At 31.5% G+C, this 106,006-nt stretch overlaps 3 protein-coding genes across 6 annotated transcripts; 2 read left to right on the top strand and 1 right to left on the bottom strand.

The window, feature by feature from the left end:
- The first annotated feature begins 26,958 nt into the window (after window positions 1–26,958).
- LOC143076923 (uncharacterized) lies at window positions 26,959–28,317 on the top strand. The gene has a single exon (XM_076252821.1). It carries the CDS (start codon window positions 26,959–26,961, stop codon window positions 28,315–28,317), a length of 1,359 nt encoding a protein of 452 aa, XP_076108936.1.
- Window positions 28,318–37,192: 8,875 nt separating this feature from the next.
- On the bottom strand, window positions 37,193–58,526 carry LOC143076222 (N-lysine methyltransferase KMT5A-A-like). Of its 4 annotated transcripts, none has more exons than XM_076251932.1 (8): window positions 58,397–58,526; window positions 54,935–55,030; window positions 54,451–54,620; window positions 52,458–52,576; window positions 45,399–45,498; window positions 42,852–42,911; window positions 37,757–37,947; window positions 37,193–37,444 (listed from the first exon to the last, which is right to left on the bottom strand). In XM_076251932.1, exons 1-8 carry the CDS (start codon window positions 58,509–58,511, stop codon window positions 37,231–37,233), a joined length of 1,065 nt encoding a protein of 354 aa, XP_076108047.1. In that variant the 5' UTR covers window positions 58,512–58,526; the 3' UTR covers window positions 37,193–37,230. The 4 variants fall into 4 exon arrangements, with proteins under 4 accessions (XP_076108047.1, XP_076108048.1, XP_076108050.1 ...); XM_076251933.1 differs by having other exon boundaries at window positions 58,404–58,488; XM_076251935.1 differs by having other exon boundaries at window positions 58,390–58,473.
- Window positions 58,527–58,663: 137 nt separating this feature from the next.
- Window positions 58,664–101,783, top strand: LOC143076221 (protein strawberry notch homolog 1-like). Its single transcript, XM_076251931.1, has 30 exons — window positions 58,664–58,748; window positions 62,906–63,013; window positions 63,592–63,726; window positions 67,497–68,201; window positions 69,098–69,218; window positions 69,980–70,189; window positions 70,879–70,963; window positions 72,328–72,418; window positions 72,919–73,080; window positions 73,714–73,849; window positions 74,189–74,294; window positions 75,031–75,184; window positions 75,427–75,609; window positions 76,422–76,519; window positions 78,076–78,227; window positions 78,947–79,129; window positions 79,961–80,173; window positions 80,702–80,835; window positions 81,549–81,677; window positions 82,698–82,833; window positions 85,154–85,266; window positions 85,493–85,564; window positions 86,479–86,578; window positions 89,058–89,132; window positions 92,143–92,289; window positions 92,792–92,886; window positions 96,907–96,999; window positions 97,314–97,537; window positions 98,100–98,296; window positions 101,207–101,783. The coding sequence occupies exons 1-30, from the start codon at window positions 58,731–58,733 to the stop codon at window positions 101,347–101,349; spliced, it is 4,518 nt and encodes a 1,505-aa protein (XP_076108046.1). The 5' UTR covers window positions 58,664–58,730; the 3' UTR covers window positions 101,350–101,783.
- Window positions 101,784–106,006: the final 4,223 nt, after the last annotated feature.

Raw genomic sequence — 106,006 nt, 5'->3', positions numbered from 1 at the left:
GAAGAAACTGGTTCATCTAGATTAAAATTGTGAAAACAATATGTTAGGGGATCTCTTTTGAGATTGTTGTGTAGGAAGGAGTGCAACATAGCGTTAGCGAAAAAACACCTAGCAGCATGGTTACTTTCATTTGCCTGTTCTTAACCTATTAACCTGTTTATTTATTTAATTTATTTTAGAAATTAATGTGGCTTTTCTTAAATTTAGGTATTACTTTTAAATCTAGTAATATTATTATATAAGTTATTGGGATTTTTTGGTTATTAAGCAAAGTTAGAACGTCATTCTCCTTCTTTTTTATTTCTGTTTGAAGGAATTTACCGTTTATAACATAGTGATGATTATGCAATGGAATTGGAGATACATATCGATATAGATGTTGGGTGAACTTCAAATATGTTTTAATTGGCTTTGTTACTGCTTTTTTTTTAATCTCAAATATAGGTGTGCAAATGAGACTTTTGAATGAGTATTAATTATCTAAAGGCTAGTTAATTTTTTTGGGGTGTTTATTTCAAAAGTTAATGATGTATTAGATATTCTATGCACAGTTTTAATAGGCAATTGCTTGATTTACAATAGTTTTTAAAATTATAATACATCTATAATTGTCTATAAAATCCTGCATATTTTTGTGATTTTACTTTTTATTCTATATGTTACAATCGTGTTTTCCAGACTGTGTGTCTACTCCACCTACTCCAAATTATTTAAGAAGAAGAAATGTATTCGAGGGCAATCAGCTTCAAACAAATAAAGAATCATTATGGCTAGAAGAAATATTACGGAAGAGCAAACATCAGTCTACAACACACTGCGAAGACAATTTCAATTTTGAAATTTACTATTATATTATTTATGTAATTATGTATTTCTCTGTCCTACATTAATATTGTGCTTATTATTCCCGAATGCCATATAAGCGGGAGTTTTAGATAGCTATAAAACAGTTCAACCTACCATTTGGTTTTCTTTCTAAAAATGTCCAGTACCAAGTCAGGAATATGGCAGTACTCAAATAGTCCGTTTCTATGTATGTTATCGTTTGTTGCTTTTTATTTTCAGTGTTTCTATTGTTCTGTTGTTTTCCTCTTATATTTGATATGTTTTCCTCGGTTTAAGGTTGTAACTTGGATTTGTTTTCGCTTAATCGAGTTGTTACAATGGGAAACATAAAGCTCTGTTATACGCATAATAAAAACTTTGAGCAGAATGTATGTATCCATATAATAATAAGTTGTAACTAATCGTTATTCTTTAAGTGACAACCATTGTGAACCGTATTTGTTATTCTTTAAGTGACAACCATTGTGAACCGTATTTAAGATATATATAAAATAATATGCACATGGAAAAAAGTATTGCAACACCAAATTGAAATACTAATTAAAAAAAACACCCTATATTATTTTGTGATAAAATTTATAGAAATAGAACTAGTTAAACATTACTCAAATCTCACCTGAGTTTAATAAATAAATGGCGACTCGATAAGTTCTAATCTGCACATGCAGCTTCTGTACCCGTAAACCAGAAAACAGATGTTTTTATCCGCATTGTTTTCACCACTTGAAATAACCAAGTTTGTAAACTTATGGGATTGACACCATGTCATGTGTCCTCCAAGACACTAAACTGCAGCAGGATTGCAGATAATCAGCATGAGCGAAGCAGGTATGTCGCTGTGACAATTGAACGTTTTGTTGGTCATCACTATTCCAGTATAGGTCGTTTTGTGAATAAAAATCAGGCAAAAAAAAAGGATATTAAAGACCTTGCGAGTTCAGAAAGACCACCTTCAACATCAGTTAGGGAAAACCAAAACTTATGCAATTTGGTTAGAAGGAAACCCTTTGCAAACAACATACAATTCTGAAAAGAGAGTGGTTGCCATACAGGATACTTTAAACAAAAACTGCTCGAAATCGACTCATAGCTACTGATTATCGTGCGACAAGACCGTTTCTGGGACCCTGGCTTCAAAACAGACATAAAGCGGCCCGTTTTCAATAGTGTAGAGCTCGGAAAAATTAAAATAAGCATCTGGAATGAAGATCCATTGGTCAAATGAAAGTAGGTTTATCTTTTTTGGCCTGCTCGTAGCCAGAATTTGAACCATATCGTGCATATATGGAACTTTATTGGGTGTAAAGTGCGCTAGAGGAAACCCCAGTACAAACACGTCATGAAATAAACAATGCCCTTCATCAGTAATGGTTGCTATTACCTCAGCAGCAAATTCGTCAAATGGTCGCAGGCATGAGAAGACGTTTAGAGGCAGTTATTCGTGTGAATGGAGACTGAACCAAGTATTAATTCTTTTGTGTATAACAATCAATCATGATGTGAAAAATCATCTTAAGATTTATTTTGAAATGTCTGACATTTTAAAGTTCGATTACAGTAAAAGTTGTAAAACATTTTTTTTCATACATTTTTTTAATTCTTTTACTGCCAATGTTATCATTAACACTGTTTCAATATTGTTATACAAATATTTTTTCATATTCTATTTTAAAAAGTAGTTTGATTTTCAAAAGTTTAAAAAAATCAAGGTGTTGCAATACTTTTTTCCATGTGTATAGATAAACTTTCTAAAAGTTTTCAAACGTCATCATATAAGATGTACATACGTTTAGTATAGGATATCTATAATGATATATAAACTTTTCAAAAATATCAGGCTTGTAACTCTCAGATCTGTTTTAAGTCTCATTTTTTTGTTGTTGGATTTATAAATACCCTTCCATGTCTCGTCTTTATTTTTCGTTACTTGTTTTTGTGCTGTATATCGATCTGACGAGTTATGCCCTTTCCGTCTGATTTTATAGTTCGTTTATATACTGATAGGTTGGAAAGATGGTTGGACGTCCGAAAACATGTATATCACTGCCACATTTTGTTTAAATCTGTCCATAAGCCTATTATTCAGCGGTTGTCGCTCGTTGCTATCTTTCATATTTGTTTTTCGTTCATCATTTTGTATTTCAATCAGGCCGTTAGTATTGACGTTTGAATTGTTTAACATTTGTGATTTTGGGCCTTTTATAGCTGATTGTGAATATTAAAGGACGTGCAGTGACCTATAGTTGTTCACTTCTATGTAATGTGGTCTCTTGTACAGAGTTAACTCATTAGAAATCATACCACATCTTTTCATTTGTATTTTAAAATAAAGTATGTAAAACGAGCGGTTCTTCTAAATCAACTCATCCGTGACACTTTTAACAAAAAGTAGAATAAACAAATAAAGTACAAAGTATTGAGAACCAACTATTATGGGGTAGAATAAAGGCAACAGTAGTATATCGCTGTTCAAAACTCATAAATCCATGGACAAAAAACAAAATCGGGGTAACAAACTAAAACCGAGGGAAACGCATTAAATATAAGAGGAGAACAACGACATAACACTAAAATGTAACACACATAGACAAAATCACACGAGAATAACAAATATAACATATATATATAACATCAAAACTAAATACATGAATTTGGGATAGACAGGTACAAGAAAATCAATAGTATTTAGAAAAATTAATAGTTGTGTAATGATTAGGGACTTTCCTTTTTTAATTGAATTTTCCTCGTTTTTTTGTGATTTTATTTTATATTAGGGATGGCAACGAGTACTCGAGTATTCGAATACTCGCTCGGAAGACCGAGTACTCGAGTACAATTTAAGTACTCGGATACTCGTTTGTCTCTTATAAATCTTGAGATAATTCTTCTCACATTTCCGCTGATTTTAGTTCAGTTGAAATATCCCCATCGTATAATACTATTTTAAATTCATTAACAACGTTAATATGTTATTATGAGACTTCTATCTGGTATTAGTAAATAGTAGTCCGTTCCTGCCGAAGGAATATTTCATGTGCACAACTTGGATCAAAAATAGAAAGTCAAACAGTCTTTCATCTGAAGTTGTTGACCAGATGACACATATTGTCTACTTTGTCGGACCTCTATATGCAAATATTTATGGTTTTAATAATGGCATGTTTCTAATTTGGTTCATGAATGCGTACACACACAATAATTGCTATTATGATAGGTTATTTGTAGAAACAGCGGTCGGTAATTCATTATTTAACTGACACAAAAAGGAGGACCGATACACATAGAGGATCAAGTTATTTTTGTGGTACGTTTGTCTTTCGTTAATATGTTATGAAGGTACTTAGAAACACACCGCATCCCACCTAAATCTTAACTTTTCAATAGACGTTTAAGATCCATCTCGTACTCGTGAGTATCATAAACGAGTATTCGAGTGTTATATTTCAGATCTTTTGACTTCCCTACTTTTTATCAATAATCTATAAAGATGACCATGTCAATTATACTTTATGTCAACGGAAAGGTATTGTATAATAAAAGTATAAAATAACATAGGATTGCATGATAAAGTACAGAACCAAATGATCCGTCGCGAAATCTTTTATTAACACGGCTATTACATCCTCTAAAGGAATTTTGTAATATAAACCCATTAAAGCAATCCAAGAAATATTATTCAATATACGATTCTATTATTGCTGTATTTAGATTAATGGTCGTATCATCAGTTTAGATAGTTGACACTCCTGCTCCGGTTTCTAAATATTCATTATTCAGAAAAACTAATAATTATAAATTCTACCCATGCAAATCCATTGATTGTGATATGTATTCACTAGGGGTAATCAAAATTTGATAATGTAAATAGAATGGAAAGTAAAATGCCTAAGATAATGTTCCGAATAGATATGGCGACATATGTCATCAACGTGTTTTGCTTCAAAATATAACAAACTGGTAGTATCTAGCTTAAATGCATACAGAATAGGACTGTGACTCTATTTGGCTTCTATTTCATTGCTGTGTACTTTTTTGTAAGCATTTACCAATCAGATGTCAAAAATATTTTTTTATTACAAAAGAAATCTGCAAATATGTGAACAATCATATAAAATCAAAACGTCATACTTACAAATAAATAGGCATTTTATATCACTCTAATGTATATGACAATTAAATTATTAACAAAAGATAAATTATAACTAAAAAAATGATTTAATTAAAAAAAAATACACATCTTATTATGAAACAATGTGTAACAAACATACAATAAATAGATATATTTTTTTAATCGAAGAGATCATTACGCTCTGTGATGTGTACTTCGAATTAAGAGGATTTATGACTTATCTGTTTTCGTTAACAATTTTGTTTTCAAGGATTTGAATTTTATTTTGTTAACTCTTATCAACCTGATCAAGAAATAAACATACTAAAAAAGAAGGTTTCAGTAACTTTCAGTGCTACCTAGCGATACATAATTCTGAACTTTCTTCACTTGAAACCTCCGAGGAACACCTTTAACTTTATAATGTCGGCTTTAATTAATCGAAAAACTTTAAAATGTAAACTGTGCATCTTATTAAATTTCATGTTTCATTTCCGATAAAGTACAATAGTCATTCATTTGTATAAGGGTATGCTACTAAATGATTGTGGTTTTACATTCATATTGATTGTGATATCCTTACATTTGAAACTATGCTTAAAATTCAAATCTTGGTACAACACTGTAACAGACAACCTCAGGAATAGCCCATGCTTGTCGGAAGTCACTTGGGTTACCTATAAAATAAAAAAGAATATTCTCTTTTACAATGACATACAGCGTAGTTTTGTGAATTTGATTCATGGTACATTCACATTTAAAGGAAGGTTTTTGAACCTAATCTTGAATATTCTAGTATCTAATATTGCCATTGCATTACTTGTACTATTGCTGACGTGATGCCGAATTTTCTTTGTCATTTTTAACGTCCCTCATTCCTAACACATCATCGGTTATTCTGGAGGATTGTTTTTTAACATCATATGCAAAATTGAAAAAATTAAATCAAGAACAGCATGCAAAAGATTGCGAATAATGGACTATGTGAAAATTTTTAAGTTTGCTCATTTTTAGAAAATGAATAGGATGGGTAGTCAAAAATACGACTAAATTCATGTTAAAACAAAGAGGAGAAACATTCAGAAAAGTTAAACTAGAATTGTACTTTAGCTTTCGTCTCATCGTGTGAATTATTTTCATTAAAACGTGATTCATGATTGTAATTGAAAATTTCTTCACTGTAAATTTATATTATATGCTTGATGATATCAATACAAAAAAATGGAAAACAACACGTTTAATAATTTATTGCGTCCGAAGCGCTTTTCTGGATTTACCTTCATCAGGAACGCTCAAAGCCAAACATTTGAAATCCGAAGATGGATAAGTACCGAAAATCGTTGAAGAGCTATATGTCAAAAATACCTAAAATAAATAGCAAAATTCATCTAAAGCTTACTTTGCCTGAGGGAGTTGAAACCTTAGTTTTATAATAATTTCAAAATTTATATACGGACAATTTTAGTAAAGTTTGTTAAATCATGTCAGTACCGAAGCACTGACTACTGAGCTGATGATACCCTCGGGGACTGATAGTCCACCAGCAGAGGTGTCGACCCAGTGATGTAAAAAATGGAAAACAACACGTTTAATAATCTATTTCGTCCGAAGCGCTTTTCTGGATTTACCTTCACCAAGAACGCTCAAAGCCAAACATTTGAAATCCGAAGATGGATAAGTTCCGAAAATCGTTGAAGAGCTAAATGTCAAAAATACCTAAAATAAATAGCCAAATTAATCTAAAGCCAACTTTACCTGAGGGAGTTGAAACCTTACAAGATACAATACGATTAAATTCGTGATAAAGTCGCATTGGTTTGTCCGCCGACCGATGACGGTGCTAGCTGTATTATCACACATTCATTATACACAGCCACTCCTCATCGAGGTTTATAACTCAAAAATATATCAGCAGCCTATTAGTTGGCGCACTGTTAAACCTTATATGAGGTCTTAAAATGTCAACTACCGGGAAAGATGATATAGAAATACTTAAAATAAATTATATTGTACGATTGGACATCAATTTCTGTAACAGTTGTTAAAGACGAAATACACTTGTATTATCTGATAGCTAACGATAATGTCTTGTTGTGGTGTATGAGGTCCTCTTAACTTTAACATCGTGGGTTAATCTCTAATTGGTAATCAGAATACCGTTGTTTAAAACGGAAATTGCAAAGCAAACAAAAAATTCCTTTTTCAAACACACAAAATGTTGTTTTAATTTTATTTTTTTCAAATGAGCGACTTCTTCATAAATGAATCTTTCATAAAATTGATAAAATTTATCATGTTTTATGCATAATTATATCAATAAATTAACAGTGAGATTTAATAAATAGTCAGAAATATTAATTTTATAGATGAAGAATCACTTATATATGTTCCGGACCATATGAGTATTTGGACCATACGCGTATGGTCATGACCATATGAGTAAATACTCATATGGTCCGACCGTACGCGTATGGTCGGGGTAATTAACACTCTGTTACAGTTTACTTTGAATACTTCTAAAATCTTAATATCGCTATGACCGTTCGTTAGAAATACGCTATCATATAGGTCTTGTTATCATCATATTATAATAAAGAGATTAACTTAATAAAAATAAGAAGTTTCTCATAGTTGATTTTACTACCTAGTCAAAACTATAATAAACACGTTTTATACCGATGTTCATTACCGATTTGTTATTACGCGTGAATAGCAACATGTCGACTTGAAAAGATAACTTCGAAAATTTCTCAATAAACTGTAACACAAGAAGTCACTGACAAGGAACATATTTTATTTAATGTGTTTTGTGAATATGGTGTAATGTAGTCATATTGCGATATTTGAAATCTAGAGCGTCATAAACACCGTAGACACATCGGAATAACCCAAAACCTCGCCATCACTACACGCCGCTGCAAAGAAGGCTATCGTTTGAACAGCGGTATACTACTGTTTCCTTTATTTTTCACTTGCAAACAAAAGATGTAACTGAAAAGGATCGTGCACAACCATGACGTGCAAATGCGAACAAAGTTATGTTACCGAGTGGAAGTAAATGTCACCATTAGCCTACATGCAAGAATGTTATAGCGATGAAAATTAACTTTGACAACAATATTTAATTTTAATGTATAACGTAGCCTTTAAATTAATACATTTTCATGTTACCATCATTGTTTTTATAGATAAGGTATATTGTATAATAGAAACGTTTGTAATGCATATTTTAAAAAAAATACCTATATGGTCAAAATACTAATATGGTCCGGCCCGTTAATAACCATACGAGTATATAGTCATATGGTCCGACCATACGCGTACGGTCGGTCCAAATGAGTATACGCATATGGTCATGACAATACGCGTATGGTCCAAATACGCAGATGGTCCGGAACATATACAAATAAGAAGATAAGGTACAACTAAAAATGAGACAACTCTCCACAAGAGACCTAATAAAGACAGAAAATAAAGAAGAATCCAATTGTAGCAAATTATAGTTTTTAGATCAGTGGTTTGGTTATCACGTAATCATAGTTGATGATTCTTGAATTTATTAAAAAATTAAAGTATGTTTGCACTTTGAAGATTATAAACCATTATCAGTTCAAATATAACGAGTACTGGTAAAAGTGGACAAACCAATCGGAATTGTAAGTACGTCATTGGAGAGGGACAGAGATCGTCGACTGCGCAATGTACGCATCATGGGTATATGATGCAAATAAATTCTAAACATGTTTGCCCAAAACCAAAATTTTGTGTGAGTCTACATAGTGTATAAACAAAGAACTTAACAGAGAAATTAAATATTCGACGCTTATTTGCCTCAAATGTATACTAGTAGATAGCAAACTTAACATTTTGAATGGAGCAATCATTTTCTGACTTTTATATTGAGATTATGTGGCTATAAAAGAGGGACGAAAGATACTAGAGGGACAGTCAAACTTATAGATTGAAAATAAACTGACAACGCCATGGCTAAAATTAAAAAGTCAAACTGACAAATAATAGTACAGAACACAACATGAACACGAATCAACCAAAAACACATGTGGCACCCGTCGGTTAACTATGCCGTCAGTTAATTACAAAGGCATGTACATCATACTTCATTTTCTGTTATTTATTTTGGCATAAGGGTTATGAAAGAGTTGAAAAGACAATTTTATTTTCCATCTTTCTGGTGTAATTACAGTGAAATACATACATGATATACTTCTAAAATATTCATAATACTATTTCCTGTTTACAGAAAATTGAATTTTCTTTAATGCTTTCTAATCTTAACATGAACTGATAACAAGATAAAAAGACATTTGAAAATTTCGATTATTTTATTACAATTCGGAAAAGCCAAATCCCTTCTGCTATCGTTATCCCCAGAAGAGATTTTTAATTTTCATAAAGATGTTCATCGGAAATTATGAATTGCGTTTTATTTGATGATAATTTATTTAAAACAAATCTCCATAAGAATACGCTTAACAGCAATATGTCCTTGATTTGTATCTTCTTACCGAAGATTTACGTATATACAATATGTGAACATCGGTGAAATTTTTAGTCAAGACGAACATGAAAGCAGAACTCTGTGATTAATGAACAAAACAATAACAGAAATAAAATATTTGATGATTATTTTTCAATCTTGAAATGATAGTACAAGATAGAAATTTGCCAAACACATTGTAAATCATCTGTTATTTATTTCAGTTTAAATGAATTTCTTCCGTTAACGTATTGTTTTGTAACAAACGACCATCACAAGTGGTTTAAAGCCCTTCTATAAGTAGGCAGTGAAGCTGGAAATATTCTAAATCTGAATTGAAATGTTGGGTAAACGTCACAATTTGTTGACATAGGTATTGCTACTGCTTTTTTTATCCCAAATATAGGTAGGCAAATGTCACTTTGATATGATAGTTTGTAAAATTTGACTGCTTTTGCTGCGTAGTATTACCATTTCATAGATATAGGATTTCATGCACGAATTATAGTCATTGCATGATTCCTTCAGTATTGAAAGATTTCACCGTCTATAAACATTAAATTGTTCCTGTTATAATTACCAAGTACTGATAGCAGACATTTTGAAGATATAGTGTAGGAGGTTTTTTTCTAGGTCTTTCCAACTTTTTACTGTTGATAGCAAGATAAAATGACATTTTGCTGTTTAAAGATTATGTACCTATTGACGACACTCTTGGTATCAGAGGTGTAAGCATACATTCCTTTTGTCATTTGACTAGTGTACTGTTTTAAAAGAGTGCTGATAGGACAAAACGTAATAGTGTCACAAATGTTCCAATCTTTTTGAAGAAAACATGTTTATCAAAACTGATAAAAGGATTATGTTTAGAAAGATGTTTACCTGTCAAAAAGTAAATCACAAAAATACTGAACTCCGAGGAAAATTCGAAAAGGTAAGACCCTTATCAAATGGCAAAATCAAAAGCACAAACACACCAAATACTCATTATTGCGAGTTATTCCAAACAAGGTGTTCGAACTTTCAGACATAGATTTTACTTTATCACGAAATCCTATACTATTTTAATTATGTGAATTGTATAAGTCATTGATATAGCATGATACGGACAAAATATTATGTACGTGTGTACTATATGTTCTGTCTTCAAATAATTGTGTTATGCTTGTAAACATACGATTTTTATTGGTTAAAGTTAATATTTGTGTGATGCAGTAAAGCATATATATATATATATATACGTAAAATAAAGAAAACATGAACCTATAATAAAAAACGATTCAGACGACGTAAGTGTTATGGTATTTCTTTATTATAGACCCCGGAAAGTATTTTTTGTAACAATAAATCCGCCTTCAAGTAATGCGTAACGTGACTGGTGTAGTTTAAACATATGTTATTGTCCAAAACATTGACAATAGGATTAGACACAAGTTTTGCAACTTAGAACGTCTTCTCCATTACATACAAATGATAAATTACAGAACAAAATAGAATACATAATAATAACATTATAAACAATAATAATATGGAGACATGAAATTAACAAGAATTTGAAGGGCATGGCTCATCGATTTCTAAAAGTATTTTTTTTATGATAAACCTAGTAGGTTGTTTTAATCATGGAATAAATATTCACTCTAAAGGTAAGTTATTATTTTAAACAACTAAAATAAATTAATGTAGTCAACTGATAGGATTTTATAAATCAAATCAAATTGATGATCCATGTCTTTGGGAAAAAAATGAACAATTTCATTCGAAGTCAACAGAAAGTAATTACATTATTATTGTTATAGATTTAACCATTATGTCTATCCACTATCAAAAGCGATTGGTCTCTTTGATATAATTCTGCACTTTTGTAAGAATTAGCGTGTTTATGTTCATATGAAACATATCATAACCGTACATTAAAGTTTCCAAATCGGTAGGTATATTTTCTTTCCAAAGTTCAATAGTTATTCCTTTGAGCTGTATAATTTTTACACGAGAGGAAATAATGTTGAGTATTTTCGTATAAATAACCACATTGACACATTGCGTTAGGTTTAATATTTGCATGAAACAGACCCATGTTAAGGGCGCTGCATTTGTTTCTTAATCTTGCGTGCAAAACATTTAAACATCTATCGCCAATATTGAAATATGTAGGGGGTGATTTGTTTTTATAATATTTCTGTTTAATTTTTATTTTAAACATATTTAAAGACAGTTCATTTCTAATATTTAAATCGAGCGAATTACACAGTTTGATACTAGATGTATCTATAAATGATTCCTCATAAAGAGACAATCTGCTAGAGGTTTGGTATATATTTTGACTGGTGTAGCAAGCGGAACAAAAACTTTTTTTACTAATGCAATACCAATAGTTTTAGTGAAGAAAATGCTTTTTTCAATGATTCTTTTCATTTTTTTAAGCAGAATTACACTATTGATTACGTGGCCCTTTTTGTAACAATAAAAACAATAAAGTATTCAATGAAAACTGCCAATAACCAAATTATTTTTCAAGCGGTTTATCAAACATGTTAAATTTGCTTTACAAACAAAAAGATATTGTTTCAGCTGTGTCTGCTACGACATTATCATATTACTCGTGGACATAAATCTTTTAGTCTTAATGATGAACGTAGCATGCAATTTCATGAACCCCGTCATATATCTAAATTAGGATATGAATTTTGCACAACTTTTTTTAAATTTGGGTCCTCGATGCTCTTCACCTTTGTACTTGTTTGGTTTTCAAACGCTCGTCTGGCGTATTAAATTATAAGCGTTGTACCTCAAACTACTATTTACACCACTGGGTCGATGATTATGTTGGTGTACGTTTCGTTCCCGAGGGTATCACAAGCCCAGTAGTCAGCACTTCGGTATTGATACTAATATCATTTTTTTTATATAAATTTATATCCCAGTCATAGATTACCGTAGCCGTATTTGGCACAACTTTTTGGAATTTTGGGTCCTCAATGCTCTTCAAATTTGTGCTTGTTTGGCTTTCTAACTATTTTGATCTGAGCGTCACTGGGGAGTCTTATGTAGACGAAATGCGCATCTGTCGTATTAAATAACAAGCGTGGTACATTCGATAACTCTTGTAAATCTCGTATAATTACCAACTCAGAGAATGTTCATTACGTGTTTTGTTCATTGTCTATTATAATCCAATATTAAATTAAGGCTCACGAATGGTTTTCTCTTTGCTAAGATTTTTTTAGAGAAGTGATGTTTACAATAAGCTGTTTATATAAATCTATCAATGCGCATGCTAATACCGTGCGTTATTTCAGAGTATGGTTTCAAGTCAGGTCACACATACAGCTGTCAATGCAATACCCCCTGATATGTTGGTATTCAATTAAAATGGAAGAATTCGTTATCATGATAGAACCCCATGCATGTTGATATCTTATATAGTAACACAAAGATAAGTCTACGTTTTGACATTGAAGGACTGTAAAAATAAAAAAATTATTGAAATTTCAAAATTTAACTTTAATACAACAATAAATATTGGGTTGTGAATTGGATGTTACACTCTTTACTTGATATTCTCAGACTAACTGTGTATCTTGTTACCCTGTTTACAAGAATAACATTCGTTATCTGCTACAAAGAACATACAACATCCAGAAATATTGTTTCATTTTATACTTTTAACGACCTTATATTCTTTCCGATGAATATCTTAAATAATTTGATTATTGCTTTTGTATAAACCTTTACTAGTCTTATTGTGATATACGGTATTGGTATTTGTTATTTTTTGTGCGGTGACCTGCAGGTGCGTACAACCTCGTCCGTTGTTTATGTTGAGAGCGACGGCCGTCGTGTTTTATATGACATAGTTAAATGCATGATAAGAATTGTAATGTGTATATTACGGGAACTAACATTTGTTCAGTCTAAATTTGATGCATTTACATTATTAATCAGGTCAAAAGCTTTATCAGTTTTTATAAATAAACAACGTTTGGTACCGTTGGGCATTTTCAGTGAAATTTACAACACACGAGGTAAGTGCTTAGCAATTAGTTCGATTAATCATGGCCATTGCTTTCATGTATAATTTTGCCATTATCATGATACATGAAGCTACTATTGTAAGTTACTTTTATTTTACAATACGAATTAACGTCATGGTAGCAAAAGGGTTTCAGAAAAAATTGATAAAAAAGGATTCTCTATTTCAAACAAATTTCGCCGAAATTATCTTTACATTAAATGGAGAGAATATCTTCAAGCAAAATTATCCCGGTTGTGCTGACATATTATCACTAGTTGAATAATTTTATGAAAATCGAAAATCATCCTAAACTGTCTACGATTTTTCCAGTGTTATCCGTACTGGACATTGATGAGCCCAAAAGTGATTAAAGCTTGGTAGTTCTGATTTGTCTTCTTAACTATGATCTTTGTAAGCAGGCATTTATTGGTCATACGACGAAACTTTGTAAACTGTGTACACATACACCAAGAACGACTTACACAATGATCTTCAATGTTACTTGCAATCCTAAATGTACTTAATTTAATAATTTTCAAAATTATGTAACATCAAATCTTAATAACGCAATGTCCGTATTTTCATGCCAGTACCGACTTACTGGCTTCTGTTCTAGTGATACTCCCGGGGACTAACAGTCCACAAGCAGAGGTATCAACTCAGTGGTAACATAAATGGTATTTTTTCTGCACCAGATGCGCATTTCGATAAATAATATAAACGGTACAATTTATTTTGCATGAATTTCTCTCCAGTGATACTAGAACCCTAAATATTTTAAAATCCAAAACTTATGAAGAAATAAAGAGCTAACAAATCAAAAAGGACAAAAACAATCACCCCAGGCATACATAGCCTTTTGCGAATTTTGCACAATGCTACGTATTTCTGTTTTTTAATGCTCTTCAAATTCTTATATGATTTGGTCTTCTGCTTAGAATCGAGTCCCACTTATAAGTCGGAATAAAAAAGAATGCTCAATAGGCGTATCATTTTATAAGCTTGAAGATTTTATGAGTTTTTACAAATTCTCGTTCTTTTTCACTGCTTATGAATGTTTTGTCTCTGACGGCAACACTGTCCCAGTAGTTAGTAGTTTTGTGTTGAGTTTAAATATCATTGATGTGTTCATTTTCTGTAAATGTACTATTTATTAATTGTTGATTTATAAGAAAAATTAAGATTTTCCTAACCACAATCAAAGATGGCCATGCCGTATCTTTGTATTTGGCACACATCTGGGAATTTTCGGTAATAGATGCTCTTCAATTTCATATTTGATTTTGCTACACAACTGCTTTGAATTTAGCGCCACTATATATATTGTGTCCTATGTTTAAACTTATATATTGGCAAAAATTTGGATAAACGCTACAAATTGGTTTTGCCATTTGTGAAAACATTTTGTAGAAACGTATTGTTTACAATGGCTAAGTAAGAAAAAAACTAGCAATATACATTCTTATACCGTCCGTTATCTCAGATTTTTACTTCAATAGTTATCATAGGTACTAGGATTATAATTTAGTACGCCAGACGCGCGTTTCGTCTACATAAGACTCTTCTGTGACGCTCATATCAAAATATTTATAAAGCCAAACAAGTACGAAGTTGAAGAGCATTGAGGGTCCAAAATTCCAAAAATGTTGTGCCAAATACGGCTAAGGTAATCTATTCCTGGGGTAAGAAAATCCTTAGTTTTTCGATAAATTCAAAGTTTTGTAATCAGGAAATTTATCAAAATGACCACATAATTGATATTCATGTCAACACCGAAGTGTTGACTACTGGGCTGGTGATACCCTCGGGGACGAAACGTTCACCAGCAGTGGCATCGACCCAGTAGTGTAAATAGTTATCAAAGGTACCAGGATTATAATTTAGTACGCCAGACGCGCGTTTCGTCTACATAAGACTTTTCAGTGACGCTCATATCAAAATATTTATAAAGCCAAACAAGTACGAAGTTGAAGAGCATTGAGGGTCCAAAATTCCAAAAATGTTGTGTCAAATACGGCTAAGGTAATCTATTCCTGGGATAAGAAAATCCTTAGTTTTTCGATAAATTTAAAGTCGATAGAAAACAAAATAGTTCCTGCGTAAAGCTGTCAATTGAAAATATTTAGGAGGTTTTGGTTTAGTTGGTATACGATTAAAGTTGAAGAAATGGGTATCATTGTAAAACCCAAAGTTTGTTCATAACTTTTTTTATCAAAATAAATAATCTATGAATGCTTGAAATGTCAAAATTCGACAAAATAATTTTGGAGCTAAGAATTGGTGGCAATATCCCTTACATAAGTTACTTAAGTTACCTAAAGGATGACACTAAACCTTTTGACCCTTCAGACTGTTCGCAGGTAAAGTACTTTTTTTATCAAACAGTAGATTGATGTGCAAAATATTTTGCCATTTTCTATATCTTTTGCCTCAAGTTTTTTTCATACTAATCTCCGGTCGATCTTGTTACCCTGTTTACAAGAATATCGTTCGTTAAATTCCCAAAAGTACATACAAAATCCGGAAATGTTGTTTCATTTTATACCCAAGACATTATCTTTTCAGATTCATGTATGATTTGTATTAACCTTGTCTAGTCTTATTGTGGTAATGGTGTTGCTCTTCCGTTGATATTTGGTAGTAGATATAATTGTTTTCATTGGTAACAAAACCATAAATCTGTCTTATATTGAGAGCAGTGTCTTTCATGTTTGATATTAAAGCATTGTATGAGTATATTACGGGAAAGAACATTTGTTCAGCCTTAATCTTATGCATTTATATTGATAGTCAAGGTCAAATGCTTTATTATTAAATTTGTATGAATAAACAACGTTTGTTTTGATCAGTTATTATCAGTGAAATTTAAAACATAGGTAAGAGCTTAGTTCTATAGTTCAGGTAGAACATCGCATACATGGATGTGGAGAGGACTTACATAGGCTATGCCTGTTGCCCAATCCAATTCAATCAATTGAACAAAATACCGTTCAGACTAAACTAAACATCATATATTACCAATGTTATTTCAACTGATTGGGTGGAGCTTACGTTTCAATTTGCATAAGGACAGTCTATTCGAAGATGTGTGTGATAAGGATGCTTGTCGTTATAATTGTTATTACTGATTTCTAATACCCATCAGTATCACCAAACAGATATACAAAAGAACTGAGTGTACGAGATAGGCAAATAAAATACCTTAAGATTTATAGCATTTATATGTGCTAAAGTATCGGCTATTGTATTATTCTGTCTGAAACTTTTTTGATTGTGAGATGTACTTTAAATGTGATTTATAATAAAATAAACATAAAAAAATGAAATGTTTGGACCCTATTTTTCCATCCTTGAATACGATCAATTATATTTGCAACTTATCCCGTGCATCCCTGCCCCCACCAAAAAAGGCATTCGGAATATCACGGATAAAAAATATTTCCAAACATAATTAAATAACGACATATGCATAGTGTACAAGTGATGTCGCGTAGTTTTACTTTCATATCCACAGATTCCAAAGTGGGAAAAATTTTACATGTTTTTGAACTTTGCTTTACAAGAAAATTAATGGCTGTGTCTCATTGTTTATTTTACGAATACACGTATAATGTTTACATATTTTAAGCGGATCAATGACTCATTGATGAGTTTATCCCAAAACACCTGTATATAGATGGACTGGTCTATGATGAGCGAACAGGTTAAACTCCGCCCAGTCAAGTGAAATAAATCAAGTAATACATTATACATCATCTACATACTAGTAAATATTTTTAAATCTCAGTTTAGATGAAGCTACTATTGCATGTTACTTTTACTCTTCAATACGAATTAATTTCGTTGGTAGCATGTATTACCGAGAGGGTGTCAGAGAACATAATATTAAGTGATTCTCATTTTCGGACAAATGTTGATTCTTAAAGAACAAATTCAATACAACAAATCACTTTTAAAACAGCTGTCTAGGAATAGATTAATATCTATATATGTGTTACAGTAAATAGATGAAATTAGGAATTACATGTAATTACTCAAATTCAGGAATTACATGTAATTCCCGATGCACTTAGTAAATACAAGTAATTCCTAAAATGGCCTAGTAATTACCAGTAATTACTAATTTCAAAATGAATTTTTACACCTATTTACTAACTGTTAAAATAATGTTGTAATATGGTCAACTGATCAAAAGTTATGGTAATACTAACTAGAAAATCAGTAAGTACTCTTAAAAAGTGATCAGCCTAAATGTACTTTTTGCTAAAGGTGCATTAGCTACAAGATTTTAAAAAAATATATGATTTTTGTTGTTAAATCATTGATGAAAATGAAATAGTGTAATTATATTTCACCTTCAGCAGCCTATCTGTTTCTATTTTGTTAAATAAGCTGAGAAACATGGTTGATGAGTTGTGCACTTGCATGTTAATAACGCAGTCATGGTCATCGTCATTATACATCACCTTCTCTGCATGATGTCTCTATTAATGACTTGCTGTCATTCATACAAAAGCCGTTAGGTATTCATCACATTCGCACGAAACTTTATTCATTACCCCTTTCAAAACTTCATTCTCTGTTCAATTTATGTTTGGAATCCACTGTTACAAACCCTCATTCAAACCAATACAAACTTCAAGCTATAATTTCGGATATTGCAAGTCACAGACTTTTCAAGCCAGTTCGCATTGGAAAAGATGAAAAAGAGAAAAGATCTTTTCTAAATCTTTCCTTTGCCAACAAAGGTCTCGATGGCGTCAACCTAGGCAATATCCTTCATCATAAATTAGTTCAATCGAAAATACCTCCTTATTTCAAAAACCAGTCTGTACCAATAATTTCTTATACCTATACCAAACCTATTGCAACTAAAATTTTCAATTACAAACGCGTTTTGCAGAATCTCGATATTGACGACTTCAAGTCTAAACCTCCTGATTGGACTTGTGCTAGTTCCCAATTCATATATAATCCTGCTGGCCACGTTATTACCGGTGACCTTAACATTGTCAATAACACTTATCTACGAAATGTGTTATCGAAAGGTCCGAAATATCGTGAGCCTAAATCCATCAATTGGAAATACAACTTTAAAATTTTGATGGACTCAGTCGAGGATTATGCCAGGCAATGGGCTAAACGTGAAAAGGAAGACGTAGACACTCTATCCGAATGGATTAAGGCAGTGGGGTCGTTAATACAAATCAGAATCAAGAAACTGAATGGGTCCATCAATGCCCATGCTACGTCAATCTTTAAAGACCCAAATGTTGCTAAACACTTATCCGACCTCCATGATAAATATCCCCGCAGACAAAGCCCCAAATAACATCGTTTTTGTCTGTAAAAGTCACTACATTAATTGCTTGATAAACGAATTAGGTATAGACAGTTCACTTGGAAACTCAACATATACCCTCACGACACTTACCAAAGAGGAAATCCTGGATAATCATAGGTCTGTTCTTTGTTCCTTTGGTATTTCAACCAAAGATGAAGAACCGGATCTTCCATCACTGTATTGGATACCTAAACTACATAAGTGTCCTTACAAACAACGGTATATTGCTGGGTCTTCCAAGTGCTCCACGAAACCTCTTTCTAAATTATTAACATCTATTTTATCAGCAATCAAAGACGGGCTTAAAAGTTATTGTGAAACTGCCTATTATAGAGGTGGCGTGAATCAGATGTGGATACTTAAAAATTCCAAAGATCTTTTAGAGTACATACAATCTAACTCTCTTACATCTTGTAACAGTATTAAAACATTTGACTTTTCTACTCTTTACACAAGTATTCCACATTCCAAACTAAAAGACAAATTGAAAGAGTTGGTATTACTTTGCTTCATAAAAAAGAATGGCCAACGTAGATACAAGTATCTTGTCTTAAGGAGGGATAAATCATACTTTGTAAAGAATCACTCTGATTCAAACAAAAAATTCTCTGAAACTGATGTTGTCAGGATGCTTGATTTCTTGATTGACAACATATTTGTAACGTTCGGGGGACGTATTTTTCAACAGACTGTCGGCATCCCAATGGGAACAAACTGTGCCCCTCTACTTGCGACTTGTTTCTTTATTATTATGAGGCTGACTTCATGCAGGAACTTCTTATAAAGATAAGAAGTTAGCAATATCCTTTAACTCTACTTTCCGCTATATAGATGACGTTCTTTCACTAAAGAATTCAAAATTTGGTGACTATGTGGAACGCATCTATCCCATCGAATTGGAGATAAAGGATACTACAGATACAGTTAAGTCGGCTTCATATCTTGACTTACATCTAGAAATTGACAATGAGGGTCGGTTGAAAACAAAACTTTACGACAAAAGAGATGATTTCAGCTTTCCAATTGTGAACTTTCCATTTCTAAGTAGCAACATTCCAGCAGCACCTGCATACGGGGTATTTATCTCCCAATTGATACGATATTCCCGTGCTTTCATTTCCTATCATGATTTTCTTGATAGAGGGTTACTGCTCACAAGGAAGCTATTAAACCAAGAGTTCCAAATGGTGAAGTTGAAATCATCCCTTCGTAAATTTTACGGACGCCATCACGAGTTGGTTGACTGTTATGGAATAACCGTTTCACAAATGATATCGGATATGTTCTTTACGTCGTAACTACAATCCCCTTCCCTTTGATGAATGTGACCTACCGAATTAGTCTATTTACCGGATTTGTAATCACATAAGCAACACGACGGGTGCCACATGTGGAGCAGGATCTGCTTACCCTTCCGGAGCACCTGAGATCACCCCTACTTTTTGGTGGGGTTCGTGTTGTTTACTCTTTAGTTTTCTATGTTGTGTCATGTGTACTATTGTTTTTCTGTTTGTCTTTTTCATTTTTAGCCATGGCGTTGTCAGTTTGTTTTAGATTTATGAGTTTGACTGTCCCTTTGGTATCTTTCGTCCCTCTTTTAACAAGTGGACCTTATTGAATACATATTCATTTGACTTTCAATATAACCTCTAGCTGGAGAGGGGCAAAATTGTCAATTCGTTTTTGATGTGTTTTGTCCAATCGTTTTTGATGTGTTTAGTCATTTGATTTTGCCATGTGATTATGGACGTTCCGATTAGATTTTCTTCCGAGTTCAGTATTATTGTGATTTTACTTTTTACCTATGTATTCAGCTATCAAAATTGTATGGGTTTCACAGCACCCAGTATCTCGCCTACTTTTGTTGTGAGTCACAGGCCTAACAAAAATAGGGGGGAAATATTAAAATTTTCCTCTAGATACTGTCATTTGAGTAGTTCTGTAAGGAGCTTCTGTCCAAATTTGGTAAAAATTCAGGATGGTTTATGAAATCTAATAATTGTTTTAAAAACGTGTCTGTAATGTTAACTGAAAAAAAACTACTCCGTTTATGAATAAAATAAAAAAAAAGGATTTTTTTTTTAAACTTTACTTCTGGATATTACCTTATGATCTTAACAAATAAACTCATCATAGCTTCTGTCCAAATTTGGCAGAAATCCAAAATATTTATCAAAATTAAAAAATATAATTAACCACAGTGTGAATGTAATGTTAACTGGCATAAAACTAAGTCTTTGATATCTTGAATTATGTCTTTAATTTTTAAACAAAAATATCAAGTTAGTAAATAGCTGTAAAAATGGCCAAAAAAAACAGTGAATATCAGTAATCACTGAAACAACTAGTAAATACATGTAATTAAAATTGACTAGTAATTACAGGTATTTACTGAAATATTTAGTAATTACGTGTAACTCCTAATTTCACGTATTTCCTGTAACACATATTATAACAGATGGGAACTTATGGAAAATTTAAAAAAAGAATCATATCTCTTTAATTTAGCGCATTCCATGTGTTCTGTTTTAACTGTTTATCAATGTCACGATCCGGTAAACTGTGGCAATAAACTCGAAATTTAATTAGCTTATTATCAACAACCAATGAATGCAATGTTCTATGACAATAATACGTTATAGATGTGGGCTAAATATGAAAAAAGGACGTGCATGCAAGACTTATTTTAAAAAAGAATATGTGGAATGATTACCATAGAGACAACTCTCCACAAAAGACCAAATGACACAGAAATTAACAACTGTAGGTCACCGTAAGATCTTCAACAATGAGTAAAGCCTTTACCGCATAAACAGCTATAGAAGGCCTCGAAATGACAATGTAAAGCAATTCAAACGAGAAAACTAACGGCTTAATCTCTGAACCAAAAATGAACGAAAAACAATACGTAACACATAAACAAACGACAACCACTGAATTACAAGCACCTGACTTGGGACAGGCACATACATACAGAATGTGGCGGGATAAACATGTAAGTGGGATCCCAATCTTCCCCTAACCTGGGACAGTGGTATAACAGTACAGTAAGGCGAACTATAAAAATCAGTTGTAAAAGGCTGAACTCATCAGATGGATAAATATACAAATATTACAGATACAAGTGGACATGGCTGAGTACTTGAATTTCTAAACAACAAAAAGACAACAGATACAGATCTGAGCGTACTTGCAGTTAACTGACTGGTAGTTCGTAGCCATTAACAACTAATAAAAAAAATCATGCATCTAAGACTAAATTATCAATCAGTACACATCCAACATCCAATGGATTCAGTGTAAAGACGTCTTTTGAAAACAGAGAAAAACATAAATTTGTGCAATACCAAGATAAAGGTATCGACAGATACTAGATCAATGAATGTGTAAATGTATATAACATACTAGTTATAATAAGTTTGCTTTTAATTTACCGATAACAAAATCAATATCAATACCAATACAAACAATATTCAATGATCTTGTTGAATTGGTAACCTTTTAGAATAATAAAATAAGTTTTTACAGCCAAACTTCAAAATCAAATCTTTATATCTATGAAAAATTTAGTGAAGGTTTTAAGTAATATATGGTAACGAAATCCCTGGCTTAATAATTTACCAGTTATACAAAAACGTCACAACAGACACGAGCATAGCGAACGAGCTGTGAAATATAAACAACGTAAGATGGTACTAAATGAAAATCACCATCTAAAACTGAAATATTAACGATAGGAAACGAAAGATCGTCCCTTTTGTCGTAAATTTTATTTAGTGTAGAGTTACCCGTTTAAAACCAAAATATCTTAATCTAGGAAAGGACAGGTATTACCGTTTAAAGGAGTACGTTCGGTAATGGACTTATTTGGCCATATTTGGCCCCGATTATAAAGTTCAATGTTACAAGACAAAAAAAATAACTTGTTTTAACTTGACTTAAAGACATATGAAAAAATTAAATAGATCTATTTTTGTCAGAGTTTACTCCTAACACGTTGATTTTTTACATCCAAAAAAGGTAAATACAATATTTTGGTATAATTTGACAAAATCAACTGGATTTCAACCAGGAAACATATAGCGCAGGCGTCGAAAAAATATTCAAATAAGACATGTGAAATATCTTCACAAGCATCATTTTTACAAGATGAGTACAACTTGTGGCGTCATAATAAAACGCAGGAACGTAAATTTTCAACAAAATGGCTTATTTCCTATCTAGTCACTGAATTAGCTATAATTATTGTAATTTACGTCAATAAATCCTTATTTGAAATTTACGCTAAAAAAGCAGGCCTTACCGAACCTACTCCTTTGATTTATCTAAAGTAAGTTTCTTTTGGTAATTTTCAGCAGTATATTGAGAAAAAAATTGATTATTTCACGAAAAAATATCATCATGATGACGATAAGTGTTATTGAATTTATCAATTAAATACAAATTAGACGGGTCTAAAACAGTGATTCATAACAGTACAAAAACAAGTCTGCTTTTAAAGGGGCGCAATTAGGGTCCATAGGGATACCTACAACCTGTCGACAAGGAGAAAATTGACAGCCTAAGTTTAGTATAAATGCATGCATTGGTTCAATTATTTCGATAACATTAAAATTTCAAGAAAATCATTCCATATGTCTTTATTAAAGGATATGTATATGAACAATGTGCTGCAATTACATGTATGTGTAGGAAATGTCCATGGTACAATAAAAAAAAAACATTTCCTTAAGCCCCTTTTCATGGTGTGATAATAAATTTCACAACTTTCTCGCTAGCCCACGTATGTAGTTGGTTTTAGATTTCAACGAACATAATTTAATAACGTATTATTATGAGTTTGACTGTCCCTTTGGTATCTTTCGTCCCTCTTTTATGTATTATTGATATATTAAAAGGCATCAAAAATTAATCATAACATTTTAACCATTTCTTTCTTTTTTACTACATACAGATTTGGTTCGATAGTTTAACTGCACCTGTTTAGTTCTTATTTTTTAGCCATGGATATGTCAGTTTATTTTCAATTTATGAGTTTGAATGTCCCTCTAGTATCTTTCGCCCATTTTTACGACAAACAGGATATATGTATCATCCAAATTTTACTGTGATGTTATTTAGACACATTTCACGTAAAATAATTGAACCCTTGGATAAATGTATTCTTAAAGTCAGGACATCAATCAAACGGCACGTAAATTTTTGTTAATTTTGCTAATTTACCAAAAACTATTTCGCAACATGCTTAACTCCGCAGAACATTTTTTTTTGTACCCCTATCATTAAATCCTGGATCCGCACTTGATTTCAGGTGGTTCCGTGTTTAGAACCACCCACATATATGAGTGGGCTGAAAATTTTATAATATTTATGGATATTATGAGAAAGAAGAAAACGCGACACCCAATTTTAACTCTATTCATTTACAGTCGGAAACCCGGTTGAAATAGAACAAAAGAATCGAAGCTCTTTGTTAGAAAAGGCGATAAATGTGTACTGTATTGTTTACTATAGTGACAAAAATTTTAAAAGTTAATAGAAACAAACAAAATTACAATTTTCTTCTCAATTACGAGGTGTTTTATTTTAAAAACACCATTTGCATATGTTTTCAATTTATCTAGTACATAGTTAAGCAGAACCATTAGATTTCAAGTCGACGACATGGGTATCTTTCAAGTTGGATGAAGAAAATGCATAACCTCCGATTTTTTTGAAAAAAAATACCACGGACGGAAAACATATCAATCTAATAGTTCAAGATTTTTCGTGTCTGCCCTTCCATTATGTGACTCAAGAAAAAATTCCAAAAAATGGATAACAATTATATCGAAGAGAAAATCGAGTGCACCTTTTTATGTTAGGGCGTGTTTGAGTTGAATATTTTGTCTTGATATCGTACAAAGTAAGATTATTTCATACATCGTCTCGCTTCAGATTCTATTATTTTTATATATCAAAGCTACAGATTGACTTTATAACACAAAATAATAACAGTACTAAAAGATGAAATATATGGGTCAAGTGAAAAACCTTTCTAATGAGTCACAAAAACAGAGAAGGTGTGTTCGAATAGCTATTTTTTTACTGAAAGTACTTGACGACAGTCTTTCAAGTTGGATGATGAAAATGCATATCTTTGAAAAAATATAATTCTTTGTGTGTGAAAACTAGGGTGTATAGTCTTTATACACTAAAAATATCTAGTCTGCCCTTCAACGGAATTTTTAATTCGAATTTTTAAATGTTTATCAATTTTCGAAAAAAAACCACCTGACAACCGATCAGACAATAGTTTTAAGTTGAATCAATGCAGACAAGATCATAAACTGATGTGCATTAGCTAGTTGAAACATTTGTCTTTTAAAATACAACTGACATATAAGGATCGTAATGATGCAATGTGGATAAATTTATCGGTTTCAATGAGCAAAATTGGTAGCGCGTCATCCCTACAATGGCTTCCATTTCTACGATTGTGAAAATGAACTGGTGTAATTGGGAGATAATTCTGACGAAGTAGAGTTCTGACTGATTTAGTAATATCGTATAGATATGAGGTAAATAAAAATCTGTTATATTGTAATTATTATATTTATTTATGTTGGCCTAATTTGTGTTGTTTGGCCTGATAGTTGTTTACAAAATAATCTTTAAACTGTGCAGTTTAGAAATCCCTGGAACAATCACAGATCCTGATGGAATGATTGGAACTTTCCATTTGACTTACATAACGATTTCAGAATGATCCTAATAAAAGATGCGTTATTTAAACTTCTACATTTTCCCAGAAATTCCGTTGTAGTTTACTAGAACATTCCTTTCCCATAGTGTTCTAGAAATTTCCGTGACAACAATATATATATATACAGGCACTAAAATTAAACTTTCAGACTTAGACATCGATAGACATTAGTATATTCACAGCATTTGGATTGACACTTTTATTCTACAAACAGCATCATACTGGATTGTGACCTTAGTAGTGAACTTAATATTCATATTGGATTCCGAGAAGATACCCAGATACAGATAAAGATAAAAGATTGGACTCATATTTTGACAGTTAGGTTGACGTAATATTTGTGTAATTCTTCGTGTAAACTTTTGTATGATAAATCTTGTTAAATTTTATCATTGATTTGTGTCTTTTGTTGGCTTTAATTTAAAGGTGATTCTGGCCGTAACAGGTATAGTTGTGTTTCTGCTTTTTATATTATGATAGTTGATTCAGAACCAACATTTGATGTCTTTTGTCTCTTCCGTCATAATAAAGCACTTACTGCTTATTCCTGGAATAGTTAGTTTATTGTCCCCTTGGATACAATTATTGCCCTCGTCTACTCCTCAGGACAATAGCTGCAGCTCAGTGGACAATAAACGTTCTATTCCACTCATACCCAGTCAATAAGTATAAATTAAGTTGATATTTTCATCATAGTTTTTGAAAAATTGCTCATGATCGTGATATATGGACTGCCCACAGGTCAGTGGTATTGACTAAGATAGCAATAATGGCTGATTCATAGGCGAGGTCATTTTCGCTGAAGCAGCCAATACCACTGTCCTACGGTCAGTCCATTTATCATGATTATGACCCGTTCTTCAATAACTATAATGTTTATTTCATTGAGAGAAACCATGTTTAAAAACAAATGCTCATTAATTTACATTGTTCAAAGCAAACTCCAGTTATTGTACGAGTTTTACAGGAAAGAACGAAGGCCACTTTATTTTGAATACTATATAAAGTTTTCTATAACTTTATAATTAACGAAAACATATGGTTAACAATTCAAGAACTTCAATATACAATTGAAAACAGGAAAATGTTTCATTTAAGAGACATCTCGTATTACAAAGACACCACGCCCCCATCTGTCATTTACATGTAAAAACAGAGAAACAACGCCCCAGCGATCTTAATACACGTAAATGTTCGTTAACTTCCGGTTTTCTGGTACTTTTTAAACTGTTAGTGACCGATGTAAATAATTACTGAAGAATAAAGAATTTCATGCGGACCCTTGTTATCCAATCCAATATTAGAAGCTAATTCTTAAGTAAACCGATATGCTATGATTATTATCACCACTAATTCCTTGCTGTTATTATCGTCATAATCTTTCTTATTATTTTATTGTAGAATGGAAATGAATCTGCGACTATTCCTGTGTTTTCTTTTATTATCATTGTTTGCAGTGGAGATAGCGAACACAGCAGGTGGAGACCAACTGAAAGAGATTCAAGAGGGTTTAAAATTTGCTGAAACAATAACAACTGCATTGAAACCAGTTGAATTTGTCGGATTTTTGGGAAGTGCTGCAGCACCAGCCATATCGTTTGTTTCGGGTACTTTAAAATTTCTGAGCTTAATATTTTCACATGTTGGAAACAGTGAATCTCAAGAGCTTTTAGCTATAAAGCGAATGTACAATGATATGGACAGACGTTTTGGTCAAATTGAAAAACGATTAAATGATATTTCGTTACAAAGTAACTGGACCAGAGTTTCAAATCAATACAGTGGCATCGAAAGTCATATAACTGCAATATCTTCACTACTAAGGAATATTTATGAAAAACCTTTGGCGCTTAAAAACATTGAAAAAGAGTATTTTATCAAAACAATGGAAAATACATGCATGCTTTGCTCAACAGAACTATATAATGGAATCATGGGGATAAATAAAGGTTTTTCTGATAACATTTTACAAACTGCAATGGTAACATCGAAATATGATCGTCCAATAATGCAAACGTTTATGATTGGGCTTTTCAAACTGCTTATTCAAGGAATAACTAATGAGTTAGCTTATAGGAAGTTTGTCCATGGCGAGATAGATTATGTAAGCTACAGAAGGCAATGGGCGGTCCGCCTCTTTAATCTTACCGCGCAAATGCAAAGAATAAATGAGGAAACTAAAAGTAAATATCATACACAGGCAGAGAAAGATATTGCATTGTTTTCACAGACCAATCCGATAAATAGTCTTCCTAACCGAAATTTTTCTGAAAATCTCTATAACTTTCTTGTTGAAAAATATGACTGGCGTGACTGGCTTGTAATTGTATACAGCGGGAAAATATGGGGAGTCCACAATCATATCAATCATGTTTGTGATGGATACCGAAGATATGGAATGTATGATAGAGATGTTTTAATTGCAAGTGTTGACCAAGCTAAACAAACAATCAATGCTTCGATTGCAAGTGAAATAATTAATAGAATTAAAACCACATATCAGTCTTGCAGTATATCGTGTAGTCCGTTACCTGCCAGTGGATATGGCATTGACTGTAGTGGCAGTATTTGTAGCTATCTCAATCGAAATGCAGAAGAAATATATTTAAAGATTCCCGGAGAAACAAGAGACTGTCGTATTTATGCCTCTGTCGGTGTGATTGGTTCGAGAGGTGATTTGTGGTATCATGGTAAAACAGGAAGGCTAGTACACAAACGTGCACCTGGATCTAATTTGTACTCTATTCATTTGTTTGGATAGGGTAGCAATGTACAGCTTGGAAAAAATAGAATTGACTATCATATTTAAGCTAACGGTTTGTTTCATGTTTGTGCTTATGTTTATAAACACTAATTTTCATAATTTCTAGTAGTTAAAATTGTAAAAATAAAAACTATTTTTGGTATGGCAAAAATCTGCAATTATTTGCCATAAAAGTATTATAAAAAGACGTGCGAAGATGCCACATATTAAGTTCCTCAAAATACGGCAAAAAGTAGATTTCGAACCCTTGGAGTGTTACCTATTCTGGATTTTTTTTACATCTGTCTTTCATGGGATCAAATAAAAATCATATATTCCTCATAATTTTTTTTTTAAATTGCGTTCCAAACATTCGTGTGAAAAAGTGTTTGTAAACATTTAAATTATTTCGGACTATCTCACTCTGAGTATTAAAATACGGACTGTCACATGAAAATTCATAGCAAAAACAATCTTGATATTCCTGTAAACCAACTTACTAAGTAAATAATTTTTACACACCAATTTTCTTATCTGAAAAATCCTAAGGGGTAATGACTTACCACGCTCCTAACCATAAATTGCTATTTAGGGCATCTAGGATATTTCAAAAATTAATAAGACTACCGACACAACTTGGTAATTCGAACGAATGAACTTTTAAGAAATAAAAGGAATGTAGTGACTGGAGTCAGAACATATAATACAATACAATATTACAACATGATACTTCATTTGACATTTCAATTTTTTTCCCCATTTGGACATCACTTGTGAGTGTTTTGTAGACGAAAAATCGTCTATCGAACAAAAATGTCAGCCTGGCTTGTAGCTATGATGACTGTATAATATATACATGAAAAAATTAATGAAATAATAAATACAAGCAGGAAAGTCCCTAATTAAATGGCAAAATCAAATTAAAAAACAACACATCAAACGAATGGAAAACAACTGTCATATTCCTGACTTGGTACAGGCATTTTCAAGTGTAGAAAATGGTGGATTGAACCTGGTTTTATAGTGCAAAACCTCTCACTTAAACGACAGTCGCATCAAATTCCATTATATTGACATCCATGCGTGAGCAAATTGTTACAAAAAGGGGTACAACAACAACACTAACCGCACCAAAAACTGGGTATGATTTCAGGTGCTCCGGAAGTGTAAGTATATCCTGCTCCACATGTGGCACCTGTCGTGTTGCTCATGCTATGACAAAGCCGGTAAAGTCTTATTTTATATTTGAACATCAATTTAAAAGTCAAAATGCTACCCGGAAAAAGAAATAACTTCACAAAAAGTAAAATCACACAATACTGAACTCCAAGGAAAATTCAAAAAGGAAAGTTCCTAATCAAATAACAAAATCAAAAGCCCAAACACATCAAACGAATGGATAACAACTGTCATATCCCTGACTTGAATAAAAGAAAACAGTACACACCTATTTGGAACAACCGTCACTCGTATAATACGAGTCGTATTGCAGTGTTCAGAGACAAACTTTACTGTGAAGACTGGGATAACAATATTGTTATGTGCTATAACAAGCAGGTGAAAAGTTACGGTTTAAGAACTGTGATATGATTTTTCCAATTGCAATTGATGTAGAAAGAAACAGGTTTGTCAATGTGTATGCGACTTGCAAGGGGTAACAACAACATTATAAGCATTCTTATCAGATGGGACAGAATCAAAGGTTATAATTTACGTAGACGGTCGATTAAAGGCTCCAGAGATTTGTCCCTTCTGGTTGTCACAAATGAGTGCAACAATTCATCTTTCCTTTTTTCAATTAAGGATGTCAGATTATATATAAAAATAATAAGAGAAAACACTCTTTTTTGTCAATTTTTTTTCATTTGAATATAAAACCCAAAGCAACATTTTATTATAGCTTTGAAAATTTTCATGCAAAACTGCAATTAGAATTTACACAAATTTTATAAAATTGTGAAAAAACGTCCTTGACAGTAAAACGTTGGTCAGTTTCAATTTCTGAGTCTGATATCATGGATATTGATGACCTATTTTTCACCTAAATCTGATACAATTCTAATTGAAATGAATATAAAAGCAGAAGATGTGGTATGATTGCTAATATGGCTTATGAGACAGCTCTCCACAAGAGACCACATGACCCAGAAATCAACAACTATTGATATTTGTACAGCCTTCAACAATGAACAAATTCCATACTGCAAAGTCAGCATTAAAAAGCCCTGAAACAATTCAAACGAGATAATTAACTACACAATGGGGGAAAAAATGATTCATAGCAACAAAAGACAACCACTGGATAACATGCACCTCACTCAGGACAGGCACATACAGAATGTTGTGGGGTTAAACTAGTTTGTTGACCACAAACCTTCGCCTAACCTTGTGATGTAATAGTAAAACACCTCAGATGACTTTAAAAAAAAAACTAAGTTTAAAAAAGGTTTAACTCATCAGATGGATACAAATATAAATACTTCGACTGGATGTGGCAGTCCTCCCAACAAAATACACTTGATTTGATAGATTTTTGGTGTTTTATTGCCACTTTTAAGCACCGCATCTAGGCTATTTCGTGGCGATCAGTTTTTATTGGTGGAGGAAGCTGGAGTCCCTGGAGAAAACCAGAGCCCTTCCATAGGAAAACTGACAGTCCTAGTCAAGATTTGAGTCAAGTGTGCCTGCAGGGGCGGGGTTTGAACTCACAACCTTAGTGTTGACTGGCCTATGACTACAGCAGTAACTACTTAGACCCATAGAACATATATGAGAGTACTCACTAGTTCAAAGCCAATAACATTTTTTAGAAGGAAAATCATTCATCTTATTCGAAGACTAAAACTAACTCAACATTTTAATAACATTTAGAAATAGTAACCATCAATTTAAAAGTAAATTGAGATCATCAATATGGTATTGAAAATCAAATAGGCATCAAACTGATCCACAAATACAAGGATAAAACAATGAAATCTAAAAAAAAAAAAACAGAATACACACACTGAAATGACTCTTCTGCTTTACCGACCGTTTATTTTATGTTGAAAGTCTTTTTGATAAAGGTTGTTCTGAAATTATTACAGAAACTTAACATTTTATAAGATCTATGACAATGAGGTCATGGTCAAATAGTGTCAGACAGACATATACACCTTACAGTTTTATAAACCAAATGTAGTTGACCTTTTGTGTATGCTAATTAATAAAAAAAAAAAAAAAGACACACACAAAAAACAACATTTGACCAATGAAACATTTATATGAGGTCAAGATAATGATACCTGCCAGACAGATATGTGCATTATAAATCATTCCATATACCAAATATAGTTGACTGTTAGCCTATAGTACTTGAAAAAAAGACAAAAAATACAAAAACTTTAAATTGACAAATGAACCACAAACTGATGTCAAGGTCTGATGATACCAGCCAGAAAGACATGTACACTGTAATCATTCCATACACCAAATATATTTGACCTATTGCCTCAACCAAAAATCACATATTCAGGTAAATAAGTATAAATATGTATTAGAGTTAAAATAGGGTATCTAAAATATGTAGTTTTATGGCAATAAATATTTAAATTGAATTGAAAATCAGACAAAAACACATTAACTTTACATTGACCAATGAACCAGAAAATGAGGTCAAAGTCAGGTGATACCTGTCAGACAGAAAAGTCCACAATACAATTATTCCATACACCAAGCATAATTGATATATTGCTTATAGTGATTAAAAAAGAAACAAAAAAGAATAAAATTAAACATTGACTAATGAACCATGAAAATGACATTGAGGTCAAATGAAATCTGCAAGAACTTATTGTAAACATATAAAATTTATAAATCATTCCAAACACCAAATATACTTGATCTACTGCTTATTAGTCTCCTACCCACAAAGTCAAGGGACTTAAGGTTTGCACTCCTTCCATCTGTCTTCCATTCAATTAAGTTTTCCACACTTTTTTCGTCATGCTTAAAGACATGGATTTGAAATTTGTATATGGTTTTATTATGACAAGTTACAGATCAAGTTTGAATAATGTTTGTCTGATGATTTTGTGCAGAGTATTGGTCCTTAAACTCAAAAAATCAGTTTTCCATACTTTTTTTTTTTGTTATGCTTGAAGACATTGATTTGATAATTGGTTTATAGTTTAATCATGACAAGTTACAGATCAATTTAATTCCAATTTTGTTCCTGTCTGATGATTTTGTGCAGAGTTGTGACTAATGGTCTTTTGAATTAGAAAATTCACTCAAATAATCATTTTTTTCACACTTTTTTTTTGTCATGCTTGAATATATTGATATTTGTTATAAAGTTTACACCATGACAAGTTATAGATCAGACTAGCATTTGGTTCCAATACAATGAATTCTAAACACATAGTGGACTGCAATACTTGTTGTATTTGAGAAAAAGGACCTATCACAAAACTTTAATCTTGATCACTGATCCATGAAGGACAGGTGAACTATGCCTGACTGACATGCAGACGTTGCAAGAAAGTAATCCTTTGGTCATAACAATTGAGAATTTCACAGGACAAAACAACTCAAATATATTTCAAGCGATGGCTGAATCTTGAAAATGAGATCAAGGACAATGGACATTATTTTTTTTAATGAAACTTTGTAACATAATATAAGGTATCTGTATTCAAAATATGAAGCATCCACGTCTTCTACCTTCTGATATTTAAAGCTTTATTAAAAAAAAGTTTACACCAGATAGTACTACCTATGTCTTGCAAAAGTCAGGAGCCTCTAACCTTTGTTAATCTTCTTAATAATAATAAACTGTTATCTCAGAGATATGTCTCGCCTTTTTGTAATTTTGATTATGCAAATGTTGAAATCAAAAAAGCAATACTTTAACATCTTTAATATCTTACAAGTTATGAAAATATTCAAAGTCAATAAACCATGACTGAGTTACATGGCTTAACAATCTCCATGTAAATGAGATGTGCCAATGCTTACACAACTGCATACCAAATACCATCAGGACCATTGACTTATCATATTTTTGCAATATTGTTGCCAAATCTAAATGCAAACATTAACTAGTAAACTATAGAAAAGTTTCAAAGTCAATAAGAGGGGGTGGGGCTATATAATCTCCATGGAAACAATACTTGCAAATGCCAACAAATTTGCATACCAAATGTCATTGACTTAACATTAGCAGTTCATCTTAAACTGATCTAATCACAACCTTATACATGTAAACTAAGATAAATTTCAAAGTCTTTATACTGTGACTGAGGGGTGAGGCTAAATATTCTCCATGGAAATGAGATGTGCCAATGCTTATACAACTGAATACCAATTAACTTTGGCCTACCACTAATGGTTCCCCTTGAATTGACCTAATCACAAACAAAAACATGATAACTCAGAAAAAAATTCAAAGTCAATAGACCATTAATAAGGGGGAGGAGCCAAATTATCTCCATGGACATGAGATATGCCGATGGCTACACAACTTCATACCAAATATCATTGATCTACCACTTGTGGTTCCCCATAAACTGACCTAATCACAAACTAATACATGTAAAATGAGCAAAAGTTTCAAAGTCAATAGACCATGACTAAGGGGGCGGAGCTAAATTATCTCCATGTAAATGAGGTATGCGGATGCTTACAATACTGCATACCAAATATCATTGACCTACCACTTGTGGCCCATAAACTGACCTTATCACAAACTAATACATGTTAAATAAGCAAAAGTTTCGAAGTCAATAGACCATGACTGAGAGGGGAGGGCCATATAATAAATTCTTGGAAAGGAGATGTGCCAATGCTTATACAACTGCATACCAAATATGATTAACCTACCACTTGTGGTTCACCATAAACTAGACCTAATCACAAACGAATACATTGTTGATGCCGCCATCGCCGACGCCGGAAACAGCATACCTATGTCTCACTTTTTGACTCAGTCAAGGTGGCACAAAAATTGAGAATGGAATTGGGGAATATGTCAAAGAGACAACTTGGCGAAAGTATACATTACAGTTGAAGGCCACTTATGGGCATATTGTGTATGTTTTTTTAATTTTAGTTCATTAATATGAGGTCTATTTTCACTGAACAAGTACACAGTTTGGTTTATGGGCCAGCTAAATTGAAAAACATACACAAGGTCTAGTTGAGGGCAAGATTTTCTTATTGTGTTGAAGATACGTTTGAGGGCTTCAACTTTTTTCTGCTTTGGTCATGTTGCCTCTGTGTTAAAGGCTAGCTAATCTAAAATAACAAAAAATATCATTTACCTAGTTTAATTAGGCTGTTTTTCTGCATTCAGTTCATTACATTCAATATAAGTAATTATCAATGTTTAACAATTTATACAGAGATGGTAGTCAGAGATGTTAAATGTAACAATGTTTATGCACATTGTCAAAAAAATATACTTCAGCAATAAAAGATCAATCAGGGTTTTACATTCCTCCATAAAATTTAAAACCGCATACATGCATGCAGGTCAAATAAAAGATTGGGAATGATTAATAACTTGCCTTTATACAAGGTAAGTATAGTTATGTATTGTATATCTACACTTCAATTACCTATGTAAGGATATTTTCAAAGGTGTCTATTATATATTAAAATACTTGGCAGCTTTATTTCATGAAATATATAAAAAATGTTATGAAAATCTGATCATTGCAACATTTTGTGATAAGTTGTTATATTTCATTACTACAGTTACAATAGTTTTACTTAAGAGTCTTATAAATCAGAAATTTTTCATTCATTATTTTGTCACATTCAAGTGTGGAGCATTATTATATTTACAATGTGTAAATGAAAAGAAAGAAATATTGTGTGTTTGGATAAACAAACATGTTTAAAACAAATTGCATGGTTAAAAGGCCAAAACATTTCAAGAGTTATAAATCAAAACTCTTGAAAAATGGTGGTGATAAAGATAGCTCTCAGATATTGAAGGTCCATACTGTATGCATTAAAATAGACAATATAAAGGTGAAAATTTGGACCACCATCAATTTGAACTCTTGTAGTGGTAAACAATGAATTTCACACACAATTTTCCAATTAATTATCCACAAATATCAACTTATCATTTCAAAACCCTAAATTGAATCAAAAAATGCCAACTTAACATAAACACTAAATTGATGAAAAGTGAAATTCAAATATAGCAGTCATAAGGTTTTTAGGAAGTATGTAGTCTGAGCATTGCAATGAGGTGAAAATAACTGACTAGTTTCATAATATAAATTTAAGGATGCATCATTATAGTTTCACATTGACAACAACTTTTTTTCATTTTCCTTTTATATCTTATTCATAAGATAAAGGCTGGATTTTCATAAGTAAACCTGAATAAATCCAATACCTGTTTAAATATTGACACACAAAAATACATTTATGTCTTAACTTTATGTAAATAACTTATTCACAACTTATACAAATCTAATACATGTACAAGAGACATTTCATCCACTACATCTATTTCTCAACACATAAAATTTGATTCTTCTGTTTATCTTATTCTGAAAGGTACTCCACATATTTCACAGACATACACAAAATAACAAAATAAATCAATTACACATTTTATTTCTAGAGCATTGATACATGATTCAATAATTCAAACGCATAATTTTTCACTTAAAATATTTTCATTTTAGATTAATTGATGAACATAAATGCATATCATCTATAAAGAATGCATAAAATATCTGACAAAAATGTTTTAATCAGTATAATCACACAAAGTAAAAATCTCCAGCTCTTTTTCACAAAATAACTCCCAAGACAAAAAAGGATCTTAAGTTATACTAAGAAAATTTGAGACACCAAGGCAAACTTTAAAACTTAATAAGAAATTTTAAGGTCAACATGTGATTCTCAGCTATAGGTTTATGTCAATACCAAGTTAAAATCAAAATAACTGAAGATTTTACACAAATTAAGTATTACTTAAACAGATTATCAATAATTTGGCATCACATTTTAACTATTTTTCACACAACTAAGAATAGTATCTCTGATCATACAAAGTATGTCTTATATTAAATATTTAATGCCCAAACAAAAAGATCGTAAATGGGATAACATCTTAGTATGTAAAATATTCTTAAACGCTATTTACATTGTTTTGTATTAAAATAAGAACATATATGTATAAATATATAATTAACTCAGACACTATGAGTTTAATCTGTCATTTTTAACCATGATCATAGAATTTTCTTTTAAAATATTTTTTCACAAATACACAGAAATTCATTAGACTTGGAATATAGTTTTTTACCAGGTAGCTAATAAAACTAGCTTTTTAAACAACTGTTTAAACAATTTCAGTCCATATTGATGAAATATTTAATTATAACAGCTACAAAAATAAATACTTATGGAAACAACAAACTTCTTTTAAAAACTCTTAAAACTACATTCATACACATGACAAATAAAGTTTGTTTACATAAAACCTACACTCATACACATGACACATATATATTGTCTAAAACTACATTCATACACATGACAAATAAAGTTTGTTTACATAAAACCTACACTCATACACATGACACATATATATTGTCTAAAACTACATTCATACACATGACAAATAAAGTTTGTTTACATAAAACCTACACTTATACACATAACACATATATATTGTCTTAAACTTCATTCATACACATGACACATAGAGTTTGTTTACATAAAACCTACACTTATACACATTACAAATATATATTGTCTAAAACTTCATTCATACACATGACACATAAAGTTTGTTTAAAAACATGCATCAAACACAATTAGTCAATATAAATGCAAATGAACGTCTGTTTAAAAAGTAACAATTCAAAACACAGTAAACATGGTAATTTAAAACAATAAAAAGCTACCAACAACCAAACATCATGACTTTAACCATGGATGTGATGTCAGAGATTCTTTATTTCTGTCCCCATAGTCATATAAAAGTTCTTCACCAGTTGAAATATCTCTTGAGGCCACAAGCATGAGGTATGGGCGGTCATTTATTTCTGTTAACTTCATGTGACAGTTGTTTTTGGTTCTACTGTGATTGATGAGGCGACCAAGACGCCCACTCTCTGCAGTTGCGTCCACACTGAAAATAAAATAAAAATGCTGCATTAAACTTTAAAAAGTTAAAATATGTTTTTGTATTTTTCAATAACAAAAAGCTTGATTGATAAGTGGACAGAAAACTTGATCAGCATATATTTCATGAATTTGTGTATTAAGGATATAAGCATCTTCAAAAGATAAAAATAGTTTTTTGATTTCTACTTCACTAAAATTTGATTGCTATTAAACAAGTTGACAGTAAGCAGGTCAACACTTATCCCTACTACAACACATTATACTACTTAAGGCATACAGTCTTACATCCTTTTATTACTAATCCTCCTTTACTTACCAGTAATTAATGGTTTTATGAGTGAAGTAATACATGTAACAGCCAATACTTGGGTCTTTGCCGTAGTCCAGCTCTTTCTGTTTGGCAACCTTCTGACTGATAAGGTTACCAGCATATTCCACAACAAAGTCTCCACGGAAGAAATCTTTACTAGCAATTACCCCACGACCTTTATTTGCAATTTCTTCAACCTACAATAAGAAATGAATGATTTCAGATACAGTCGGAAATAACTTCTCAAGTATAAATCAAACATTACCGATGCAAACAGTAGTCTTTGTTGAAAACATAAATGCACTACAGCAGATTGTGCACATTTTGAACCATGGTTTTTAATTTCTAAAATGTTGTCAACTGTTAACCCATAAATAGATCAGTCGGAAACCTGGTTAAAATAGAACAATCGAAGCTCTTTGTTAGAGAAGGCGATAAACGCTTACTGTAATATTTACTATATTGACAAACATTTTAAACGTTAATAGAAACAAATAAAATGACAATTTTCTTCTTAATTACGAAGTGTTTTATTTTAAAAACACAATTTGCATAAGTTCTTAATCTATCTAGAACATAGTTTAGCAGAACAATTAGATATCAAGTTGACGACATAGGTATCTTTCAAGTTGGATGTAGAAAATACATAACCTCTGATTTTTTATATTTTTTACCACGGACGGAAAACATATCAATTTATTAGTTCAGTGATTTTCGTGTCTGCCCTTCCATTATGTGACTCTAGAAAAAATTCCCCAAAAAGGGTAACAATTGTATTGAAAAGAGATAATCGAGTGCACATTTTTATGTTAGGGCGTGTTTGAGTTGAATATTTTGTCTTGATATCGTACAAAGCAAGAATATTTCCTACATCGTCTCACTTCAGATTCTATCATTTTTATATATCAAAGCTACAGGTTGACTTTATAACATAAACAAGAGGCTCTCAAGAGCCTGAATCGCTCACCTTAATTTTTTTGGTTAAATCTCTCATCAATGATTATTTTGGCTTTTCAATTTATTTAAATGTTCTTTGAATCGTCCTATTTTCTTCAAAAGCAAAAAAAAAAATCATTTTCTCCTATGTTCTATTTTAGCCATAGGAGCTATGTTTCTGACATACAAGGAAATGAAATATAAAATTTATACTAGATACTCTGAAACTCATTTAGCCTAAGTTTGGCTGAAATTGATACAGCAGTTTCAAAGGAGAAGATTTTTTAAAGTAAGTCAACATGATGAACAAATTGTGAAAAAAGTCTTTAAAGGGCAATAACTCCTTAAGGGGTCAATTGACAATTTTGGTCAAATTGACTTATTTGTTGATCTTACTTTGCTTAACATTTTTGCTATAAACAGTTTATCTGTATCTATAATAATATTCAAGATAATAACCAAAAACTGCAAAATTTCTTTAAAATCATCAATTCAGGGGCATTATACCTGAAAAACCAGTTACCCAATTCCGCTGAAAATGTCAGGACAGGTAGACCTTGACCTAATAAATACTTTAACTTCTTGTCTTATTTGCTCTAAATGCTGGAGTTTTTGAGATATAAGCCAAAAACTGCATTTTACCCTGTGTTCTATTTTTAGCCATGACGGCCATGTTTTTTGACGAAATAAAAAATAAAGCACAAACTTTATTTTATACACCCTACTGATCATTCAGTTGAAGTTTGGTTGAATTTGGTTTGGTAGTTTTAGAGGAGAAGATTTTTTAAAGTTAGCAAATATGATGAACAAATTGTGAAAAATTGTCATTAAAGGACAATAACCCCTTAAGGGGTCAATTGACAATTTTGGTCATATTAACTTATTTGTAGATCTTACTTTGCTGATCATTTTTGCTGTTTACCGTTTATCTTTATCTATAATACTATTCAAGATAATGACCAAAAACTGCAAAATTTCCTTAAAATTACCAATTAAGTGGCAGCAACCCAACAATGGTTTGTTTGATTCATCTGAAAATTTCAGGGCTGATAGATCTTGACCTAATGAACATTTTTACACCTGTCAGATTTGCTCTAAATGCTTTCGTTTTTGAGATATAAGCCAAAAAACTGCATTTGACCCCTATGTTCTATTTTAAGTAACGGCGGCCATGTTTTTTGACGGATCAAAAATCGAAGCACACACTTTGTGCATGATAATCTAAGGAACAATCATGCTAAGTTTCATCCAAATCCATTCAGTAGTTTCAGAGGAGAAGATTTTTTAAAGTTAGCAAATATGATGAACAAATTGTGAAAAATTGTCATTAAAGGACAATAACCCCTTAACCCTTAGACTGCTACGCGCGACTATTGTCGTTCCGATAAGACAGTCCGCTACTGCTACTCGCGACTATAGTCGTTTTCCGTACTCGTTTGTTTACACAGTTACCATGGAATGGGCGGAGTCAATATTCATGAGATTGCGGCAGTTTCGACTTGTATGGATTCTGATTGGCTTAAAATCTGCGTTCTTTCGAGTGTCTCTTGACTTTTAATCAGGTATAAGCGATAAACCGAAAGTGAAAATTTTTGATGAAAAAAGTGACAAAATGGCGGACATTGTTTGGAGAAATGGCCAACACGTTCAGAAGTATTTCAATGATAACGATTTAACAGCGGCGGACGATTAAAAGGATTTGGACGAGAACCGAAGATATAATAGACAGAAATGGAAGTATTCTATCAAAACTGCAAACAGAAGACTTTTAAAGCGATAATTACGGGGATTCCCAGACATTGTTCAAAATGGATGACATGAAACAGGATTTGCGATGTTTATCATTTCGCCTTTCAAATGTGAATCAATATTGACTAACATCGATAGACCCGAACTTTAAGTTTGTCAAGATTATATATTGATGAAAGCTTTAAAAATGAACTTCTCGTGTAAATATATTTGTACATGGAAGTAAAAGTCGGCGCAGTGAAAGTTGGAGGAAAATACCGGAAAATATTTGCATAAAAAAGGCCGTTGGTCTGAGAAGAAACTTTATTTTTTGATAATCACAATGGAACTTAGTTCTTAAAAGAGATTTTAAACTATATTGGTTCAATTCTGAAGTCATGGATACTTTTACATTGATGGGTCGTTTAATAAAACATGAAAAAATAAGTTTACCTTTGTTTACCTATTTTCGCACCTGTACAGGTAAAACATGACCAGAGACTCACACAAAAATAAAATAAATTAAAAATACAGAATCTAACAATACTTTTTTATATAACTTTTATTGATGAATATTCAATATTTACAAAGATACAGCAATTGTAAGTGAACATGTTTATTTCATCAGTGATTAAAATTTTACTCAGCATTACACAAAAGTACAATAGAAATCAATGCAGCAGTCTAAGGGTTAAGGGGTCAATTGACAATTTTGGTCATTTTAACTTATTTGTAGATCTTACTTTGCTGATCATTTTTGCTGTTTACAGTTTATCTTTATCTATAATAATATTCAAGATAATGACCAAAAACTGCAAAATTTCCTTAAAATTACCAATTAAGTGGCAGCAACCCAACAATGGTTTGTTTGATTCATCTGAAAATTTCAGGGCTGATAGATCTCGACCTAATGAACATTTTTACCCCATGTCAGATTTGCTCTAAATGCTTTCGTTTTTGAGATATAAGCCAAAAACTGCATTTGACCCCTATGTTCTATTTCAAGTAACGGCGGCCATGTTTTTTGACGGATCAAAAATCGAAGCACACACTTTGTGCAGGATAATCTAAGGAACAATCATGCTAAGTTTCATTCAAATCCATTCAGTAGTTTCAGAGGAAAAGATGTTTGAAAAATTGTTAACGACGACAGACGACGACGACAACGACGGACGCCAAGTGATGAGAAAAGCTCACATGGCCTTTTAGGCCAGGTGAGCTAAAAAATCATAGTGCTAAAAGATGAAATATATGGGTCAAGTGAAATATCTATCTTATGAATCAAAAAACAGAGTAGGTGTGTTTGAATAGCAATTTTACTAAAAGTACTTGACGACAGTCTTTCAAGTTGGATGATGAAAATGCATATTTTCAAGAAATTTATTTTTTTTGTGTGTGATGACTAGGGTTTATAGTCTTCAACCACTAAAAAAATCTAGTCTGCCCTTCCACGAAATATTTAATTATAATTTTTTTTAAATGTTTATGAATTTTCGAAAATTCCACCTGACAACCGATCAGACAATAGTTTTAAATTGAATCAATCTAGAAAAGGTCATTAACTGATGCTCATTTACTAGTTGATACATTTGTCTTTTAAAATACAACTGGCATATAAGGATCGTAAAGGGGATAAATTTATCGGTTTCCAAGAGCAAATTTGGCAGCGCGTCATCACTACAATGGCTTCCATTTCTATGATTGTGAAAATGAACTGGTGTAATGGCTACCGCGATGACAGTAAACAGGTATTTGCAACCATCAAGTCCCCAATTGATGCCGTCAGAGCTTAAAATACAATAAAGTTATCTCCTACAATTACGTCATGTATCAGTGCAGTAACGTCACATGTTATTGTCCATCCACTTCAATTTATCAATGAAATGCATGCGACTTCATTCATACAACCGAACAACTAACCCAATGTTTTGTACACGTATAAGTAGTTCTACTTATTATTTCATTTTACTTCTTATTCTTTACAAAAAACATAGAGTTAAGATAGATTGCTGATAAAAAGAATAATGGCATTTTATTTTTTGATACTGACTTCATCGGGCTCTCTTGATATTCTTGCTGATAAATCAGTATCAAAAAACAAAAATGCCATTATTCTATATATATTGATTAACAACTTGAACATTCCAATTTCAAACAATTAAAAAGTACATAAATATCTCATTTTTAAGCTTTCGACATTCCCTATACTTTGGTATATCAAAGGATTAAAGATTGTGTAATCTCTGTATTTGTAAACAAGATGTTGAGAATGAATTTCGTTATTTTTCTCCTGTGATAAATTGAAAGATATAAAGCAGGTTACTTTGTTAATGTTCACTAAGACAAGCTGTTAGAAAGTTAGAGAAACAAAACGTAGATTTTGTGGTTAAGACATTAAAAATATCTTAGGATTTTAACATTCACTAAATTATGTTACCTTCAAACCTTCTTCTTTCTTGTTTAATATTTTATCTTCTATCTCACACTGTTTGTCTTTCTGAAAAAAAATATGATACAATTTAATACTTCACTGTTTAAATAAAAAATTATATGAACACCAGAGGTAACAGTTATCAAAGTCAGGTTTATTAGCAGATGTATAAAGTGGGTCTCATTGGGGTCTAAGCGTGACGCGGGATTGCCAATTTTTTGTAAGCGTGACATGTGAAAGTCAAATTATTATGCTGTGAAAACCGAAAAAGAAGTCTAGCGGGACCTGGGAAATTATAAAAAATTGAGATTTGCTTACGTACATACTGTAAGCGAGATACGGGAATCTAACAAAACAGTTAGCAGGATCCAGGATCAGAACCCCCCAATGAGACCCCCTATAAATAAATTTGTAAGAATTTAACTTTCAAGGTTTGAATAATCTCCCCTTAATCTCCATAAATTCGTTTTTATGGAAGATACGTTTTTAACAACACCTTAAACTTTCAACTTCTTGACAGTCAAACCATGTCTAAATGTGTAGAAATTAAGACCCGTATACATAAAGCTATTAGAGTTAAGATTTGTTTTGAATGGACAGATTTTTCTACATGTCCTATTATAAATTAGTATTACAATTGGAATCTTAATTTAAGTTGTTTTGTGAATACTGCCCCTGCCTTTTATCTTAAAATGTAACAAAACAATCCATTGTGCAAAGATGTTACATGTATGTAGATGAGCAATGTTTGAAAAATAACAAACAAAGAAGATATTTTTTTAGAATGTTGAAGACAACTTTTAATGACAGACACTCTTATTTGAATAATGTAGTCAAGAGTTTTAAGAAAAGTAGAAATAAAAATTTTATACCTATATAAATAACAAATTTTGAATTTCAAAGGGATATAACTCTAACACCAAAATTGTTTACCTATACTGGTAAATAAAATACACTTGTATTAGAATTACTTCTGACTTTTTTACAGAAAAGTTTGCACATGTTAGTTTAAATCTAAATGTTTTATCTCTTGATAATAATGTTTTGTCAATGTTCTTCTAAGCAGGTGTAATACAATTTCTCCATTTTATAATCAAATGCTTTAATAAACATGTTATTGCGATTACTGCACTCTTTCAAACAAACTTTTAATATAAATATTATGATTTAAAAAGAATGTTAAGCCAAACTGTCCTAGGAAAGATTACAGAACTTTTCAAGAATGAAATAAAACAGATAATTAGCATCTCTTTCTATCATGTTCATGTTTAAACATAAAAATCACCATTAAATTATCTAATGCTGAAGACACAACAGCATCATCAACCAAACCATCACTGTCCATAATTGAGTAGTCTATTATCTTTCTATTCAGTCGAACTCTCTTAGCAGTACTACATGCCATAGCTACTCTCATTCAAATGAAATTGATTGTAAAATTTACTTGTATGAAATTAATGACAGGTGAACAAAAAGAACCAATTACTCTATAATTAGATCTTAAATGGCTTCAAAGGTGCATAGATAATTATGTTATTGTTTGTTAATTAGGGAATACAGGGTGGTGTCATAAATAATTGTTCTAATTACATGAATCAAGAAGAACACCTGCCAAAATGCAAACTAATTAAAACAATTTGCGATTTATGTTTGTATAAACAGTAATCTATAATGCTTTATATGAAAGTTTTAACAATATTTTGTACACCAAAAGTCACAATAACTTTTGTTTCTTTAAATCAAACTTCATTTTCTAATTGGTTGGAGTAAACAGATTAGAATTAAAAATATAATTCAGTTTATTTAATCTTAACATATGAAATTTTATTTAAAGACAGTTCAACCCAATGTTAGGTTTAGAGCACCATTTGAGTGTTCTAGCAACATTTTATATATCAATGACCCATACAGTAAAGTTATAACGTAAACCATTCTAAAAGTATAAATGTGATCTTTCAGGAAATTTGAACAAATATATCAATGAAACAAATTGCTTCATGTCAGCATTTGTTGTTGTTTAAAATTAAACTGTGTTCAAAACTTAATAAACTTAAAAATTGTTAAATTTAATATTATTTATTTATGTGTTTGCCTTTCAATGCTTAAAGTGTGTAAGGGGCAATAATTCTTATTATTTCATAAATAGAACAACTTTGTTGCAGTAAGTGGATTTGAGTAAATATCCCTTATCAGATTTATTTGATTCATTAACATTTCTTATAAATGTGGTATCAAATTTGACATCATCTTCAGTAGTGATTTTTTAAGGATTCACTTATAATCATTTTTTATCTATGTATACCTAATTATTAATTTTAAGAAGTGTTGGGATTGCCTCCTCTGACTCACTGCAATATTATAAATTATCAGAAATATATCATATTCTATCTTGTATGAACAAGGAATTGTATAGGTGTTGACTTTTTTTAACCCCTTTGTTAAACTATACGTTTGATATTTGAACAATAAAATATTCTGAATTGAATTATTTGGGAAAATACAAATTAAAATTTGCAAAATTTGACCTGATTATGATTACATATAAATACACACCTCTAACTCAGATTTACATCTCCTGTTACTACGCCTGACAGGGTAGAAGTCTGTCAACAAGCTGTTCTGTAGACTAGGTTGAGTAGGCTCTGCTGTCTTTCTGTAAAATAGAAGATGCAGAATTTAAGATAATTATTTTTCAACTTCTGATACGAGAACTGGTACAAGGGACTCGTCATGAAATCTGACTTTTTTTTATACTGAAAAAAAACAAACATTGCTATTTATTTAAAATTGGCTTGATCTTTTTTTTTTACTATGAGATAATTTTTCATATTATACAACTCAAGCGAAATTGTTTTTTTTTTCAGTCTTGAAGAATGAGACAGTATGAAGTCAAGAGCCTAGAATTCAATGCTATTGCTTAGGAAAACAGTGATAACCATAATATACATGGTCTTACAAATTTGAGGATGTTTCTTGGCTACATCTTATCTCATGACTGTCACTCTACAAAAGATTGTAGCTGAGAAACACACTCTTATTTGAAATCAGTAAGGGTTCCGCGGAACCCAGTGTCTCGCCTACTTTTGCTGTTAATCGCATGCTCAACAAAAATGAGGAAAAAAATAAATAAAAATTCCTTTTGATACTATCTTTTGATTGTAAGAAGCTTCTGTCCAAGTTTGGTAAAAATCCAGGACAGTTTATGAATCTAATAAATGTTTTAAAAATTTTAACTGTATGTTAAGTCCATTTATAAGTAAAATACAGAAAACAGGAACAAAATTTTAATAAATTTCCTTCTAGATAATAGCTTTTAATCATAAACAAGCTTCTGTCCAAGTCTGGTACAAATCATTTATAATGGTGTTTGTCAAATGAATGTTATTTTTGCCGAACCAGCAGATTTGGAGCCGAATCAGTAGATTTTCAGTCCACTGGTCTGACTGGCCAGTACACAAAAAATCTTAAATTCTAACCCTGCCTATACATTATGGGCATACTAACCATAAAGTGGCCTATTGACTAGAATTATCAGTTTTCCTATCTAAGGTTGTGTTTTTCTCTGGAATGTTTCCTGGCAGAAAAACTAAGTCCACTTATAAGTAAAATATGGAAAAACAGGAATTTTGTTTTTACAAAATTTACTTCTGAATACTATCTTATGGTCATAAGCAAGCTTCTGCCCAAGTTAGGGTGAAATTCAGGATAGTTTTAAGAAAGTTATTAAAATTTCAAAAACTTTAACCACATAGTAATATTTGTGGACACCGCAGCCGAGGACGGAATGGAGGATCGCTATGTCTCGCTTTTTTGACAAAAGTCGAAGGCTCAACAAAAACCATTGATAATCTATTTTTTTTACTATAACTATGACTTTGATCCAAAAAGGGAAAAAAGAAAACATAATTTATGCAATCAACAGTGCATCTAACTATAGTGTGTGATAACATTTTGTGAGGGAATTCGATGTTTGCTCACACTGTCCATTTCAACGCACTTTATGACGATACCACTTTATCAATATGAATGAAATTTTTTGCAGTGTTTTAAGAAATGATTTAACTTTAAAATCACATACTATTTGTGAACTATTAAATGTTTTACAAGGACGAATTTTCTGTATAAAGTCAATAATTGTGTGAACTTTTGAAGCTCAAACTTTTTATAGCTTTAAATACGCCAATGAAAGGTCCGAAAACTATACCAATACAGATGATATATTTTTGAAATTGTAGCAAAACTTTTGGTCGACAAATTTTAATTCGTTACTGCATAAATATCAACTTGAAATATCTGTCATTTTCTCCCTACCCATTTTACCCCTATTACTTATTAAAATGTGGACTGGACATTGTTATTTAATCTTATGCAATTTGATTGGATTAAGTTCTTTTTTATTACCTTCAAACTGTTTATGCTTTTCATACGAGTATATTGATTAAATCAGACCGTGCGTGAATGTGTACAGCAAATTAAATGACCTGCATACTGGACACTGGACCAGTCCATATTACGTTTTATCAATGGAATTTAAGGTATGAAAGGTAACAATTGCCACTTTTTTTTATATTTTCACATAACTTTCCGAATTCACTTTAGATAAAATATTTTTGAAAGCCTATTGCGGAGAATAAAGGGAAAGTTTACTGTTTTTATGTTCTATTCCATTAAAAACGCCATTTCCCGAAGATAAATGCAGAAAAACAATTTACGCACGTCTACGTCAGGTAAAATTGTTGTTTATGCTGACAAAAAAATACATTTTTTAGTTTCATTCGAATATTATAATAATAATAAATCCCAAATTTATGTAGTCATTAGATAAAGTCCTTATATGTACGATCTGCCTATTTATGGACACCAAAAGACAATACGATCGTTTTAAGGTCAATTTCGTCTACCTCACACAATCTTGTTAGGCACTATAGCAAATTAAAGAGGCATAAATTGGTCCCTGATATAGCATAATATAGAAGTATTCTTCAAGACTTCCACACTTATGTTTTTTTTTTGCATTGATAAATTATAACTGTTTAAATCTTGAAATTTTTAGTGAAGGAATCTAATTTCTGCTGTCATAATACTTTGCAGTTTTGAATTTAAATGCAAGAAATTTGAAGTCCTCATGCATGTACGAGTTTAAGGTAAAAATACAGGTACCGGGTTCTGATCATGTTCCTATCTAAAGCATGTTGTTTGATGGATTAGATTTATTTATCTTTTTTTTCAAATCAAAGCCCTAAAACAATGGCCTTTAAAGGGAAACTTCGCAAAAAAATGAAAATTTTATATTATGTTTATTTGATATAAATAATCATAGATTTGTTAAAATTATTGTTCAATTCTTCTAGAAAAGTGATTAAAATAAAAATTAAAATCCCACTATCACTTCTCGACTTATCGCCATTTTGACGGCATCTCCGATACAAATAGTCACGTGGTGAGTATATTTGAATAAAATATCTGAATACCACAAAGCGAAAAAACAAGCATGGCATATCGTATATTCAGTATCAAAATGACTTGTCAAGCGTACGAATGTACAACTCGGAGTTCCCATGGCATAAGCTTACACACTTTCCCAGATCCTGCAAAAAAGAAAGAGTTGTACCAGACGTGGATGATTAACCTTAATCTAACACCAACCACCTTCACTCACAACAAGTTCAAGAAAGTGTGTGCAGACCATTTTGAAGCATCTTGTTTCGTTGGAAATTTGATAGTAATTATGATTCTTTTCTCATGAATGTTTTTATTGCTATTTCGTTCCAAGCCTGGTTGAAAGATATTGTCAGATTAATGTAGTTCAGTATTTCGGCATTCATGCATTAGTTACAGATTTTGTTGTTTACAAGTTTAGTAAACGGATAAAAAGTCACAGACAAAAAGTCACAACAAATTTGTTGATAATTTTTGAATATAAACAAGAAAAAAATCTTCAAATATTATATTATTTATTACATTTATTCAATTTTAAGTTTATGAACTTGTTTATAAGCCTTAAAAATAAAAAGATATTTGATTTCAATCATGCAAGGGGATATATATTTCTTGGCACAATGAAGCCATAACAGGTACCTAGCCACTTTGGCATTTTGATTTTATAACAATAATGTGATGTCATTTATATTAATTTAATAATTTCTGTTTAAAACTTGCTTTAAAAATAATATTTCAAGAACAAACCAAAAAAGAATTATTTAATTTATACGTTTTCTCGTTTAAAGAAAAATAAACTCGAAACTGAATTATGACGTTTTGTTTTGTGACTTTCTGTCGTAAATTCACCAGTTCAATGAAGTATATTTTTTTTAGTTGCACTAATTTTATGTGTACATAAAAAATTAAAAATTACGTAAAACATTTAAAGGTTCATTTGTTTAATATAATAATGGTTTAAAAATAAGACTTTATTTACATGTAGTATAGATGCTGTTTAACCCCCCCCCCCCCCCTCCTTTTCCATATTGCCCCATAGAAAAGGTTGAAGAGGTGATGGGTAGATGGGAGCGTATGTATTCGTGTGGAAACGGAAACTTAATAGATCTTACCGCCCCCTTGTTATGTTTTTTATCTGTCTACTAGGTCAACCCAGTTGCGTGGTCCTACAAATTAAGGCTAAGCAGTTTCGGGATATAAAATGTCGACAGCTAGGCTAACGAAATTTGTAATGATTTATGGTCAATCGCAGGAGTAATTTTTCTTCCTAAATTTATGATAGGAATACATCTAGTAGGGTGGACACTAATTTGGAAGTTGTAAAAGCATAAAATTATTCTAATGAGATTAAAAGGTATCTGTAGCGGCTTTCAACTTTTCGAAATACTATGCCAAAAAAAGTCTTTTATCTGTAATAGATTTTATTCATTTCGGGTACTTAACTCTAATATGAAAACCGACGATCTTTTGAATTATTGCCAGAGGTCGTGTAATAGTGTCACATTCAGGTATTCTAGTGACTTCCTGCGGGGTAATAAACTGGTGACATTACGCAATTCCGGACCTAGCTGTTTGACCCAGGTGTGCACAGGTAAAAGTGCCATCAAAAATGCAGTCAGGTGTATTATACATCCTGTTAACAATGTATGCCCCTAATCTGATTGAAATACACAAATCCGTCCAAATATGAAATTAAGAGTTTAAAATTTATATCCACATGCTGATTAATTCTGACATGTGCAAAGACAGAAATAATAACACCGTAAATTATTAATTTTGACTTCGGTTTCAAAATTAATATGTAGAAGATTATCTAGTACTGTACACCAAGGATATTTAAATATACAATTCCTTGTGTACACGTACCATGTAAAATGATTTTTTTTTTTTGAAATTTCAATTGTACAAGGGATTTACTTTTCGGGATGGATCCAGTCACATTAAAAAGGAGGGTTCCAACTATATGTCTGACTTCAAATGCATTGATCGGCCAAAAAAAAAGGGGGGTTCCAACCCCCGAAACCACCCCCCCCCCCCCTGGATCCGCCAATGCTTTTGTACACAATAACTTTCATTATGTTTTGTCAGCTTGTTTTATTTGCTTATCAAATGTTAAATTTAAGTTATGGTCTTGAGTTGTGATGAATAATTTAAGAAAAAAAAACTGCATCATTTTACCACATTGTTTGGATTAAATCGTAGAGAATTTAACCGAGCATTATGGATGACTATCTTATACTTTCTTGTCCTATTTCCGATATGAGCGGGCGCAATTACGAAATAATTTGCCATTAGAAAATTTGCGTTTACTTGTATGTGAAGAGACAAGCATGTGCAATTATGACACGAAGTTGATACTTAGTTCGTGGTTGTCTCTAGAAACGGCATTCGTTTGTCTTTCTGTACATGTACATTCAATTATTCAAAGGAGTTGTCATTTTTTCAATATAAGATTTTTACAACACTAAAACACACCCGCGAAATCGGTGGCATTTCCAGCTTTTAAGCTGTTGTAGGATGATTTATTGAAAAAAGATTTTATGTAATGAGAAAAGGATATATATCAAAAGCGTTCTTCCTTTTTGCCAAAGTCCGTTATTTGTTTCCTTACTGTTAAATTACATTATTTCGATTTTCTGACATTAGACTTACTCTTCCCCGTTGCTACAAGGCATTTCTTGGTAAAAGTCAAATTAAATTAAAAAATTTGCACCGCTTCAAACATGAAATAAATGTAACTGCTTATAGACCATTATTTTTCTCATAAAATATGCTTCTAGGACAATCCATCAGTGCTTTTTCTTTTGAGAGCCCTATCATATGACAATGGTATGATTTGAATCTTTTATGAATGACTAAGGTTAAAACCTACCATAATTATATTTTATGATATTTTCGTTCAAATAGCTGAGGAATTAGAATGTGGTGAGAATTAAATTATTTTGATAAGGACATTACTTCCTGAATATTTAAAAAAAAAAAAAAAAAAAGAAGATCGCTTTGAACGACCCATTTATATAACTGCAATTGGTAATTACTATCTATTTCAAAAATTCAAGGTCACCGATTCTTATTTAAAAATTTTAATTCATTTACTCGTGTTTATAAGGACATCATTATTCATAAATTCATTCAATTAAATTAATTCAGTATTTCTTTTTTTTAACAAAAAATATTCAGCGTCAATAATATATTTTATTAACCTGAGCTCATGGAAAATATTAAGATTCCCCCGTTTATCATTCATACGAAATGTTGTTCACACCTAGAAAAGTGAACCGTGACGGCTTAAATTCCCTGAGTAAAGATCAAAAGATACAAAATGCTAATCTTTTAATTAACTTGAATTTACCCACGCATTTAACAGGTAGTCACTATGTGTCAAAGTACAATACACATTGTATTTGCGGGGCCGTATTTGCACATTACAAATGTACTAGCAGCACATATTTACTAGACTGACGTAAAAGGTAAAAAGTACAAACATGCATTTTTAAAACACTATCAGTTATATATGTTTGTTCAAAATATCCGTCGAAAAAAAAAATCATAAAAAATATTTTATATGATTAACTTGTATCACTATAATCATTTCAGAAAATATTAAAATATAAATCGTACATTCTAATTTCAAGCGGAGCGCTGTTCCATCTTAATTATTAGTTGGTTAATAGCTACACCAAACGTCGTCGATGCGCTTTAAATAGCGTTATAAGATGATTCACGATTAAGATTTAAAATGAGATTATTTTCACTCCCGGCATGCTTAAAGACTTAAACTACGTCACATAAGTCAGGAAGTTCGAAGAAATAAAATTAATAATTCTTAATTTTCTCCTTTATTGCTGTTCATATCCAGATAAAACTTGGTGAATATGTTTTTTATGGTATTATGAACATAATTAGCTAATAAGTAAAAAATCGCGAATTATCCCTTTAAAACAATTTCTCCTTTTAACTGAACTTATTATAGTCCTCAAATTTACAATATGTTAATGTTGGTCTGTGGACTAAAGCTACAAGTATTGTAAAAGGACCTTCAATAATGGTTCACTTAAAACACCTTCATGTGGTCAGTATACTATATTCTCTTTACTTTTAGTAAAATATATTTCATTGCCATTTTAAGAATACTGAATCTTAATGTAAAATAGTTTGGAAATCTAAACAAACTTTTTTCTTGATGCTTTCTTCTTATTCTGTGAAGTAGAATCTGTTTTTGTTGATTTCTTTTGTCTTCCTTTAGGCTTTTCTTCCTCTGCATCTTTTTCATCATATTTTTCTAAAAGAACCTTGAAGATACAAACAAAAGATAAGGACTCATACTGATATTGCTGGTCTGTGGACAGTGTGTCCATATAAGACTCAGATGCCCTCACTTACAAATATATGTCAAATTCTTCAATTTTTTAATTTACGAAGGGACATAACTCAGGAACGGTTTAAGAATATCACCTCAAGATAAAAGTGGTTCTGTGTTTGGTGTTAATGAGCATTGTGTATAGGTTTTATAATATTTGGTTAAGGCAAACTTAAGTTAGAAAACAGGAGGTACTAACAGCAGTGCACCCTTCAGCACAAAGTGGGCATAACAATCTAACAGTAAATGAAACTTATCTTTCCATGATAAAGTAATGTTTTTTGTGTAAACAGTTGGAATGAACTTAACTGTAAACCAGATGCTCTGCAGGGTGCAGCTTTATACTCCTGCAGAGGTCGAACACTGAACAATTGGGGCAAGTATGGACACAACATTTAAGCTTGATACAGCTCTGAATTTGGATTGTGATTAAATAGTTGGCACAACATAGGTTTCTGACACAGAATGAATGTGGTCTAAGAACTTTTAAAAACTTAAAAACTTAAAATTTTTAAATTGGTCCAATATCCAAAATCTAAATACATTGTTGGATTCAGCATATCATAGAACTCAAGAATTCAATTTTTTTTTATGAAATCAAATGATGTTCAATTTTGGACCCTTTAGACCTCAATGTGGACCAATCTGATAACCGTGCCCAAACATCAAAATCTAAATACATGGTTAGATTCAGCATATTAAAGAACCCCATATATTCAATTTTTGTTGAAATCAAACAAAGTTTAATTTTGGACCCCGATTTGGACCAACTTGAAAGCTGGGTCCATTTTCAAAAATCTAAGTACATGTTTAGATTCAGCATATCAAAGAACCCCAAGAATTCAATTTTTGTTAAAATGAAACTAAGTTTAATTTTGGACTTAATGTAGACCAATTTGAAAACAGGACCAAAAAATAAGAATCTAAATCTAAATGCCCTTTTGGCCCCTAATTCCTAAACTGTTAGAACCAAAACTCCAAAAATCAATCCCAACTTTACTTTTGTGGTTATAAACCTTGTGTTAAAATTTCATAGATTTCTATAATTTATACTAAAGTTATTGTGCAAAAACAAAGAAAAATGCTTATTTGGGACCTTTTTTTGGCCCCTAATCTGTTGGGACAAAAATTCCCAAAATCGATCCCAATCTTCCTTTTTAGGCCATACACCTTATGTTAAAATTTCATAGATTTCTGTTTACTTATACTAAAGTTATTGTGCAAAAACCAAGAAAAACACTTATTTGGGCCCTTTTTGCCCCCTTATTCCTAAAATGTTGGGACCAAAACTCCCAAAATCAATCCCAACCTTCCTTTTATGGTCATAAACCTTATGTTTTATTTCATAGATTTCTATTAACTTATACTAAAGTTATAGTGCGAAAACCAAATGTCTTCGGATGACGATGACAACGACGCCAACATCATACCAATATATTTTCAATTTTTCCAGTTGTATAAAAAAAGTGCATCTTAAAAAAACAATAATAACTTATAAAATGTGTGCCCAAGAAATTTTGACAATTTACTAACAATGAAAATTTCAGTTTCTAAACCATCAATATCTATACAAGAAATCTAACACACCACCTTTTATATTGGTGACTATGCGGTATATGGGCTTTGCTAATTGTTGAAGGCCACAGGTGACCTGTAGTTGTTAATTTCTGTCTCATTTTGTTCTCTTGTGGAGAGTCAATTTATTGGCAATTATATCACATCTTCTTTTTTTATATTCTATAGCAATGTTACAGTACCTGTTTACATTTAGGTTGTTCAGTACTAGAGTTACTAATGTTACAGTACCTGTTTACATTTAGGTTGTTCAGTACTAGAGTTACTGTCTGTTTCAACTTTATCTTTCTGATCTTTTTCATTGTCTTTGGCAGGTGAAGGTTCAGGGGTCAATAATATTGAAGAATTGGAAATGTCAATTTTGCTGGTCTTGGTTTCTTTGAATTTTTCATCTTTATCACCTGAAATAATATTTTGAACATTAATGCATATTCATAGAAGCCCAGCAAAGCACATATTGGTGGCAATATTTAACTATTTTGTTGGTGATCTCTCTGAATGGTTCACTCTATGCTCATACAGCACATTCAATTTGAAATATCACAAACACTGCAGTCATAATTTGCAGTGATCATCACTTCACCAGGCTTTTAACTAAATGTATATTTTAGGATACACATGATCATATCTTTAATTTTCATACGTACCTTGACAATAGGAACTGGTCCATTGGTGACATTTTCATAATCAAGATTCATATAATAAAATATCTTACCAGTTTCTTGACTTGTTTTTGGACTTGGTGGAAAGTAGTCAGTTATTCTTGAAGGCGTGGAAACCAAGGGTAAGGGAGAATCACTCATTTTCAAACCTGAAAAAAAAAAACAATACATATTATATACTTACTAAGCAAGCAGGCATATTCCTTGATCATAACTCTGATTCAGTGCCTTGGACCTGTCATCGTTAGCAAATGTCTAAGAGACACAAGCAACTCCTAGTGTTTTTCTTACAATACGAAACTGAAAACATATTTTTGTAGTAATGTAATGTTTACTAATCATACAGTGAATAAGAGTGAAATAATATAATCTATTATAGATCATATGCAACAATCTCTTATAAAGTTGTTTAATGTTTACATGAATCCATGATAACTCATCCTATACATGTAGATACACAACCTAACATTCTACTATAACATGTATAACTTAATTATTGCACTTTCTATCAACTTGCCAAATAGTAATAAGATTATAGGATCCCATTGACCCAATTGCAATGTATTCTTAAGATATAGAACTGCCTTCTCGTTCCACTAATAAATACAATGAATACTGAGGAAAACATTTGAAAGAAACTTTATCAGAGATGCAAACAGTTTTTTTTTCCTGTCAGACATTGGGGCCTTCAGGGTACCAAGTTTTGCCAGACCCATCACATTTCTGCCAGACCTATATTTTCACTCAAAATTATCTATTTTTGTAATATTATGAAAAAAAAACCAGCCCCCCCCCCCTTTTTTCCATTTTACCATCCCTTTAGTAGATGTAGAGTATAAAAAGTATTATCAGTTTCACCTCAAGAATTTTTTTTATTTTTCATGAATAAATGTTAGCAGTTAATAAAAATGAAATTCTTACTGTTTATAAATAACAATGAAATGTAACTGTTTTCTGTTAAGGGGTTTCCCGAATTTTCCCGCCAAAAAGCACATGGCTTTCAACAATTGTAAACAAAGCATTCAATTTGTGATCATGGATTACAGCTTTAATTAATTGAATTTGGATATAGATATTCAACTTAAGGTTCATCATAACCTTTTGGCTAAAATGGCCGTATTTACAACTCAAATTTTACTCTGAGTACAGACTAACCTATACACCTGCAACAGTTTTAAGGGATGGCAGGAACTAGATATATAAATTTTAAATGCATTTTATGTCTTAGAAAATTATAAACTTTTCTAGATTTTGCTATCCATTTTTTTTCGTTCCTGCAGAAGGTGCAAAAATTAACTAAGTAGTGAAAACGATTGAGAAGCTCCCCTCATATAATCAATGTTGTGAGTAGTATTGATTTAAATGGACAATAGATGGACAATAGACACCTGTAAACAATAGGTGATTTAACAGGTTTAAACTGTGTAACTGAGTGGACCGTATCAAATGAAACTCGGGTGTTTGTTTATTTTGCTATCTTCTGCAGACTGGAAAAAAATGAACATCAAAATCCAGGTAAGTTCTTAATTTTCTGAAACGTAGACTTCATATAACTTTTATATATCTAGTTCCTGCCATGCCTTAAAATTTTCCTGGATGTACCAGTTTGTCTGTACTCATAGTAATTTTGGAGGTGTAAACACGGCCATATTTTTCAATTCCTTATGATGAACCTTAAGGTACAGTCAGGCAATGTTTTTAATCTTTTTATGGATTAAAACTAATTTGAAAGAAAAGTTTAAAAAATAAAACAATTTTTGACATCAAAACAACAGACGTTCTGAAATATTTTATGAATATTCAGTGAACTATATATTTTTGGAACTCTGCTAGGGGTCAAAGTTACATCATTTTTCAAGCCAATGGTGTGTATTCTCTGTTACAACTAATCAACTGCGTTTGATATAAATATTTCAATAAATTGAGATGTCAAAACTTACCATTTCAAAACAGAAATTTATACTGCAAAAGGTTTATTTTTTTATTTTTTAAGGAGGGATATTTGGAAGTTGTGTCAGGCTATAATATTTATCATTAAAACAGTTTGAACTCCCGATTTCTATTATGTAATCGAAGCCTTGCATGTTGTTCTATCTAATCATGCAACGTGGTTGTAAAATCACAATTTTATAAACAAAATACTCTGCTGGGACCGACAGGGAAATCAGTTTTGGCTGACCCAAGCAGACTAAAATATTGCCGGCCATCAGGTCCTGCAGAGCAACTAGTTTTGCCGGACCTGCATAAATTCTGCCCCTTAGGTCCGACAGGTCCGATGATTAGTTGCATCTCTGCTTTATTTGTACTTCTTTTCTTTTGCGAACGAAAGTGAACCAACGCCTGGTGAGTCTGTAGTACGGTAGAGTCCATAAAGTGGATACCCGGGGGTATGCAGGGTCGTTATGATAAAAGACATAAAATGTTGAGAGTCTTATAACAACAACACTTTAGGGACTGCTGCAGAAATTTATTGATCGACATGTTTCAGTGCCTAGGGTACCGTCATCAGGATAAAAACAATACATAAAATCATGCTGAAGTACAAAATCAGGTTGTAAATATTTAAACGTCACAATGTTACAATGGTAAGTAACGTTATTAATAGCAACTGAAAGTGAAAGTTCATTGTAAGTATGTAAATAAACTATAAAAAGAAATTAAAATAAAATGTTGTTGTGAAAATGTTTGTTAAAATTATTCTGTCAACATGTATTTGTCCTCTTGCATCGTGGAAAGAATAACACAATAAGTTTTGTATTGGTGGTTATTTATGATGTATGTTAGTGTTGACTGGCTTATGCAGGGGTTTCATAATCTTTCATGTTGACTGGTACTTTCCACGTTTCTAGGTGGTACTTTTCAATTAATTCCATGAATATCTTATATAAAAATTCCTACATTTAGGCGGTACTTGTCAATAGCATAGGAGGGTAAAAGTACCGGGTACCGCCTCCTAATGAATGGCCTGCTAGTGGTTACAGTAGTAGTCCAAATAATTATGACGTGTCAAAGAAAAAAACTTATAATAGCCTTTCAAGACGTCATAATTATTTGGACTAGTTACAGTAGTAGAACTACGTAGACAACTTGGACACAGGCCTTTACACTGTCATGTTACCACTACTACTGCTGTATTGTACACTGGTAGTAACTACTACTGACACTACCAACTTTTAATCTGCTTATTAATAATAATACATTAAATAATATAATAGAAAATCGACCAATTCACATAGAAAAATGGTTCTACAAAATGATCTTAATTGTAGCAGTAAAAATGTTAAATAGATATAAAACTTAATATTTAACACCAGTCACCTAAATACATTCTTCGACAGACAATAAAAAAACGTAAACAAAGCGTCCCCCCTTTTTTGTTTTACACCATACGAGTTGCTTTAAATAAGTATTTTCAATACCTACGCAAGGTGAATGGGTATCAGAAACGTGCACTGAGTTTAACTTTGTTGTTTTTGTTTGTTATTTGTTAAATTTAATAGCAGTTTACCGAGTACCTCTTACCAAATTTCTTGTTTCAAACCAATGAAAGAGTCGCGGGGTTTGCGTCCATATCTTGGGTGTTGATTTTGATTGGTCGATAGAAAATGTTTCATTCCACCGAAATGACATTACAACGAGAAAATTATTAGGAATTAATTTTGACTGAATTATTTAATATTTGCTTAAGAATGAACAAATAAAGACAACATAAATTATTTTAGTGATTTATTAATGTATACAAACTATTTGTAAGAAATTTGCGACGTCATTTCACAGTGCATTATGGGTAATTAAGCTAGGGATGAGATGAAAACGCCATGATCATCGTGCGGAGGTCTCTCATAAATTATGGCCAGTGAAGAAAATGTAAGAGAGAACACGTGTCGGCTTGGTATATTTGAATGAGAATAATACATACTCTTTTCAATTATGTACAAAAAGTCAACATGTCTGCAGTTATTCATTCTAAATTAATAAAAAAAAATCTTCCCTGTTAGACGAATGTAAAATGATCATGTGAGAGTGAATAAGTCTTTTTCACATTTCGTCATTTATGAATGTCATCCCAAATTATAATGACAGTTACGTTATTGAATTGTAAATCAAAGATGTTGTGACTGGACATCATAAGGAAACGAAATTTTTGTAGGACAATTGCGCAATAACCGTTAAAAAGAAGTCTGAAGAAAAACATGAAAAAACAATTTCAAAATTTAGTATTCTTTCTAAATATAACTGTTTCTTTATCCAATCATTAATACTAATTAGTGGACTATAAATACTACTGCAGGTGATGTAATCTAATTTCTTAATAAAACATGGGTTTGTGTTTAGAAAATCCACTTAAAAAACTTATTCTGCAAACATTCTTAATAAACAGTCATGACAGTATACACATTATATAGAACAAAAACATATTTTTTGAATGATGAAGGGGCAAATAGAACATATGATGAATAGAGGTATCTAAACATTTAGGTATTTAGCTAAATTTGTGTTATGTTTTGACAGTAGATCTAGCTCTGATCATGTGCAATAATCATTTCATAATTTTGACGAAAAATGGTGTAGGTGATGCAGCTGTTGCAGGAACTTTTATGCGACTCTTATGTAGGACAAGGTCAGAGGCCGATTTAGTGGGGGGTCCGGGCCCCCATTTTCTGAGAATAAATTGGGTTGATTATATACAGTTCAATTTTCGCGAAAGCCATCTCAAACTCCATACACCGAGTTTTTTCCTGGTGTGACACCAGGAAACTCCGACATCACTCCCTAAATTCTCGGAGAAATTTGGGAGTATTCCCTCCGACTTCCGCGTAAATCCGTTACCTTTTGTTTATTGTATTAGCGACATCTCTCCCAGTCTGGAGTGAAGCGGTGTCACACCAGGTAATTAATTGCCCTAATCCTTCTGATCTATGCCGGCACGCGACAGTCAAGGTATGCGAGATTTCTAATGTAATTAAACAATTGTATTTCCTGTCTATTGATTATCAGTTTATATCTGATTGCTTGAAACAAATGAAAGATTAAAATAAAAATCAAAACGTTGTTGTTAATTCTTTTAATTACTCTGTACATCTAAATCAATTTTTAAGAACAACTATATTTGATTTTGACTGCCGTTTTTTATCAGTAAATAAATATTTAATTTACTAAAAGAGATATAATTGTGTAACAATAAACGGAGACTAACGCTGAATAAATTAGGGTAGTTTAAAGAAAAGTGACACGTCTCAAAGTATTTTATACAAGTAAAAAAGAAAATATTATTCACTATCTGTTATGCTAAGTCTACGCCATTTCCATTTTACGATTACAAAATGAAAGTTTTAAAAAGCAAAAGGTTGTTGTAATTAAAAGTTTTCAATTGCATTAAAGTTTTATAAAAAAAAAAATCTATACTTGATTATGACCTCGGTTTTTTTTTTAATCGGTAATTTATATAACTTACGAAAAGAGACATACTTGCGTGAAAATAAACTAAAATTAACGCTGAAGGTATAAAATATGAGAAAGAAAGAAAATTACGTGTCTTAAAACTTGTATATGCAAGAAAAAAAGAAAATACTTTTCACCATTCCTTATGCTTAATAAGTCTACGGCATTTTCTCTTCACGATTTGTTAGCATTACTTTAGGATAAATAATACATTTCGGCTACAACAGGAATACTTCTATAGCTGCATCAACTCGTCGTTGCATAATATTCATTTACGCACAATGAATGTAAACTTTTGTGTTGTATTTAGAACAGTGATCTTTAAATATTTTTAAAGCAATTAATTGCCGTGGAAGGACGATACGCATCTCAGTGATCAACAGTGCGTAGTTGAACTTGAACTTGACTTTGCTCACAATATTGAATGCTAAAAATAGTGACATCAATTTTGTCCACGAGATTTTTATTTGGCGGGAAATAGTATCATGTAACACTAAACTCAGGTGACCTTTCTGGATAACCGTGGGAAAATTCATTCAAGGTTTAAACTTGCTTTCTAATGATTGACATAAATTTGTGAGCGTTAAGATTGAGGCTCTAGAAGGTACTTTTACAATTGATTAACCGGATTCTAAATTGTATTCCTTTTCTGAATTAATTTTAACCAACATCAGCCTTTTATTTTTACGTTTCTTAATCAACAGAGGACATAAAACCGGACATTATTTATACGTCCATAGTCAACACTATATATTAATGGTAGATGAAAACAGGATGCATGTCGTTCAGTTCCCGATGGGCGTTGGTAGAGATCCTCTTTGAAAATTTGCCGATCGTAAAAATCCGATCCACATTTTTTTTTACATATTTCTTTCTTGTAGAACACGATATAATTTCATTTAAATATTCTATTTTATAATTGTTGAAATACTTCTTTTTATATTTCGCCGAGGACTTTTAACGTGCTGTAAAATACGGATTGCGCCAATCCAATTTTATTTTAAATAATTAAAGATCAATAACGGATAAAAAACACGATTTTTTTCTCCATATAATTAAATATTTAAAGGTTGTGATTATTGTGTTGTGTCTGGGCGGCGAATGTATCTCAGTATTTATGAATATAGGGCTGCCACATTGCATACAAAACTATTTGTCACTTTACAGTTTCTTTTTTAAATTCAAATATTTCAAGTCGGTAATCTACCGAGGTAGTGAAACATAATATTTTACATTTCAAAATAAATTGAAAGTAACAGAGTTCACTTGTTGATCCGATAAATTAACTCTTGGGTTTAATTTAGATTGGACATATTACCATAAAAAACATCATTTTGTTTTAAGGCAGTTGATATTAATTATATAATATTGAACTATTAATGAACCGAATATTGCTCACTGAGTAGGTCATAAAAGGTTCTAATTGTGGTAAAATCGTCTTTGTTGAAAAAACAAAATTATGACCTGATCGGACTATAATGAAAATACAAAATAAGTGTTTTAATCGTATTTTTATAAGTTTGTACGTTGTATGTCATATGACAATGACATGGGCATATACATACAAGAATAATTATCTTATTTTAAATAAAAAATGTCACACTTTTATCTGACAATGAAAGGACATTTAAATAACGTATTTTAAAGCACTCAGGTGCAATCAAGATCGATTAAATGTACAAAGGTAATAAATCTTGCTAATCCGATGATGTTGTCACGCGTCATTAATTTTCAGTACATCCGATGGGCAATAAACCAATAAACAGCCACGCGGTGTTGGGAGAGAATCTTTGGAGGAAATTGGGAGTATAATCCGTGATTCGCGGTGTCACACCGCTACACTCGGAAATCGGTGATTAGAGTTCGCGATTACATACTCTCTGGGCGTACTGTAAGTCATCACTAAAGCATGACTGGAGTGAGCCCCCCTCTTAGGCAGTCAGTGGGCCCCCACTTATCAGTGGCGGATCCAGGGGGGGTTCCGGGGGTGCGCATCCCCCTTTTATTTTTGCCGATCAATGCATTTGTATCGGGACATATGTTTTGCACCCCCCCTTTGCCCTGGGTGCCCTGGGTTAGCACCCCCCCTTTCGAAAATTCCTGCATCCGCCCCTGCTTATGAAAATCTCTAGATCCGCCACTGAATTTTACAAACAAATATAAATACACTTATACAATTGGAATCAGAAACCTGTTTCATACATACAACTGATAATGGATCGGTGTAAAAGAGACAACTATCTGACCAAAGAGCAAAAAACAGTATCCAAGGTCACCAGTTCGGGATCTTCAACAAAGCTAGAAAATCAGATCCGGCATCCAGAGGTGGGCTTCAGCTGACCCCTTGCCTAAACCAAAATGTGTACTTGTGCAGAGAAAATGGATGTCACACTCAACTCCAAAACAAATTTTGCTACATTACTGACAGCGACGCACATATTCCACCTGCACATTCTAATTCTTCAATACTATTGATATTCACTTCCTACAGTTTGCAAAAGTGATAATTATGTTAAATGTTATAGATAATGTAGATCTACAAAATATATATAGATATTATAATGATATTTTTTTGTTTACAGAACCCGTTTACAGATATTTTGTCTGCAGCTTTAGATGAATCAGGCATCACAGGTGACGAGTTTGATTTTTCAGCTCCAGAGCCCACACCAGAACCTGTACAGTATGCAGTAAGTAGTTGTGCGACCCCAAAAAAGAAGTGTCAATGTATATGTTTTGATTGTCTAGTTAAATACTTTGATTTGAAGGAAATGGAAATGGAATATAAAAGAAAATAATTCTTTTGAATATGTATATGATCATGAGGATGTTTATACTATTATAGTCTTGCAGCTATATTTGCTGTGGTTAACTTGTTTGAAAAAAAGGGTTCTTGAATACTTTATCAACACATTTATATGATCATGATGATAGATGAAAAACTTTTGATGAATCTTCTATAATAGAACTTCTAACATTAAATTGAATGCTAATTACATCAGGAAAACCACCATGCAACGTTGCCAAAGTCGCATCTAATTTCACAATTTTTATAAATGTAAATCAGTAACTATCAGGTTTTGTTAGTATGTGTGAAGGAATAATGGAGAATGCTGTAAAACTTGGTTTACTAGTCATACAATACTAATTGCATATTAAGAGTGATTCTCTGAGTAACATTTAATAACTTAATCATTTCTGTTCTTTTTTCTACTTTATATGCATTTTAATTATGAACATATTTAGTTAAAGGTAAATTTTATTACAGGATCCTAACTTACTGATAAGCCAAAACCAATATATACGACACGAGCCTGTCCAAGATCCTAATGTTTTTTCTCATGCTTTGAAACAGTTGGCTACAACAAATTATCAGGTGTACACCAATCAAAGATCTAGTCCGGTAAGTTTTTTAATCAATTTAAAAGCTATACATATGATATTTAAAGTCATAAGAAACGAGTGACCGGTGAAAAATAATGTTCTTCCAATTCTTGAACCAATGCATACAAACATCATAAACTTAGTCTTCTGTGCATGAATTTATCATTTTTTTCGTGTAAATTTTGTATAATCGCCAATTTTTTTTTCAATTTGTCAGTGTTGTTGTGAAAATATGGCAGGTAATTAAAGTTTGTGATTTGAAGCTGAAGTTTAACGATTGTCACCTGTTTGTCAACAATCGACAAAAAATCAACAAAAAAGCATGAAAATTTAGCACGTGTTTAACATGTAAATTCAGATAATAGTCTATTTTAAGGACATCCATGCGTATTGTGATCACCAGATTTTTATGAGATGGGTCACACTGAGGTCACTTTGCATACGGAAAATATGTTGGGGAAGCAATTAAAATAAAGTAAACTACTTCTAAATATGAATAGATTAAAGATTTTCTTCAGAAAAAAGTATATGTACATAAGTTTTATAATGAAAACTATCCATTGAGTTATAAAAAAACATGAGCATTATTTTTTTCTGATTTGAGGTTTCTTATGACTTTAATAAAGCAAAATGTAAATATATTATGTTCTCAGTCAGTCATCAGTTGTCAAACAAATGTTTGGTTTTACCTTGTACATGTACAGTACGCCCAGAGAGTTTGTAATCGCGAACTTTTATCACCGATTTCCGAGTGTAGCGGTGTGACACCGCGAATCACGGATTCTACTCCCAATTTCCTCCAAAGATTCTCTCCCAACACCGCGTGGCTGTTAATTGGTTTATTGCCCATCGGATGAACTGAAAATTAATGACGCGTGACAACATAATCGGATTAGCCAGATTTATTACCTTTGTACATTTAATCGATCTTGATTGCACCTGTGTGCTTTAAAATACGTTATTTAAATGTCCATTCATTGTCAGATAAAAGTGTGACATTTTTATTTAAAATAAGATAATTATTCTTGTATGTATATGCCCATGTCATTGTCATATGAAATAAAACGTAAAAACGTATAAAAATACGAATAAAACACTTATTTAGTATTTTCATTATAGTCCGATCAGGTCATAATTTTTGTTTTTTCAACAAAGTTTCAACAAAGATGATTTTACCACAATTAGAACCTTTTATGACCTACTCAGTGAGCAATATCCGGTTCATTAATAGTTTAATATTATATAATTAATATCAAATGGCTTAAAACAAAATGATGTTTTTACGGTAATTTGTCCAATCTAAATCAAACCCTAGAGTTAATTTATCGGACCAACAAGTGAACTCTGTTACTTTCAATTTATTTTGAAATGTAAAATATTATGTTTCACTACCTCGGTAGATTACCGACTTGAAATATTTGAATTTAAAAAAGAAACAAATAGTTTTGTATGCAATGTGGCAGCCCTATATTCATAAATACTGAGATAATTCCCCGCCCAGACACAACACAATAATCACAACCTTATTTAATTATATGAAGAAATAAAATCATGTGTTTTTTTTTATCTGTTATGATCTGTTATTGATCTTTTATTTTTTTAAATAAAATTGGATTGGCGCAAGTATTTCAACAATTTATACTATAGAATATTAAAATGAAATTATATCGTACAAGAAAGAAATATGTAAAAAAAAATGTGGATCGGATTTTTACGATCGACACATTTTCACAGAGGATCTCACCAACGCCCATCAGGAACTGAACGACATGCATCCTGTTTTCATCTACCATTAATGTATAGTGTTGACTATGGAAGTATAAATAATGTCCAGGTTTATGTCCTCGGTTGACTGAGAAACGTATAAATAAAAGGCTGATGTTCGTTTATTCAGAAAAGGAATAAAATTTAGAATCCGGTTAATCAATTGTAAAAGGACCTTCTAGAGCCTCAATCTTAACGCACAAAAATGTCAATCATTACAAAGCAAGTTTAAACCTTCAATGAATTTTCCCACGGTTATCCAGAAAGGTCACCTGAGTTTACTGTTACATGATACTATTTCCCGCCAAATAAAAATCTCGTGGACAAAATTGATGTCACTATTTTTAGCATTCAATATTGTGAGCGAAGTCAAGTTCAAGTTCAACCACGCACTGTTGATCACTGAGATGCGTGTCGTCTTCCCACGGCAATTAATTGTTTTAAAAATATTTAAAGATCACTGTTCTAAATACAACACAAAAGTTTACATTCATTGTGCGTAAATGAATATTATGCAACGACGAGTTGATGCAGCTATAGCAGTATTCCTGTTGTACCCGAAATGTATTATATCCTAAAGTAATGCTAATCGTGAAGAGAAAATGCCGTAGACTTATTAAGCATAACGAATGGTGAATAGTATTTTCTTTTTTACTTGCATATACAAGTTTTAAGACACGTAATTTTCTTTAAACTCACTGCTCACATTTTATACCTTCAGCGTTAGTTTCCGTTTATTTTCACGCAAGTATGTCTCTTTTCGTAAGTTATATAAATTACCGATAAATAAAAAACGAGGTCATAATCAAGTATAGATTTTTTTTATAAAACTTTAATGCAATTGAAAGCATTAACAACAACGTTTTGGATTTTAAAACTTTTATTTTGTAAACGTAAAATGGAAATGGCGTAGAATTATTAGCATAACAGATAGTGAATAATATTTTCTTTTTTACTTGTAGTATAAAAAACTTTGAGACGTGTAATTTTTCTTTAAACTGCCCTCATTTATTCTCCGTTTATTGTTGCACAATTATATCTCTTTTAGTAAATTAAATATTTATTTACTGATAAAAAAACGGAAGTCAAAATCAAATATAGTTGTTTAAAAACTTGATTAAAATGTACAGTGTAATTGAAAGATTGAAAGAATTAACAACAACGTTTTGCTTTTTATTTTAATCTTTCATTTGTTTCAAGCAATCAGATATAACCTGATAATCAATAGACAGGAAATACAATTGTTTAATTACATTAGAAATATCACATACCTTGACTGTCGCGTGCCGGCATAGATCAGACGGATTAGGGCAATTAATTACCTGGTGTCACACCGCGTCACACCAGACTGGGAGAGATGTCGCTAATACAATAAACAAAAGGTAGCGGATTTACGCGGAAGTCGGAGGGAATACTCCCAAATTTCTCCGAGAATTTTGGGAGGGATGTCGGAGTTTCCTGGTGTTACACCAGGAAAAATATCGGAGTATGGAGTTTGGGATTACAAACTCCTTGGGCGTACTGTATCTCATAAGGGATTGTTCAACATGTTCAAAGCAAGTTCATAGACTTGTCATTTTTGGCCATGGAGAGAACATGAGAAGAAGACATTTTATTGCTATATAATGTTGTATTATGTATTATTTCAGTCTCCATGACAAAATATAACAAGGAATTGTGATCAATTTCAGACAATTTTTTGTTTAAATCTGTAAATTGAGAAAATGTTTGTGTTCAGTTGATATAACATTTTAGTATCATGATGCATCTTTGGAGTCGGACTGAGACCAGTTTTAAAAATGATCAAGTCCAGACAGATTTTCACTAGTCCAGAACTCTTGGTCAACTCACTTTAATGAGAAGCCTGTTTTAAAATGTATTGAGGTACAATATGTATTAGAAATTAATATGATATAGAAAATTGTTACATATTGTAGTTATTGTGCCATTTGGCCATGTGTGTTTCCTACATTGTTGAATAAGTAAAGCCTTCACGCATTGAGAGAGTAAACGTTTTTTTTTCAGGTTATATTTTCCAATAGTCGGGGAGCTCTCAACAAGACATCTTCATCTCCGGCCATCATAAGAGTGCCTCCAACAGGTCAATATGTAGGACAAAAACAACAACAGATAAAACTTCAGCCATCTACACAAGGTGGACAACCAAGAATTATCAAAATTACCCGAGTGGGTAGTAATGCAAATAATCCAAGTGCAATTAACCTGGCAAATTTACCAGGATCTGGAGCTATTAGGTTTAATGCTAACAGTGGCTTAGGACTACATCCTTCAATTCCAAGCAATTTAGCTGGAAAGAAGATAATAATTACAAATGGCATCGCAAAGACGAGGCCGTCCGATATTCCTTCTAGTCATGTGGTTTACACTCAACCAAACATTGTCCGTAGTACAAATTCACCCGTGCAATTTATAAACCAAGGAGTGTTTGCAGGTGGTAAAGTATTCCCCAGCAGTAGTAATGCAGGTGTGTCATTGTTAAATAAAAATGTACCTCACACTTTACAAAGTAATATACCGACCATGTTGCATAGTCCAAGTATGCCTAATATGAACAGTAACAGTTTGTCTAATGGTGAAATGTCAAATATTATTAAGACAAATATCACACAGAAAGATATTTCACGGCTGTGGTCAAACCAGGATTTGAAGCTAAAGTCTGTTACACAGAACATGCAGAATATTGCTGGAATGCATAGATCCATGAGTCAGGTATGTTATTCCTTGTTATTTAAACTTAAAGGATGCTGGGTAGATCCTTTGGTGAAACATACGTCAGGGCAAATGTAGGGATAGTGGCAACTGATGCTGGGTTTAATACATGTAATGATGTATATTTGACAACATTCCCAACAATGGCAATGCCCAAGGTACATGTTAATATGTTAAAAAGTAACCAAATATGAAACAAAAAGTACTAACTATAAAATAGTGAAAACTGACATGGACTGATATATAATTGTTGGAACTGATCTGTAAGATATATATATATTTTATAAAAGTGGGAAATGTTGTCCAGTTGTCCAGTTAATTGGAGAACACAAAATAGTCTTGGGGTTTCTGGTACAACCCATTATTTTGAGCTCTGACTTGTAATCTTTAGAAGATATCACCAATATGTTGTTGGTTTTCACATGTAACTTATTTCATCAGTGAAACTTAAATTTCCATTTCTTGTTCAATGAAAAGGAAAACACAATGCCAAAGAAAAGAAAAGAAAAACAATTTGAGAATTGGTTCAATATGCTTATTTAGTATTTAAATAAATCTGTTCCACCAATTGAGTCAATACATGTTATCTTGAAACAGAAAATTCTAAAAGGTTCAGAAAAATATAACAATGTAGAACTATTGAAATATAAAAATAAGAAGGTGTTGTGATTGCCAATGAAGAGATATAAACAAACAAAACTTCATGAATGATTTTTCCTATTAACTTATTATATAATATACATTTTGCAGCATTTAAAAAATTGTACATAGAAAAGTTTTAGTATTTTCAAATGATTTTAAAATTGATATTTTTAAATGCACTTCACTTTGAATATATTTGTTTTAACAGACAAAATTAAAACTTAAATCATGTTGATCCATTTTATTTTGAATAGCAAACTCTTGGTGGCACTAGTTTTGTTTCAAATGCAAATCCACTGGATGATGATGATGTAGAAGAGGAAGTTCAAGAATTAGGACATGCTGAAACTTATGCTAATTATATGCCTACAAAATGTAAGTAAAATATAAGTTAGAATTTCTTTGGTGTTATACTGTGGATACCAATTATTGTGGATTTCGTTTGTACAGGTGAACCACGAAATTAATTATTCAAAGAATGACAAATTATCTAGGCTTGTATGCAGACTTTGACAAATTCACAAAATTGAATATCCAGAATATACAAGTTTTCCTTAATCCATGAAAATTGGTACCCACGAAAATAATTGAAACCACTGTATATAATGCTAAAGTTGGTATGGTATTTAATTATAAAGCGAGATGATTTCATGAGATCAAGAATATTCTTCTGAAAAAGCTATCCGTCTGTTCAGTCATAAAAAGTGATTCTTTTCTTTCAACATGTTCGACTTAATTATATATATGCACAAAAAAAAAGAAAGACTTGTGCATATATTATCATGATTATTCAGCTTATCAAGAAAATACGACTGGTAAATGTACTAAGTATAGTAGATGAAGCAAATAACAGGAAAATTGTTGATAACTTTTATTGCCCTGCTTATGATAGTAGACAGTCTTGTATAAGGAAGCTTGCAATAAAGTATTTTGGTAGGGCATTATGTCCAGTGTACTAAAAAAATCTTGTTTTTTTTTTGTTTTTTTTTTGTAATGAGTCATCTTGGACCAGGCAATAAACTATGGAGGCCTGAATAAAAGAAATCAATAATTATTTGTTGTACTGAAGTAAATAAAGCTTTTTCATATATTTAGAAAACGATTTGTATTTTAAAGGATGTTTTTACTATTTACAGTAAATTTAGGAATCAAACATCCAGATCCAGTAGTAGAAACTAGTTCCCTGTCCAGTGTAGAGCCTCAGGATGTCTGGTATAGGTTGGCTATACCAGATACAACCATTGAATGTGGAGAGTTATCTGCCCTTCAGTTAGAGGCTATTGTTTATGCCTGCCAGAGACATAATGTTATTCTGCCAAGTGGAGACAGATCTGGTTTCTTGATAGGTAAGACTTAAATATCACTTTCAAATGGATTTCTGTTATAAAATCAAAATTTATGCTAATTATGATTATAAAAAGCTATAAGATGTTATGTTAATTATCTGTGAAGTACATTTTATTTTATTCAAGACCTCATTGATTGAATAATTAATAGGGAGTTGTGGTATGACTTCCAATGAGACAACTATCCACCAGAGACTATAAGATACAGATGTTATTGGCCTCAGTTCAGCCTTTAACAATAAAAAAAAAACTAGTTATAGATATTATAAATATTTATTGTTCAAAGCAGAGCAATTATTGACATCTATTATATAAAATTGAGAATGGAAATTGGGAATTTGTCAAAGAGACAACATCCCCACCAAAGAGCTGAAAATAGCGGAAGGCCACAAATGGGTCTTTAACACATCAAGAAAATCCAGCCCTTTGAGGTGGTCTTCAATACAACATGAAGATCCAGCCCTTTGAGGTGGGCTTCAGCTGGCTTCTTAAAAAATATATACTAGTTCAGGGAAAATGGACTTCAAAATCCACTCCAATTTCCAAAACATATAAATGAACCAAAATTAAGAAACATACAAATAATATATGGTTGTTTTCTTGTTGTAAAATAATGAAATTAAAGAATTTGAATGTATTCAAATTAAAACAGAACTACCTGATAAAATGATATTTTATATAATGTACAGGTGATGGAGCAGGTGTAGGGAAAGGAAGAACTGTTGCTGGTGTTATATATGAGAATTATCTACTTGGTAGAAAGAGAGCAATATGGTATGTATGCAAAATAAAATATTGATAATAATCGTAAATTTACAGTAGGAAATATCCTGAACTTACTTGATAGAATGGAACTGCTATGTTAACCACTAGGAATTTCTAGTAAAAAAGTGTCTTGTAGTTTTACATTTATATCAATTTCATCTGTCGAGTATTTTGAACCAGTAGTATAAATCCATTGCAGTTAAGGCCACGATTTTTTAATTTGTTGGTTTACAGATCCGCCGACCCGATTTTGCCGATTTCCAGAATAAAAATAAAATCACTTTTTCATGCTTTTAATTTCCGCCGACCCTAACAAGTGCATTATCCCTGAAAAATAATTAAAATATTCTGTTTTTTATGAAATGAAATGCATTTATCACTAACAAAATTGATAACACTTTATGTAGGGAAAAAATAAAACTTCCAGTTTACGTTTCTAAAAATAATCAATTATAACTGACCTTGAAATGTTGTTTGCGCAAATAATTTTGCGAAACGAAACCTGTGTTTAAAACCAATTACACAATAAGTTCGTTTCCCGTATTTGTCATCAGTCCGTAAGATGCATCATCTGATAGAAATAGAGTTGTCCAAATGTGGACAGGTGGAAGACGTCAAGTTAAAGTACTGAATATTAAATAATCATTTGGAATTTTCTTGTTTCATAGATAATAAAAAAATATCGTCCATTTGGATAAAAAATGGGAATGCATGACAACAGATTAAACTGATATTCTCGTTTTTCCAGTTGACGAGTCTATTACGTTTTTTGACACGTGTGTTGAAACTTATTTTCGTATGACGTTTTTACATTTTTTTTCTTTATCAGTTTTCGTGCTTGAAGATCATAATTCACCAAGTTTTCTGAAATTGATTAAGAGCTACGCGAATCTGTTTTTAATGTTTGTGAAATGACGATTTAATTTTGTCTTTGTCCGTCCGTCATCGAACATATTTTTCTGTCTTGAAAAATATTTTTTTTCTTTTTTTTTCCCGACCGACCGACCTGACTTTTTCATGGCTAAAATCCGTAAACCAACAAATTAAAAAAACCTGGCCTAATGGCATTATAAATTGTACATCAAAAGAAGTCATAAAAAAAGATTGTTTGACGAAAATTAAGAGTAATCTTTGCAAACTTTGGATATCATTTTTAAGGATTTTATTTATAGAAATTAGAAAAAGTTAGAATACCCTAAAGAAACATTTATAAGAATCTTTTGTCTGCTGGTTCTGATATCCCAAAGTTTTTTGTGATATCTACTGGTATAGGCCTTTCTCTATAGATGCACGAGTTGTCAATATCTTTTCATTTAAGAAACCAGAGATAATTTTGTCAGAAATTGTAAACACAATACATTGTTTGTATGCAGGTTGAGTGTGTCAAATGACTTAAAGGTTGATGCAGAGAGAGATTTGAGAGATATAGGTGCTGGAAGAATAGAGGTTCATTCATTGAATAAGGTTTGTGTTATCAGACTTATCATAATTGTTTTAAAGAAATGTTTGGAATTGAAAGCAATTTCACTAGACTACTGAAAACATTTAATACAAATGTTAAACCAGAATTATTAATTTGATATTTTTCAACTATGCTATTCTTCTAAACATAAAAATCCATACAATAATCATTGTCACAAAGAAAATAAACCATAATTTAAAATTATTGATTGCTTTGTTTTGGACAAATTAGTATTTTGATACAAAGTGCTCATCACCACCAAACACAGATCAAGTTTGATTTGGGTGCGGTGACTTTTCCATGTTTTCACCGTGCGCCAGCGATGTCCCTTTTTAAATAGAAAACTTATGAATTTGTCATATATTTCGCAGCAGGGGCATTGTTATCCCTTAAATACATTCTTCTTTACTTTAAAAATTATCGTAGTATAGACTTATTCTGTTGTCCTCACACCCTGAACATTTATTTATAGTTTAAGAAAGCAACTTTTCTTTAATTTCAGTTAAAATATGCAAAAATATCATCAAAAGAAAATGGCAGCGTGAAGAAAGGTGTGATATTTGCTACTTACTCCTCTCTGATTGGTGAGAGTCAGTCAGGTGGGAAATACAATACCAGATTAAAACAACTGCTGAAATGGTGTGGAAAAGATTTTGATGGTTGTGTATCCTTAATAAAATATGTTGTAACTGAAAAGGTGTCTACACTTTGTGTACTGCAAATGTGTATTGCAAATTTGTATTGAATTTCGATAGAATAGGTTCATTTAGAATAAGGCTGAATATTGATGTTGGAAAGCACTAAAATAATGTATGAGTGATACAGGTAGTTTAGCATTTTTAAATGTGGATAATTTTTTTTTGGATTAGATAAAAATAGATGAGGAGTATGTAAAAAAAATATTACAACTGTACATATTTTTATGCCCTACTTAATAGGTATTATGTTTTCTGGTCTGTGCGTCAGTTTGTTTGTTGGTTCGTCCAGCTTCAGGTAAAAGTTTTTGGTCAAAGTAGGTTTTGATGAAGTTTAAGTTGACATGTTCTCTATGAAATGATCAAAATTAGAGTTTTTACCCCTATTTCGTGGTCCACTGAACATAGAAAATAAGTGTCTGGCAGCATCTGTGTTCTATGAACACATTTTTGTTTCATCAGTTTCCCTATCAAATACATTTGTAATTTTCAACAGAGCTGGCAAGTTAAAGTTACATGTATATTAGAATTAGAAATGCTGTTTGTATATAAGACTTATAAACAAGAAAGAGGATGTATCTTTTTGTCTTAACACAATGTAGATTGTTTTTGATGAATGTCACAAAGCAAAGAACTTGTGTCCAACTGGTTCCAGTAAACCAACTAAAACAGGGCAGACAGTATTAGAATTACAAAACAGATTACCTAAAGCCAGGATTGTGTATGCCAGTGCTACAGGTATATATAGTGTTGATAAAGTAATAAGTTCTGTTAATACACTTAGTTGTCTTCGTATAGTGATTGTATGTATTGCAGATGAGATCAGAATTGTAACATCAATTAAATATGTTGAGAATTACCTCTAAACTTGTAAAGTAAAGAAAAGGAGATCTATAGATGTGAAATTTATTCTTTAGGATAAAGAAGTGTTAATTAACTTTTAACCAGTTACAGTATTAATTTCTGAAATCTGAGGGGAAATTGCCCTACAACAGTGAAAGCAAAATTATAGCTTTGCTTTGACAGTATGATTCTTTATTTATGTGATTAAACTTTTATTTGTTTTATGATTTTTAGGTGCATCTGAACCAAAGAATATGGCATACATGACACGACTTGGACTTTGGGGCCCAGGAACACCATTTAAAGAATTTGGTGACTTTATTCAAGCAGTTGAAAGAAGGTACACATTTTGACCTAACACCTTTATAAAGTGTTATATTATTTTTGCAAGGCAGAGGATTCAACAAGAAATTATAAAAACACATTTACATGAACATGTTAGTTTAGAATTACCACATGTTTATAGAACTTTTTAAACTTTTCCATTGTTGAGGCTGAATAGATTATCCTACTAAATACACTTTTATGAATATAGGATTCCTTATGGCATTTAAAGGTTTTACCACTGCTGGTCCACTCTTTTTGAATATACTTCCAATTGTTATTGCCAATCATTTTGTCAGTACATTTCATCTGTACATTCATCCAACAAATATTTCCTTCACAATTTTCTCAAACTATGAAATAGGTATATTTCGTCAGGCACTAAACTGATGAGTTGAAACATGTGAGCACTTTTTGGATGTGTTGATGATACTTTGGTCTACTCAATAGAATGGCTTCATATCTTTTCAGATCTGGCGGACATCTTTTTCCTGTGTTTTCCTATACTTTGAAATACAAGACAACACATGCATTCTTGTTGTGTACTTGCTTGTGTGAAATATTTGCCTCTGTGATTTCAATTTGAACCATGTAATTCAAGGTCCTCGATAAAAAAAAAATATCTTGGGAGTTTTATTATCTTGCTTTCAATGATATGGTTTTTTTTTTCATAATAAAAGGCATGGTTAAGCAAAATACTGGTCTCTTATTCAGATGCATAATAACTAATAAGACTTAATCTTTTATTTTAGAGGTGTTGGTGCTATGGAACTGGTTGCCATGGAAATGAAGTTAAGAGGGATGTATATTGCCAGGCAGCTTAGTTTCCAGGGTGTTACATTCAGGATAGAAGACATTCCATTAGAGGAGAACTTTATTAAATGCTATAACAAAAGTGTCAGACTGGTAAATGTTACCTCATTCAATTAAGGGCTATTCCATTAAAATGTATGTGTGCGGGTAGGATGGGAATTTCAAAATATATGTAGAAGGTTTCCCTACAACTAACAATCTCTTTTTAGATAATTTTAATTAATGGTAATAGATGCATACTGAAAAAGACCCATGACCCCACATTCAATAATTAAACTTGACTTCCGACTAAGATGTGAAGAGTTTATATTGGCAATTGTTATCTTCTTTTACAGTGGGTGACAGCAAGGACCAGGTTTCAGAAAGCAGCAGATTTGATGGATGCTGAGCACAGAATGAAGAAAACCATGTGGGGACAGTTCTGGTCAGCTCATCAGAGGTTTTTCAAATATCTGTGTATATCATCAAAGGTGAATGCCTGTGTAAGGCTTGCAAGGGATGCTGTCAAAAGTGGAAAGGTAGGGACAATTATTGGTTTGTTTTATTTCCATTTGCAATGTTTTTTTAGCTCACCTGGTCTAAGAGGCAAAAGAAATTTCTATAATTTTGCCAATTATCTTGTATAATGTATAGCGGGTTATTTTCGTGTGGTGTAAATTTTCGCTTATTTTCAAGGATAGAACAAAATCGCATATATAAATTCCGCCGATTTAAAAGTGGACATGCAAAGGTATTGATAAAGTTTTGAATCCGTTAAAATAATCGCCTCCAAAATATTTCGTAGACCTTATTCAATGAAAAACACGAAATGTTACACCCACGAAAATAACAAGCTGTACGGTATCTTAAAGAGATCAATCAATATAAACTGTATACATTAAATAGAATCTTTAATACAAGATTGAAGAAAATTACACTAAATTTAAGATTTACGAAAATAGCAAACATAAATAATTGTAAAATATTCAAATTTATATCAAAAGATACAATCAATCAATCAAAAAAGCGCCTTTGAGCTGTTGTTTTATTTTTTTTAGATAAAATTAAAAGAAATAGTTTACCTACATGTATCTTTTTTTTCTGGTAATACTTTTAACACTTCATAACTACTGAGGAATTTGACTACACCTTCATGAGTTTCAAATCAAGAGTGCCACTTAAAAGGTCATTTGTATGCCAGTAAATACCTGTGTTTTGAAAGATACAGTATTAAACCAGATTTAAGTTGCTAATATATATGTTACATGTGAAAAGTTAACAACTAAATTTGTGTCTGATGAGATGTTAGGTATGTAGGTTCAAGTTTCAGAATTTCTTGTATGCTTTTCAGTGTGTTGTGATAGGTCTACAGTCAACTGGAGAAGCCAGAACTCTAGAACAGCTGGAAGAGATGGGTGGTGAATTGAATGACTTTGTATCAACTGCAAAGTAAGTATGATTTGGGTGTCCTGCTGTAGTAGAGGTCCTATTATGTTTTCTGATATGTGCTTCCATCAGTATCAGGTTGAAGGTTTGGTTTAGAGTAGTTTGTGGTCATATCAACTCAAAATTTACTTCACCTGTTCACTATGAAGTGAAAAGTGTAATTTATACCAAGTTAAATTTTTCGACAAATATGGAAAATGGAAATAAGATAGTGTGAGTAGGACATTGTGTCCTATAAATGCATATTTCTGTTTTTCTTTATTTTACAGGATAATGTGATAAACTGAGGAATTTATCCTATTTGAATTTGTATTATTAAAAGGGAAAAGATCTTCATAACATTATTATAAAAAGTCTTAAACTGAATGTTATTGTTCTTCTTATATGACTGGATTTTGGCAATTCTGTAAGATTTTTATTTAACAACTGAATTATATTTGATTTATAGAACTGATGTAGATAATACTGCAGTTTTACAACTGACATTTTCTTGTACAGTAAAACCTGTATAAACTGGCCGGCTACGGGACTTTGAAAAATGGCCGGATTATTCAGGTTTCTGTTTTGACCGGAAGTTAATGACTTGTGATGTCCGATATTTTGCATGTAAAAGTTCTCTCTGATTGTAAATTATATCTGATAGATAAATTAAAATACTTTCACTTCGTTTTTCATTGTTTGCATTTGCATCATTATACTCGAGTTGTTTGGATTGTGGAACGAGAGTGTCAATTTACTTCCATGATAGTTAATTTGAAACGTTGGAATGGCCGATTAAAAAGCCAAAATATTATCAAACGTAATTTCATCACTATCGAAACGTTGTTGTATGTACAGTTTACAATACCTGTTGATTGTTGTCATCCGGATGTTTTTCATTATCAAGGTCATTTCTTATGGGCTCAGGAAACGCAGGATCTGAAAATCACGATGTAGATTTCGTACTCTATTTAAATTTTGATTATCCTAGTTACAATGTAAGTCAATCCGAGATATATTCAGTTTGTCTTTTCGTTTAATTGACACGTTTATAATGTTTAAATAAATAATAAAGCTCACTTCTGTACGATTGTAAGTTCACAGTTTAACACCAGACTAATTGATTATCCTGAAAAGCTATATCATGTATATTGTGTAAACAAATATGTTTTGATTGCATATGGATCATTGAAATTAATTAGACAAACCAGTTTTGACAGGTAATAATTGATGTAATTAAGAGTATTGGGACTGCATAATTAGACCGGTATTCGAAATACACAGGGTCCGGTTTACAAAGGGTATTTTAACAAAGACTTTGAAGGGGAAAAAATGGGACTTTCAATTTCTGACAGAATGGACAGGAATCCGGTTTAATCAGGGTCCGGTTTACTCAGGTTTGACTGCATTTGTACATTAATAATTTTCTTGTATTTGTACTTTTTAATTATTTACATACATACATGTGCAAATAACTAAGATATTCAAATTGTCTTCATGATTCTGTATTAGTTTGTATTAATTTTAGATAATGTTGCTAAATAAAACAAGAAACATATTTAATGTTATTTATTTTGCAGGGGAGTGTTCCAGACATTAGTAGAGAAACATTTCCCTGCACCTGATAGAAAGAAAACATTTGATCTGTTTGGAGATCGATTCTCAAGTTATAAAGATAAGAAAGAAACACCTGCTGCTGCTAAAAATAATAAAAATAATAAAAGGAAGAATGGTAATTTAAGTTTTAATTTAATCAGTAGAAGGGGAGAATTGAAACTGGAGTTGATTTCCTGAGGGATATGTCATTCATGGTCATTGTATGTACAAATTATAAGAATCATTCATGATCCAGAGCTTGAGACGGCATAAAGAAACAAACTTTGAAAATGCTTATTTTTGTATTTTACTGGAAAATGAATTTGTGGATTTTTGATGCAGCTAGTGTTAATGATCGGTTTGTCAAACCTTCATTATTTTTTGGAATCTTGGACAGAAGTGTTTTCTTGATCAAAAGATGGGTACAAGAAAAGAGAAATAACAGAATTGTGTGTGACATTGACATGGATTTAAATTTCGGCAAAAGATTATATAATAGATAAAATTAACTATAATTGATTACATTCTAAAACATCACTGACAGTAGCAACTGCTGACAAGGCATAGTTTTAGGGAGATCTTGACATCAATTTATTTTCTATTTCTACATGTTCTGTATAATGAAAAGTAAAATCACAAAAATACTGAACTCAGAGGAAAATCAATTCGGAAAGTCTATAATCACATGGCAAAATCAAATAACAAAACTCATCAAAAACGAATGGACAAGAACTGTCATATTCCTGACTTGGTACAGGCATTTTCAAACAGTATTTGTTCTATTATCTATGCTTGATATTTTGATTCAGGGTTTTAATTTACTATAACAGCACCTTAACAATAACTTTTTTGTAGCTGATACTTCTAGTAAAAAGTCTAAGAAGGCCAAGGGTGATTCTTCAGACACCAGCAGTGGTTCTGATTCGTCTGATTCAGATATGAGTGATATAGATCTTGGTCTAGGCAGTGCCTCTAGTTCAGACAACAGTGATGTTGATAACTTTAATCCATTTGGAGGATCTGACAGTGATGATGATAGTATGTATTGTACAAATAAAGTGTGTTTTCTATTACAGCTAATTTCCTATTGCATGTAGAAAAAAACTTTGGTTAGCTTGCTTGCTTTGTTTGTATATTGTACAATCATTAGAATAACGCCCAATTAAATTCAAATATGATATATATACAGATAAAACCATGCCTATATAAATATTTTAAAGATGTCAATCTTATTTACAAAGCTTGAATAAAAATTTATTCAAACAAAGCAAGCAAGCAAACCAAAGTTTTGTTCTACATGCATAAGAAATTAACTGTGTAAAGATAATGGACAGGGGGTCCTGAAATTCCTTGAGGACTTCTGACAAAAATATGTCTTATATTTTCTGCTGTATGAATTGTTTCTTTACACTTAAACAACTGAAAAAAATCTGCTATATTACTTGTAAATTATACTAATTGTTTTCCATATCATCAATTGAGTTGATAGTATAAAAAAAGAAGCTGTGGTATGATTTCCAATGAGATAACTCTCCACTGGAGACCAAAGTGACACAGAAATGAACAACTATAGGTCATGGTACGACCTTCAACAAAGAGCAAAGCCAATATCTCATAGTCAACCATAAAAGGCCCCGAAATGGCAATGTAAAACAATTCAATGTTAAACAGGAAAGATAAGCTATTTTAATTCCCCCTCTTTTGAACTGCCCAAAGGTGATAGACACAGAGCATGGAATATTGCTGTAGATATTTTAACCGAGTTGAGTAAATGTAATAGTGAAAAATGAAAAAAATGCTGTTCTAACAATTTAGAGCTTGAGTTAAGACTATATGTATTTTAATGTTGATAAACCTGTGTTTTTAAAGATCCTTGGGTGAAGAAAAAGAAGGGCAAATCAAAAACCAAAAGTAGTAAAGTGAACAAGAAAAAGAAAAAAGATCTGGATTTTGATGAAGAATTTGACAAAGCTCTAGCTGCAGCTGGGCTGCTGAAGAAAGCAAATCCTGCTGCTGAGAAACCATCTTCATCAACATCTAATGGTAACCATGATGATAACAATACAAATGGTAATCTGTATAGTAAGTATAATACAATCTTTATTGTTAAGTGTGCCAACTTAAATACAAAGAATTAACTGGAGGAAAAAAATATACTCAAATTAATAATGTCTTACTAGTACTGGTGACAACTTCTGTCCTTGAAAATTTTACAGGTAGTTCAGATTTAAATCATTTTAACTACAAAAGAATAGGGCATTTGGTGTCTGATTTTCCCAAGCTAGTTCAATTGGTCAGAAGGGGTACAGTTGTTCTTGATACTATCAAGTTTCAAAAAAGAAGAAAAACAAGGACACAATTATAAATTTACCCTTGTACATTGTTGAAAAGTTGGTTTCTGTTCTTTAATTTTAGTTTGCCTCAATCAAATGTTATGAGGTACACAATGATTATTACCACAAAACACAGATTAAGTTTGAATTTTTGTGTCGTCACTATAATCATATTAGAGTAATGCCTTTTATAATTGGATAAATTGGTGAAGTTTTCGTTTCCGTTCTCTATATTTTTATTGTAATGATTTAAAATCATTTGCCATCTGATTTGTAGGTATGGATTCAGTAGAACAAGCAATAGCACTTAAGAGGGAGTTGATGGACATGCTGGAGGAGTTAGATGATCTACCTCCTAACACATTGGATCATCTCATTGATGAATTAGGGGGACCAGACAATGTTGCAGAGGTATGGATTATCCCATTTTGATGACAGCTTTTGCTGCTAACTTCAATATTATGTTCAGCTTTTAATTCTGAAATTGAGAAAGGAGAATGTGATAAAGAGACAAAAACCCAACCAAAATTGAAACGGATAACTGTAAATAAGAAACATTTTAGAGACAAACAAGATATAATAAGGGGGCTGTTTACAAGAAATTACTGCTTTTGCAAGGGAACTTGGAGGCTCATTTGCAGTAGAAAGTGGAAGAGCATCAAGGTTTAGTAAGCCTGAAAGCTATTGCCAAATACAGCTAAGCATTGTTCCATTAAAACATACATGGGACCAAGGGAAGGCACTTCCAAATCTGAACTATGGGTGGTTTCATCTATAATTTTGCATAGTGGAAATGTAAGTGAAATTTTAATTTGCCCCTTTAGGTGGTTACCTTACTTTTATAGTGACTCCCTGGTTATCCTGTATATTTTAATGGAACAGACTGGAAGTGATCTATTCCTACAGTAGAAAATCATTAGTTTTTCAAAAAAAATTAAGTTTGGTATATTTCTCTGTAGTGTGGGTGATGCTGATCAACAAAAGGCACTTCAAAAAACAAAAAAAAATTATTACTAATTTACTTATTACAGGAATAAAAGAAATTGTGATTTTGAAGTCAATGTTTATAGAATTTTAATTTCTAGCAGATTGGTAAAGTTTGTGAATTCTTGATCTCTTTATAGATGACAGGACGTAAAGGTCGTGTTATCAGCACTGATGAAGGAATAAGCTATGAATCTCGTAGTGAAATGGATGTTCCATTGGAAATTCTTAATCTCACAGAAAAACAAAGATTCATGGATGGAGAAAAGGTATTGTAGTTGCTAAAAAATAAGTTGAACAATTCTAGTATGAATAGTAAGTTGCAAATATGTTTTAAGGGCATACGATACAGTTACAGGGGAGGTAATGACGTTGCTAACGTAAATTGTTATTTTCGCGACGTCAAACTACGACTTATCGGGAAAAGATTCAGTTTTCAACTGCTTTTTATCATTCAAACTTATCTAACTTGAAAACGAGTTCATGGACCCCTCTTTTTTAAAATGCCATTTGGTTTGATTGCGCGAGAAGATTATGTGTGCCAATTTTCACGAAAACGTAAATAGTGCAATTTTTTTAATTTTGATAAATGTACAGCAAAAAATGACGTTTTTTTCTCAATTCATGACCATTTGATAAATATGAGTTATTTCTGAATAAAAAATGCATAAATTTTTAGAATACTTATAAAATACAGAAATTACAAATTATTTAACAAAAAACAATTTGTGTTTATCTTTTAAAACAAAAAAGTTATGTTTTTCTTTCGAAAGGAAAAATACGGTCACAAATCCGAATTTTGAGCAAATATACAAAATTTCGACCTCATTTAACTCAAAAAGTAGCACATGGAGGTATATTTTTTATTACATATTTGATTTAATCAGGCAAAAATTAGCCTATATGGAAATTTTCATCAAACTGTAAATACAGGATCAAAACTGTATCGTATGCCCTTAACTAGGTTTTTTAGTAACCAAACATAAAATGAAGACTAAAATCTAAAATGTCTGAAAACTACATCAGTTTGATAAGTGCATATTGCTTTAGCAAGGATTGTCTCTAAATAAAGAGTCCTATTTAAAGAAATGAAACGAAACAAAGTAAATCCATGTGGATTTTTAAAAAAATCACTTTTCTGTGACCAGATACTGTCACGTAATTGATAATATTTTAGTTTTTAGAAAGGCCTATTGTACGATATACACACCTTATCTGAATACCATAAATATTTAAGGTATTGTTTAATATTAATTACTGTAACAATCAATTGATTTCTTTTTTTCTAGGATATAGCTATAATATCTGAGGCAGCCAGTTCAGGTATTTCCCTTCAGTCAGACAAACGTGCAATTAACAGAAAACGACGTGTACATATCACTTTGGAGCTTCCTTGGAGTGCTGACCGAGCTATTCAGCAGTTTGGTATGTATAACTATTGCATTATTTAGGCCCCAGAAAATTATAACTGAGCTTGTGTAAATCTTTGTAGAAGACAGAGTGAATCACTTCAATTTTGAAAAAAAAACGTTTTGTTTATTATATGTATTTTCAATTTACATATTTCATATTCAATTTTTATACGACCGCAAAAATTTTAATTTTTTGGTCGTATATTGCTATCACGTTGGCGTCGTCGTCGTCGTCGTCCGAATACTTTTAGTTTTCGCACTCTAACTTTAGTAAAAGTGAATAGAAATCAATGAAATTTTAACACAAGGTTTATGACCACAAAAGGAAGGTTGGGATTGATTTTGGGAGTTTTGGTCCCATCATTTTAGGAATTAGGGGCCAAAAAGGGCCCAAATAAGCATTTTCTTGGTTTTCGCACTATAACTTTAGTTGAAGTGAATAGAAATCTATGAAATTTTGACACAAGGTTTATGACCACAAAAGGACGGTTGGGATTGATTTTTGGAGTTTTGGTCCCAACAGTTTAGGAATTAAGGGCCCAAATAAGCATTATTCTTGGTTTTCGCACAATAACTTTAGTATAAGTAAATAGAAATCAATGAAATTGAAACACAAGGTTTATGACCACAAAAGGAAGGTTGGGATTGATTTTTGGAGTTGAGGTCACAACAGTTTATGAATTAGGGGCCAAAAAGGGGCCCAAATAAGCATTATTTTTGGTTTTTGCACCATAACTTTAGTATAAGTAAATAGAAATCTATGAAATTTAAACACAAGGTTTATGACCATAAAAGAAAGGTTGGGTTTGATTTTGGGAGTTTTGGTCCTAACAGTTTAGGAATAAGGGGCCCAAAGGGTCCAAAATTGAACTTTGTGTGATTTCATCAAAAATTGAATAATTGGGGTTCTTTGATATGCCGAATCTAACTATGTATGTAGATTCTTAATTTTTGGTCCCGTTTTCAAATTGGTCTACATTAAGGTCCAAAGGGTCCAAAATTAAACTTAGTTGGATTTAACAAAAATTGAATCCTTGGGGTTCTTTGATATGCTGAATTTAAAAATGTACTTAGATTTTTAATTATTGGCCTAGTTTTCAAGTTGGTCCAAATGGGGGTCCAAAATTAAACTTTGTTTGATTTCATCAAAAATTGAATAAATGGGTTCTTTGATATGCCAAATCTAACTGTGTATGTAGATTCTTAATTTTTGGTCCAGTTTTCAAATTGGTCTACATTAAGGTCCAAAGGGTCCAAAATTAAACTAAGTTTGATTTTAACAAAAATTTAATTCTTGGGCTTATTTGATATGCTTTATCTAAACATGTACTTTGATTTTTGATTATGGGCCCAGTTTTCAAGTTGGTCCAAATCAGGATTCCATATCAAGTATTGTGCAATAGCAAGAAATTTTCAATTGCACAGTATTGCACAATAGCAAGAAATATCTAATTGCACAATATTGTGAAATAGCAATTAATTTTCAATTGGAGTTATCTTTCTTTGTATAGAATAGTAGTTGATAATATATGTTGGAAATTTGCCAGACATGACTATGATGTCATTTTCTATTTTTATTTGCCAATAACTTTATGTAAATAACTTCATTGGAAATTTGCCAATATAAAATGTTGCTGATGAAGCTTTTTTTCCTTATCTTATCTAAAATGGTTTTAGATAATGTATGTTGGACATTTGCCAGACATGACTATGATGTCATTTTCTATTTTTATTTGCCAATAACTTTATGTAAATAACTTCATTGGAAATTTGCCAATATAAAATGTTGCTGATGAAGTTTTTTTTTCCTTATCTTATCTAAAATATTTTTAGCTTAAAAGTTGTGTCCATACTTGTTCTCATTTCAGATTTCATAAATAAAAAGAAAATTTTTTCAAACATTTTTTTGACAGGATTAATATTCAACAGCATAGTGAATTGCTCAAAGGCAAAAAAAATTTTAAGTTCATTAGACCACATTCATTCTGTGTCAGAAACCTATGCTGTGTCAACTATTTAATTTTAGATTTAAATAAGTTTGAAGAAGAAATCTTTAATTGATTTGTAAAATCTTGACATTTGTTTTGTGTAAAAAACCCATATAATGTCAAAAATTTGATCACAATCCAAATTCAGAGCTGTATCACGCTTAAATGTTTTGTCCATACCTGCCCCAACTGTTCAGGGATCGACCTCTGCGGTCGTATAAAGCTGCGCCCTGCGGAGCACCTGGTTGGTAAATTTATTCCAAAAAAAATGAATAAATGTCTGCCATAAGATTTTTTACTATTGTGTATATAGTATTGTCACGTATTTTTGTCACTACATTGCAGGCAGAACACATAGATCAAACCAGGTTACAGCCCCTGAATATGCATTCCTGATATCTGAACTAGCTGGAGAACAAAGATTTGCTTCTACTGTTGCTAAAAGACTGGAAAGTCTAGTAAGTCATACTTGTGTGCCACTATTGTTTTAAGAACTTAAAATCCAGTAATCATTTGGGTATTGTCACTTTTACAATTCTTGAGTTATGTATCTTAATAATGTTAAATGCATACTTCCCATTTTTATGCCCCCGCCGTTACGGTGGGGGCATTATGTTTTACCCTTGGTTTTTTAAGTATGGAAATTTCATATCAGCATTTAACAATTTTTTTATATGTCTTCAGGGTGCTCTTACTCATGGCGACAGACGGGCAACTGAATCTAGAGATCTCAGCAGGTTTAATTTTGACAACAAGGTGAGCATTGTAGTTTACTTAAAACACAAACATGTGACCAACTTTGGAAGTATAACATGAATAATTGAGCGGTCATTATATCATTGCATATTTATTGTTGCAATTGCGAAACTTAGATAGGCAGTTTCCTGCATCAATTTAAACTTTCAAATTGTACTTCCATGAATAAAAACACCTTTGTATAAAATTGAAAAAAGCAAGTCTTTATTCTTTTGAAGATAAAATTCTGTAAATTCAAAAATTATTGCAATGTTTGTATTATTGCGAAAAATTTGACGACTAGAATCATAATCGAATAGTTTAAACTCACATTTTAAAATTTTTCATATGAATTAAACAGGATTTTTCTCAATGAGGCAAAAATTAAATTGCACTCAGTCTAAATGACAAAATCGCAATAATAAATGCACACAATAATTTCTGAATTTACAATACTTTTTAAGATAAGGGGCCTTGGTGGCAGAGTGATCTAAGTATTTCATCAACACTTGGCTGTCAGTTGTGAGTTCAAACTTCCCTCCTGGAATCAGATCAAAATTGACAGTTATTGCCACTTTCCTATCGAAAATCAGTTTTGGGTAAAATGGCTACCAGCTGGCATCCATGATATTGCAAAGGTTTCTGAAAGTGGCATTAAGCACAAGCAACCAAAAGAGTTTTAATATCCAGATTATCTTAAATATTATAATCAATAAGAATGTAATAGAATATAAAATATATATACTGAGAGCTTATATGTCAAGAATAGTTAATTTGAAACTGCAAACATATTTTCACCATATTGATTTGATAATAAAATAAAAAGGTTTCAACCGCCACTGTAAAAATACCATAGTTTTAAAATTCATTGCTGTAGTAGAAATTTGAAACAGTATATTTAAACTGAATATTAAATAGAAATTTTGACATTACAGTATGGAAGAACAGCCCTGGAGAGTGTAATGAAATCTTGTATGGGATTTGAATCACCGTTAGTGCCATTCCCAAAAGATTTTGAAGGAAATTTCTGTGATGGTAGGTTGTTTTAATATTTCTCTCAAAAACAAGTTACAGGCAGGAATGTCCCAACTAACTGTTTAATAAAACAACAAAATCAGATGTGGTATGATAGCAAATGAGGCAATTTACCACCTTCAGATTAGGATAGGAACAAATGTACATTTCTTGGAAGTTGACTAGGGGTGACTGTGAAAGAAGGAAATACAATTTCAACAAACATTCTTTAGAGCTAGAGTTCTTTGACTGACCAATGTTGATCACCAGAAATAAAATTCAAACTTAAATTCTTCAAAAAGTAGGTCATCCCAGGCTTAAATTAAAATATTGTTTGTTTGCAGTTTACCGACCGACCCTTGAAAATCCTCCCGGCTGTGAAAATTTTATTGCTTTAAATTTGTAGAAATTTTTTTTAATACCTCTATTGACGCGATCCGGAACTTTGGGTCCTTTCCGGAAATGATTTAAAGTCTGGGTCAATTACGCATTTCAAGTTTGGTTTTTCTTAGCTTCCCGTCAAGCGTTCATGTTACCATTTAATGATAAAGCACATGGAAATTGTTTACAGGTATCCATGAAGTCACGGAGGAGTACTGCTGTCGTCTCGTGTCAATTTTAAGACAAATAACAAACAAAAAAGTTTATTAGTAAACTGTTTATACAGATTCAGGCACATGTAATGATGTGTGATGATATCGTTGACGATGATGCAGCGGATATTCATAACTGACACGATAACCATAATTTCTGTCTCAAACAAATCGGGTACAGAATGTGTGGAGCCTGACTTTATGGAACCAATTTCAGTGGTTAAATAATTCGACAGCAGCTTGAAGTATGGCATATTTTCTACAAATCGTTGTGAAGACGACAGAGATGAAACCACTCCTCCGTGACTTAAATCTTCATGGATATCTGTAAACACGCATGTACGGAGGAAGGGTTCATTTGAAATGTTAATGGATATAGATCATGCCAAATCAATAAGAAGCAACCCTAACTACACAAAGATGTAGAGAAAATGAATGGTTAGCTTGAAAAATAAATATACTCTCTCTATATTAAATCTATCTTCGATTGCAATGAGTATGCTCCTTTAGGATAAGGGGGGCTGCCCCACTCATTGCAATTATTCTCTTTCTTACAATATTAAATATACCCAAACTGTGTGGCCTGTGTGAATTCAATTAAAACATGTCCTTAGGAGCTATGCTGCCAATTTTTTTTATGCATTAAAAACATTTCAGTACAGACCATTTACTTTTAATGGGGTGCTATATGGATTTCACCCCAAACTTTAGATTTCTTTGGTTTTCATTAAAGCCTGGCAAAAATATAACCTTATCACATATAATTAAATATTGTTAGAAATATGAAAACAGTCGAATGTCCTAATACTTTTTTTTCAAGTTGCCTTTTTTTCAATTGAGGAAGATTCAATGGTTATTTTTTTTTTATTAAAAATACACTCTTTAATACATTGTCTTATAAATCTTTAATATCTACATTTTTCTGATGAAAATAAACATTCTAGTCAAAAAGCATACATTTCTGAATATATTTCTTTAAAACAGTTCTAGTCATAATGAGTGACATTCCTTGTTTATAAGTGTTCCAGTATTCAATAATTATACCATATTTTATGTCATAAATTGGATAATGACACTATGTTAAAGTTTCAGTTTTGGTTAAAAAGTTTTTTTATCTGAAAATGCCTGTTCATTTGATGTTGGTTTTCAGCATGTCCAGTGTTTGTTGTTTTAAAATGTTTTTTTTTCTTCACAAGAAACTTGGTTTAGTGTAACTGCTTGTTTAAACTGTATTTTGGCTGATAAAATAAAATATTTTCCCTACCTACCGACCCTTCAGTCTGAAGGTACAGTCGGAAAACTGCAAACAAACATATTTTTAAGGTTGGCCCCAGTAAAATCTGAACTCTCTGATTTTCATCATTAATCTAAATATAAGTTCAAGATCATCATGCATTTCAAGAAAAGTTTTCATGTAATTTTTTAAAGTCAAATAGATCATAGTAATTGCATCTTTTCTTACCTCCGTGGGGAACTGGAACATGAGCCCTAAATGTCAAACTTTGAAAACTGACTGAAAGACACGAACAAATTTATGGATATTTTTTAGTAATGGCCTTTGTTAAATGAATACAAAGTGATGGCAATTCTTAAAATAGGCTATTTTAACAGTTATATATGTTTTGTTCTACATGTTAGAAGTTTTAAGCCGTGTATGTAAGACAAAACTTAAATATGTAAATATTAATTTTCAAAAGACTTGTGTCTTGTGACCATATGAACAAATTTATAGGTAGGTTAATGAAACTTTATTTATTTTTTTTATTCAAAAACCTATAAAATGTTTAAGCTGTATAGTCTAAACAATTATAACATGTAAAATTCGTAAAATTTAATGAACAAACTTGTTAAAACACATGTGTTGAGTCATGAATGGTTTATTCATTAAAATGATATTTTGATTGTAGAAGTAAGAAGAGGACTGGTTGGTGTTGGTCTGGTATCTGTGGACTCCAGAATTACTGTACCAATTCTTGATAAAGGTAGGATAGTTTCAAATTGAAAGTTTTTTGTTGTTTTGGAATCTAAAGGACTATGGATAGGCTAATTGTTTGTACACTAAAATGAAAATAAGATTTAATACTGGTTAATTTTCCATTGTTATGACATTTTAAACCAATCTCAACATTTTGGTGTACCCTTTTGAAAATATTACCCAGAATGCATTGGATTTTGACACAGCGAATTGGGGTAGACAGGAATGAAATTGATGTGAATGTGGTGAGAGCGATGTTTTAAAAGGTACTGTCTCTCGGGTTTCAATTTTTTAAAATAAATACTACATGTGTACATGAGAAAAAAGTTGTGTATTATTGTGAAACTTGACAACAGAGTTAAATGACCTGTGGGGATGACATCAGTTGTTGGTAATGGCAACATTTATTACCTTTGACATTGCCAATGTCCTTTTGAAATAAAAATTATAGGATAAATAACATTGTTAGCAATCTCGTGTTAATATTTATTTTAGAACATTTTTGATGGAACAATTGCCCCATACGTTCTCAGTCTTGAACCTGAAGGTTTCAACCTGTAGTGAATATCCAGAGTCATTGTAATTAGCTGCCAAAGATCTTGAAATTTAAACCAAGAATATTGTTAGCTCACCTGTCCCGAAGGTGTTGGGTTGCTGTTATATTTCAAGAATCTTCTCCTCTGAAACTACTGGGCCAAATACTTTCAAACTTTAACTGAATGTTCCTTACGGTATCTTATTTATAAATTGTATCCGAAGTTTTGATCTATCAACAAACATGGTCGCCATTGCTAAAAATAGAACATAGGGGTCAAATGCAGTTTTTGGCTTATAACTCAAAAACCAAAGCATTTAGAGCAAATCTGACATGGGGTAATATTGTTTATCAGGTCAAGATCTATCTGCCCTGAAATTTTCAGATGAATCAGACAACCCGTTGTTGGGTTGCTGCCCCTGAATTGGTAATTTTAAGGAAATTTTGCTGTTTTTGGTTATTATCTTGAATATTATTATAGATAGAGATAAACTGTAAACAGCAATAATGTTCAGCAAAGTAAGATATACAAATAAGTCAACATGACGGAAATGGTCAGTTGACCCCTTTAGGAGTTATTGCCCTTTATAGTCAATTTTTAACCATTTTTCGTAAATCTTAGTAATCTTTTACAAAAATCTTCTCCTCTGAAACTACTGGGCCAAATACTTCCAAACTTTAATTGAATGTTCCTTAGGGTATCTAGTTTGTAAATTGTATCCGAAGTTGTGATCTATCAACAAACATGGTCCCCATTGCTAAAAATAGAACATAGGGGTCAAATGCAGTTTTTGGCTTATAACTCAACAACCAAAGCATTTAGAGCAAATCTGACATGGATAATATTGTTTATCAGGTCAAGATCTATCTGCCCTGAAATTTTCAGATGAATCAGACAACCTGTTGTTGGGTTACTGCCCCTGAATTGGTAATTTTAAAGAAATTTTGCTGTTTTTGGTTATTATCTTGAATATTATTATAGATACAGATAAACTGTAAACAGCAATAATGTTCAGCAAAGTAAGATTTACAAATAAGTCAACATGACGGAAATGGTCAGTTGACCCCTTTAGGAGTTATTGCCCTTTATAGTCAATTTTTAACCATTTTTCGTAAATCTTAGTAATCTTTTACAAAAATCTTCTCCTCTGAAACTACTGGGCCAAATACTTCCAAACTTTAACTGAATGTTTCTTAGGGTATCTAGTTTGTAAATTGTATCCGAAGTTATGATCTATCAACAAACATGGTCGCCATTGCTAAAAATAGAACATAGGGGTCAAATGCAGTTTTTGGCTTATAACTCAAAAACCAAAGCATTTAGAGCAAATCTGACTTGGGTAAAATTGTTTATCAGGTCAAGATCTATCTGCCCTGAAATTTTCAGATGAATCAGACAACCTGTTGTTGGGTTACTGCCCCTGAATTGGTAATTTTAAAGAAATTTTGCTGTTTTTGGTTATTATCTTGAATATTATTATAGATAGAGATAAACTGTAAACAGCAATAATGTTCAGCAAAGTAAGATTTACAAATAAGTCAACATGACGGAAATGGTCAGTGACCCCTTTAGGAGTTATTGCCCTTTATATTCAATTTTTAACCATTTTTCGTAAATCTTAGTAATCTTTTACAAAAATCTTCTCCTCTGAAACTACTGGGCCAAATACTTCCAAACTTTAACTGAATGTTTCTTAGGGTATCTAGTTTGTAAATTGTATCCGAAGTTATGATCTATCAACAAACATGGTCGCCATTGCTAAAAATAGAACATAGGGGTCAAATGCAGTTTTTGGCTTATAACTCGAAAACCAAAGCATTTAGAGCAAATCTGACTTGGGTAATATTGTTTATCAGGTCAAGATCTATCTGCCCTGAAATTTTCAGATGAATCAGACAACCTGTTGTTGGGTTGCTGCCCCTGAATTGATAATTTTAAGGAAATTTTCCTGTTTTTGTTTATTATCTTGAATATAATTATAGATAGAAATAAACTGTAAACAGCAATAATGTTCAGCAAAGTAAGATCTTCAATTAAGTCAAATTGACCAAAATTGTCAATTGACCACTTAAGGAGTTATTGCCCTTTAAAGACTTTTTTCACAATTTGTTCATCATGTTGACTTACTTTAAAAAATCTTCTCCTTTGAAACTGCTGTATCAATTTCAGCCAAACTTAGGCTAAATGAGTTTCAGAGTATCTAGTATAAATTTTATATTATATTTCCTTGTATGTCAAGAAACATAGCTCCTATGGCTAAAATAGAACATAGGAGAAAATGATTATTTTTTTTGGCTTTTGAAGAAAATAGGACGATCCAAAAAACATTTAAATAAATTGAAAAGCCAAAATAATCATTGATGAGAGATTTAACCAAAAGAATTAAGGTGAGCGATTCAGGCTCTTGAGAGCCTCTTGTTTAGTTTTGTTATTATCTTGGCCTAAATAATGACATTTTTATATTATTTCTGACAATTTCAGACTATAATAATATCAGCAAGTTCCTAAACAGAATCCTTGGTATGGAAGTTTGTCTACAGAATGCTCTCTTCAAATTCTTCTCCAATACACTTATGGCAATCATCCTGGATGCCAAAAGGAGTGGAAGATGGGATATGGGTATTTTAGGTAAGGTTATTTATAGAGATATGATATGATATAATATATTATCACGAGGAAAAAAATATTTTTGCTCTTAGTCAAAAAAACAAATTGAGAAAAAACGGTAGTAAACAGCAGTAACCAAAAATTTGAAAACGGAAGGTTAGATGCAAATACTTTTTGAAAAGAGGGATTTGGAAGTATGAAAGTATCTTTTAACTGCTTTATAAGGGTAGACACCTAAAAAAAACTTGTAGAGTTCTTCACATGTATTCTTTGTCATGCTCTCTCCCATACTCAAATGTTGGATAATGTAGCCATTCTAAGCAGAAGTATTTTGATGAAGATTTTATGGGTGTATTATTTACAACCCTTGGCCAACCATTCAAACATTGTACTATAAATTCATTATTGTAATGGTCAGAAAAAACTTTTTTTGATAGTTTATTTTTCTTTTGAAAATCCTATCCTGCGAAGTAATGATATATTTGTAAATTGAAATTTAAAACAATGAGAAATTTCTTTGTAGATCTTGGTGCTGGTGAAGAAAAAGTTTCCAAGAAAGAAACAAAGACATTTGTGGGGAATGCTGCTTTGAATACAGCTAAAACTGAATTAAACACAGTAAGAATCATAATTATAAACTTTAGAATATAGTGAAACTCTAGTATCATAATTATAAACATCAGAATATAGTGAAACTCAAGTATCATAATTATGAACATTAGAATATAGTGAAACTCAAGTATCATAATTATAAACATTAGAATATAGTGAAACTCAAGTATTATAATTATAAACATTAGAATATAGTGAAACTCGAGTATCATAATTATGAACATTAGAATATAGTGAAACTCAAGTATCATAATTATCAACATTAGAATATAGTGAAACTCAAGTATCATAACTATAAACATCAGAATATAGCAAAATCAAGTATCATAATTATCAACATCAGAATATAGCAAACTCAAGTATCATAATTATAAACATTAGAATATAGTGAAACTCAAGTATCATAATTATAAACATTAGAATATAGTGAAACTCAAGTATTATAATTATAAACATCAGAATATAGTGAAACTCAAGTATCATAATTATAAACATTAGAATATAGTGAAACTCAAGTATCATAATTATAAACATTAGAATATAGTGAAACTCAAGTATCATAATTATCAACATTAGAATATAGTGAAACTCAAGTATCATAATTATAAACATTAGAATATAGCAAACTCAAGTATCATAATTATCAACATTAGAATATAGTGAAACTCTAGTATCATAATTATGAACATTAGAATATAGTGAAACTCAAGTATCATAACTATGAACATTAGAATATAGTATACCTCAAGTATCATAATTATGAACATTAGATTATAGTGAAACTCTAGTATCATAATTATGAACATTAGAATATAGTGAAACTCAAGTATCATAATTATGAACATCAGAATATAGTGAAACTCAAGTATCATAATTATCAATATCAGAATATAGTGAAACTCAAGTATCATAATTATAAACATTAGAATATAGTGAAACTCAAGTATCATAATTATAAACATCAGAATATAGCAAACTCAAGTATCATAATTGTAAACATTAGAATATAGTGAAACTCAAGTATTATAATTATAAACATTAGAATATAGTGGTACTCTAGTATCATAACTATAAACATTAGAATATAGTGAAACTCAAGAATTATAATTATAAACATCAGAATATAGCAAAATCAAGTATCATAATTATCAACATCAGAATATAGTGAAACTCAAGTATCATAATTATAAACATTAGAATATTGCGAAACTCAAGTATCATAACTATAAACATTAGAATATAGTGAAACTCAAGTATCATAATTATAAACATCAGAATATAGCAAAATCAAGTATCATAATTATCAACATCAGAATATAGCAAAATCAAGTATCATAATTATCAACATCAGAATATAGTGAAACTCAAGTATCATAATTATAAACATTAGAATATTGCGAAACTCAAGTATCATAACTATAAACATTAGAATATAGTGAAACTCAAGTATCATAATTATAAACATCAGAATATAGCAAAATCAAGTATCATAATTATAAACATCAGAATATAGCAAAATCAAGTATCATAATTATAAACATTAGAATATAGTGAAACTCAAGTATCATAATTATCAACATCAGAATATAGTGAAACTCAAGTATCATAATTATCAACATCAGAATATAGTGAAACTCAAGTATCATAATTATCAACATCAGAATATAGCAAACCCAAGTATCATAACTATAAACATTAGAATATAGTGAAACTCAAGTATCATAATTATAAACATCAGAATATAGCAAAATCAAGTATCATAATTATGAACATTAGAATATAGTGAAACTCAAGTATCATAATTATAAACATCAGAATATAGCAAAATCAAGTATCATAACTAAAAACATTAGAATATAGTGAAACTCAAGTATCATAATTATAAACATCAGAATATAGCAAAATCAAGTATCATAATTATGAACATTAGATTATAGTGAAACTCTAGTATCATAATTATCAACATTAGAATATAGTGAAACTCAAGTATCATAATTATCAACATCAGAATATAGCAAACTCAAGTATCATAATTATAAACATCAGAATATAGCAAAATCAAGTATCATAATTATCAACATCAGAATATAGCAAACTCAAGTATCATAATTATAAACATTAGAATATAGTGAAACTTAAGTATCATAATTATAAACATTAGAATATAGTGAAACTCAAGTATTATAATTATAAACATCAGAATATAGTGAAACTCAAGTATCATAATTATCAACATCAGAATATAGCAAACTCAAGTATCATAATTATAAACATTAGAATATAGTGAAACTCAAGTATCATAATTATAAACATTAGAATATAGTGAAACTCAAGTATCATAATTATCAACATCAGAATATAGCAAACTCGAGTATCATAATTATGAACATTAGAATATAGTGAAACTCTAGTATCATAATTATCAACATTAGAATATAGTGAAACTCAAGTATCATAATTATGAACATTAGAATATAGCAAACTCAAGTATCATAATTATCAACATCAGAATATAGTGAAACTCAAGTATCATAATTATGAACATTAGAATATAGTGAAACTCTAGTATCATAATTATCAACATTAGAATATAGTGAAACTCAAGTATTATAATTATAAACATCAGAATATAATGAAACTCAAGTATCATAATTATCAACATCAGAATATAGCAAACTCAAGTATCATAATTATAAACATTAGAATATAGTGAAACTCAAGTATCATAATTATAAACATTAGAATATAGTGAAACTCAAGTATCATAATTATAAACATTAGAATATAGTGAAACTCAAGTATCATAATTATCAACATCAGAATATAGCAAACTCGAGTATCATAATTATGAACATTAGAATATAGTGAAACTCAAGTACTGTGAAAGTACTTTTATTCGTGGGGTATCAATTTTCGTGGTTTTCGTGGATGACTTAATCCACGAATTTAAGTGTCCAACGAAATAAAAAGAAACATTGACCAAATCAAGAGATGGAAAGATTACCGTCGGTAGGTTTGACTACTGATATGATCTAGAGAATATATTTAATAACGCCAAATATGAGAATACTTTAATAGCAGTCACAGAACTACAATCGCATGCATGATTATACCCATTTAATCTTTAATAACATAAACTGTACAACTTTTGATCTTTTACTTCTCTCAAAAATATTTTTGATCGATGAAAGTCAGATTTCCAGTATTGATATGCTAGTGTGATATAGTGTTCATTTTATATCCTCATAGTTCTCGTACATATGGGAAATTATAATTTCATGCTGGGTTTGATTTAGATAAGATTTTTTTGACAATTCAAGATACGTTTATAGCATTTGTTTATGTTACTTTTTTGTTTAGGTGACGTTTTTATGGCCTAATTAATTAACACCTTCGATGGTCTTTAATCTGTTGATCACTTTATCATGGTTTAATTAGTGTTATCACTACGATTTACACGGATCAATGTTTACTTTGCAATTTCCTCAATCCAGACTTTTTGTAACCTTCGTTTCTTAAAAGGCTTAAATTTTTATTTTTTTTTATTTAAAAAAAACTAAAATCCACGAATTTAAAAACCAACGAACATTTAAATTTTCCTCAAGCCACGAAAATTGATACCCACGAATTAAAGTACTTTCACAGTATCATAATTATAAACATTAGAATATAGTGAAACTCAAGTATCATAATTATAAACATTAGAATATAGTGAAACTCAAGTATCATAACTATAAACATTAGAATATAGTGAAATTCTTCAGTGAAAGATGGTAAAGACAGACCTTTTATTTGTTATTTCATAAGATGTCATGCTAGTAAACAAAAGGACAAGAGTAGTAATCTATGAACCATGGGATATCATGTCTTACGACATATACCTTTCTGAGTAACTAAATTAAGGCATTAAAAATCCAACTCTGCATGTTGGGTACAGTACACAACATACTTTTCTCCGATAACCTGTTTTCCCCTGATTTATTTATTTCCAATCAAGTAAAAATGTGTTTTATTTTATTTTAATAGGTTACAGTAGAAAGAGGGATGTCATGGACCCAGGTCCTGAACTTGTATAGGAAATATTCTGGTGAACAAGATGGCTTCTATGTGTCTGCTAATGTAAGAACTTTATTTTTATTATCCTAAGGTGGAAAATAAAGTTAACAAAAAATGGCAATAGCTAATAAAAATTACCGAAAATTTTACATATTAATATCAGAATTTCTTTTCTGTTTTCTTGCCTGTGGGTGTCTACCATATATATGTATACAAAAAATTAAAAAAAGTTTTATAAGTGGATAATTAGAAAGCTATACATAATTAAAAACTATAAAAGTGCAAGTTATTTTTGAATGAGACAAATGTTCTGGTATGTGACCCTTAAACACTACAAACACAACAGAAATATGAAACAGTATGGTTTCATATTATAGGACAAGTTTTGGAAAAAGACTGCCATTCTGGCTGTTTATCATACAACAAACAAGAAGAAGGAGAAGTTATATGATGTCTATAGACCTAACACAGGGAGACAACCTCATCCAGAATCACTGACTGGTCTACTAAAAAGATACAAAAAGGTGCTACCAGACAACGCCCAGAAATGGTGGGAAGATCAATACATCTCATCTGCAGTCAACTGTAGTCATGCCTTCTGGTAAGCTAGGTTTTAAGGCCCCACCTACCATAAAAGAGGGCATAAATTTTTCTGGTCTGTGTGTCTGTTTGTTCATCCGTCCGTCTGACCCCAATTTCATGGTCCACTGAATATAGAAAGTGATGGTGCGAGTGGGGCATCTATGTACTATGAACACATTCTTGTTTATGTTCCAATTAGGGGCATTATGTTCTTCGGTTTGTTTGTTCATCTGTCCTGCTTCAGTTTCAGGAAATGAAGTACACAGGTTCCCTATGATATTGTATTTCTAATTATAATGCCCAATTAGATTTTTTACCCCAATTTCACAGTCCACTGAACATAGAAAATGATAGTGTGAGTGGGACAGCCATGTACTATGGACACATTCTTGTTTACAAATGATATTAAATAACAGTGTTTATTTAAGTTGTTCAAATATTCTTGTAAGGATTTTATTCCACCATGCAATGGCAATAATGCATTTGATCAAACGTTTAGCATTGAATGGTATATCCACAATATATTTGTTGCTAGATGTTCAGCAACTAAATGTTAAACAATATTAATTTGACTCTTTCAGGAAAGGCAATTGCAAGAAGACCGCATTAGGTCTGCAGTGTGATGTTGGACTGAGAACACGTACATTCCACGTTCTCAGCGGTTCAGTATTAAGTGTGTGGAATAAATTAGAAAATGTTCTTGCTTCTGCTCCGGGTGGAATAAACTCTAAAATGCAGATTATTCGTCTAAAAACTGATGCCGGTGAAAGGATTGTGGGTAAGTTCAAAGGAATTGTGTATTCAGCATGTAAAATTAATGTAAAAAAAGACTGATTAGTTCTGAGGATATCTTTTATGAAATAGTTTAAATTCAGAAATTAATACAATGTTTTTAGTATTGCCAAAAAATGTGATGGGGTTATAATCGCAATAATTTGAACTTGTATTTTGATTTTTTTTTATATGAATAAAACAGGATTTCCTGATTATAGCAAAAAATCAAAATCTCATTTTAGTCTAACATCGCAATAATAAATGCATGCAATAATTTCTTAATTTAAACAGTAGTTGTAGTTATTGAATAATATTAATAATAACGAAAATTTTTAAACCTCCTTATATAAGAAATAAAAATTTCTCTAAGGCACTGTACGTTCAGCATGGTTATTAAAACGAAAAATTAATGACAAAATCATAAAACTTACACTTTGTCAGATTCAAATTCTGAAATATGAAATACAACAAAAATGCCTACCATAAAAATGGTCAATACCAAAATACTAGATATTAAAAATTAACAATTTTGGCTTTATAACTTTTTTATCTGAGCGTCACTGATGAGTCTTATGTAGACGAAACAGGCGTATGGCCTAATAAATTATAATCATGGTACCTTTGATAACTATTGGCTAAAGTTATACAAAACAAGCAAAAACCCTTTAAAAGGAAAACAAAAAGCTTCATTTAAAGTTGATCCAAAACAATAAAAACCATGTGGAAGATACAAAGATTAGGTGACATACAAATCAGCAATGGTGTACATAGGTTCCATGGAATCCTTTCGGAAATCACATTTCTATCTTTATCTCAAACTATTTTCCATCTGGACTTAATTTGCCAAATATGATTTATGCTATAATTTTTGGTGAAACGAGATATTCTTGATTCTGATGGGTCACTTTTAAAAAAAATTCTTCGAGAGAAAAAAAAACAACATAAAAGACCAAATCTTGTTAAACATATCTGATTCACAGACTTAAGAATCTTCGTTTTGTCTTCTTATTTTGTATTTGTCACAAACTTATTGTTTAGAGTTTATACGTCAATACATATTTAAATTGAATTGAAAACTATTTGCCTGAGATGCAAGGAAGTAATGATGCACTATGGGTTCTCTTCACACTGAACCCAAGTTGCCAGTCAAAATTTTTTATAGGATTCTTGGTAAAAACTATTTAATTTTTGTCGAGCCTGCAACTTTTGTTGCAGAAAGCTCGACATAGGGATAGTGATCCGGCGGCGGCGTTAGCTAACTTCTTAAAAGCTTTATATTTTAGAAGGTGGAAGACCTGGATGCTTCATACTTTGTATATAGATGCCTCATGTTACGAAGTTTCCGTCAGTCACATGTCCAATGTCCTTGACCTCATTTTCATGGTTCAGTGACCACTTGAAAAAAAAGTTCAAATTTTTTGTAATGTTGAATTCTCTCTTATTATAAGTAATAGGATAACTATATTTGATATGTGCGTACCTTGCAAGGTCCTCATGTCTGTCAGACAGTTTTCACTTGACCTCGACCTCATTTCATGGATCAGTGAACAAGGTTAAGTTTTGGTGGTCAAGTCCATATCTCAGATACTACAAGCAATAGGGCTAGTATATTGGGTGTATGGAAGGACTGTAAGGTGTACATGTCCAACTGGCAGGTGTCATCTGACCTTGACCTCATTTTCATGGTTCAGTGGTTGTAGTTAAATTTTTGTGTTTTGGTCTGTTGTTCTCATACTATATGCAATAGGTCTACTATATTTGTTGTATGGAATGATTGTAAGGTGTACATGTCTAGCGAGCAGATGTCATGTGACCTTGACCTCATTTTTATGGTTCAGTGGTCAAAGTTAAGTTTTTGAGTTTTGGTCTTTTTATCTAATACTATATGCCATAGGTCAACTATATTTGGTGTATGGAAATATTTAATGATCTTTATGTCAGTCGCGCAGGTTTTATTTGACCGTGACCTCATTTTCACGGATCATTGCACAGTGTTAAGTTTTTGTGTTTTGGTCTATTTTTCTTAAACTATAAGTAATAGGTCAACTATATATGTTGTATAGAAGCATTGTTAGCTGTACATGTCTGCCTGGCATGGTTCATCTGACCTTGACCTCATTTTCAAGGTTTATTGGTCTTTGTTTAGTTATCTTGGTTAATGTTAAGTTTATGGTACAGTTGTTATAAAGCTTAGCTTTTTACTTAGGACTATCAACATAATATCAATGATTAGTGTAGAAGGCGAGACATTTCAGCGTGTGCACTCTTGTATTCAGAAGGTTTGGAAAAAAAACTCTGGTCGTCATGAACAATTTACTTTAATTTATTGATGAATTTTCACATTTTTCCTCCACCTTTTAAAATTAAGTGTGAATCTCCCATTTTAACAAGATTGTTACTGGTGCATGATGGGATAAAGGCTCACAAACATGACAGCTTTGATTAAACCACATTATTGTTTTATTTTAAGCCTGATCAGAAATTTTAACAATTATTGTCTTTTATAGTCAATATTAAAATGCAAGGGAAAATGTTACAAACTCGATAAAGAGCTCAGCTAATTTCTGCCAAACTTATGCATTTATTGTGAAACTTAATGGATTGTGCAGTCCAATGTTTACATTTGGTGTTCACATTTGGTGTTCACATTTGGTATAGACCTAGCCTTGTGGTCATAAAACTTTCAAGCACTATTATTGTACTCCTACTTCACCAATCAAAATACTGGATTTAATGTTTTGAGGTCACGATTTTTACTGAGTAAAATGTTATGGCAAGGTCCGGGATCTTTTGAGCCTCTTGTTTTTATTGTTAACTGTTTTATACACATTTTATTGATGGAGATATTGGCATTTCTTTTATGTCCAATGTTTTATATATATATGAAATATAGTTTATCAATGCTTTTTTTCAGGGAGTTTGATTCCAAGTAATTGTTTAATGGCATTGTGTAACATATTGTCTCAAGATTGTGTTCAGACTTATACAGAGCAACATACTCAGCCAGTCGTTGAGACCGATAAATCTCATCTCAGCATGCCGTCTTTTGACTTCTAACAATTTGACAGAAACTGTGATAGCCAGCACTACTGTTTTCATCAGTGATCTCCTCAAAGTAGTCTACAAGTTAGCAAGTGATACAAAAATATTTACCGGTATGTTAAATGCATTGTTTAATATACAAAGGTAATTCCATGCCAAGACTTGTTGATGAACAATTGAAGAACTTCTTGGTGCTTTGGAGATTGACTTGTGGTCCCAACTATAGGATTAAAAACGAGCATAATCGGGTTAATTTATTGTTGATTGCTGCTCATAGAGCTCTAGTCTATTTGTAAGTTGCAAGGTTGTATGTGTGTGTGTTTGTTTGGATAGTAGACAAAAGTGGAGAAAGAGTTTGATTGGTAAAGTGAGAGGCATTTATTTAATAAATAGCCATGTGTGAATATAAAACATAGAAATATGATAGATCTTAATGAAAGAAAAAAAAATATAGCTTACTTGGTTGTCATTATTTTTTGTCAGAATTTGCACCCCTTGTTGAAGTAGCCACCAACTTATTTGCTTTAGTTAAGCCTGAAATATTTTCATATAAATTTATGTTATTTTGAAAGTTTAGTATTTTAACATGGCAAACAATAGAAGTCGCCTAATTTTGTTTCACAAATTCCAAAGATCGTAACAAAAAAATGATATGACCTTAAAATTTATGTTCAGTTACTTTGCAAATGATAAAAACAGACCAGTCCGAAAGATGACAACATCAAGCATGTCAAGGGATGCATTATGTGAAAATATATAAATATTGTTGTTTTGTGTATAAATAAATTTAAAATGTATTTTTTTCTACTATGCTGTGATCATGAAAATGTAAGATGTAAAAGATTATATATTTGTTTAGTGCATAACCCTGAAGATTTAATACAGAAAAGGTCAAGACGCTTGTTATTGTGGAGGAAAATAACATACATTTTATCTGCTTATTTTTCAAACATTAATATTACAAGTTTGTTCTAACTTCAGAAAGTATCTATACTGATACATTTACGATTAGTTTCGGTGAAATTTTATTTTTTAAATGATGCCTGGTCAATTATTAAAATGATGCAAAGTGTTATTACTGTTGATGCATTTTCTATAATTAAATGATACAAAAAATAATTATACAGAGTATTTTGTTCACTGTTTAGTTGTTCTTGTATAGTTTCAAACTGTTAAGTCAGAAGTTTTTTTAATACCAAACATGTCGGGCTCTGGTAATTGTTAAAAAAAGGCATTGTTTTAAAACAACTTTTAAGAAACTTAATATATTTGCCATAGAATCATCTTGACCAAATTTATTCTTTCATATACAAGAGATCTTTATACTTAGGACTATCAACATAATATCAATGATTAGTAAAGAAGGCGAGACATTTCAGTGTGTGCACTCTTGTTCTACAATAACAAATAACTGACATTTTCTGTTTTAACTTGAAGAGTTGTGCACTTAAATGTATTTAAATTGTAAATTGTAAATAGTCTATAGATATGTTGTTGGTTTATCTAGAGCATTTATCATATTGTTAAAACAAAGTATTGAATTTATTATAACATGTATATGTGTAGTTTTTTGGTAAAAAAAAAGTTATATGTTTATTTGGTGCGACTAAGGAGTATATTCCATTCCGGTCAACCCATAGATCTGTTGACCTGTAATGGACAAGTATGGATGTACACTGTCAATTAAATATTCAGTTTTTCACAGCAATGCTGTAATCTTGTTTCAGTTGTGTTGGTTAAGTCGAGAAAATTTTGTTTTGTAAAACATTTATTGTTACTCCAAGCTTGCAAAAAAGTGGAAGAAATATTGAAGGAGTGACCAAAAACCACAAATGAAAAAACTCAACAGTTCAGCTGCAAAAAAACATAAAAAATAGACATCAGCCCACTTAACTATACATAGACAATTGAAAACATTGTCTCAACCATAAACAAGATAAACTAAGGTACTCTCAGATCGGTCAGCAGTCTCTGTTCCACTATGAACACTTGGTGTGTTGACTCAAGTTCCAAAAAAAAAGTCATAAAACTAACTGGTGTTTTAATGTGTGCAATAGTGTCTTTTTACCTTTCCTTTTTGGTGTCAATGTAATACCTGCAAAGATCAGTCTGAAAATGAAATGCCAATATCTGCAACCAACTTGCCAGCTCAAGGGATTGTGGCGGTCTTGGAAAGAGGAGGGGGGGGGGGGGGGGGGTCTTCTTGCATTTCTTTATTGTTTCATTTTAGGTCATTTTTCTCTATCTTTATATTTTTTTACCCATTATTCTCTATTCTTAATATTTTTTGGTCCATATTTCTAGTTTTATTCTCTAATATTCTTTAAATCCCACATAGAACCTCAAATATGTTGATAGTAGAAAAGTGTAAAAGATTATTAAAGGGGGGATTGGGCAACTGTCCTGTATCCTGTCCAATGTGTTATAACTGAACCGGTGACATGAAAAAAGGGGAGGATAAGTCACTCACATTTTCCATTAAATTTTCCACAACTAGAATTTAAAAAGAACGTGCTTGGAAGGGGAAAAATAAAATGCTGCAGCCTGATGAATGGTCACTTGTTTATACAATTTCAGAGTATGCAATATGTTGTATCAGTTGAAAAGGCACCAGTATAAACAATTGGAGATTAAGAAATTAGAAAGATAAATCATAGGGTATGACAAAATTATTTACTGAAAAATGACCACATTATTTATATGTTTTGTTTGTTCATTGTAGAGTTTATTTCATGTAAATAAGTTTGTTTTTGTGTATAAATGAGGTGAGGTTTAAGTTTATATGTGGTTTCATAAATTTTAGTTCTTTTTGCTAAAAGAATGAGTTAGAAATAGTTTATCAGCAAAATTGTAAACTGAATACAACAACCTTCACATGTAGGTAATTGTTATAAACATGGCTATCTGTATATAAATAAAACACTTAGTTTAGTGTGTTTATCTGATACCTTTGTATATACACATACACAAAACACTTAGTGTGTTTGTCTGATACCTTTGTATTTTCATTCATATGCATCCTTAGAATAACATAAAAATTTAATGTCATTATATGTAAACATTCCAACTGTTTGTACAAATAATTAAAACAACTCATATGAAGATAATTATCTGATGGCCACAGATTTGTAGGACTTGACCTTCACCTTTAAAGTGTATAAGAGACTGTAAATAAGTGTGGTAATTGTGTTGAGACCTATTGGCTTATTTCATTATCACACATTTTGGGTTAAGTATTATTTATTTATTTGTGTGAGCGAGCGAGGATTTTGTACTTGTTTGTAGACTGTGTTCATACTTTTATATATCTATTTTCTTATTATTGAATTCCATAATATTAGTATGTTATTAGGAGTGTAAAATTAGCCTTCTATTTCTTTCAATATGTAGAATGTTTACTTTACATTTTAAAAGCTTGTTTAAAGAGTGAATTGTTTTAAAAGCTTGTATACCACTTTATTTATCCAGTAGGGGCAGATCGAGTCATTTTTAGGGGGAGGGGTTCCAACCATATGTTCCCTTTCAAATGCATCGATTGTCTAGCAAAGCGGGGTTCCAATCCCTAACAAACACCTTTTGAATCCACCACTGCCCAGTATATGTATTTGAATCCAATGAGATACTATAATATAAATCTTTTTGTTGAATCATAATACCATGAAGCAGATACAACGGACAATTTTCATTTCTGAATGCTTACTTATCTTCCCTTTTCATGGTTATATTTTTTTTACTTTTTAGGTAGTAGAAAAAGATTATGTTTGTTCATGTTACATTTTTAGCTAGGGCCAAGTGAGCTTTTCTCATCACTTGGCGTCCGTCGTCCGTCGTTAACTTTTACAAAAATCTTCTCCTCTGAAACTACTGGGCTAAATTTAACCCAACTTGGCCACAATCATCATTGGAGTAACTAGTTTAAAAAATGTGTCCATTGACCCCGCTTACCAACCAAGATGGCCGCCATGGCTAAAAATAGAACATAGGGGTAAAATGCAGTTTTTGTCTTATAACTCAAAAACCAAAGCATTTAGAGCAAATCTGACATGATGTAAAATTGTTTATCAGGTCAAGATCTATCTGCTCTTGAATTTTCAGATGGATCGGACAACCCGTTGTTAGGTTGCTGCCTCTGAATTGGTAATTTTAGAGAAATTTTGCTATTTTTTTGTTATTATCTTGAATATTATTAAAGATAGAGATAAACTGTAAACAGCAATAATGTACAGCAAAGTAAGACCTAAAAATAAGTCAACATGACCAAAATGGTCAATTGACCCCTAAGGAGTTATTGTCCTTTATAGTCAATTTTAAACAATTTTCATAAAATTTATTAATTTTTACTAACATTTTCCACTGAAACTACTGGACCAAGTTCATTATAGATAGAAATAATTAAAAATAGCAAGAATGTTCAGTAAAGTAAGATGTACAAACACATCACCATCACCAAAACACAATTTTGTCATGAACCCATCTGTGTCCTTTGTTTCATATTCACATAGACCAAGGTGAGCGACACAGGCTCTTTAGAACCTCTAGTTTTATATTTTCATTTATTTCATAGTCATCAAAAACATTTAAAAGGAATTTTCCATTACTCATTAATATTTTCATTGAAATTTTGAGCAGTAAGATCAGATAGTGCTACTATATAATGCTTCCATCTTATTAT

The sequence above is a fragment of the Mytilus galloprovincialis genome, chromosome 5 (assembly GCF_965363235.1).
Source record: "Mytilus galloprovincialis chromosome 5, xbMytGall1.hap1.1, whole genome shotgun sequence".
In the NCBI taxonomy this organism is placed as follows: Eukaryota; Metazoa; Mollusca; class Bivalvia; order Mytilida; family Mytilidae; genus Mytilus; species Mytilus galloprovincialis.
This window is presented reverse-complemented; position numbering and strand designations above follow the sequence as displayed.

Bases quoted from the DNA above. Each gene is read 5' to 3' on its own strand.
- LOC143076923 (XM_076252821.1), top strand. From the start codon at position 26,959: ATGGAAATGAATCTGCGACTATTCCTGTGTTTTCTTTTATTATCATTG.
- LOC143076222 (XM_076251932.1), bottom strand. From the start codon at position 58,511: ATGTCATTTCGGTGGAATGAAACATTTTCTATCGACCAATCAAAATCA. The intron at 52,577-54,450 runs GTACTGTAACAT...TGTATCTTCAAG, and splicing joins AACAACCTAAATGTAAACAG to GTTCTTTTAGAAAAATATGA. The intron at 37,948-42,851 runs GTAACATAATTT...TTCTTATTGTAG, and splicing joins AGAAAGAAGAAGGTTTGAAG to GTTGAAGAAATTGCAAATAA.
- LOC143076221 (XM_076251931.1), top strand. The intron at 68,202-69,097 runs GTATGTTATTCC...TATTTTGAATAG, and splicing joins TGCATAGATCCATGAGTCAG to CAAACTCTTGGTGGCACTAG. The intron at 89,133-92,142 runs GTAGGATAGTTT...TGACAATTTCAG, and splicing joins TGTACCAATTCTTGATAAAG to ACTATAATAATATCAGCAAG.